The sequence below is a fragment of the Taudactylus pleione genome, unplaced genomic scaffold (genome assembly GCF_031769625.1).
Source record: "Taudactylus pleione unplaced genomic scaffold, aTauple2 ptg000845l, whole genome shotgun sequence".
Taxonomy (NCBI): Eukaryota; Metazoa; Chordata; class Amphibia; order Anura; family Myobatrachidae; genus Taudactylus; species Taudactylus pleione.
Genome location: NW_028285247.1, coordinates 2,234,382 through 2,378,560, shown reverse-complemented (window position 1 = coordinate 2,378,560; position 144,179 = coordinate 2,234,382). Strand labels below are relative to the sequence as shown.

Genomic DNA, 144,179 nt, shown 5'->3' with positions numbered 1-144,179 from the left:
GCAGGGATTAAAAAATTATCTGGGTGACCTGTGCATATAGACATGTAAGTACTTCTGTCACCAATTCTGGTGCTGATGGACAGGGCCATAGAGAGTGGTGCCAGGCCTTGGGAACTGTAGGGAGCATGGCCTAAATGCGCATGTCCCCCTTAGCAGTTACCAGGCACCTGCCAGGCATCTCCAACAAGCCCAGGTAATTAGTATTCGCTCCTCCCCCTCTCAGCGCCCCTGCTCGCCGCAGCCCAGCATGTAGCAGCGTGTGCTGGGCTGGAGAGAGAGGCTGCTGTCGCTGTCAGGTAAGATGGGGTAATAAATGGATATAATAGAAGCGCTTATGTGTGAAACTAATGATACAAGTTAAAAGGAGTCAACAATTATGCTGATAAAGATAAATGATGTACAGCTGAATGTGATAATGCATGGAAAACTATGATGTGAGCAGGACCAGCAATGTGGAGACAATACAGAACAAACAAACATAACAATGATGATGTTTAACAGCACTTTCCGTGAATAAGTGGGAAGGTGTTAAATAATGAAGTTCCCCTGTGATCGCCATGGAGGGCTGATGCGGGTAAATAGAGGACAGGTCTGACCCTACCTTGCCCTATGAACGATACTGTGTAATGCGCGGTGATCTCCTGAATCTCTGCCGCTGCTGGATTGTGCACGCTGTGGCCGTCAGCCGCCTTGGTGAATGGCAACCCCGCCTGTTCAGGCTGCCGCTAACTTACAGCTCCCGCTCCTAGTCCTCGTTAGGTGATAGCGTGAATGGGGTAATTAGTAACACCAACGCTTTTCATCTATGCAGACTTTATCAAGGTGTGTCCATGGATGCTCCCTTGTTCCTTTTAAACCTGTGGGTTTGTTGCAATTGGCTGCATTTCTCTGTCACTCAAACTGGCCAGTCATCCCACTCAATTAATAAAAGGTGTTCAGGGGAGTTAATAGATGGGATGATGCAATATAATGTAAAATAATAAATTTAAAACTTTAATTCAAAAAATGATGTTTAAAAAATAATGATATTTATAAAATTAAAAAATGTGTATACAAATGAATGGATGCAAAAACACAACGGATTGTAACAAAATAACATATACACGATGTTATCAGCAGATTGCTCTCCTAAAACTAAAACTAAAAAATGTTTAAGTTCAAAGTAAATGAAAAAGTGTGACTAATATTTGCCGTAATAGCATGGGATAAAGGAGATTAAAAGATATTAGAGTTTTAAAAAGGCTCTCATATCAAAATCTATATTGAGTCCTTGTGGGGAGAGAGGCTGCTGTCGCTGTCAGGTAAGATGGGGTAGCAGACCTTGGCCCACACTGGGCCTCTCCAACAAGTCTGGGCCAGAGTTATTAGTACCCGCTCTTCGCCCTCTTGACACCCCTGCTGATGGCTAGTAGTTAGCAGGAGAACATTCGTGTCTATTGAAAAGATTGTGGTTTCTGGCCAGTAATAGTTAGACCGAGTATTTATATTCAGTGCTGTATAAGAAGGAATCAGCGCTGCTCAGAACACCAGAAAAATGGCAGCCACGGCCATTTTCCGGTGTTCTGCGCATGCGCAGTAGACTCCGGGCACTAGAGTGTGCCCAGAGTCTACTGTGCATGCAGAAAACGCCGGAAAATGGCCACCGAGGCTACTAATGCTCCGGGGGCTGGCGAGCCGCATCAGTCAGCTGCCAGCCACCGGGGAGAGAGGAGGGGGCCCCGCACAGGGAGTGCACACGGGCCCCCTCCTCTCTTAAGACGCCCCTGGCCTATATCATAAACACGTTTTAACTGCAATAATTACAAGGACTGCTGATGTGGCTAAAGCCAGTATTGACTGCATTGAAGTATAACAATTTAATTAATATTTAGTATATTGCAAAGTATTCTGGAGCTTGGCCCCCATGCCTGCGCTGGAGTCCAGGCACAAGAGTGAAGAGACCGATGGAGCGGTCACTTCACTCTGAGCACATCTCAGGGACAGGCTCCTTTCGGAGCCCCTGTCTCTGCGGGTGCTCTTTTGTACATCCGGGCAGTATGATTGCATACTGCAATGTGACCATGGGCATCATTATCACGCCCAGATTGCATTGAGCATTGAGGGGGCCTAGAAAGACACAGGGGGAGCCTAAAGAGACACAGGGTGGGCCTGGAGTGACACAGGGGGAACCTGCAAAGACATATAGGTGGCCTGGAGTTACACCGGGGGAGCATGGAGAGACATAGGGTGGGCTTGGAGTGACACAGAGTGGGCCTAGAGTGACACATGGTGGGCCTAAAGAGACACAGGGGGGGCGCCAGTCACTTTCTTTACCAGGGGTGCTCGGACCACTAGATAAACCCCTGGTTTAGTGACTCCTGTGCTCCATCTATATTTGAATACTTGTATGGGAAAGTTTGACAAATCACTAATGTAGACCATCTAAAACCTCTCTCATTATACAGTGTACACGGTTTCTCCTAATGCAAAAAGAAAACTGGATGTTATTGAGGAATTGAATCTGTATTGGCTTGACCCCAAAAATCCTATGGGAATATATTGCCTGGGAAATCAATGTGCCATACAGTTTTCATTTTACCAATTGTACAAACACTGTAACAGGACTGCAAAGGTTTAAAGAACAGCACCTGTCTCATCAAAGTAAGATTAGATACCCCACAACAGCATGGTTGTTGGAACTATGACCATTGGAACCTTGACATCTATCAGTGCAGCCGGGGCCAGCCTCTCTGCTACTGTTATTTACTAGGAAATACTAAAGTACAACCAATGACAGGGATGGAACTACAAGTAGTATGTGCGGCATCCATTTAATACTGGGAGTGGCTGAGCTTACCCCCAGCATGATGATAAACAGGTTTGCGTGATACTCGGTCATGTGTGTGGCTTAGCGATCACGTGGCCATGCCCCCTTTCCTGCATGCAAAGTGTCTCGCAGTGGGATATGAGAATGTTGGGAGGTATGCTATATGTGTCACATATATAGTGACACATATAGTGGGGACTCAAAGCATATTTGTGCCCCTGGGCATACCACTCGCTAGTTCCACCACTGACCAGTGACATAAAATAAATACATAAATGCCGTCAGACATCTGTTGTTGCACTCATACCCTCTCTGTACTGCATGCCTGTGTGACTCACACTGTCATCCAGATATATGGAATGCAAATGTGATGTGTTTGATGACGTGTGAGCACCACACACATGGTTAGCTTAATTGCTGCCTACATGCCATACTGTAAAGATGATGCTTTAAAGCATGATTTCATTATTTTCATACTGTAGAAAAACTGCAGAACAGCATCAAGAGTCCTGCAGTTCTGTGATTCTACCAAAGCTTTTGTGTTTTAGAATAGTAATGGAAGCAGACTTCACACCGATGTCCCCAAAGTGGACAGAGAACTGATGTGGCTATTGGTTATGTCATAGAGAATATCAGTATTGGTATCAGCATCAGTGGCCTGATCGCCACAAGCGGGCTGCTGTTCCCGGATCCTGCACACTTGATTTACATTTTATGTAATGAGGGGCCACTTTGTATTGCAAAATTGGTTGGACATAACCACAATAGAATCTTAAATAAAAGTGTGGTTGACCCAGGTTGATTTTAATGTATGTGCCATAACTTATTCCATCTCATCCTATACCTGCTTAACTGGATTGGGATTTGATTATTATATTTTTGGAACAATTGCAGGACTTTCCTAGCCTTGAACCATATGGCATTAACCTGTTGGAAAAATGATTTGGAAATAAGCAGACTACTGCTAAGAGAGCACTGACCCATACCATTCAACTATTACCTGTACTTATAGCAAGAGACCAATAGCTACCATAAAAACAATCTCCATCACTGAAATAAACAATGATGATGATCACAGGCCTTCATTGTTGACAAATGGCCGAATGGATCAACTCATTTTTCCCTGTGTGCATATTCCAGGAAAATGTTATGATTGATGGGATTCAACAGATTAGGCCATTTTTCCAAAGCTCCAGTGTTTGTTACTTAACCTACTGCAACCACACCTTTTGAAACGTGAGTATTATTTGGGTCATCAGTTGCCACACTGCAACGACAAGATTATATGTGTCTTTTAACATGAGCTCTGCAAAAGGCAACCAACAGGAATGTTGGCTAATGCTGTGGCAGCTTCTTGGGATTGCTCCAAGATTGCACATTCAGTTTAGGGCTATGTAAATATGCAGCTCACTAGGAAGCTATTGGTTTATGCAGATTCTATCCCCACATTCTAATCAAAGGCATACTCCTCTACACCTTCATTACTTTAGACAATGTTGATCATTCTCTTCTCCTTGATACTCTGCTCCCCCAGCTGCTGGGTCACTTACCTGGTTCCCACTCCACAATCCAACTCTGTGACAATCTCCCTCCAGCTGCAGCTTCTTCTCAACTCCTGCAGTCTCCCCAGATTCCATGTGCAGCATTCCCTCCAGCACTGGCTGCTGGGCGAACCCATTACAGTCTGTGAATGTCCATCCACCAACAGGAGACTAGTTTACTGTCACCTGATTCCTGCAGCCAATCCCTGCTCTCCCAGGGGTATATAAGGATTCTTCCTGCATACAGCACTTGCCAGTGCAATGCAGTCCTCAGCATAGCTGAGATACAGCGGATTATTCCTATTAATCCCCTTGCTGCATCACTGACTCCTGTTATCAGGTGATCCTGCACTCCGGTTCCAATCTGGTGATACTGTACTCTGGTTCCATCCCAGTGATACTGTACTCTGGTTCCAGTCCAATATCCTGTATCATTGGTTCCAATCCGATAACCAGCATCATCGGTTCCAGTCTGATACCTGATACCATCGGTTCCAGTCCGATATCCTGTATCTAATCTGCTAACCAGCACCATCTGTTCTAGTCTGATATCCTGTATAATTGGTTCCATTCCAATAATCAGCACCATCAGTTCCAGTCCGACACCTGATTCCATCGGTTCCAGTCCGATATTCTCTATCACTGGTTCCAATCCGATAACCAGCACCATCGGTTCCAGTCTGATACCATCGGTAACAGTCCATTATCTGACTCCGTCGGTTCCAATCCTGTCACATTCCAGTGTATTCCGGTCCCAGTCCGGTCCAGAGCTACTCCAGGGCAGCGGCGGATTGGGCCGCCGGGAACTCGGGAGAGGCTGGCACTGGCAGTAACAAAAACTGACTGGGTCACACAGGCACAGTGTCTGACAGTCAGTAAAAGTTACATGTATGTATATAGTGAGATGAGATATATATATATATATATATATATATATATATTAGGGGTGTGCACCGGCCACTTTTCGTGTTTTGCTTTTGGATCTGGATCTTTCTTCGTGTTTTGGATCTGGATTGGTTTTGCCAAAACCACCCTTTCGTGTTTTGGGTTCTGGGTTTTGTGTTTTGGATCTGTATTTTTTTTTAAAAAAGCATAAAAACAGCTAAAATCACAGAATGTGTTGGTTTTTCTGCTCCTATGCTATTATTAACCTCAATAACCTTAATTTCCACTAATTTCAAGTCTATTCTGAACACCTCACACCTCACAATAGTGTTTTTATGTCCAAAAGGTTGCACCGAGGTAGCTGGATGACTATGCTAAGCGACACGAGTGGGCGGCACAAACACGTGACCCATCTAGGAGTGATACTTCAGTGGCAGACAGGATGGCAGTTTGAAAAACTAGGCCCCAAACTGTACATAATGCAAAGAAAAAAAAGAGGTGCAAGATGGAATTGTCCTTGGGCCCTCCCACCCACCCTTATGTTGTATAAACAGGACATGCACACTTTAACAAAGCAATCATTTCAGCGCCAGGGTCTGCCACACAACTGTGGCTGAAATGATTGGTTCGTTTGGGCCCCCACAAAACAAGCTGGCAATTAATCTGTCCCTGCACAAACTGGCTCTACGGAGGCAAGATGTCGTCCTCATCCTCCTCATCCACCGATTCCTCACCCTCTTCAGTGTTGTGTACATCCTCATCCTCACAGAGTATTAACTCGTCCCCACTGGAATCCACCAACACAGGTCCCTCTGTACGTTCTGGAGGCTGGACTCCCTGGAAGAGTTGATAATTCATTTTTATGAACATCATCTTCTCCACATTTTGTGGAAGCAACCTCCTACGCCTTTCGCTGACAAGGTTCCCGGCTGCACTAAACACTCTTTCGGAGTACACACTGGAGGGGGGGCAACTCAGGTAAAATAGAGCCAGTTTGTACAGGGGCCTCCAAATTGCCTCTTTTTCCTGCCAGTACAGGTATGGACTGTCTGACATGCCTACTTGGATGCTGTCACCGATGTAATCCTCCACCATTCTGTCAATGGTGACCGTATCATATGTAGTGACAGTAGACATGTCAGAAATTGTTGCCAGGTCCTTCAGTCCGGACCAGATGTCCAAACTTGGTCCTGCCTGCCCTGCATCACCGCCAGCGGGTTGCTTAGGATACCTAAGTTTTTTCCTGGCAGCCCCAGTTGCGGGAGAAAATGAAGAAGGAGCTGTTGACGTGTCACGTTCCGCTTCAGCTGACAGTGTGCTCACCAGCAGGTCTTTGCACCTCTGCAGGCTTGTGTCGGCTGGAAAGAGAGACACCACATAGGCTTTAAACCTAGGATTGAGCACGGTGGCCAAAATGTAGTGGTCTGATTTCAACAGATTGACCACCCTGGAATCCTGGCAAAGCGAATGAAGGGCTTCATCCACAAGTCCCACATGCCGAGCGGAATCGCTCCGTCTTAGCTCCTCCTTCACTTTCTCCAGCTGCTTCTGCAAAAGCCTGATGAGGGGAATGACCTGACTCAAGCTGGCAGTGTCTGAACTGACTTCACGTCTGGCAAGTTCGAAGGGCTAGAGAACCTTGCACAACACGGAAATCATTCTCCACTGCGCTTGAGTCAGGTGCATACCCCCTCCTTTGCCTATGTCATAGGTGGATGTATAGGCTTGAATGGCCTTTTGCTGCTCCTCCATCCTCTGAAGCATATAGAGGGTTGAGTTCCACCGCGTCACAACCTCTTGCTTCAGGTGATGGCGGGGCAGGTTCAAGAGTGTTTGCTGGCGCTCCAGTCTTCGGCACGCAGTCGCTGAATGGCGAAAGTGGCCAGAAATTTTTCGGGCCACCCAAAGCATCTCCTGCACGCCCCTCTTGCTTTTCAGAAAATTCTGCACCACCAAGTTTATTGTGTGAGCAAAACATGGGACGTGCTGGAATTTGCCCAGATGTAATGCCCGCACAATATTGGTGGCGTTGTCAGATATCACAAATCCCCAGGAGAGTCTAAGTGGGGTAAGCCACTGGGCGATGATTTCCCTCAGTTTCTCTAAGAGGTTGTCGGCGGTGTGCCTCTTACTGAAACCGGTGATACACAGCGTAGCCTGCCTTGGAACGAGCTGGCGTTTCTGAGATGCTGTTACTGGTGACGCTGCTGCTGCTGCTGCGTAAGGTGATACATCTACCCAGTGGGCTGTCACAGTCATATAGTCCTTAGTCTGCCCTGTTCCACTTGTCCACATGTCCGTGGTTAAGTGGACATTGGGTACAACGACATTTTTCCGGACACTAAGGACACTTTTTCTAACGTTTCTGTACAGTCTCGGTATCGCCTGCCTAGTGAAGTGGAATCTAGATGGGATTTGGAACCGGGGACACACTACCTCCATCAATTGTCTAAATCCCACTGCACTAATGGCGGATACCGGACGCACATCTAACACCAACATAGCAGTCAAGGCCTCAGTTATACGTTTTGCTTCAGGATGACTGCTGTCGTACTTCATCCTCCTCGCTAAGGACTGTTGGAGGGTCAATTGTTTAGTAAAAGTAGTGGTGTTCCTACTTCCTCTCTGGGATGATGAACGACTCCCAGCAGCAGCGGCAGCAGGAGACGTAGCAATGCAAGATCCTCCGGAGGAATCCCGGATAGGAGAGTCAGTCATGCCAGTGACATGGCCTGCAGGACTACTTCCGATCCTGACTAAGGAGGAAATTGACGAGGAGGGAGTTGACGGTGTGGTTTGCAGGCGCTTGGATACAACAGGACAACGGGATTTAGGTGTCCCTGGACTGCTTATGGTCTTAGCCAAAGTTTCTGAACTTGACAGTAACTTATTATGAACGCTCTGCAGGTGCCGTATAAGGGAGGATGTTCCTAGATGGTTAACGTCCCTACCCCTACTTATTCCACCTTTACATAAGGTACATATGGCAATACAGTTGTTGTCCGGATTTGGATAGAAATATTGCCAGACCAAAGAGGTGGAATGTTTGGTCTTCTGCCCAGGCATGACCGTGATGGGCTTTTTCATCCCACGGACAACAACTGTCTCCCCCGGAGCCTGATTTAAACAAACCACATCACCATCAGAATCCTCCTCGCCAACTTCCTCCTCAGCGCCAGCTACACCAGTATCCTCATCCTGTTGTACTTCAACAATGACATCTTCAATTTGCATATCAGCAAGTGGACTGTGGGTGCTCCTTTCAGCACTTGCAGGGGGTGTGCAAATGGTGGAAAGAGCCACCTCTTTCTGTCCAGTGCTGGGAAGGTCAGGCATCGCAACTGCCACCACACTTGGACTCTCCTTGGGGATTTGTGATATCTTCTGAGAACGCACAGTTCTTCGCTGTGCTTTTGCCAGCTTAACTCGTTTGATTTTTTTAGTGGGAGGAGGGCTTCCATCGTCATGTGAAGCTGAACCACTAGTCATGAACATAGGGAAAGACTTTAGCCGTTCCTTGCCACTCCGTGTCATAAATGGCATATTGGCAAGTTTACGTTTCTCTTCAGATGATTTAAATGTTTTTTTTAAGGTCATTTTCCTGAACTTTGTCATTTGGGATTGTATGTGGCCTCTACTATGACATTGGGCATCGGCCTTGGCAGACGACGTTGATGGCATGTTATCGTCTATGTCATGACTAGTGGCAGCAGCTTCAGCACTAGGAGGAAGTGGTTCTTGATCTTTCTCTATTTTATTTTTATCGGAGAAAGTTTGGTCCTCCATTTATGTTATATCGATTTGATATATACGTGCGGCTACGGTGCACACAAACACAGAAAATATTTTTTTATTTTTGCTGGAGAGTAGTGCACTTTGTGGGTTACACCACCCTTTAAGAAATGAGCCAGCCGGCTCTTTACTTATGGGACACAGGCGCACGCTTGGCGCTGCTCCTTTGTTGATGCACGTGCGGCTACTGCGCACACAATTCCCAAACACAGAAAATATTTTTTCATTTGGTTTGGAGTGTACTTTGGGGGTTACAGCACCCTTTAACGGTCAAGCCAGCTGGCCCATTACTTATGACACAGGCGCATGCTTGGCACTACTTTGTTGATGCACGTGCGGCTACTGCGCACACAATTCACAAACACAGAAAATATTTTGTTATTTGGTTTGGAGTGTACTTTGGGGGTTACAGCACCCTTTAACGGTCAAGCCAGCCGGCCCTTTACTTATGACACAGGCACACGCTTGGCACTACTTTGTTGATGCACGTGCGGCTACTGCGCGCACAATTCACAAACACAGAAAAAATATTTTGTTATTTGGTTTGGAGTGTACTTTGGGGGTTACAGCACCCTTTAACGGTCAAGCCAGCCGGCCCTTTACTTATGACATAGGCGCACGCTTGGCACTACTTTGTTGATGCACGTGCGGCTACTGCGCACACAATTCACAAACACAGAAAATATTTTGTTATTTGGTTTGGAGTGTACTTTGGGGGTTACAGCACCTTTTAACGGTCAAGCCAGCCGGCCCTTTACTTATGACACAGGCGCACGCTTGGCACTACTTTGTTGATGCACGTGCGGCTACTGCGCACACAATTCACAAACACAGAAAAAATATTTTGTTATTTGGTTTGGAGTCTACTTTGGGGGTTACAGCACCCTTTAATGGTCAAGCCAGCCGGCCCTTTACTTGTGACACAGGCGCACGCTTGGCACTACTTTGGTGATGCACGTGCGGCTACTGCGCACACAATTCACAAACACAGAAAAAATATTTTGTTATTTGGTTTGGAGTCTACTTTGGGGGTTACAGCACCCTTTAATGGTCAAGCCAGCCGGCCCTTTACTTGTGACACAGGCGCACGCTTGGCACTACTTTGTTGATGCACGTGCGGCTACTGCGCACACAATTCACAAACACAGAAAAAATATTTTGTTATTTGGTTTGGAGTGTACTTTGGGGGTTACAGCACCCTTTAACGGTCAAGCCAGCTGGCCCTTTACTTATGACACAGGCGTATGCTTGGCACTACTTTGTTGATGCACGTGCGGCTACTGCGCACACAATTCACAAACACACAAAAAATATTATTTTTTTAGCACTTGGGGGGAGCACCCCTGATGGACAGAGCACCTCCTGGACAACACTACAGCACCCCTTTAGGACTGGGACACTGCACAGGACTTTGGAGTGGACACAGCCCCTATGGAGAACTGACTGCACAACACAGTCCAGCCAGCCCCTATGGACTTTGAAGTAGTGGACACAGCCCCTATTAACAACAGCAGCACAGCACAACACAGCCAGCCCCTATGGACTTTGAAGTAGTGGACACAGCCCCTATGGACAACAGCAGCACAGCGCAGCACAGCACAACACTACTCTGCACTACACAGCCCAGCCAGCCCTAACTCCCACCCTCCCTCTTCACTGTCCACAGCCGAGTGAGAAAATGGCGCCGACGCGGGTACCTTATATAGGATCCAAAACCCGCGAGACCCGGAAGGCGGGATGATGACGTTTTGCCTCGATTTCAGATCTGAGTCAGGCGGGAAAAGTCGAGCCTGACTCGGATCTGCCTCGGATCGGGGGGGCTCGAGGGGGTTCGGATTTCAGAAATCCGGACCCGCTCACCCCTAATATATATATATATATATATATATATATATATATAATAGATCCAAGTTTCAGATCGCACACACTTTCAAGTAGATGTTTGTGGGTGCCAGGTAATCATAAGTCCAGCAACAGAACCAAAAGCTTACCCACCAGGGTAAACCAAAGGAACCAGCACACCACCATATATGTATCAATCAAGCATATTGAATTTTTAATAGAAAAAACATATTAAAATAAGCCATCATCAAAAAAGTCATTAGTAGTCATCCACAACTGGAAACTTCAGGCAGTGTAACAAGAGATGAGAACCGGCCATCCCGACGGGCCGTTTCGGCACATATAGCCTTTTTCAAGGGTCAGCCTTAACAATGTACTGTATAATGAGGCTTAATATAGCACAAGTAATCAATGGACATGATACTCACCTGTCCGTGCGCGCGCGATCGTCAAATGCCATCACCTGGAAACATCACCCACACGGAACCAGTGTACACACCATTGTTTCCGGAGGACTCACTGAAAGTTCTGCTGAACCGGAAGTGACGCGACGGGAACGCCGCTTGTCAACATCCGGTCAGACGGAACCCAGTATAGCCTACAACGGAAGCAAGGGGAGTGTCTCGGCTCACTCAAGGGGGAGTTAACCGGTTGGCAAGACGACAGCACGTACACAAACAGATAACATACTAAACAATTAACATATAATATATACAATCCCAAAAATATATATATATAAATCTGTCTATTATACAGTGTGAAAGTGAAAATTACGTGTACATTGATGAGATGATCTCACTCAGATCATCCTCTCATAAATGTACTTGTAATGTACATGTAACTTTCACTTTTACACTGTATATTATATATATTATAAATATATTTACTCAAAGCTATGTATAAATATTCTCACAATGTACATCTAACTTTTACTGACTGTCACTGTATACAGATCAGAGGTACATGTGAGATGATTTTATATATATATATATATATATATACATAACAGTATATATGTAGCTCTGTGAATATATATATATATATATATTAGGGGTGAGCGGGTTCGGATTTCTGAAATCCGAACCCCCCCGAGCCCCCCCGATCCGAGTCCGATCCGAGTCAGGCTCGACTTTTCCCGCCTGACTCGGATCTGAAATCGAGGCAAAACGTCATCATCCCGCCTTCCGAGTCTCGCGGGTTTTGGATCCTATATAAGGTACCCGCGTCGGCGCCATTTTCTCACTCGGCTGTGGACAGTGAAGAGGGAGGGTGGGAGTTAGGGCTGTGTAGTGTAGTGTAGTGTAGTGCTGCTGTTGTCCACTACTTCAAAGTCCATAGGGGCTGGCTGTGTTGTGCTGTGCTGCTGTTGTTAATAGGGGCTGTGTCCACTACTTCAAAGTCCATAGGGGCTGGCTGGACTGTGTTGTGCAGTCAGTTCTCCATAGGGGCTGTGTCCACTCCAAAGTCCTGTGCAGTGTCCCAGTCCTAAAGGAGTGCTGTAGTGTTGTCCAGGGGGTGCTCTGTCCATCAGGGGTGCTCCCCCCAAGTGCTAAAAAAATAATATATTTTCTGTGTTTGTGAATTGTGTGCGCAGTAGCCGAACGTGCATCAACAAAGTAGTGCCAAGCGTGCGCCTGTGTCATAAGTAAAGGGCCGGCTGGCTTGACCGTTAAAGGGTGCTGTAACCCCCGAAAGTACACTCCAGTCCAAACCAAAAAATAATGTATTTTCTGTGTTTGTGAATTGTGTGCGCAGTAGCCGCACGTGCATCAACAAAGTAGTGCCAAGCGTGCACCAGTGTCATAAGTAAAGGGCCGGCTGGCTTGACCGTTAAAGGGTGCTGTAACCCCCAAAGTACACTCCAGTCCAAACCAAAAAGAAAATATTTTTTCTGTGTTTGTGAATTGTGTGCGCAGTAGCCGCACGTGCATCAACAAAGTAGTGCCAAGCGTGCGCCTGTGTCATAAGTAAAGGGCCGGCTGGCTTGACCGTTAAGGGTGCTGTAACCCCCGAAAGAACACTCCAGTCCAAACCAAAAAAAAAATTATTTTCTGTGTTTGTGAATTGTGTGCGCAGTAGCCGCACGTGCATCAACAAAGTAGTGCCAAGCGTGCGCCTGTGTCATAAGTAAAGGGCCGGCTGGCTTGACCGTTAAAGGGTGCTGTAACCCCCAAAGTACACTCCAGTCCAAACCAAAAAAAAAATTATTTTCTGTGTTTGTGAATTGTGTGCGCAGTAGCCGCACGTGCATCAACAAAGTAGTGCCAAGCGTGCGCCTGTGTCATAAGTAAAGGGCCGGCTGGCTTGACCGTTAAAGGGTGCTGTAACCCCCAAAGTACACTCCAGTCCAAACCAAAAAAAAAATTATTTTCTGTGTTTGTGAATTGTGTGCGCAGTAGCCGCACGTGCATCAACAAAGTAGTGCCAAGCGTGCGCCTGTGTCATAAGTAAAGGGCCGGCTGGCTTGACAGTTAAAGGGTGCTGTAACCCCCAAAGTACACTCCAGTCCAAACCAAAAAAAATATTATTTTCTGTGTTTGTGAATTGTGTGCGCAGTAGCCGCACGTGCATCAACAAAGTAGTGCCAAGCGTGCGCCTGTGTCATAAGTAAAGGGCCGGCTGGCTTGACCGTTAAAGGGTGCTGTAACCCCCAAAGTACACTCCAGTCCAAACCAAAAAAAAAATTATTTTCTGTGTTTGTGAATTGTGTGCGCAGTAGCCGCACGTGCATCAACAAAGTAGTGCCAAGCGTGCACCTGTGTCATAAGTAAAGGGCCAGCTGGCTTGACCGTTAAGGGTGCTGTAACCCCCGAAAGTACACTCCAGTCCAAACCAAAAAAAAAAATATTTTCTGTGTTTGTGAATTGTGTGCGCAGTAGCCGCACGTGCATCAACAAAGTAGTGCCAAGCGTGCACCTGTGTCATAAGTAAAGGGCCGGCTGGCTTGACCGTTAAGGGTGCTGTAACCCCCGAAAGTACACTCCAGTCCAAACCAAAAAAAAAATTATTTTCTGTGTTTGTGAATTGTGTGCGCAGTAGCCGCACGTGCATCAACAAAGTAGTGCCAAGCGTGCGCCTGTGTCATAAGTAAAGGGCCGGCTGGCTTGACCGTTAAAGGGTGCTGTAACCCCCAAAGTACACTCCAGTCCAAACCAAAAAAAAAATTATTTTCTGTGTTTAGCCGCACGTATATATCAAATCGATATAACATAAATGGAGGACCAAACTTTCTCCGATAAAAATAAAATAGAGAAAGATCAAGAACCACTTCCTCCTAGTGCTGAAGCTGCTGCCACTAGTCATGACATAGACGATAACATGCCATCAACGTCGTCTGCCAAGGCCGATGCCCAATGTCATAGTAGAGGGCACATACAATCCCAAATGGCAAAGTTCAGGAAAATGACCTTGAAAAAGACATTTAAATCAGCTGAAGAGAAACGTAAACTTGCCAATATGCCATTTACGACACGGAGTGGCAAGGAACGGCTAAGGTCGATCCCTAGTATGTTCATGACTAGTGGTTCAGCTTCACATGACGATGGAAGCCCTCCTCCCACTAAAAAAATCAAAAGAGTTAAGCTGGCAAAAGCACAGCGAAGAACTGTGCTTTCTAAGAAGATATCACAAATCCCCAAGGAGAGTCCAAGTGTGGTGGTGGTTGCGATGCCTGACCTTCCCAGCACTGGACGGGAAGAGGTGGCTCTTTCCACCATTTGCACGCCCCCTGCAAGTGCTGAAAGGAGCACCCACAGTCCACTTGCTGATATGCAAATTGAGGATGTCACTGTTGAAGTACAACAGGATGAGGATACTGGTGTAGCTGGCGCTGAGGAGGAAGTTGGCGAGGAGGATTCTGATGGTGATGTGGTTTGTTTAAATCAGGCTCCGGGGGAGACAGTTGTTGTCCGTGGGATGAAAAAGCCCATCACGGTCATGCCTGGGCAGAAGACCAAACATTCCACCTCTTTGGTCTGGCAATATTTCTATCCAAATCCGGACAACAACTGTCTTGCCATATGTACCATATGTAAAGGTGAAATAAGTAGGGGTAGGGACGTCAACCACCTAGGAACATCCTCCCTTATACGGCACCTGCAGCGCGTTCATAAAAAGTTACTGTCAAGTTCAGAAACTTTGGCTAAGACCGTAAGCAGTCCAGGGACACCTAAATCCCGTTGTCCTGTTGTATCCAAGCGCCTGCAAACCACACCGTCAACTCCCTCCTCGTCAATTTCCTCCTTAGTCAGGATCGGAAGTAGTCCTGCAGGCCATGTCACTGGCATGACTGACTCTCCTATCCGGGATTCCTCTGGAGGATCCTGCATTGCTACGCCTACTGCTGCCGCTGCTGCTGTTGCTGCTGCTGGGAGTCGTTCATCATCCCAGAGAGGAAGTAGGAACACCACTACTTTTACTAAACAATTGACCCTCCAACAGTCCTTAGCGAGGAGGATGAAGTACGACAGCAGTCATCCTGAAGCAAAACGTATAACTGAGGCCTTGACTGCTATGTTGGTGTTAGACGTGCGTCCGGTATCCGCCATTAGTGCAGTGGGATTTAGACAATTGATGGAGGTAGTGTGTCCCCGGTTCCAAATCCCGTCTAGATTCCACTTCACTAGGCAGGCGATACCGAGACTGTACAGAAACGTCAGAAAAAGTGTCCTCAGTGTCCTGAAAAATGCCGTTGTACACAATGTCCACTTAACCACGGACATGTGGACAAGTGGAACAGGGCAGACTAAGGACTATATGACTGTGACAGCCCACTGGGTAGATGTATCACCTTACGCAGCAACAGCAGCAGCGTCACCAGTAGCAGCATCTCAGAAACGCCAGCTCGTTACAAGGCAGGCTACGCTGTGTATCACCGGTTTCAGTAAGAGGCACACCGCCGACAACCTCTTAGAGAAACTGAGGGAAATCATCGCCCAGTGGCTTACCCCACTTAGACTCTCCTGGGGATTTGTGATATCTGACAACGCCACCAATATTGTGCGGGCATTACATCTGGGCAAATTCCAGCACGTCCCATGTTTTGCTCACACAATAAACTTGGTGGTGCAGAATTTTCTGAAAAGCGACAGGGGCGTGCAGGAGACGCTTTGGGTGGCCCGAAAAATTTCTGGCCACTTTCGCCATTCAGCGACTGCGTGCCGAAGACTGGAGCGCCAGCAAACACTCTTGAACCTGCCCCGCCATCACCTGAAGCAAGAGGTTGTGACGCGGTGGAACTCAACCCTCTATATGCTTCAGAGGATGGAGGAGCAGCAAAAGGCCATACAAGCCTATACATCCACCTATGACATAGGCAAAGGAGGGGGTATGCACCTGACTCAAGCGCAGTGGAGAATGATTTCCGTGTTGTGCAAGGTTCTCCAGCCCTTCGAACTTGCCACACGTGAAGTCAGTTCAGACACAGCCAGCTTGAGTCAGGTCATTCCCCTTATCAGGCTTTTGCAGAAGCAGCTGGAGAAAGTGAAGGAGGAGCTAAGACGGAGCGATTCCGCTCGGCATGTGGGACTTGTGGATGAAGCCCTTCATTCGCTTTGCCAGGATTCCAGGGTGGTCAATCTGTTGAAATCAGACCACTACATTTTGGCCACCGTGCTTGATCCTAGGTTTAAAGCCTATGTGGTGTCTCTCTTTCCGGCCGACACAAGCCTGCAGAGGTGCAAAGACCTGCTGGTGAACACACTGTCAGCTGAAGCGGAACGTGACACGTCAGCGGCTCCTTCTTCATTTTCTCCCGCAACTGGGGCTGCCAGGAAAAAACTTAGGTATCCTAAGCAACCCGCTGGCGGTGATGCAGGGCAGGCAGGACCAAGTTTGGACATCTGGTCCGGACTGAAGGACCTGGCAACAATTTCTGACATGTCTACTGTCACTGCATATGATACTGTCACCATTGACAGAATGGTGGAGGATTACATCGGTGACAGCATCCAAGTAGGCATGTCAGACAGTCCATACCTGTACTGGCAGGAAAAAGAGGCAATTTGGAGGCCCCTGTACAAACTGGCTCTATTTTACCTGAGTTGCCCCCCCTCCAGTGTGTACTCCGAAAGAGTGTTTAGTGCAGCCGGGAACCTTGTCAGCGAAAGGCGTAGGAGGTTGCTTCCACAGAATGTGGAGAAGATGATGTTCATCAAAATGAATTATCAGCTCTTCCAGGGAGACCAGCCTCCAGAAGGTACAGAGGGACCTGTGGTGGTGGATTCAAGTGGGGACGAGTTAATACTTTGTGAGGATGAGGATGTACACACTGAAGAGGGTGAGGAATCGGTGGATGAGGATGACATCTTGCCTCCGTAGAGCCAGTTTGTGCAGGGACACATTAATTGCCAGCTTGTTTTGTGGGGGCCCAAACGAACCAATCATTTCAGCCACAGTTGTGAGGCAGACCCTGGCGCTGAAATGATTGATTTGTTAAAGTGTGCATGTCCTGTTTATACAACATAAGGGTGGGTGGGAGGGCCCAAGGACAATTCCATCTTGCACTTCTTTTTTTTCTTTGCATTATGTACAGTTTGGGGCCTAGTTTTTCTAACTGCCATCCTGTCTGCCACTGCAGTGTCACTCCTAGATGGGTCACGTGTTTGTGCCGCCCACTCGTGTCGCTTAGCATAGTCATCCAGCTACCTCGGTGCAACCTTTTGGACATGAAAACACTATTGTGAGGTGTGAGGTGTTCAGAATAGACTGGAAATGAGTGGAAATTAAGGTTATTGAGGTTAATAATAGCATAGGAGCAGAGAAACCAACAAATTCTGTGATTTTAGCTGTTTTTATGCTTTTTAAAAAAAAAATACAGATCCAAAACACAAAACCCAGAACCCAAAACACGGAAGGGTGGTTTTGGCAAAACCAATCCAGATCCAAAACACGAAGAAAGATCCAGATCCAAAACCAAAACACGAAAAGTGGCCGGTGCACACCCCTAATATATATATATACACAATGGCAGAGGTAGCTTAAGCTGCTATGCACCGCAACCAAGCACCACACGTCACTCCAGGATTTTGCAAGAAGAAGTTTACTAAAGCAGTCTATGTTTCAAGGCTCAACAAGCCCCGTCGTCGAGCCTTGAAACGTAGCCTGCTTTAGTAAACTTCTTCCTGCAGAATCCCGGAATGACGTGTGGTGCCTGGTTGCGGTGCACAGCCGCTTAAGGTACCTCTGCCATTGTGTATGATTACTAGCACGAGCACCCGGGTCCTGTTTATTCTGAGGAGCTTTATGTGTGCCGAGCCGTTGCTATATGTATGTGTGTATATATATATATATATATATATATTATATAGTGAACACGAATATGTTACATGTACATTGATGAGATGGAGTGATATATATATATATATATATATACACACACACACACACACTGTATACAGTGTGGCACTAAAATGTACATGTACAGTAATGATATATATATAATAAATATATATATATATATATAGCTTTGTAAATTATATATATGTATTTATATATACATTTATGTGTAATATATATATATATATATTATATTATATATGTTATGAATATATATCTGTATATTTAATAGAAGAGAGACATAGGGGATGGTGCTGGAGAGATGCAGGTAGGATAGCACTGGAGAGATGCAGGTTGGATAGCTCTGGAGAGATGCAGGTTGGATAGCTCTGGAGAGACGCAGGTAGGATAGCTCTGGAAAGATGCAGGTAGGATAGCTCTGGAGGAACGCAGGTAGGATAGCTCTGGAAAGATGCAGGTAGGATAGCGCTGGAGAGACGCAGGTAGGATAGCTCTGTAGAGTTGCAGAGAGGATAGCATGGTAGAGATGGAGGTAATGTGTCTGGAGAGATGCAGGGGGAGTGGAACTGGAGAGATGCACGGAGGATAGAGCTGGAGAGACAGATAAGATGAGGGTGGAGAGACGCAGAGGGGATGAAGTTGGTGAGATGCAGAAGGGGATGAGGCTGTGGAGATGCAGAAGGGGATGAGGCTGGCGAGACATAGAAGAGGATGAGGCTTGTGAGCCATAGAAGGGGATGAGGCTGAGGAGACGCAGAAGGGGATGAGGCTGAGGAGATGCAGAAGGGGATGAGGCTGGAGATGCAAAGAGGTTGTGAGGCTGGAGAGAAGCAGAGAGGATGAGGCTGGAGAGACGCAGAGAGGATGAGGCTGGAGAGGCATAGAGGGTATGAGGCTGGAGATTATTCATAACAGGTAGATTTAGAAGGATAAGACTGGGGCAGAGTAATCTTTTTGAAGACACCTAGTCTAAAGAAACCATATAACTGATACAAATGATACCAGGTGGGGCTAATTGTGTTTTTTTTCTTGTGAGGGATATTGTGTGCTTTTTTCCTGTGGTTGCAAATGTGTGTTTATTTTGCTGTGAGGGACAAGGGGGGTTATTCAGACCCGGTCGTTAGTGCCGATGCGCTCGGACCGGGTCGATGGCCCCCCACAGAGAATGCGCACGATGGCGCCGGCGCCGTCGTGTGCATGTGTGAGACCCGCTACAACCGACAGCGCGGTCGTAGTGGGTCTCGATCCAAAGGGGGTGAGCTGTCGATGTTGATTGACAGCTCGCCCCGTTTGGAAGGCGGGCCGGGGGGTGGCAGCCCAAACGGAGGCGTTCCCATGGGAATGCCTACCGTTTGGGGGAGGCCCCACTGACATCACTAGTGATGTCAGTGGAGAGCTTCCGGCTCAGACAGAGCCAGAAGCTCTCTGGGGCTTACGACAAGGGAGACCCTACCCTAGGGTCTCGTCGTAAGCCCCGATGGTCGCGATGGTCTCTGACCATCGCGACCATCACCGGAGCGGTCATTAGAGCTGTGGGTGTTAACCCACAGCCTAACGACCGCAACAGAGGCGGGCGGTCAGGATGCAAGTGGCCGCCCAGTTTCTGAGCGACCGCTTGCATCCTCCGACCGCCTCTGAATGAGGCCCAATGTGTGTTTTTTTCCTGTGATGGCCAATGTTTTTTTTCTGTGCAAGTCTTTTGTCTGCGCATGCGTTTGAGTTACACCGCTTCTGCTTCCCAATGGTGTTCATACAGAGTTTCAGAAAAGATTCAGGCGTACAGTACGCACAAGTGTATTAGAAATGTTCTGGGCATTGCTGGGTGGTTACAGGGGGTTGGCTAATCAGATGCAGAAGTAATGTAGTATGGGCGAGTTATTGGAGTGACATGGGTGTGTTGCTGTAAGTGATTGCGTAGAAAGACACTGACTTGGTCACATTGGACTGATGGTCTGCACCTAGCATAGGGCTGGTGCAAGTTTCAATGATGCAGCCAATGGTGGCATCTTAAGACGCACAAAGCATGGTTGCAGCACCTGTAGACACTGAAAGTCGGCATCTCAGTCCTTGCATATTCTGATGCATGGATGTACACCAATGAAGGGCTTGTAGCGGCATTAGCATAAAGTTGCAGACGCAACTGCAGCTAATGAAGGTCATGACTGCATCCAACTCAGAATCAGGCTCTTTGAGGAAGGAGTATCCCGCACCCATCAACAGACCCCGCCTCCTTTAGGGCTGCTTCCAGAAATTTCCCAGGCTGGTTTTCTATCCCAATCCGCCCCTGCTCCAGGGTTCCACTTGATCCAGTTCTCATCTGGTTCTAGCCAGGGTAAAGTTACCGAAGCTCTCCTTCATTTAGTGTACCTGCACCTGAGTGCATCAAGTATCTCCATTCTAGTTCCAACCAAGACTCCGGCTGTTCCACCACTGCCTCCAGATCTTTGCTACCAGTAACGCACAGTGCGCTCTCAATACATTCCACCATTCCTTACCCCAATCCATAAGCAGAAACTACTTAAGACCATCTAGCTTAAGTCTAAACCTCAGACTCCATTCCAGTCCAAGACTCAAATCCGGTTCCATAAACAACATTACGTAATGCGTAAGACGCGATTAGTCACCGCCACCCACCACAAGGTATAACAGCCAGTCCAGGCTTTCCCACTGTTCTTCCCCCTCTCTGCATTCCTTGTACATTATGGGCCTAATTCTGAGTCGCATGCAAAAGAGCACACATCAGCGCCTATTGGCTGTTGCCCATCTGAGTTTATGCAAATGGCCTACATACTCCTTCCTCTGTGTAAACCCATGCGTAGGTGCAAGGACTGAGATCCACATTTTGTGCCCGTGCACGCTGTAATACCAAATGTACGCCACCATCGTTCGCACCATCTAAAATTACACCAGCCATATGGCTGATGTAGTGTCTCTGTCTGAGCACGGCTACCTATGCTTATCTGATAAGGGGTTCCTGGGCAGTGAAAAATGGACCATTCAGTGGGCGTATTATGGGACATGCTTGCCGACTTCTAAATTCTCCTCCCCAGGAGAAGCCTGGGGAGGAGAAGCAGGTGGGCGGTGCCAGAGGGGTCACGTTTTTAAGCCCCGTCTGCTAACGGAATAGTCCCAAATGCCGGATATTTAAAATAGGGGGTGGGGCTAAATGGCATAATTCTCATAGAGTTGCGTCATTAGGCCCCGTCCTCAATGCACGGACTCACCGATCCCCGGTAATATTCTCCCCATTCTGCACATTTCACTAGGAAGTGGGCAGAATGTGGGAAAACTGCCTACACTTCCGGGGATGTGGGGGTTTACCCGAAAAATCAGGAGCCTCCAGCAACTTCCAGGAGGGTAGGCAAGTATGATTATGGGAGTGTCTCAGGCATATCAATGCAAGCTTATACGTTCACAGACACACACCCACAAGCATAGGTGGTTCCTGAGCAGTAAAAAACGGACCATTCAGTGAGCGTATTATGAGAGTGTCGCGGGTGTGTCAATGCAAGCTTATACGTTCACAGACACAAAGCCGCAAGCATAGGTAGCTGGTGATAAGGCTTATCACATTTCTGATACCGTCTGAATTGATCACAAAGCATGAACACCAGTGTTTCCCAACCTCGGTCCTCAAGGCAGTCTAACAGTCCAGGTTTTAGTGATATCTATGCGTGAGCACAGATGGTTAAAGCAAAATAACTGAGATACTAATTAAGACACCTGTGCTCAAGTATGGCTATCCTTAAAACCTGGACTGTTAGTGGGCCTTGAGGACCGTGGTTGGGAACCCTTGGTGCACACTCTAACCAGGGCCGAATTGGCCATCTGGCTCTTCTGGCATATGCCAGAAAGGCTGATGGACTCAGGGCCGTCTCGAGGAGGGCGGAAGTGTCCCTGAACTCCATCCCCCACCGCTGGATTCATGATATGAGCTCTGGGAGATGGAAGGGGTGGCGACAGTGATGGGTCGGTGCACTCTGCTCAGCCAGGAAAGATTGGGGTGGGCCGCGAGGCCAGACCCCCGTGACTCACAGCATGCCCCCTTGAAACTTAACCAGGCCCGTCACAAACCGTGTTAGAGACCTCCACCTCAGACCCCTTCATCTTCCTATGTGTCTGTGCCATCGCAGTCCGCGGTGCCGCCGACTTACTGCCCGCGTGATTTCCGATGCTGGGCCTCCACTTGAGAATCGTCTGCAGCATCCCCACTGCTGCCTGTGTCCCTTTGCCGAAGATCCATGCGCGCACAGCGTGCCAGCATACAAGATTTCTGGAACATGGGCACAGCCATCTTGGGCCAGGTCAGGTGATACTCGCGCATCCAGTCTGCAGCAGTCTCCACTTGCTTAAGCCAATCCGCTTCAGCCTGATGGTATAAAAGACCTTCCTGTAACACATGCTGGTTGCCAGTGTAACAATGTCCACTGCTGCAGCGTGACCCATGTTCCTGAACTCCCTGTGTGAAACCTATGCTTCCCAGCATTAACAAGCTAATCCAAGTTCTCCAGTTCAGTCCACAGTACTCCAGTCCGGAGTCAAATCCAAGTTCTCCAGTTCAGTCCACAGTACTCCAGTCCGGAGTCAAATCCAAGTTCTCCAGTTCAGTCCACAGTACTCCAGTCCGGAGTCAAATACAAGTTCTCCAGTTCAGTCCACAATACTCCAGTCCAGAGATCAAGTTCAAGTTTATGTCAAGTTCCAAGTCCACAGTTCCTTTTCCAGATTCAACGATTATCAGAGACTTTTCCCTACAGCCTTATTCAGCATCTTCTAGTTGCATTATCTTTGCCCAGAGGACTCTAGTATTTCACCTTATATTACAATCTTCTTTTACTTCAACTATATGAGCAGAAATTATATTAAACCGTCCAGTTTCAAACCATCTACTGATGCAGGTGTCTCTGTCCAACACCCCAGTTCGGGTACACAACTCCAAGTTCCTCAGTCCATGACAGCCCCATTCATGAGGGCACGCTTAAGGCGGGTGGACTGCCAAAGCTGATCTACAGCCCCAGGGCTTGATTCAGCTTTGGGAATAGAGTAAGATATAGCAAGTAACTGTGAACCTGGACAAACCTTGTTGCAATGCCATGTGGGGAAAATACTGGCTGCTTTGCATGTAGGCCACAAATAATGCAGTTTTATTTTTACACTGCAATTTAGATATCAGATTAGACTCACCCCATCCAAATATAAATCTCTCTGCACATTTTACATCTGCCCCACCTGCAGTGCAACATGGTTTTACCAAGATGCACAGTTACTTGCTATATCTTACTCTATTCCCAAAGCTGAATCAGGCCCCCAGTCCTTTCCTGACTCTAACACATATGTTGTAGGAATTTTCAAAACTGTTTACACATGTGCAGTTGCAAAGAATCTCTCAAGTACAATAACATTGGCATTGCATGCGGATTTTGTGCTGCTTTGAATCTGTCCTTAAGTAACACGAGATGGAATTTTTTAGAATGTAAGCTCTTACGAGCAGGGCTCTCTAACCTCTTGTGCTTCTCCCTACTTTACTTTCATCTACTTTTTACTCACCACTAGGGCACCTAACACTTGGTTGCTTATGCTCGGCTGCTTATGTGGGTATTATGGTTGCTAATGTAGCGATGTATATTATCCATGTCCTTTTCCTGTATTTTATTGTATTGTATTGTTCTATAAGTCACTGGTCACCTATTTGTTCAAGTACTTTGTAAGGCGCTGCAGAACACTTGTGATGCCATATAAATACATGATAATAATAATAACAATATTCTCTCTAACTACCGACCCATCTCTCTCCTCCCTTTTGCCTCCAAACTCCTTGAGCGTATTGTTTACAACCACCTCACCACATTTCTTTCCTCGCACTCCCTCCTTGACCCTTTTCAGTCTGGCTTCCATTCTTTCCACTTCACTGAAACTGCCCTCACAAAAGTCAGCAACGACCTCCTTGCTGCCAAATCCCAGGGCCGTTACTCTCTGCTCATTCTCCTTGACCTCTCTGCTGCTTTCGACACTGTGGACCACCCTCTCCTGCTGCAAATCCTTCACTCCCTTCGTCTATGTGACACTACCCTCTCCTGGCTGTCCTCCTATCTCTCTGACCAAACCTTCTCTGTTTCCTCTCAACTCCTCTCCCCCCCCCACAGCTTTTTCAGTAGGTGTTTCCCAAGGTTCTGTTCTTGGACCTCTCCTATTCTCCCTCTATACGTCCTCTTTAGGTGAACTCATCAGCTCTTTCGACTTCCATTATCATCTCTATGCTGATGGTACTCAGATCAACCTTTGCTCCCCTTATCTCTCCCCTTCGCTACTGACTCATATGTCCAACTGTCTCTCTGCTATCTGTTCCTGAATGTCCCAGCGATCTCTTAAACTTAACATGTCTAAGATAGAGCTGATCATCTTCCCACCCTCCACCATAATCTCACTTCCCACTATTTCTTTATCAATTGATGGCACAACTATCTCATCTAGCCCCAAAGTGCCCTGTCTTGGAGTTATCCTGGACTCATCCCTCTCCTTCAAACAACATTTTCAGAACCTCTCACAGTCCTGTTGCTTTCATCTCAAAAATATTCCAAGATCAGACCCTATCTTACCCAGGATGCTATTAAAACCCTCATACACTCACTGGTCATCTCAAGATTGGACTACTGTAACCTCCTCCTATCTGACCTCCCCAAATCCCATCTCTCTCCTCTCCAGTCTGTCCTCAATACTGCTGCTTGGCTCATCTTCCTCTCCAAACGCTCTACATCTGCCTCCCCTCTCCTACAAGCCCTCCACTGGCTCCCCTTCCCTTGCAGAACCCAAATCAAGGCTCTCACCCTCGCTTACAAAGCCCTCTCCCAATCTCTTCCATTTATATCTCTGATCTAATCTCCCTTCACTCTCCTGTCTGCCCTCTTCGTTCAACTAATGCATGCCACCTTTCATGCCAACTGATTACTTCCTCTCACTCTCGCCTACAAGATTTTGCCCGTGCTGCTCCGCACTTTTGGAACAATCTCCCTCTCCCCATCAGACTCTCCACCTCTCTACAATCATTCAAATGGGCTCTCAAGACCCACTACTTCATTAAAGCCCTCCAGCTCTCATCCTAGCTTGCTGCTATATGCTCCTTCTACCCCGTCTACTGCCTTCTGTGTCACACCTGTTTGTCTGCCCTTCCCTTTTAGAATTAAAGGTAAAAGGTTTGTTTAGCAAATCCAAAAATACAGGGGATTTGTATACAAGGATATATTTAAGTCAACATCCTCTAAAACTGACTTGTTAACAAATCAAAATATTAAACAATATTCCCATTCTGAAAATTATATATAACACCAGCGCTCCAATGAATCAGGAGTGCAGCTCAAGAATTTGTATCCTACACACATCACCAAATTAGCATGAAAAGAAGAATATACACACCTGAGTGCTCCTCCTCTGAAGTAAATTAACTCAATTAGTTAAAAAGCAGTCCAAAAAAAATAGTCCAACTGATCTTTTAAATAACGTTTGTAGATTCTTTTATGGTGTATTCTTGTTTGTACACTTTCCTCCAAAAGAAAAAATAAAAAAGGCCTTTTTCAACACACTAGTATACAACCCCTTCAGTGTCAAACAGCACCTTCAAACAAATCAAAACAAGGGATCTCCCATAGTGAAGTATTGTAAAATGTATTTCACGTTAAAAATAGATGCATATAATCAAGGCTGTGGGAGCCTGCCACTACTTGGAAACTTTGAAGGGACCTGTCACCAAACAGGGAAAGGTGAACTGCTTTTAGGGTAGCATATAACCCCTATTGCTTTTACACTGTGCCTTTCTGAAAAGGTTTATTGTGGTATGCTACCCTAAAAGCAGTTCACCTTTCCCTGTTTGGTGACAGGTCCCTTCAAAGGTTCCAGGTAGTGGCAGACTCCCACAGCCTTGATTATATGCATCTATTTTTAACGTGAAATACATTTTACAATACTTAACTATGAGAGATCCCTTGTTTTGATTTGTTTGAAGGTGCTGTTTGACACTGAAGGGGTTGTATACTAGTGTGTTGAAAAATGACTTTTTCGTGTTTTCTTTTGGAGGAAAGTGTACAAACAAGAATACTCCATCAAAAGAATCTACAAACGTTATTTAAGAGATCAGTTGGACTATTTTTTTTTTGGACTGCTTTTTAGGTAATTGAGTTCATTTACTTCAGAGGAGGAGCGCTCAAGTGTGTATATTCTTCTTTTCAGTATTCCCATTCTACTTTCATACAAAGAGTGCTCCGCACCTTTGGAACAATCTCCCTCTCCCCTTCAGACTCTCCACCTCTCTACAATCATTCAAATGGGCTCTCAAGACCCACTCTAGAGTCATCTGGTCGGTCAGTGGTGCTCCCCAGAGTCGTATATTATCAATCATATACAAAACAGAAAGAAAAAAAGACTCTGTATGGGGGCATACTTGAAAGGGGATTGACTATCTATCCTTGTGTATCAATGCCTATTTCTCTATATATTGTAAGTTTGCGAGCAGGGCCTTCCTTCTTATATATCTGTCTGTTATTACCCAGTTTTGTTCTATTAATGTTCTGATTGTAAAGCGCAAAGAAATATGCTGTGCTGTATAAGAAACTGTTAATAAATATTTAACACTTAACTTTTTATTATAAATACAATTATATACACACTATATTTTACATGTATATATAATATATAATAGAAGTTAACTATAATATAATAGTAAATCCCCTTTCAAGTGTGCCCCCATTCAGTCTTTTTTTCTTTTCTTTCTGTTTTGTATATGATCTTCCCTTTTAGAATGTAAGTTCTTACAAGCAGGGCCCTCTACCCTCTTGTGCTTCTCCCTACTTTACTTTCATCTACTTCTTACTCCCCTCTAGGTTGCATACCTCCCAACTGTCCTGCATTCAGCGGGACAGTCCCGTTTTTCTGGGACTGTACTGCTGTCCCACCCACGGTCAGCAGTGTCCTGCAGTGGGGGGGAAGTTGGGGGAAGCATACACCGCTGCAGCAGAGCAGCGGGTATGCAAAGCGAGAATAGATGCTGTGCGCTTGCGTACAGCATCTATTCACAGTACGGTGAGAAGCCTGGGTGCAGCCCACCATCTCAGAGATGCTGGACATGCCCCTTAGTGATGTAAACGGGGGCGAGCCATCAGGCCACGCCCCTTTTTGGGCACGCATCTCCGGCACACGGAAGTCCCGAATCCTCGACAAATGTTGGGAGGTATGTGGTTGTTTAAGCTCTGCTACTTATGTGGGTGTTATGGTCGCTAATGTAGCAATGTATATTATCCATGTCCTTGTCATGCAGCGTATTATATTGTACTTTTGTAAGTCTTTGGTCACCTATTTGTTTATATACTTTGTAAGGCGCTGCAAAACACTTGTGGTGCCATATAAATAAATGATGATTGATAGATTGGAACCAATCTATTGTAATTAATCACCAGCCCAAGATCATTAGTGTATGTCAGACCCTTGCATTACTGAGATCTCAGGAGACAGAATCATCACCACCAGACTTGGCTTCAAGATTCTCTCAGGCTATATTTGCGTGATGTACATTAATATAAAGCAGTGTTCTCACATTAGCAACATATCAGAATTTTCACACATTATATCTCACTATAGCAGTCATTGTTATTTGTACATGTGGGAGTGTTAGGGGGGTAAGGATACACAGTCTTATTCATAACACCATCTGCATGTTTATACATTCAAAGTTCTTCAGCTCATAGCTCGGCAGAAATCAGTCTCTGTGCAATATTACATTTAAAGCTATGAATATTTAAAGGCACACACCATTTTGTGACAAGATAGAGTCTTATGTGGATAGCTTAATAACAGATTTATAATTTTCCCATCTTTTATTCATAACTTTATACTATCTACCTAAGAGGAACACAATCTTGCTATACTAAGTATAGGTACATTTATATATATGTTCCATCTACAGGAACCCATACATAGGATTATGCATTGATCCATTCCCTATAAAGCAAGTCCACGGTCCTCATTCTCTAATTGTCTTTTATCTTGTCCATCTTGTCATGAATATTCAGGGAAATGATGATAGTCTTGCATTGTACACATGTTTGCTTGTCTTCCTCAATGAGGCTGGTTCCACAAATGGTACAACTTGGAATGTTGCCTTAGGCATAGATGTTATCATAGACTTGAGTTATCATCAAGGCCTTTAGTGTATTTTCCTTGGAGAAACAACAGTCAAGTGTAAGTAACTACTTAATCATAAAAATAGCAAGTTTTATAGCAATCTAAATGATTACAAACAAAGCTAAACCTTTATCATAATTGAAAGAATTCCCGATATCCATCTGCTAAGTTCATTAGACCATTTAGCTGGGTTTAATTAGGAAAACCATTCATTATCATCAAGATCATACTCTGGATTACTATGTTTTCCTAAACTGGTCTTTCAGTTCATTGATTTTCTTCACGTGTCCATGTATCAGGTCAGAAAAGTTATCAGCTATATACATTACAGCAGGCTAGTCTCACTGTAGGACACATACCTTATCAAGCAGCTTTAAGGCACTCAAGGATCAGTCTAAACTGTCCTATAACCTTTACTTTAAATTGCAGTTCATTAGAGATCATTTTAAGCACATCAAATATTTCATTTGTAACATTATCAAACAATTTGGCTAAAGCTTCTATATGGTGAACATACTATATACTGAGTCTAGATATTGTTACTGCTTCATCTCTTCATATAAAACTATATATGCAGTTACTCAGCTTAATACTTGTGATAACAACTCAAAGTTTTAAAGCTAAAATTAAACTTATAGCAAAGCAAAATATACATTTCCACAAGCCTTTGTCAGGCTTGGGGCCTAGGAACATGTATCTATTCACAATATTAAATTACTCCAACTCCCCATGGAAGAAGACTTTGCAATAGAAGGCATATATTCATGTGTCCTTCCCATGAAGTTTCATTGAAATAAGTGTACTCATCAGGATTTGGAATAAATTTTAAAATCTGGGCTCAATAGCCTTCCTGGTATATTTCCAAATTATCATCCAATCTCCTGGTTGTAAACAGTGGATACCTGTATCAAGATAAAGGACTGGAATAGAAGAAAGCACCCATGTATTTTAGTTAATTGTTTCTGTAAGATTGATACATAGTACACCATATCTGCAGTTGACCTTCATCATGATTTTCTTAACACACTGAAGAAAATTATTTTCTTAATTACTTTAATTACCTTGGCCATTGTCTTTGCATTTGCCCTCCAACACAGCTACCTTCCGGGTTAGTGACTGATGAGGCTCATATAAGAGGATATCACATTCAAAACATTTGGGCAGTGGTATAAAATCAATTTGTATCCTTTATAAGGAACAGAGTCTGGGGAGTACTTTTTCAAAGGAGTTGGGACAGTCTTACCTGGATTGTCCAATGCACTTATTAGGCATCCTGTTATAAAGGTCTGTACTGTCTGTGCAAAACCCGGAGCTATCCAATTACGGTTGGTGATTGCCACCATTGTATCCTTCCCCAAGTGCACTTCATCATGTGTTATCTGGGCCACAACTGGGTAAAGTGTTTTTGGTAGACCTAAACATTGACCTTTCCCCCACTCACCATTTATCTTTAGCTCCTAGCATTGCTTTTCTCAGCCTCTGGAGCTTGTACCTGGAACTGTGTGAGGGTACTTAAGTCAATCCTGGGGGCGGGATCTACCACATAAGAGGGTTGCCCTTGGGAACAGTGACTTATGACAGCAGCACGTACGGCCTGGTCTACCAGTCTATTGTCTTCAGCTTCAAGTATAGTCTCTCAAGTGTACTCTCATTTTAATAACTACAAGCCTTTGGGATAACTGGAATGCAGTAGACAGTGCTCTGATGTAGCCAACATTAAATAAGGACAATGATTCCTGCTTTATTAGTTCAATACAATTATGATCAGGAAAATTAAAAGTTTGTATATTTTCAGTGTCCTCCTTGGCACTGTCACTATTGTATATTATCACTATACTCTTCCATCTTTTGAAACCTGCAAATGCAGGAGTCAACCATTATTATAAGGTTTAAGGGGTATTCCAATATTATGTCAGCACTTTACAGGGTCTAGGTGACAAGAGTTTCCATGTGACCAAGTGATTGTTCAAGGACTCCCTGAACATGTGAGTTAGACTCATCACCAAACAGTATAAATGGCATACTATAATCAGGTAATACCAATGCTGATGCACCAACAATATCTTGTTTTATAACATGATAAACTTCAATTTATTCATATGTTAATGTAAGGGGATTCTTTTGTATCAATCCCTTATTTGCATTATACAAAAGTTACAATTCATTTACATAAAGTATTCATTCCCTACAACATGTAAATAAGCTCAAAATGGCTTTAGGCTGTTTGGACATCTACTTTCTGAATTATCATACTAAGCTAAAACTTACAAAGAAAGACAGTGTGATTGATGATGACCTAAAAAATATTTTTTTTCTGTATGGATTGCAATTTATTTTTAAATACTTTATAATTCTGTTTTACTTGTGCAGAATATTTGATACTATTGTTTCATGCAAATAATTTTGCTCTGAATCAACACTAAATCATCCGCATATCGTATAACGATTATGATTGCACTGGCAAACAGCCAATCTTAACATTAGAACTTGCAGAACACCCTTGTGGCAGTTTAGACTAAACATACTGCTTCTTTTGTTAGGGACTAGAAGGCAGTAAAACACTATGAGGTGGGTGGTATGCCGTTCAACAAGGTGTCCAGATTAGGTACCGTTAGTGTATTAAACCTGTAACCTTCTACCTATTTGGTTACTTGATCTGATCTGAAAGGGTATTGTTTAACTGGCCACACATGATAGCTTTAAATTTAATTTAAATGGGCAGTAGCCTCAGTGTTCTCCCCAGAAATTTTTTCCAGCCGGGTGGCATCCAAAAGTTGCCAGTTGGGGGCCTTCGCAATTATGCACGCACCGGGAAAAGGGGTATCTCCCTTACCAATCCAGCCCGACAGGTCTCAGGCTGCTTCCCCACTGGCTCTCAGTCAAAAGTGCCAATTATACAGTGCCCCCTATAGTTTTCCCCTTTATGCATTGCCCCCTGTAGTTTAACTTTGCCCTTATGCATTGCCCCCTGGCTGAAGTAGTGCCCCCAGACTGGTCCCTTATGTAGTGCCCCAGGCTTAAATAGTGCCCCCAGATTGGCCCCTTATGCAGTGCCCCCAGGCTGGTCCCTTATGCAGTACCCCCAGGTTTAATGGTGTCCCTTATGCAGTGCCCCCAGGATGGCACCTTATGCCGTGCCCCCAGGCTGGCCCCTTTTGCAGTGCTCCCAGGTTTAATAGTGTCCCTTATGCAGTGCCCCCAGACTTAAATAGTGCCCCCAGACTGGTCCTGGCCCCAGTCCAGCTCTTACCTTTACTTGCTGGCCGCCCGATTGCTTTCTTGTCAGGACTGCGACTGTAAGTTCCTTTGTGGTCATTGGAGGAGCTATCGTTGGCGTTCTTCACATACAGGGGATAGAGAGTTAAAGTGATCATCTGTTTCCAAGGTGTTGTCAGGTTGTGGGATTCCTAGATTGCTCATTATTTCAAACCTGATTCCATTTGGGTCACATATTCTGAACTTCCTATGGATCACAGACCTCTAGTATAAAGCCTGTTACTAACTGTGTCTCAGTGTCTGTGCAACGTTACTTTCAGGTCTTTCTTGGACTCCTGCCAGATCCCTGCTGTGCCTGTGGGTTGCTGTGGACTTTGCTATATCTCCACTCATGTTCCAGCTAAACTTCTGATGCCAGTTACCAGCCGCACTAAAGAGCTCAACATAGCCATTGTCTAAGTATTGCTTTCTGCTCCACTGCTGTGGTTTCACCTTTTGCTGCACTATTTACTTTGCCTGTTGTCTCTTACTCCTGGTGACATCGAACCCATCTTCGTTACAGTTGTCAACTGCACCATTACAGTTATCATCACCGCATCGCGGGGCTCAACCCCGTTCCAGATTTTAGTCACACCGCAGGGCTCAACCCTGTCCCGGAACCACACTGCTTCACAGGGCTCAACCCTGCTTCAACCTTCATTGTATCGCGGGGCTCAACCCCGCTCCAGATTCTAGTTACACCACAGGGCTCAACCCTGTTCCATAATCTCACCGCATCACAGGGCTCAACCCTGCTTCAACCTCATCGCATTACAGGGCTCAACCCTGCTCAGACATCACCACATCACAGGGCTCAACCCTGCTCTGACCTCACCGCATCACAGGGCTCAACCCTGCTCCGACCTCACCGCATCACAGGGCTCAACCCTGCTCCGACCTCACAGCATCACAGGGCTCAACCCTGCTCCGACCTCACAGCATCACAGGACTCAACCCTGCTCCAATCTCACCGCATCACAGGGCTCAACCCTGCTTCAACCTCACAGCATCTCAGGGTTCAATTCTGCTCCGTCTTTCACCGCATCACAGGGTTCACTCTGCTCCGGATCTCCATCACTACAGGGTTCCACCCTGGTGAAGCTCCTCTATACCATCCTGAGGTGTTAGCCTCATACTGGACTCGGGGTTCCCTACCATATTAGCTCTTCTGTGTTAAAGACTATATATGGGTGTTTTTCTCCTATACTCATTATTGCTTATGTAAACCTCTGTGTTGTTGAGACTTTATGTGAGACGTTGCTATTATATTTCTCCTGTGAATAAATTCTATTTACTTTTATTCCGTGCTACCGAGATTGCATGAAAAGTAATTCCTAAAGCCACCCCAGTTTATTGTGCCTAGTAGCCCTGTCTCCTCCCAGGAGTCTCAAGTGTCGGCAGCCATGACAGTTTGCACAGAACTAAAAATTAATCTGGATCTGGAACAGGCTACTGGGGTACAGGTGCTTCAGGGTTTGACCGCTCGTTTGGAAGTACAGGAAAACACTCAAGTTCAAGTTTTGCAATGTCTACGGGATCTTTCCACACGTCTTGGTAAACTTAAGATTCCTGTTGCAAGTACATCAGGGGTTTCTGCTTCTCATTTATGTTTACCGACTCCTACCTCTTATGATGATAATCCAAAAACATGTAGAGGATTTCTCAACCAATGTGAGATTCATTTTGAGTTATTACCTCAAAGGTTTACCACCTCTTGTGTTAAAGTGGCTTATATTATGTCATTATTGTCTTGTGCTGCTCTTGAGTAGGCCTCTCTTTTATGGGAGAGAAATGATGCCTTAATGTCTAATTACCAAGCTTTTGTTTCAACTTTCAAAAGGATATTTGACGAACCTGGAAGATGAGTGTCTGTGGATATTTTGCGAGTAAAGCAAGGAACAGCTCCAGTTGGTCAGTATGTGGTTCGTTTTCAAACTATAGCCGCAGAACTTAAATGGAATAATGAGGCATTAAGAGCAGCATATTGGAATGGTCTCTCTGAGAGACTTAAAGATGAGTTGGTGACTAGGGATCTTCCTGAGAATTTGGATGAGTTAATTTCATTGACTATTATGCGTATGCGAGAACGAGGGGTTCAGAGGAGTCGCTCTGAGTGTTCTAAAAGTTCTCTTCCCCAGTCTTGCTCTTTTCATAGTACATCTGATGAGCCTATGCAAATTAATAAAGCTAAATTGTCTGCAGTTGAAAAGCAATGTAGGAGGCGTTCTAATTTGTGTTTGTATTGTGCATCCTCAGAACATTTCTTGGCTAAATGTCCAATAAGGCCGAGAAACGATCGTCCCTAGTTGATGGAGGGGAAGTCAAACTAGGGGTACTTTCTAAAGTTTCCTCCAAAAACGATTTAATTTCTGTGAGCATTCCTGATTTTGGTTCTTCGTGTCAAGAGTTTTCTGCATTGCTAGATTCTGGAGCAGCTGGCAATTTTATTTCATTGTCTTTGGTTCAGAAATTAAAAATTCCTGTTGTCAAATTAACCTGTTCTTTTTCCCTTTCTGCAGTTAATGGGACTAGAATTTCTAATGGATATGTTACGCATCAAAGTCTATGAAGTTGAGGGTAGGAGCTTTGCATGAAGAAAGTTTAGAGTTTTTGTTATTACCCATTTCTATGTATGATATAGTTCTTGGTTTACCATGGTTAACTCTTCATAACCCTCATATTGATTGGACTTGTTATCAAATTCTTTCTTGGAGTCCTAAATGCAAATTAAATTGCTTGATTCCTGTTGTACGATTGGCTGAAGTGAAAGTAGATGTTGCACCTTCTCTCCCACAGCATTATCATGAATTTGCTGATGTCTTTTCTGAGCAGGCGGCAGACGAACTTCCACCGCATCATCCCTGGGATTGTCCTATTGAACTTATTTCTGGTAAAATGCCATCCAAAGGTCGAGTATACCCTCTCTCTGTTCCTGAGACTCAAGCCATGTCGGAATATGTGCAAGATAACCTACGAAAGGGGTTTATCAGGCCTTCTTCACCTGCCACTGGAGCGGGCTTCTTTTTTGTAAAGAAAAAAGATAGTGGTCTTCGTCCATGTATTGACTTTAGAGGTCTAAATGAGATCACAGTAAAAAATAAATATCCTTTGCCTCTCATTACAGAATTGTTTGACAGAGTTAAGGGTTCTCGACTGTTTACCAAACTTGATCTAAAGGGAGCTTACAACTTGATCAGAGTTAAAGAGGGTGATGAGTGGAAAACTGCGTTTAACAAGCGAGATGGCCATTATGAGAACCTCGTCATGCCTTTTGGTTTATGTAATGCTCCTGCGGTGTTCCAGGAGTTTGTGAATGAAATTTTCCGAGATATACTTTATCAGTTTGTTATTGTTTACCTTGATGATATTTTGAGTTTTCCAGGAATCTTTCTGATCATCGTACCCATGTTAAAGAGGTATTAAGTCGTCTTCAAGCTAATAAGTTTTATGGTAAGATCTCCAAGTGTGTTTTTGAAGTCCCAGTGATACCCTTTTTGGGGTATATCATTTCTGGTTCCAAACTTCAGATGGACCCTGAGAAGTTAAAGGCTATTCAAGATTGGGTTTTGCCCACTTCATTAAGGTGTATTCAGAGATTTTTAGGCTTTGCCATTTATTACAGAAAGTTTATCAAAGCGTTTTCATCGATTGTAGCTCCAATTACTGCTATGATAAAAAAGGGGCTAATCCCAATGTGTGGTCCCCAGAGGCATTGGATGCCTTTCAGACTCTTAAAGATGCAATTTCCGTGGCCCCCATTCTAGTTCAACCTGATGTTGAGAAGCCATTTATGCTAGAAGTTGATGCCTCCACTTATAGAGTTGGGGTTATTTTGACTCAAGTGACGGCAGATGGGAGAACAGTGTCTTGTGGATTCTTTTCACGAAAGTTTTCTAGTGCTGAGAGTAATTACTCCATCGAGGACCAAGAGTTGTTCGATATTAAGTTAGCTTTGGAGGAATGGAGATATTTATTAAAAGGTGCAAAGCATCCTGTTACTATTTTTACAGACCATAAAAATTTGTTGTATTTGAAAACTATTCATTGTCTGAACCCACGACAAGCTCGTTGGGCACTCTTTTTCTCTCATTTTAATTTTGTCCTCAGGTACCGTCCAGGTTCATTGAATAAAAAGGCAGATGCACTTTCATGCTCAATGTTGGAAGAGAAAGAACAAAATGAGGATCAAAGGTACCCTATAATAAACCCTCTGGCTTTTTCTCCAATTTCCATCTCTCCTGATCCTCCTCCTGGGAAGATATTTGTGGCACCAGAGTTACGAGGTAAACTTCTTTCCTGGGCTCATAATTCTCGTTTCTCTGGACATCCAGGGGTTCGTTAAATGTACTCATTTTGCAACGTTCCTATTGGTGGTGTTCCATGAAAAAAGATGTCCAAGAGTTTATACGTTCTTGTTCTAAGTGTGTACAACATAAGTCCTCCTGGCAGTCTCCAGTTGGTCCTCTCCATCCACTGCCCATTCCCACCTAACCATGGACCCATTTTACCATGGATTTTATTACAGATCTTCCTGAGTCTAGGGGGTGTACAGTTATTTGGGTAGTGGTGGATCGTTTTACCAAGATGACTCATTTTTGTCCTTTGGCTCGAATTCCATCAGCCCCCAAATTAGCACAAATATTTATCAAAGAGATATTTCGTCTTCATGGACTTCCTTCTGAGATAGTGTCTGATCGGGGGGTGTCCAGTTTGTTGCTCGGTTTTGGAGGGCATTATGTTCATCATTGCAAATTAAATTACAGTTTTCTTCTGCATATCACCCTCAGTCAAATGGACAAACCGAAAGAGTGAACCAGGAGTTGGAGACCTTCTTGAGAATGTATATTTCTTCTCCTCAAGATGATTAGATGGATTTATTTCCTTGGGCTGAGTTTGCTCATAACTTTCATTATTCGTCTGCTACAGGTGCAAGTCCTTTTTTCGCCAATTCTGGTCGGCATCCTCGAGTTCCTCAGCTTCAATCAATTCCTACAGTGGACTTTCCAGCAGCCAAAGCTACCCTCCAACATTTTTCTGGAATTTGGAGACAGGTACATAAGTGTCTTAGGAAAGCCTCTCATAATTATAAGGTCTTTGCTGATAGAAAATGTTCGGCTGTTCCTAAATATTCTGTTGGGGATCGTGTCTGGTTGTCTACTAGAAATCTTTGACTTAAAGTACCTACTATGAAGTTTGCTCCCCGGTATATTGGTCCCTTCCGTACCTAACCATAAGTCCCCTCCCGGGAACCCTAAACCTAACCCTCCCCCCCGCAGCTATCCGCACTTGGCGTCTCTTTGATCTGGATGGTGGGCGTCGGGCTCCCGGCGTATGTCTAATGACAGGCGTCGGCATATCGACGCCTGTCTTTAGACCCTTGCCGGGATATGACAGTCGGGAACCCGGCTGTCGGGATTAGATCCGCCGGCTTCTCGACTGCATATCGTAATTTATGTATCTGTTGTAAATTTAATCGGATCAAGTGTGCCATTTCCATTCCTTCTGTCACCCCAGGACCTAACACTATACGTATAATATCCATGGGGGTTTGACAGCTGGACAGTAAACCTCTTACAGTCCGCATTACCCATATCTGTGGGTTTCCTAAACTCTAATCTGTGGGTTTCACCAAACCCTTATTTTGTGGGTTTCACCAAACCGTTTTGCGGGTTTCACCAAACTCCGCTCTGTATGGGTTTACTAAACCCTGCTCTGTGGGTTTTACAAAAATGCTGGTCGGTAGGTTTTTACAAAAACCCTGTCTGTGGGTTTTACAAAAAACCCTGTCTGTGGGTTTTACAAAAACCCTGGTCCTTCTGTTACTAAAGTGGGTCTCCTTAGTAGTTTCGGGCACACCATGACCTTACCTTTGGGAAATAGATTGATTGGCAAAGTTATTATAAACAAAGCCCAATACTATAGTCTGAAGATCTCCATCAATATGGCAACCTACCAACAAACAAAATGTACTTCTATGTCTATTCACTTTGAAAGTATAAAGATCACAAGATGTATCAAAGGACAATACTTATGCTAATCATGGAAACAAATTATCAGACTGTTAAGCACAATAACACATTTGTTCATATTCAAATTGTCAAAGTCAGATGATTGGATGGAATAATTTATACAATTATTATCTGTCGTCACTATCGTCCCTTGTCTGACAGCATGTGAACAGCACGCTACTGCATGCCGGTGCGAATTCAACACAATTACATGCGAACACACACACCCACACACACACCCACACCCACACTCACTTATAAATAGGTTCCCACACATTATATATAATAACCAGAGTTATTAGAGGTATTGTTAGCTAATAAATACGTTGTAAAATGTATTTATAAGAGATCTAAGGTTCAGAATACAGTGGACATGTCATGTTTGGTATCATACTAAATCTTTGTTTATTTGCAGACATCCGTTTCTATCGGCAAAGAGATCGCCGATAGAAACACTAGTTATGGGTAATAGGGACTGATTAGAATGCCATTTTCTGTATGTAGTGTTGTAGCCAGTTTAAACTCGTTCTTCGGCGGGAAAACGCACAATAGAGACTGTTGGAGAACTGACCCATACCCCTGTTGACACCGTATGAACTGACCAATGACCAGACTGGCTTGAAGCCGGGTCCTATGAAAACCTGCCAACTGTCTCCTTTGTTTCCAATATAAACTTAATTGTATATATATCTGTGTCCTGAGTCCAGCACTCAGTCATCTCCATTTTGTGACCGCAGGCTTCAGGACTGAATGACTGCATGCTGGATGTATGAGCTGTACTATGTATTTTTCTATGTTATTTTATCTGAATTGTTAATCTACTTTATTTGTTACCCCTTTTCATATAAAATAACTTTTTGTGCTTTGGAACTACAAATGCGATTGGAAAGCAATTTCTTTTATAGCGACTAGACGGCATTAATAAAATCTATAAGGATTATAATCTGTATACATTTTTAAAGATTCATTGGACATGTCATTTCATAAAATAAAACCCAAAGCAAAAACAAAAAAACAAAAACAAGAATCTGAGATACACAGATTTCTGTACCTGAATCTTTAAGCAGACATAGAAGGTCAAAAAACAGAGGAGTCCGGCGGAATACCACTCATCCCGGAATTAAACTCAGAATCCACTGTCCTGGTCACTCCCGACGTGTCCGCCCTAAGATCAGAGATAGGAATCTCGGTACGGTAAGCTCCAAGTGATAGAAAGGGCCTCTACCCTCTTGTGCTCCTCCTTACTTTACTTTCACCTACTTCTTACCCCCAACCAGGGCACCTAACACTTGGTTGCTTACGCTCTGTTGCATATCTAGGTGTTATGGTCACTAATGTAGCAATGTATATTATCCATGTCCTTGTCCTATTATGGACTGTAAAGGTGCCCACACATATAGCGACATTTTACACGATCTGGCCGATTTCGACGAATCGTGACGACGAATCGGGTAAAAAAGTACAAATCGTGAGTTTATACTCACGAGCACGATGCCAATGCGCGTCCCCGCTCGTCGTACATCGCATCTTCTGATCTGCCGTGCTGCAGGGCAGATTAGCCAATCTGGAATACAATGCATTGGCTGCAAGATAGATCTTTAGTCAGATTGGACATTTTTAACTCCAAATCGTGATCACGATGGCAAGGGAGCTCCCGTGAAAGTTCATGAGGAAATTGGCCATAAAATCGTATCGTGAGGACATCGTTATGTGTGTGGGCACCTTAAGTCTGTTGTCAAATTATTTGTTTATGCACTTTGTAAGGCGCTGCAGAACACTTGTGGATAAAGGATAATAATAATAATACAAGATCACAACCAATCTATTGTAATTAATCACCAGCCCAAGTTCATTAGTATGTCAGACCCTTGCATTACTGAGATCTCAGGAGACAGAATCACCACCACCAGACTTGGCTTCAAGATTCTCTCTGGCTATATTTGCATGATGTACAATAATATACAGCAGTATTCTCACATTAGCAACATCAGAATTTTCACACATTATATCTCACTATAGCAGTCATTGTTATTTGTACATGTGGGAGTGTTAGGGGGGGTAAAGATACACAGTCTTATTCATAACACCATCTGCATGATTATACATTCAAGGTTCTTCAGCTCATAGCTCGGCAGAAATCAGTCTCTGTGCAATATTACATTTAAAGATATGAATATTTAAAGACACACCATCTTGTGATAAGATGGAGTCTTCTGTGGATAGTTTAATAACAGATTTATCATAATAATAATAATAATAATAATAATAATAATAATAATAATGTCACCTCTGTCTATCCCTGTGTTTCATGACCATGCCAGTCCAGGTTTTCCTGCTGTCCTTCACCCAGACACCCACTCTGCAATCCCTGCACATTGCGTAACACGTAAAACGTGATGAGTCACCGCCGCCCATCTCTGAGGGTTACATGAAAGCCAGTCCTGGCTTTCCCGCTGTCTCTCCGCATTCCTCGCACATTACGCAACGCGTAAGACATTGTGAGTCACCGCCCTCCACACCATTGTCGGGCAAACGTCACCTCTTCTCTCTGCGTCACTTCCCAACCAGCCTCTCCCAGGCGCCATTTTAGTTCCTGTTGTCGCCGAGAGAAGGCGGAAGCGCCGCCATCAGCTAGTGGAGGTTTGTGGTGAAAGACCTCCCCTCGACGCCTTGGGCTGTGTGGCTGAGCTCGGAGGAGCAGTAGCGTCCCCCCTACACCTGTAGACATGCCTTCCTCCCCGCTCCGAGTCGCTGTGGTATGTTCCAGCAACCAGAACCGCAGCATGGAAGCGCACAATATCCTCAGGTAACTGCGGCCAGCCTGTCACCGGGCACCCCCAGACCCCCTGCTCACTAAATGTCTGTGGTGCCTCACCCGTCCGTGTAACGTAGGTAGCTTGCGTCTCTCTAGCTGCAGTGGGACTACAAGTCCCAGCAGGCTGAGCGTCAGCGCTCCACAGCTGCCACGGAAGCACCGACCACTTAATTCTGGGTTATGGGCTCTGCATCCAGCCCAGGCCTCCATGAGAGATGCCTGCGTGCTGCTATTGCATCATTCCGAGAGATGGCATCAGCAGCTACAGTGCTGTCCCGGCCCCCTCTGTGTTAGTTACATCTCCTTACAGATTGCTTTAGGGAGAAATTAGAGAAATCAAACTTGCGCTAATAATGTCCCTATGGGTTAACAGTGGAGAAATAAGCGCATCCACAACTGGCTGAATGTATAATAAACACTTCATGCAAACTGGACCCATAAAATACAAATATATCACTGTAAAATCAGCGCCTGATGGAGAAAAAAAAAAAACTAGGTCACTGTGTAATAGATGTGAAGTCTACGCATGTGCTGCAGTGATGGCAAAAGAATAGGATTGGGGAGGGGTGTAATGGGAGGAGGTGGAGCAGCTGGGCTGACCCAGCAGATGTTGGGTTAATTTAGTCATTTATAAATATTTTCTTTTATAATATATATTTGATGCAACAAAACTTAAATAAGGCTGGGTGGTTGTGTCCAAAAGATGGACTAAATTGTGTGCACCTATGTTATATTCAGGTTTTATAGGCTGGAGCTTGTTCAGTAGACATATGGTGCATACACACGGTCAGATTTGTTGTCAGATATGAATAACTTTTTTATTTAAAAAATCGTTCATGTCTGAAAGAAAATCTGCCGTGGGCCTGCAACGGTGAACAATGCGTGTTTCCGCATGTCAGATAACGATATCTGATGTGTTTGCAGTCAGATTTTGATGATTTCATTCATTTTAATACTGTCAGAAATCGTTCAAATCATTGGTAAAATCGTTCATCTGACTGTGTGTATGCACCCTTAGGATAGTGTTCAAATGGCTTATAGTCAAGGAGTTCTAATGCTAAATATTGATGGGCAGTTCATATGTTTAAAAGCTATCTGGAACAGACTAGTACCACAGTTTGTATATACGTTTATTTCCTGTGCAGTAGACCTGTGTTCCCAGCCTCGGTTTTCAAGGCACACTAACAGTCAAGGTTTTAGAGAGATCCATGCTTGAGCACAGATGGTCAAATCAAATAACTGCAGTACTAATAAAGACACTTGTGCTCAAGTATGGCTATCCTTAAAACCTGGACTGTTAGTGTGCCTTGAGGCCCGTGGTTGGGAACCCATGCAGTGGACGTTACTTATAAGGGAATCTGTATTAAATACTGCCGGATGTGAGCCCGGCGGACCTAATACCGACGCCGGAAGCTAGAAAATGAAGATCCCAACAAGGTAAGTGTTTTTTTTTTTTCCTATCGCTAATCCCCCTCCGTTAAGAGTGCCTCCTGTCCCCACAGCCTAAACCTAAGTTTCTCGGGGGGGGGGGGGGGCTGCCTAACCCTATCCTCCCCCCGGGGGTGACTAACCCTACTGCTGCGTATCCACTAGTAGACATGGAAACGACAGCACGATTATGACATTGTAATCGTGCTGTCATTATCATGTCTACTGATGTGCCTAGACTGAACGTTCAGTCTAGGCACATCCATCATCCCCGCACATGCTGAACCTGACGGGATTGTCAGGTTGACCAGCATGTACAGGCGATAATGGATGTTGGAAACGACCAGCGGGCACGCGGATCGCTGGTAGTTTCCGAACAAAACATGCCCGATCACGATGAATGCGCGATTTGCAAGTGATTGCCCAATGTCGACATCATTATCGTTCAATCGTTTGGTAAAATCTCTATGTGGATACCCGCCTTAAGTCCCCTCCCCCTTGAGCCCCTTACTACCCACCCTCCCCGCGGCTGTCGGCGCCTGGCTTACCTTCGTTTGGTATGCCGGGCGTCGGGCTCCTGTTGTAGGTATGACAGGCGTTGGGATTTCGACGCCTGTCATTAGTCCCCTTCCGGGATTTGAGAGTCGGGAAGCCGGTGGTCGGCAATTTGACCGCCGTCTTATTGACTGCACACCCTTATAAGGACCTGTAGCTGAAATGCTAACCTATAGGGGCGATTCAAGTGTTTTATTGCATCTGATCTCCTGTGTAAAGTGAAAGGAGATCAGGGGGGCGATATATTTGTTTTTGAGTGCCCATGCCTTTTTACGCATGTCGCACCCAAATAGACCGTGTTTAGCCATGTAGAGTGGCTAAACCAGCCTGAAGTCCTGAATAGTGGCTAAGACAAGGGGCTCGATTCAATTCTGCGCGATGTTGAATATCCTCAGGAGAGAGCTCCCGAAGCTATTCAATTCACCCGCGTTGTTTGGTCCGACGTAAAGGATTTTTTTTTGCAACCCCCTGAGGGTGCGAGGAGAAATCAGACACAAGTACTGACCGCGCGGCTGTTTTCCTGCTTAGTGAGGTGCTAGCAGCAGTGTGGACGGAGTTTTAGTCGGAAAATGCCGGTTCTCGCGTCTTTACAGCTGGGGCTATTCAGCATTGCCTGAATTGAGCCTAAGGACTTTTCACAGATTTCTGCTCACCTCTGTGCGCCTGTGGCATTTACACTCGATCGGAGCAACAATTTCAATACTGCGCCAGGCACCTATTAGTAGCAACCGCGGGTGCAAATAATTGAATTTCCTGGCTACAAGGTATCGCAGAGAAGGTAGGTGGCCACCATTTTATGCACACCATACTTGGCATTTACACTAAAGCTAGGTACACACTTGACAGATAAGAGAAACAATACTTCAGTTTCTTTTTTGTTTTTTATTTCTCAGAAATAAAACCTTTCTATGAACATCTGATTTCCACTGTATGCACTACTCAGTTGTTCTTATTGGAATGATAAATCCCTTAATCTTTGAGGTGATGTTTTTAAATGCATTGTCGGGCCGTTTATGTACACGCTACATTGCGCTATATTGGCTCATATCAGGAGCAGATCTGATGTGTTTTGGAATGACACGTTCAACCTGGGTACTGTAAAAGTACTGTGCAATAATCAGACTGATCAGCTGAGAATTGGCTGTTTGCCCTGATTATTGTATTATTGAGTGTGTAGTCAGATTAGCAAGTTGCACACAATTCATACCATCTTTTGGTCACTATTCCCAGTTATATTTGTCTGCATTCTTATGGAGCATACACACGGTCAGATTTGTCAGATGAACGATTAAACGATTTGAACGATTTTACCAAAGTTTTGAACGATTTTTGACTGCATTAAAATGACTGGATTCGACCAAGTCTGACTGCAAACCCATCAGATGTCAGATATCGTTAACAGACAAACGGGAACGTGCATCGTTGATCGTCCGTCGTTCAGGCATGTCAGATATGAACGATTTTCCTTCAGATATGAACGACTGAACGATTTTTAAATCGTTATCGTTCATATCTGAAGGAAAAATCTGATCGTGTGTATGCACCATTACTCATTGCAGAATTATTATTTTTTTTCATGTCCAGTCTGTTGAGTGTGTGTATACATTCAGTAATGTGTAGATAAGCCAGTTTCTCCCCTCAACTCAGGGGTATTGGTACTGCCCCCCCCCCCTTTTTTTTTTTTTTTTGTCTCTGTGCTATTCTAATAAGGTTTTTCTCACACACCTCCTCTGCTACTGACTTTTTATATGGTGACACCTGCGTGGGATTTGAGTTTTAATACATTATATAGTATTCCCTCTAGACTAATTACTAGCTCCCAATCATATTTTGTGTTCTAAAGATTGAACTCTTTGGAGGGGATTCAATTGTTTTAAAGCGGTCGCAGCTCCTGTCTAATGTGATGGAAGCTATTTGTTTGTTTTGGGCGCCCATTGCTTATTGTGGATGTCACAACCTAAATCCAGCGGAGTAGCAGCATAAAGCTGCTTCTCCCGTGCAAAGTGAAGGTGCCCAAATGCCCTACTTTTCACAGATTTCTGCTTGCACCTCAGGAGGGTGCGAGCAGAAATCTTCAAAGTGAAAACATTTAGATGGGAACTACAGGTGTTGCAAACAATTGAATTTCCCCTTTTGTATATATTGGTTACAGGAACAATAATGGGAATTGATAGTATTTCAGACTCTTTATTTTTAGCCCAATTAAATAAGTATAACAGTCTCCACCCTATGTAGTGTTATGCTTCTTGGTGACTTACACAATGCCTACCTGTGTGCTGTAGATCAGATTGTTCTGAGACAAGGGTCATTTGAGTGTAAAGTTCAAAATCTGAATAATTTAAAGGTGCAAACTGTATACTATACTATATTATAGAGTAGATTTAATAGAGCATGTTGCAAATGTTTGGGGCATTGTGGTGATTTTCGGAACACATTTTGTTCCATTGATTACGTTTGCCACCAGACATGCATTGGGGACGGCGCTGGTGACCTCAATGTTCCAGTAACATGTTCGCATTTGACATGCGTTTTCACAAGAAATGCTAGTGGTGGCTGCAAGGCCTAACTTGTCAGCAGGACACAACACCTATTGCTCCCAGACATCAACACTCTGAAACTGAATTTGCTCCATTGTTGGGACTCCCATGGCTATTCACCTAATACACTGACTAAACTCCCAACCATGACCGGAAAATATGGGGTTAATATCTAAGTTCTTAATTTTCCAGAAAATGTACATGGAGAATGAGGACCATGCAGTGACCCGTACAGATGAGGCTTTAGAGGTTACTGCTTAAAGAGGTTCTTCAGCTATATCCCCCTCAGAATTTTATGTACTAACTAGTGCTCAGTGTGCAGATGCTGTTTAATGCAACTGTCCTCACTCGCCATAAGCTTTAATGTTCTATTTTATAGCTTATGGTAGTGTTAGGTTATCACTATGATATGATATAACTATGCTATATTAGTCTATGGGGATCCAGTAGAACTGTATAGAATTGCAGGTGTACAGAGCTATCTTATTAATTAGTGCAGGTTGGGAGCTGGAAACAAGGTGGTGTATAGGGCAAGATTTGAAGAGCACCGGGAAGGAGTTCCCGGAGCTGTTCAATAGTCGCGAGATGCCAGTTACTGCACCTTAGGCTGGATACGCGGCAATCTGTCTTCTCCAATTTAAGTGCCGGCCGCGATGCTGTTAGTGTATGTGCTAGGCCGGAAAACAGCATCGTGGCCCTAGTTAGGGCTGTATTCAGTTAGGTGCGAAAAGTCATTTTCTGAGGAAAAGTATCGCGAGTGACGTCATTTCGCTATGCGAAAAGTTTCCTCCGTATTCAATTTCTAAGGTTTGCCGGTGCGGAAACTCAATGCAATGGGACCTGCGAAAAAGTTTTGACTAAGAATAGGTGTCGAAAAAAAAGTTCAGAATTGGGGTTTTGGGGTGCAAAGCTGCAGGAACCACCCTGCACCCTTGGGACAGTCCCCCAAAGGTAAACTGTTTAAAAACAAATTCTTCAGAACACCCCAAAAAAGTACTTTGGGGGTGAAGTCCAAAGTTGGGGGACAAACTTAAAAACTAGCGAAATAGACTGCAGGGGGCCCCCCCACGTAAGCCACAGGTGGTTTTAAGTGTGCAGGTGGCTGCGGTAGGTGGATTTTAAGTTTTTTAAAAGTTCACTTTAGCAACTTTAAAATATGCTAGCACCCATTTTCATGTACCCCAATTTTGCTGGGACTTATTTTCTGCAAAAAAACTTCTAAATGCTATTCATCACTTATGCAAATATGCTATATAGCAGCTATTGAGATAATTAAAGTACCCCAAATACCTTCAACGCGCCTATTCAGGGGTAACTAGTGATCCCCAATGTCTGTGCGTCTTTTGGGGGGTGGCAGGCTGATTTCCCCAAATTTGACAGGACTTTTCACATGTTAGTTTTCACCAGGTCCCATTTTCGCTGATTTCGAACTGAATACGGAGATGAGCGGGGACGCGCGTGCTACTTTTTCGCATGGAAAACCAGCAATGTCGGTGAAAAGTAGGGGACTTTTCGTGTCTAATGAATATGCCCCTTAGTCGCATTTCTGCTCGTACCTCAGGAGGGTGCGAGCAGAAATCCTCTAGTTGGGAGTTTACAGCCCGGTCAATTGAATAGCTCCCTTAGTGTCTACACGCTAAGGGAGCTTCACACTGCATTGAATTGCCCCCTTAGTGTCTACAAAACTCCTTTGGTTATATTTTTATTAGAGAAAAAAAAAAAAAACTTTATTATATACCCCACTTTAGTGCTAAATTCGTTTTTAAAGAACACTCCAAACTTTAAATCTAGTATTGGGTGACTTTCAAAATATATTTAATGTGTTTTATACAATCTGCAAGATCTCTGTTTTAGAGCAGACAAAGCTTTAATTCATGCCCTTCATCTGTGTGCTTCATATTGCTTGTGAATGAGTCATGCGGTAAGGGAAGGATCTTGATAACAGGTTGGACTGGGAAAATTACTGCATGACAGACCAGTAGGAAAAAAATCAACATTTAAGCTCCACCCAATGATAGAATTTAGGTTTTGGTGGTCATTCTATTCCGAGCAAAGTGTGCAAATTGCTTTGCAACGGCACCTCACCTCGCACTTTTCACTGCATGCTCCAAGCCCGAATTTGCTTTATAGTGATCGGAGCCCTATGGAGCTGCAAGCACTTTTAAGCGAATCCTGGCTGCTGTCAAGCGCGGCCGTTGTCGCGATGTACACTCTGGTGTTGAATATGATTGACCCCCATGATTAGAACTGCTCTGTAATGGTATATAATTGATTTGTGTTTCACAAACTCTGTCCATGGGATCCTTAATAGTTCGTTTTCCAGACCACCTTGCTAATGCGTACAGGTGCACTCATTGCTAACTCACATTTGTAAAGGTCCACAGGTGATCTGCAAAACAAACAGGAGTCCTGAGAACAGAGTCTGAGGAAAAACTGCTCTAAAAGAATAATTTAAACTGTTTATGCACCAGTGACCTGGATGTAAATGTATGCTATGGTAATCTGCATCTAAATGCTCCAATTTATATTCTGCTCCATTGGGAGAATTCGTTTTTAGCACCGCAGTAATTATTGGGCACATGTCTCAGCAATTCAACTGTTTTGGGCGCTGTGACCGGAAAACTTCGCCTCTCCAGGTGATCAGATTATTTTTGATCCCACTGGGTCTTAGAATATTACGTCCAGTAACCTCCTTTTTACTGCATATATTTGTGCTCCTGAGTCTGTATATGAACTTATGAAGCACACTGGAACTTGGAATAAAAAAAGCTGCATTCACTACATTGTACCACTTCGTATACTGATTTCAGAGACCGTCGCACAGATATAAAAGTGTTGCATATCAAATTAATCGGCACTGTCTGCTGGTGCGTCGTAGTCGCATTGCAACTTGGATGCATTTTCGGTGAAAAGAGATGCAAAAAAGAAGCCTGGTGCCAGCAGATTCTTGCAAGACTTGGCACGCCAAGAGGGGCTTTTTAGGGCGACGGCAGCCAAGATGTGTAAGGACACATCTGTAATACCTTCTAAAAATAAAGCATTTAAACTTTTTTCCATTTAACATTCTTTGCGCCTAGTTTCCTGCTCCAGGCTCTCGTACAAATGATATGCAGTTCTTCACAGCAATATGCATTTTAATAGACGTTTATTACATATTTGTCACATGTTTTATATAGGCTGCCTAATTGCTGGTCCCAGTGCTGGGATTTTAACTATTTCAGTGCTGGCTGCATCGGGAGCTACCGTCTCCAGCATACTCTAAAACCAAGTGTCCGGCACTGCTTCCCCTCCAGCAGCCTGGAACTTTGTAAGCGCTGGGTGTTAATCTGCCAGATTGCCACAGCAGCTGGACTTGGTCCAGTCTGTTTGGCCACACACTGGGGAATAGAGCAAACGACCACGTGGTGCTGGGAGCTAAGCTCCTGGTTCTCAGCGGTCAGTGCACAGTCCACTGCATTAGGGGTTAACCTACCTTGCTGCACTGGGTGCCGGTTTTCCCTGTCTCCCAGCGTGTGGCTGCTCAACCCTGTAGTGTTTGGGAGCTCCGCTCCCAATCCCCAGCGGTCGACACAGCCCTGCAGCCCAGATCTTGGTTTACAGTACACACTTGCAGTTCATCGGGGATTAACCCGCTGCATCACCACAGCTGCCAGAGGTGACCGGGGCTGTGGCGCCTAACATAATGATGATACGTTTATTAAACACATGGCTCCGGTAAAACATTTGGAATTGGTACTCTGCGCCTGGTTTCTCAATTTAAAGATGGCGCCGCGGCACAATGGTTAGGCCCCTACAGTGCTTCTTAAACGTGTCGGGCACAAGCGCCCATTAATTATCGTGCTTGTCGTGCCCAAATAGACCTGGTTTAGCCATGTAAAACAGCTAAACCCATCTAAAGTCCTAGTTAGGGCCCCTAAACCATGGACTTTTTGCACATTTCTGCCATCTCTGGAAGCTGCGAGCAGAAATGTGTGCAGCTGCAGCGTTCGAGCCCGAACGGAGCAACAATTGAATTGCTCCATCGGGCACCCACTAATTAGTGTGCTGCATAAATCAGTTGAAATCCTCTCCCATCTGAATGTTGCCTGCACAGGAACTAGGCTATCAGTGACGATCCCTGGAAAAGCACCAACAGCAGGGAACGTGCGTCACAGCCGTTTGGTTGCTGCATTTTATATGTGAAGATTATGCTTTCTCCCAGAAATCTCATCCGGTACAATACATGTATTTAACACTTCCATTGCTTCCAAAACTATAGATGGTTACAGTCTTGTCAATATATCGTCTGTTCAATGGACAAATTATATATCGCAAGTGCATTGGTGGGTGTGTACACCCGATATGTCTGAACAATATTTTTCACAGATATATCAGGTCGCCCCTATAGCACAGCCAATATATCAGCAGACCTATCGAGCGGCCGTTTGGGAAGTGTGTATTGCTTACCAATCGTCCACTCTGACGGTGGATCGCTCTTCCGGCTGACTTGTCGTTTTATGGTGTACCAAGCCTTCTAGAAATGCTGTTGTCTTTGTTTCATAACTCCTTCTTTTTCTACATCAGGGTCCATAGGGTATCCACAGGATACCTTGGGTTATTGGTGATGACGTCAGGCATCAGACACCAGAGTTAAATTTTCATCCTCCCAGGATGCACTGGGGTCCCTTTCCTATACCCCGCCCCCGAGCCAAGGCATCTCAGTTTCGTTGGTGTCCGGCCAGGAGTCGGATCACTTGCAAGCAGAGTGGGGCTATAATGGCCCCTGAAGTTTTCTACAAGCAGCTGTGGCTGCACAAATGAGCTGAACAGCATGGACAGTCAGTACTGATGTCCATGCTGTCGCTCCTACACCCCGCCGGACCAGAATGCCGGTACTGATCCGGGGATGCTGGTAGGTATCTGGGGTCACAGCTAGCGGTGACCCCGGATTACCTGGACTGTGGCCGGATTCAAGGTGGTAGGTAAGCGGCGGGGTCCCGCGGAGGGTACCCGCTGGTAACAGTCCTGTAGGTCTCCAGGCAGGGGGCTCCCTGGGGACATGCTGCGCATGGAGCCAGGTATTAACCGGCGCTTCCACTAGACCACCAGGGACAGCTGGCTGCAGCATGTGCGGTACAGCACGGCGTCTCGGGTTAATAGCATGCCAAAGGAAGCGCGCCTTCGCTGTCTGTTGGTGCCTCCCCCGCTGCACAGTGCCTCTCCACAGCGATTTGGCGGGCTGTCACCGCTCCTCCCCCGGACCCCCGTCCTCTCTGCCATTTTCCAATGAAGTGTGCAAACGCTGTTAAAAGCTGATACAGGTGGCATCGCGGTCCAGGTCCACCCGCATACCTCTCCTCCAGAGTAAGGTCAGAGTATGCTGCACTGTTTCCTACCAGGCTCTGTCTCTGCGTAGTTGATCTCAGTGCTGATAGTACAGGGATTTATTTCTGAATTGTGTGTGACTTAATGCTAGCGCTGTCTGCCTGTACTTTCACTTCTGGCTGTCAGCCATTTTACTATCCCTGTTCTTCTGCAAAAGCCCCTGCGGTGCGATGTTGCAGGGTATTCATTGCCTCACAGTAAAAATATTGTCTGTGAGGGGAGTCACAAACACTCCGTTACACTCATGTCTGAGAGTGAACATGAATTTCCTCTTCAGCTAAAGTGTACCGCATTTACTGTACCAATAGCGGAGGGTGAGGGGCACACTCAAGGTTTATGTCGGGCATGTTATATAATTTCACGCCCGATTTCTGCAACTGCGCCTTTGCAGGAACCGCCCTGCGCTTGCTTTTCTAAGGCACTTGCAACACTTGTTGGGCAGCTGGCTATGCCCCCTGCGTTTCCCCAAATGGGGTTATCGCAGCAGTTGGTAGGGTCATCACCCATGCAGGTGTTCCCTAGACAGCTGATAGTACCCCAGTGTCTCCCACTTTCGCCCCCAAAGATCTCCCAGGAACCTGCATGGGTAAACTCATTGTCCAATACGGTACAGCACCTGACGGACGTTTTACAAGGGGAGTCATCATTGTGGCCTGCTAAGCGGCCTTTAATGTCTCAGACAGCTCATTATGATGAGTATGACATAACGTCTGATGACGGGGAGATTTTTGACCTCTCAGACCAGGAGCTCCCTCGTACTAAGGAGGTGTAGTCCAAGTCTAAAATATATATATCTCTCTATCTATATCTATCTGGCCTTATACGGGCAGTCCGTGCGGCCTTGGTTATTACAGATGACAAATCTAAATATACCTTCTTTAATGATACTAAGGGTGATGCCACTGTATTCCCTCTATCTGGTTAGTGGATCATTTAGAGGAGGTGTGGAAAAATCTAGGTAGCCGGTACCAGCCTCAAACGTTTGGCTTTTGCATACCCCATTGTGGATAATTACCTTTCCAAATGGGGAAAGCCCCTACACAGGTGGATTCTCATGTCACACGCATAGTGAGGAGTGCTACATTGCCCATGTCCTCCTTAAAGGATGCTATGGATCGCAAGGTGGAAATATGCCTGAAATCCATTTATTTCCTTGCGAGGGGCGTCCAGACCGGCAATGGCCGTGTGCTGGGTTGCCAGAGCCATGGAGCGTTGGGCTGATAGCTTGGGGATGTCTCTAGACGCTGACTCGTCACCTGAGCAGGTGGAGTTAGTGGGTAACTTCAGAGACTCAGCTACGTACATTAATGAGGCAGCCTTAGATATAGGGCTCCTCACTTCCAGAATCTCCTCAGCAGCAATGGATGCGCGACGCACCCTCTGGTTGCGTTCTTGAAAAGCAGACGCAGATTCCAAAAAAGGGATTGGAATGCTTGCCCTTTAATGGACAGGTCCTGTTTGGCCCTGATCTGGACAAAATTGTGGCCGGCTAAGTCTGCGTGTCTGCCATTGGCTACAGTCCCATCAGGGTCTGGTACTTCATCCTTTCGGGCCTATAGGGCCCAGGGTAAGTTCAAAGTGCAGTACTTCCAAAAGAAGCAGGCTTGGAGTACAAGACGTCCACCTCCCAAGTCGGATGATAAGCCCTCAGCCTGACTGAACGGGCCTACCCTTGGGGGACCCCAAAGTGGGAGGCCGGCTTCTTCAGTTCGCCCAGTGGTGGTGTCTCACAACCGTAGACACTTGGGTAAGAGAAGTGGTCTCTCAGGGGTATGCCCTCTCCTTCCGACGGAGGCTTCCCAGCTGGTTTTTCACCACGGGCCTTCAGTCAGACCAAGACAGGGCCCGGGAATTCCTGAAGGTGATCCACTCTATGCTCCAGGCTGGAGTTATAGTGCTGGTCCTGTTGTCCCAGAGAGGAGGGTATTACTCCAATCTTTTTCTGGTTTAGAAATCCAATGGGTTTTACAAGCTCAAACTCAAATCACCAAACAAATTTTTGAGGGTTCCTTTGTTCAGGATGGAGATCCTGTGTTCCATCATTTTGGCGATGGAGCCGGGGGATTTTAAGGTGTCGCTAGATATTCAGGATGCTTACCTGCATATTCCCATTGTCTCAGCAAACCAGCGTTTCCTCAGGTTTGCAGTAGGACACATACACTTCCAATTTCAGGCACTGCCCTTTCGAGGTGCTGTGGCCAGACCAGTGTTTACCAAGGTCATGGCAGTTATGGTAGCCCACCTGCGGATGCAGGGGCTCCACTTGTTGCCCTATCTGGATGACCTTCTGCTGTTGGCACAGTCTCCAGAGATCCTTCAGCAGCATCTGCAATTAACAGTCTCTGTGTTGCAGGCTCACGGCTGGCTGATAAACTGAAAGAAGTCATCCCTGGTACCATCACAGAGGATGCTCCATCTCTGAGCCTTGCTGGACTCCCAACATCAGAGGATCTTTGTACGCAGTTGCCTGCAGTGTCGCCGTGTGTCTACTCACTCGGCGATGAGGTTACTGGGTTCCATTGTGTCTATGTTCGACATGGTGGAATTTAACCAGTTTCACTCCAGACCTCTGCAGAAGCTGCTCCTCTCCAGATGGAATGGGTTGCCCCACCGGATTAAGACAGACAATAGTGCTGTCACCGGAGGTACGTCTGTCGACTACTCACCTGAACAGGGGGCGCCCCTTTTGGATTGCGGACTGGGTACTTCTGACGACGGATGCCAGTCTTCGAGGTTGGGGAGCAGTGTCGGGTCCACTCTTCTTCCAGGGAAGGTGGACGCCTGCAGAATCTGGGCTTCCAATCATTATCTTGGAACTAAGGGCAGTATTCAAAGCTCTCCAACAAGCAAGACATGTCCTCCATGGAAAGCCCGTGCAGGTGCAGTTGGACAATGCCACCACGGTGGCTTACATAAACCGCCAAGGAGGAACCTGCAGTCAGGCGGTGGGCGGAATGCAATCTCCCTGCCATGTCGGCAGTGTTCATACCAGGAGTCCTCAACTGGGAAGCAGACTTTCTCAGCCGTCAAGATGTGCATCCAGGAGAGTGGTCTCTTCACCAGGAGGTGTTTTCAGCTACTGGCAGAACAAGTGAGGCCTTCCACAGATAGACCTCATGGCCTCCCGACACAACAACAAGCTTCCTGTGTACGGGTCAAGAACGAGACACAGAGGCACTTCTGGTAGATGCTCTGTCGGTCCGGTGGACCTTTCAGTTTGCGTACCTCTTCCCTCCGTTCTCCCTTCTTCCTCGAGTGATTCGCAAATTCAAGCAAGAAGGCGGCACGCTCCTGTGGATAGCTCCAGCGTGGCCCAGACGGCACTGGTACTCAGATCTCCGGAGCCTATCCATAGGCGCTCCGATGGCGGTTGCCTCTACGTCAGGACCTGTTGTCTCAGGTCCTTGCCATCACCCGGACCTGGGCTGTCTGTCTGTCTTTGAACAGACAGGTATTATGCATTTGATACCATCGCCCCTCAGGATGCTTCCTTCGGGCGGCGGATTCTCCTTCCAGCACAGGAGCGTCCCCACCCTTAAAGCAGGGCTTGACAAATACCAGGGGCCAGGTCGCCATGGCTACCAGATTTTGCAGTAAGGGAGTAAGCAGATCCTCATCAGCCCCCGTGGAGATTCGTGCATATAGTATTGCAGCGTTCATTTCATGCACAGGAGTGCATGTGCTGAGTGTCGTCTGCGGTGACTGCTGTACCTGTGTCCGCCTTGGCCTGCACTTGCTCATCCTGTCAGTCCCATCCTGCACTGACTCCTCTCCATCCTGTCCTGCTCTGACCCATGCTGGCTGTCTATGTTGATCCTCCTGTATGTCCCAGTTGTCTACTGTCGCCTATCTCTGGCTGCATAGAGCTCCCCGGTAATAGGGATTGCGGAGCGGCTTCAGAGAGATAGTGGTGTGACCACGAGAGGGGGGTTTTGTTGTACTTTCTGGCACCATTATTTTATGTGAAATGTGGTCCGTTATTACTGGAGAGTGGGGGGTGGAGCAGGGGAGCTGTGCAGAGCAGTGAAGGGGACTCCATTTTACTGTATCCATTCAACACTGACCATTTTGTGGACTAGTATAGTGTGTATAACGGTTGCATAACACACAGAGCTTTCCTCCTGTCTCCTGTAATTGTTTTTTTGGGGGGGACAGTGATCTGGCTCCAACACTTTTTCATCCTGGCTCCTAGATTTTAGAAAAATTTGTCAAGCCCTGCCTTAAAGGATACTGCTTTGGGACATCCCCAAGGTATCCTGTGGATACCCTATGGACCCTGATGTAGAAAATAAGAGATATGGTAAGAACTTACCCTTGTTATCTCTATTTCTACGAAGTCCATAGGGTTCCACAGGACTCCCGCCCTGTCGCACCTGTACTGCAGATGGGCTTTGATCTGGTCACCGGTTTTTCCGTCTCCTTATGGTGAGAATGTGATTCTTCTGTGTTCCAGACTTTCTTCTTTGTTCTCCTCCTATGGCTTGTTTTACGAAACTGAGATGTCTTGGCTCGGGGTATAGGAGAGGAACCCCAGTGTATCCTGGGAGGATGAAAATGTAACTCTGTGGTGTCCAATGCCTGACGTCATCACCAATACCCCAAGGTATCCTGTGGAACCCTATGGACTTCGTAGAAATAGAGATAACAAGGGTAAGTTCTTACCATATCTCTTTCCTTCCTAAGAAGCCTGTGACACTACAACAGCTTGGGATATATCCTAGCAACAGGGATGCTTGGAATTATGGTGTTAGGTTTGTGGCCAGGTCTGGATGAACCCAAGAAATGACAAAGCTGCTCAGATTAGAACACCACTGAGGGTGTGAGGAGCAATCCGACAAAAGTGCCGATCGAGGGGCTGCTTTTCCTGCTTAGCGCAGTGCTTACAGCCTCGTGGCCGGCGATTCTCGCAACTAAACGCCCATGTTAAGTTGTGAGAACCGGCATTCCTCCGACTTAACTGCCAACTGTAGGTCCAAACAGCACAGTGAATTAGCCTGGGAGCTCCCTTCTAGAGCTATTTAGCATCATGCTGAATTGAATCGACCCCATAGTGATACTTATACTATAGTAGTCCGATAACTACAGTGGGGTGCATGCTGTGCAGTGTGGAGGGCTCTGCAGATGTTGGGTTCAGTATGGAAGGATTCAGCAAAAAAGGAAATTGATACTGCACAGGATAATTGAACATATTTACACTTAATATAATCAACAAAATTATGTGAATGAAGATTATGAATTAGGATTGTTTGTGGTACACCTGGAGTCCAATAATAAAAAAAAGTATTTAATTGGAGGGTATTTGTGGTACACTCTTATGTTAATTATTTAAACTGGACATTTACTATAGAATTAATTAAAATGTATAAACAATGACAAATGCAATATAAAACAAATGTTTTAAGCTTAAAATAAGCCTGTAATAACGCGAAAATATGTATTGAGAACAAATATGGTGACATCAAGAGTAAAGAGAAATTCTCAACACAAGTGTGTCTTGTCAGACAATAATATCCAATTGGATCACAAATTACAGGGTATTAATGTTACAACATGATGTCATAATGTTTCATGAATTAAACATATTCAGAATTGTAAACCCCTGCCACAGCATTAATAGTAGATTAATTCCCAGATAAAGTTTACGGAAATGACCACACCATCCAAGTTGTCATGGAAACAAACCATTGGAAGCACTGCCAGTCTGGCCTGCAACAGCAGAAAATGCTACCCATGGGAAGCAGCGCAGCTCCCCTCCTATTACTGCAGCACTTACCAATGTCTAGGGAAGTTTACAATCTATATTCCCTACCAATGGATACACATACACGCTAGGGTTCATTGTTGTCAGAAGTTGGTTAACCTTACAGTATATTTTTGTGGGAGGAAACCTTCAAACAGGAGAACATACAAACTACACACAGATATGGCCTAGGCCAGAAGTTTAATGAATGCTCTTAGTGCTGTGAGGCAGGAATATAAACCACTATGCCACCTTAATGCCCGATTTTGCTATTTGTTTAGTAATAGAATACAAAGATGTTGGTTGGAAACATTAAACTATTGGTAAAACAACAAACTTATGGTATCAGCTTTAAAGTATCAAGCATACCAGTGCTGACAGTGGACTTCATCCTCCCTTGTCTGTTTAAACTTGTAAATTGTGGTAGTTGCTCTTTACTGCAATCCTACAGCTGTGTGGCGCATTAATTATTGAGGGTATCCAGTCTAAAGATCTACAGTAAAAAGAGGCAGTCTTTATAGACACCAGATGTTAGACAGGCAAAAGGACGACACTCTAATGGTCAACATGTACAAATGGTCGACACAATTTTTTTTTTTTTTTTTTTTTTTTAGGAGGGTTAGGGTGAAGGTGAGGGTTAGTAAACAAACAAAAAAAACGTGCTGACCTTCTTACATGCTAACCTTTTATCCCTGTCGGCCTATTGTCTGTCTAACATCTGGTGTCTATCTAGATAGTCTACCTTTTTACTGTAGATCTTTCAATCCATAACCAAACTGAGGACTACAAAGTGAAACATAGTATATGTAATATTGAATCTTTTTTACCATTTGACAATGAGAACAGGAGAGAAGGCACCCAGCTTAGCTTGATCAGAGAAATGCAGTGTCTTTGGTGCAACCAGATAACTACATGCATTGGCTCTAATACACTGCAACTCTAGAGATGACATGGCTCAGCAAAATTCTGAGCCCGAACTGCATAGAGCTCTTCTCTGGTAAGTATGTGTTGAATGTACTGCTTTGAGGCTGGACTTAAGAGGAAGAAAGCATTGTGGTGGCCCTTCTCTTCATTCACTTAGTGGCACTCCAGAATAGGGCAGATTTGCTTTTCTTTTTAAAAATTTGCAGGACGCCAAGCCCTGCTAAAAAAGCACGGGGACCATTAAGGGACATATTTATCTCGATTTGCAATTTTAATGTGGATGTGATTTTAATATTTTGTTTAAATTCACAATATGAAAATTAAATTTTTCACGCAAATTTACTACAATGCTCTTGCCAGGAGACATGTAACTATAAGAGCCTGCCCTGTCCAAGAGTGGAAGCAGTGTGATAGCATTACGTTATCTCACTGCTTCATGGTTCCGGTACCCAGCAACCAACCACGGGCGGGAGGCGATGGAGAAGGAGCCGGAGGCTGATATCTGAGATCCCTCAATAGTACATCTGGGGGGTACTTAATATTTGCAGGTACAGCTGTTTTCGAGGTATATCCCGCAATTATTTAATGATATAGGCCCCTAATGGTCTATGGTGTTCTGATCGTGTTTATGACTGATATTTAAAAGGGCAATGCTTTTGCTTGTAAAAGCATTACCCTTTCAAATATCTGGCATAAACACAATCTGAGGCCCTGGGTTTTACAACCCAATGCTTTGTACATAAATCCCTGTGTGTTATTGCATAATATACACACACTAACTGAAGTGTTTATTTACTGATTCTGTCCATTGTTTTTACTTCTCTGCAGCATGCCATGTTAGGAGGGCTATGTAGGTATGTTGCAGCCACTAGTCACAATCCAGACGGCAGAATGCCGGCTAGGGATTTTTGGTCGGCTTCGAGATTGCATCTGCGGCTGAAACAGGCCCATAGACTTGCTAGTCAGGAATGTACTGTGTTGGTAGGTAAATTGCACACATTCACAGTGATATCACAGTAGTTTACTAAATTGGACTCAGTGGTTTGACCTGTCTTGATTTTTAAATTGGTTTTCCATTATGGTAGTATGATCCAGGAGTTTGCACTTACACCCCACTGGCTTCATGCTCTTTATGGTATAATTCCTCGTAATGCCATGCTGACATGACTTAAACACAATAGCAAGTTTATACCAGATGCACCCCAACAATCGTCTTTAAGTCACTCGGCCCTGCAGCTGTGCTATCTATCCTAGACAATTGGGGCAGACCAGCATGACCGTGACCTGTGTAATTACTTTCAATTTGCCTGGTGTCTATAGATTTGTAGTTTAGTTTTTTTTTTTCTTTTTCCCCACTGTCAACTATAAACGATATGTAGTTATGAGACCGGCGGACGCATGACCGCCGGCCTCAATACCGACCGTGTAATCCCTGCAATGGATCTAACATAGGCGTCGAAATACCGACACCTATGTTAATCCCGACACCGAACCGATCGTCCAACGTTGGGGGTAAGTATCCACGTAGCTGAGAATGGGGGGGGGGGGGCCTTAGGTTTAGGGTGCGAAGAGAGAGTGGGGGGGCGGGTTAAGGTTAGGCACTAAGGGGAGGTTAGGGTTAGGCACCCCTACAGGTGGGTTTCTGAGGGGGGGGGGGGTTAAGAATAGTAAACTTACCTCCGCTGTCGGGATCTCCTCCATCGGGCTGCTGGCGTCGGGATTTGAACCGCCGGGCTCACGTCCGGGAGTCAAACAAACATGCACGCTAATTGCATAGGAAGCAAATTAATCTTCCAGAATGTTTTTTGGAATATGGAGGAAGCACACAAGTGAATGGAGAACATACAAACTCCCCTGCAGTAATTGCCCTGGACAGTATTGAAACCAACATTCCGATTTGTCCCCCAACGCAATGCAACCACCCTAACCATCATACCATCCATTAACACTGAATAGTGTGTTTTGTCTTTGGGTAAAAACTAATCCTTGACATTTCTGGTATTTAACGGTACTTTTAACCCCCTTCAAGCAAAATGCTTTTAGATGTTTCGTAGTGGCACCAAACTTGGGTTTGAGTTTTTGGGATACCTTAATGAATATAGGATGTGCTTTATATTCAGACTAGTGAGTTTGGCGGAAATTGACTTTCAGTTCCTTGTCCCAAATGAATTGAACAATTTAAAAGTGCTTCTCCCGTGACAGGAAATCCCAATGGGGTCTCTTAGGGCATTACTAGGCAACCTTGTATTGTCCCATGCAAACATTGCATCTGTGCTAACATGGATTTCTTCATCAGAGTCATAGGGATCCACATGGATACCATGGGGATAATGTGGTTGGAGAGAACCAGGCACCAAACAGTTAAAACTTTCAGCTCCCAGTATGCCTCGGGACCTCCTCCATATATACCCTGCCACAAGCATTCAGTTTGTTTGGTGCGGCAGGGTTCAGACGCACCTTTGTAACTGGACTGCTCAGGCAGCCCTAAGCTTTTATTTTGTTTTACTTTCTGTGTTTTTGGGTTGGCAGTACTGAGCGTCTAAATTAAGACTCCTGTACTGCGACCCCTGTCTACCTCCGCCAGGCCGCAACACCCATAGCGTCCTCGTCCTCACTAGATTGCCGGGGACTTATCGCCTGACGCCGGGGATCGGCAGCAGAAGTTTCTGCTGCCACGAGACCAGCGCACCCGGCCGGTTGATTCAGCTTAGGGGGAGGTTGGTGCTCCCACGGCAGCTCTCCCCTGACCTAGACGAGAGAGATAGATATATATATATATATCGCTTCAGTGCATCGATACTGGACTTTGAGAGTCAGAGATAGATATATATATATATCTCTGACTCTCAAAGTCCAGTATCGATGCACTGAAGCGATTTTGGTCTCGAGGTTTTGGGTCAGTCTCCCTGTAATACCTCTCCCCCTGGTCAGGTATATGGTGCTCTATATCCTACCAAGCCTTGAGTTTGAGTAGTTGATTCAGAGTTTAATACAATTAATTTACATAAGCATGTTATGTGACTGTTTGCTTGCTGCTGTATTGATACTGTCTTATTCTGACTGTCAGTTATAACTATCACTGTTTCTCCCCATCCCTCTGGCAGGTGGATGGGGGTTTTTCTGGGTGCTTCACATTTACTAGTACTTGTGAAGTTTGTAACATTACATTGTTACCATTTTGTTGTTGAATATGTCACAAAGTAAAGGGAAACAGGAGGTAGGTCGAGTCCCTGTGCTGGTTTCATATAAAGTTGGCGAGCTTGTCCCCTCAAGACTTTACACAGGATGGTTGATGTGCTGTCTGTTATAAAGAACCATATCACCAGTCCAGTCTACAAGCCCCTGTACAGGAGCCATTTAAGTGCCTTCTTGTTTCCGGTGACAAAGCAGTGGATTATTTGACTACTCCCACACTGCCTCCTTTAATGGGATACTCATACCCTGCTATGTTTGTCCCCCCTATACATCCGTACTAGATGGAGGTTTATGCTCACTCAAGTCAGAGTATGGCTCAGTTGGCTGTTGTGAACAGACCGGTAGTCGCTAAAGCGCCTAAGCTGATGTTAATTGTATCAGTTTGCTGAGCATGTAGATTCAGACGCATCATTGGAGGAATCAGATGATGCGCCAGGTTCTTCTCCAGGGTCTCTCCTGGGAGAGGAGGACCATCCTTCTACAATGGATGTCTTTCTTTGGGGAGGGACGGTCAAATCAACCCTAAATATACAGGCTGAGTTGGCTTCGAGAGAGGATTCCTAAATCTGAGGGGATCAGCTTACTGAGCTGATGGAAAAGGCATGGAGTAACCCAAATAAATAGAAAGGTTAGCATCTCTATATATATATATATATATATATATATATATATATATATATATATATATATATATTTTTTTTTTTGTTATCCTTTTCCAGTTACTGATGAAGTCCCTCCTATTGTGGATTCTCAGGTGACACATTGGTTATTCTATCAGCATCTTCTCTTAAACATTCTACAGAGAGAATTTCAATTTTTCTGTTTTTAAAGCAGTATTTTCATAATCTAGAGCTGTTACTCGACCAGCTTATGGCTTGGGGTATCCAGGGCTGTTGAAGGTGAGGGAATTGGAGGATACTCTACCAATTGCTACCAGGGAACGACTGACCTACAGTAGATCTCTTGCATACGGGGATCAGCACCTATTTAGGAGAAGCTTCAATAGATGCTGGGCTCCTAGCTTCTAAACCATCAGCAGCCTCTGTTGTGGCTCATAGAGCCTTGTTGCTTAAGGCTCTACGAGCCGCAACAGCCTTACTTTGGAAATATACTTGTTGGGGCAATCGGGGTACTGGTTACTCTGGCAGTTTCAGAATTTTGTAGGTCTGCCATCAACAGCTACATTTTAGTCGAGGTAGTCTTTGCAGGACCAACAAGCAAGTTAAGAGGTCCTGGTTGGCCAGACGTCCAGCTTTTAAGCCGGAATACGAACCCTCTGCATGATGGGACTCTCATCCTGGGGGAACACTTCCTGCTGCAGGCAGGGGTGATATTCCAATTTGTTTTTGGTTCAGAAACCGAATGCGTCTCTATTCTAAATCTGAAAACCCTCAACAGGGTTATCTGTGTACCCAAGTTCCATTTAGAAACTTTTTTTTTTTTTTTTGCTTTTCTGGACATTCAGGGTGCGTACTTCCCATGTGCCAAGTAAGCCATCTCCCCAACAATTTCTGCGGTTTGCTGTCCTGAAACATTACCAATTTTAGGCACTGCCCTTGAAGTTCTCCACGGCCCCGCAGGTCTTCACCAAAATAATGACCATGATGACTGCCTATTTTAGGCTTCAGGGAATCCAGAATACAGCTATACCTGGGCGGGTCTTCTTATAATGACAGTCTCCAGAGGTTCTACAACACAATCTCCAACTGACATTGCCTGCCTACAGAAGCACGGCTGGATAATCGATTGGAAAAAATCTTCCCTGTCTCCAATACAGCGAATGGTACATCTGGGGGCACTTCTGGATTCTTTGGCACAAAGGGTGTTTCTGCCAGAGGAAGAGATTGTGGCTTTGTCATTGCGAGTATGCAAATTGCTCCGCAATCAAGGGGTATCCGTTCTATCAGTAATGCAGGTCTTGGGGTTATATGGTATCCACCTTCGACATGCTGGAATATGATCAATTCCACTCCATGCCTTTGCAGCAATTCTCTCCAGTTGGAACGGACAGTATCCTCTAATACGGTCCCAGAGGATCCTTCTCGCTCCAGAATTTTGGCGCTCTCTCGTGGTGGCTGCAAAAGGATCATCTGGACAATGGTCGCCCATTCTGGATTCCAAATTGAGCGCTTCCCATCACGGATGTCCGTCTTCGCGGATGAGGGGCAGTGACAGGTCGTCGCACCTTTCAGGGAAGATGGACAAATCGAAAGTCATCTGCCCATTTTGGAGCTTCAAGCAGTATACACAGCACTTATCGTGGCACAGAACCTGCTCCAGGGCAGGCTGGTCCAGATCTAGTCCGAGAAACGACCACAGTAGCCTATGTCAATCATCAGGAAGGCATGCAAAGTCATGCAGCCTTGAGCAAGTGACAAACATTCTGATTTAGCCAGAAGATTGCATTCTGTTCATCTCGGCAATATTCTTCCCGGGAGTCTTCAATTGGGAAGCGGACTTCCTAAGTCGTCAGGACATACACGTCGGAGAGTCGACTCTCCTGTTTCTTCAACTCCTGGTGGCCAAATGGGACCTACCAGACATAGACCTCATGACATCACGTCACAACAGTGTTTCCAGGTACGGGTTCTGAGACCCCTTAGCCGCCTTCATGGACGCACTAAAATAGGACTCCAGGCTGGTGTCTCTTTTCTCCAATTTTCCTCCTTCCAAGGATCCTCAGGAAAATCGAGCAGGGAGACGGAACAGTAATACTAGTTTTCTCCATTTGTGGCCGGATCCGATGGTGCAGGGCTCCTGCCTGCATCCAAACTTGCCAAGCCTGTCCTTGATGGGGTAGCTTTTAAGGCTTCTATCTTACGAGCCAAAAGGTTTTTTCCAGCTCTGTAATTTAAACGAAGCTTTGCGCATGAAAACCTTCCTCTGCCTGCATTTGTTAGTTTGGCATTCTGTTGGGTGTTACCACAAAGTATGACCATAAGGTTTTAGGGTTTCCAGGGTACTTATGTTTTTCGAGGCTGGTTTGGACTTTGGCTTCCGCTTAGCCACCCTGGGAGTGCAGGTTTCTGCGCTGTAAGTCTGATTCAAGAAGAGAATTGCTACTTTACCGAATGTTAGAATTGTTTTTTCCAGGGGGTTCTCAGAGTTCAACCACCCTTTGTCCCACTAGTAGCACCGTGAGAGCTACAAGCTCCCCCATTTGAATCTTTTAACTCTGTAGATTTGAAGAGGTTGACAGCGAAGACACTTTTGTCTCCACGCTATCTCTCCTGCATACAGAGATTCTGATTGGCAGCACTTGTTTCCCATTTATTTATTCCAGATTAGAGCTGTCCTCCGTACAAGGGGGGGGGTTCTTTTCTAAGGTAGTGTCCCATCTTCATGTGAATAAATTGTGGTTCCAGTTTTTCAGTCTTCAGATCTTTCTGTAGATGAAATCTTCCTGGATGTGGTTCGTGCTTTCTGTATCTGTGGAGTGTACAAACTGTTAGAGTATCAGATGCTCTTTTTGTGTTAAAATTAGAGTTATGGTAGACTTCCCTAGATAACTTATTTTCTTCGAGGTCCACAGGGCACCCACCCTGACTCACTCGGCTGCATGGGTAATTTTTTTTCTTTCGGTCACGAATTCCCTCATCTTGTGTAAGTGTTTGTGGTGTACAATTGCTCTTCTCCTGCCATGGGCTTATTTACAGAACTGAATGCCTGTGGCCAGGGGCAGGGTATAAATGGAGGAGGGCCTGAGGCATCCTGGGAGCTGAAAGCTTTAACTTTTTTTTTTGTGTCTGGTTCTCTCCAACCACATTATCCCCATGGTATCCCTGTGGTCCCTATTGACCTCGAAGAAAAGGAGTTATCAAGGTAAGTCTACCATGACTCTAATTTTACATTTTCAAGGGCAATAGGGAAGACCTATTAAAGGGCTCTCCTGCAAGTATTACATCTGGAAACTTTCTTGAAAATGCATGCTACATAAATGCTGTGCTCATAGAAGACCTACGTTGTGCACAAATGTGAACTATGGTGTCCTTTTGATATGAAGATGTGAATAAGTGTTTTTTTTCACTTCATGCATTTATCCTATTTTAAGGTGGCCAGAAAAATGGTCATGAATGAACTTTTAGCATTTCAGCATGTGAAGTTTTGTCTCCTAAATCTTGTCTTTTGATCGACAATGTTTTTCAGTTTTCTATCTTCTTAGTCTCTACTACCACTTAACAAAACTGACTTAACAAATGCAAAGTAAATAAAAACAAGTGTGTATTTTACCCATTAGGAAAGTAGTTGGTCAATCGTAATGCTGTTGACAGCATTATATTGACTGGACAATATAGACAGTGTTGTAGTGTTACTAAAGGCATTGTAACAGCGTTACCTGTATCACCAGTCACTAAGGTGGATCCACATGACTAGGATATCTGCAAACCTGTTGAATGTAACTGTACATTTACTAATCATCACTGTTACTTTCACAGGCACATAGAATCAAAAGGGTTTATTATATTTACATGTGTTAAATGCAAGTAATGCATATCTATTAAATATGTACCAAAAAAAGAAGAAATGATTGGCTGCGCTTATCAATAACCACTAGAAAACTTTGTAAAAATATTTTTATTGTTCATATGTTTACATATACTGTAATTTATATAAAGGTATAATGACATAAATAAACACACAAATGATGTACACTTCCATGTAATACATGCGAATATCAACAGAACAAGATTGGAATAGGTGTTGTATATTCAAAAAGGATAGTTTAGAGCAACTATGCTTATTAGCATTGTAAAAGGAACCAAACAGCTGACGGAGGATACTTACTTAATGCCGGCTTGAATTTAAAAATTGTGTATATAAAATGTGAAAAACAATTGTATAAAGCGCTTTATGTAGGTTGTAGTGAGCTCACCCGTTTAGAGTTGTAAGGCTGCGGCGTCTGTAGGTATCCTGGCGTGTAATCCCGTACCAAGCTGCAAAGAAATGGAAGTGGGCACATCCGTGTGCTCGTGCAGTGCAACAGAAAGACCTTGGTTTGGTGTGCACACTGCACTGCAGATTGGTGTTAAGTAAGCACATTGGTGGTAGTGGAATCTCGTGTCGAGAATTCCCGTGTGTGGGCACACAAGAGCCAGCAGTGACCCAAGTCTGGTCAGTGAAAGCGCTGTGCGGCACCTGCCTTAATTTGTATGGCGTTCCATGTGCAGAGCAGTCTGGGCTGGTGCTGTGCAAGTCGCTTGAATCTCAGCTATGGAAATTCGCGTGTCAGGTGCACAAGCCAAGTGGCAGCAGGGTTGAAGATACCTCCGAATCAGTTGGGGTCGGCTGTGTAGTCTCCTTGTGCTGTGGCTGTAAAGTCTCTGATGTAGTCCTCGAAATGCGCAGCCGATCATTTCTTTTTTTTTTTGTACACATTTGTTGAAGTTTTGGCACATTCTTCAATCTCGGCAGCAGCTTGCCTTTAACATAAAGTTCTTAGGGGAGCGCTAACAAATCAGTTTCTCCTTTTTTTTACTTCTATTAAATACTGTATGTATTTGTTTAACTAGGCCTTGGAGCAATTCTCTGAAAGCCATGGACTATGGCCAAATGGCTAGAGCCAGAATTTTTTATAGGAAATTCCCTACATTTGCATACAGTTACCAATGTTCTCCCCATGCTGTTTTTGTGGGCGGTCCACCCAACAAGAAGCCCTCGTCTGGCACTATCATCAATGCGATGTGTCCCCTGCCACCCAGCACTCTCACCAACGCTTCTTTGTTTCCGGAGTTCACCTTATTGCCTGCGCCCATTGTACAGATGCAAGAAGGGGCCTACGTGGGAATAGAAAATGGCAGTGTGATATCGACGCAGCTTGACTTTTGTTTGCACCACAGTACAGGGTGGCGTTATGCTGGAGGGCAGATATTCCTCCTCTTGACTAAAAGCAAGGGCGTGCTGTCCAGACAGGAAGAGTACATTAAAGAGCGTGGTCCTCCTACACTTGTGTATCTGGAAGCTGTGTTAAAAAAAAAAAAAAACTGTGTAGCCCTCAATTGGGGACAGAATCTGAGTGCTGTTAAACAAAAAGAAACACAAAACCCCCAGTTTACTTCTTGATGCCACCCGCCTGGAAACATTTTCTGGGGAGAACACTGAATACCTAACAGTGCCCTTTGTATAATTGTTTGAAATCCATGTTGTTTGGTGTAAAAGATGTGTATTCTACCAGAAGCTTAGGATTCAGTCTTCTTTTTTTTTTTTTTTTTTTTTTTTTTTAACATATCTATTGTATGTATGTCATGGGGCACAAAAGACTCCTGTTGTGAATTGTCTAACTTTAGGCTAGTGTGGGAATGTGTGATTTTGAATGTAGCCACTAGGTGTCACAGTTTTAAAAGTCAGGGAAGAACATGTAATGGTGGGTACACACTACACGATATGCTCCCTGAGCGATATCGTGTACTGTGTCCTCGGCAGGCTGTGCTCAATGTCGTTCATGACATTGAGCACAGCCGCTGAACTACATCGCAAAACGATGTAGTTCAGCGGCGGGCTCTCTCCACCATTCCCTGACATGCAGCAACCTGACGAGATAGTCAGGTTGTCCTGCATGTCAGCCTGATGAACGATAATGACGAACGACCCGCGTGAACTTGCATCATCGTTATCGGTCATCTTTTTGGGGTAAAAAATGGACGATAAAGTGGACGACTGAACGATAACTATATCGTTCAGTCGTCCACTTTATCGCCCAGTGTGTACGCACCATAACTCTTCAGGTCTTTCAGTTTCTGTTCCATAAAGTAATGGGTGTTTTACAACCAAGCCCCAAAATCGGCTACCTAACAAAACAGGGAGGTAAGCACTGATGCATAAAAAATTATGCCTGGATGATGCCACAGCTTTTTCTTAACACACAAGATTTTTGGCTGCTCTCTGTGGATTGGGGCAATTCCCTGTTCTGCCGACGCAAACCATGATCGCTATCGCTGTACTTTATTCTAGATCCACAACAATACTTAACTCTGTCTCCTGGTAACGATGACTCTTGCCTATGTTATTAGCTTGCCAGTGTCACTGCTTTTAGTGTACTGATTTGCTTTCACATTCTTTGGTCTTTTCTTAAACTGCAATACCATTCTACCACTTTGCTATCATAACACCCTTGCTCTCTCATCAATCTTAAACTGGGTACACACTAGATTATGGCCCTCATTCAGAGCCGGACGCTCTGAGCAGAGCGCTCGCTCTGAATGAGGGCCGTCCTCCATAAAAATGGAGCGTCCTCCTGGACGCTCGTATAGCTGTGGGTCACCACCCACAGCACATACGAGCGTGCAGGATGATGGTCGCGATGGTCTTGACCATCGCCAGTACGACCAGAAGCCTGTGGTCGGGTTTTTCGACTACAAGCCCTGGAGTGATTTTGGCTCTATCAGAGCCAAAATCACTCCCACTGACATCACTAGTGATGTCAGTGGGGCCGGCTTCTGACCGTAGGCGTTCCCTTGGGAACGCCTCCGTCTGGCAGGCACGCCCACCAAAGGGGGCGTGCTGTCAATCAACATCGACAGCACGCCCCCTTTGATCAGACACAACGAGCGAAGGAAAGTCCTTCGCTCGTCGCGTCTGGCGCATGCGCACGACGGAGCTCCCTCCGTTGTGCGCATGCGCAGTGCACACCATCGACCCACTTGCGAGCGGACAGCCGCTTGCGAGTGGGTCTGAATGAGGCCCTATGTCTGATCCTGCGGATTGAGCTGACATATCTGGCACTTCGTCTATGTACCCACTATGCGCGCTCCGGCGGGTTGTTTTTTTGGTGCCGTTCCGTCGGCCTGCATGCATGCCCGATAGAGAAACACAGCTGCTGACGCCAGCAAGATCAATGGTGTGCCAGTGAACGATATATATCGGGCGGTTCGTACAGGGTTTACCGACCGCCCGATATATATTGTTTATCGGACGTCGCATTGGTGGGTTGCTGAGTGTGTACCCAGCCTGGCCGCCCTTAACGCTCCCCATCATATATCCAACGATCTTCATTCTGTGGTTGGCTGGTTTAAACCACCTTGCTTTAACCACTTAACTGACAAATTTATTTTTCAAAAAACCGCTCAAATTGTTTTTTGTATTTTTTTAATTGTACTGAATTAGGTCAAGAACATCTTTTTAAAACTTGACCAACTTGATTTTAATAAATAAAAAAAAAATGTTAAACACCGTATACCATAAAAATATCAATTTTTATGGTATACTGTAGTGATGGCCGTTGACAGCTGTACCATCGATGGCCGATGGGTCCAACCAGCAATAGAAATCATCGATTGATGCCACAGCCGCCGATGTTTCCTTCACATCGGTTTACAAACCATCGGCTGTTGTCCCTAGTATAGTATACCATCCCCAAGCGGAGGCCCTGAATGAGTCTTAATCGTACAGGACCGCCATAATAGAAATAAAATGACCCCATAAACTCAATGTTAAAAATAAATAATATTTTGGGTGTGCCGTGAAGTCATAACATGACCTGGTATCATGACGTCACTGTCCAATGAGGCCGGCGTGGGGGTGGCTTTGCCAGCTACTTCTCCTTTACTGTGCCGGAGCCCCCTGGGGATACCACTGGACCCATCCGCACCGCGATGCTGGACCCCCGCACCCTGCCATGGCAGCCGTTGAACCCCCGCAACGCAAGCAGGACCACCACGTTTCGCTGCCAGACCCCCATCTATGCTGCTGGACCTCAGGTATTCTAAATACTGAAAAAAAACATCTGAAATGCTCCTCGTCCTGAGCATTTTGGATATGGGAGACTCGACGTGTGTGTATATATATATCTACATACAAAAAATATATATCTGCGTGTTTATGTACAGTGCAATGCCCGATCACTGTGTCCAGCAGTGATCAGGTCACGGGGGGGGGGGGGTACAGTGGTGGAGCTGTGGCCGGGGCGAGAGCAGGGAGGGTAGCCACTCCGGGGGATAAGAGTGGGACAGAGCAGCAGTAGCCGGTCACAGCTGCTGCATAGTACAAGGCAGCCGCTCCGCTGGATACACAGGGACGGTAGAGCAGCAGCGGCGGCTACTGCCTATAGTAGAGGCACTGCCGCTGGGGGAGGAGTGATTGGCGCTGGGAGAGAAGGGGGTGAGTATGTCGCAGGCTGGGTACAATGCAGCGCCGGGAAGGGGGACAACTAGGCTGCCCGATCACTGCTGGCCACAGTGGTCGGGACACCGCAGCAGCTAGAGGTAGCTGCTGCTTTTATTGAAAACACGGCTGCTTGCATCGTGCCGGGAGGTGGTCCCGCTGTGTGCCCGATCACTGTGGCCAACAGTGATACGGACACAAAGGAGGGGGAGCCACGAGTGTAGAGGGACCCAGAGGTCCCTCTGATATAGGTGGCTGCGGGAAGATTTGCTTCACAGCTGCCCAGTGGGCATTTCTGAGTGGTCGTATCAGATACGACAATGTCAGGTAAAGCCCAGTTTGGTATGGTCGTATCTGATAAGACAATGCCAGGAAAGTCGTTAAACCAAATGTTTTTTTTATTATGCTGTGACTACAGGCCTGGTGTTGTGACTTATTAAAGAAAAAAAAAAAAGCCTATTATAAGGGACTCCCCCTCGTAGTATTCCACATTCTTGTGGCCTTCATTTGAGTGAGCTGAACCAATACGGTAAATTCTCACACCAGAGAAATAGGGAGGGAGAACCAGCTCAGACGTACTCAATCTGCTAGTATCCGCCAAGACTCCACAAATTCCTCCCCTAACAATCCTATAGGACAGGAGATAACCACAACTAAAGCCGCGTATCTACTAGACGATATTTTGAACGATAACTATATCGTTCTTATTCAGTCGTTCACTATATCGCCAAGTGGAAATGCCATCAACTACTAGCGATGCACACTACTGCAGGTCTTTGACTACGTCTCTCATCGGCCGAACCTGCTGGCCAACCTGACTATATTGTCAGGTTGTGCAGGTTCAGGGATGAGGGAGGGTGTCTGCTCCTGAATGATCTCGTTCACTGTGTGTGTGTGTGTGTGTGTGTGTGTGTGTGTGTTCATTCAATGTCGTTAAGGACATTGAGCACACCACTGCCGGGGACACACTACACAATATCGCTCATGGAGCCTTATCGTGTAGTGGATATGCGGCATCACATTCTTAAATGGTAAATCACTTTAATACATTAGAGGCAATACACAAACACATTATGGTTTCATCTCCTTTGTTTTAATTCAAAACCTTCAGTCCTACTGAGAGATGACAGGAAAAAAGAAAGACTTTTAATTAGTCTGGCTCTTTTGATGGAAAAAAATAAAAATAAATCCTGATGGATTGTTAATGTTAGAACGCATTAAAACATGACTGACAAAGGTTTCTAATATAGCAATGCTTCACAGTATTAGAATCCTGCTTATTATATTATTTTTTTGTTTACAACCCTGCTTCCTTCACTATGCATATACCCACTCCTCCTGTTATTACTCCTTATGCCTTTCTTAACACCTCATGCCTTTCCCTTCACCTCATAGCATGCATTCCCCAACCCGCAGTACCTATAGCCTCCACATCAGTCCTCTTCCCTCCCTCTGCAATGTCATGTTACTGTATTATAAACTGGCCCCCAACCATGACCTTTGCATTCAAACTACTCGCCATCACTGAAACTTGGATATCACCAACTGACTTCTCGTAAATGTCTGAGCCTGGCTTTCTCTATTGAAATTTTTTTTTTCTTCCTCCTGCCTTACCACACCCTTCTGCTTTGACAAGACTGTCTTCCTCTATGACTATACCCTCACCACTGTCCTTGGCTGTCACAATCCTGTTATGATGGTCTCCTGACCTAGCACTCCCTTCTGAGCCACTTGCTCAAAAAATCATCATGCTCTCGCTGACTTTCTTCCTTTTCTAATTCATTCTATTCTATAGCTCTTCTCTTTCACTTGCTAAAAAGTCCTATATCAAATCTACTCCAACCCTCATTATTTTATCGCCACTCACTGCATTTGCAGGCCATTTAAGTCTGTAATGACATTTTCTCCTTTCAGGCTCCATTCCCCATGCCTGGGCTACTACTTTGTCTTCCTTCCCCCTCCATCAGGCAAGATATTACACATTCCTTTAGTAAACTATTGATATATTAGTGTGAATCGGCCAGTGAATTAACATATTCAGGTGTAATACAGTAATCTTAAATTTAATGCATACAATCTTAGATTACATCTATTTGCTGTTTTATTGATTTGATTTACTGGTCTTGTCTGTTCATTTGCTAGCATTGTGCGTTCATTCACTGGTCATTTCTACACCTTTGTACAATTCTAACTATTCCTTCAGTCTTTAAACCAAAACTGTATTTTAAAGGTATACATAGTAATAATGGTGGCACATGTCTCAAAATAGTTTGTCTACATACACCATCCCCTTTAAATATGAGAGTTCTCTTAATTGTTCATTCACTGGACGATTCACCCTAATAGGAGTTCAACAGAATTGTGAGATAGCAGGAGATTGCTGTAGGTTAGTGGTTCTCAACTCCAATCCTCAAGTAGCCCCAACAGCATCATATTTTGTGGGTTTCTCTGTCTGGTAATATAGCATTCCCGCTAGGCTGTTTTAGCGGGGCGCGGCGCCCTGCCCTCCTTCTGGAAAGCAAAAAGCGCCCTGCCCTCCAGAAGGAGGGCAAAAAGCGCCCTGCCCTAACAGCCTGCGGGAGCAGTCTTCACCCGCGGGTCGCAAGGTCCCGCGGGTGAACAAATATGCGGTGACCTGGACGCCGCCGGAGAATAGACACCGGGCGCATGCGCCCGGCATCTATTCTCCCTGTCTGCAGGGCTTGGGGGCTGCCCGGCGTGTCCGTAAGTGCCGGGCACTCCCCCAAGAGTGACGAAAGGGGGACGTGTCTTATAGACACGCCCCCTTTTCAATTACCACGCCCCCTTCTCGGTCGCACGCCTTCGGGGTGCACACGAACGTGCCCTCTCTAGCTTCTGCCCCGTCTCAGGATATGTGCACCACATTGCCAGGAGAAGGGCATAAGTTGACCAGGTGAATGCCTTCCCATCATCCTTTAAACACCCCCTGATCTCCCACTATTCTTTAGAAACCCTCCCTTGACAACTCTAATCACTGTCCCAAAGCTCTCCACTATGCCTGCCAATCTCCTTTTATACAATTGCCTCACCATCTTCCTCTTATCCCGCTTCACTCTCTGTATCAAGTCCACCCAAACTGCACTCACCAAGGTCATCCTCTTGGACACCTCCAAGTAGCACATCTCTATTCTTGACCTCCAAGACAGCATTTAACACTGTTAACTACCCTCCCTTCCCTTTCTTTTTTTGTACATCCTCCACTCTACCAGCCTCCATGACTCTGCACTCTCATGGTTCACCTTTTTTGTCCGATTGCGCCTTCTGTCTCTGCTCCCACATCACCCTACATTTCTTCCCTCAGTGAGCTCACCAGGTCCTTTTTTATACTCCAATACCACCTTTATGCTGACTATACTTAATTTCATAGCCTGATCTTTCATTTGGTCATCTTCCAGCGTCACCTGTCTGCCATCTTTTCCTTGATGTTAAAAGGATTCCTCAAACTCAGTATTTCTAAAACCAAGCTGTCTTTTGCCAAGGTCCCCTCATTCTTGAAGGCATCTACCTACTTTCTGTTCCCTAAGTCTCCCTCCTCATGTTCAATCCCTTTTGCATTCCTTCCGCTTTCACTTTGGATCAGGATGAAACCCTTTTTCACCCTGAAAATCTCTAAAGCTAATGCATACTTTCATCTCACCTTGATTATTGTAATCTACTCCAGTTTATTCTTGACACTGCTACCTACCTACAGATGTGTGCTTAAGTTGACCAAATAGTCCCCATTTGCGAGCTAGGTCTTGGGCAACTTGTCCACACAGAGCGTTTTTTCTTGCTCAAAATGTGCGTCTTGTTCATATAAATGAAACAGCTGGAAGTGACAAAACCACTTCGCTAGAATATATTTTGTGTGCTAAATTTGTACATCCATTGTGCTTCTTCTGCAACTTTGTACATATTGAAACTAATTACTGTGCTGTTAAAGTTGCAGCCCAAAATATCTAGTACACTGAGCAATTTGGCTGCTTGTCTGATGTGAATCGAATGCAAAACTTAAAGAAAAAGATGGTACACTACATCTCTCAGAGCAGCTCAGTGGTGCCCGGCATCTTGCACAGTATGGCGTATTGATGTCAAGTGACAACACATCTGTAGTTTCCATCTTGTTCTACTTCTGCAGCCCCCTCCCCCTGCCAATCTCGCCTCTCTTCCATCATTCAGAGGCTAGTTTAAATCTCTCAAACCCCTCAACCACACTTCTCCGCCCTACATCTCCATCCCCCTTTCATCACTCTCTCCTGCCCATTCTAGTATTGACTGCTGCCTCACTACTCTTGTTTGTAGGACTTGCAATGCACTTTCTTGCTCGACTAGACAACTCTCCCTAGTGTGCCTACCCACATCCCCACTAAAATTAAAGCTTTCTGGAGCACCACCCAATCACCTTCGTTATCTCTACATTATTATTCAATCTGTGCATTGTAATTGGACACATTCACAACTTTACATACATATCTGTGTACAGCGCTACAGAATACTTGTGGCACTTTTGTATAAATACATATGCCTTAACTGGGGAAAAATGAATGCAAAATATGAATTGGAACTTTGAAACTGGAAATGGAGGTTACAATGCATAGCAATGCCTCATGCCAGCTGACAAGTTTTACAATCCACCTAGACAAATAGGAGCTCCAGCACATGGCGCATTACGTCAAAAGGTGAAACTTGTGTATTTGTCACACAGAGGATTGTCTGGTTACCAGGATTTGTTTTTGCACTGGTATTTGTCCTGCCCTGACCACAGGCCTTTGGTTTAGGGTACCCATATTCAGGGCAGTAACTAGGGCTGTGCCAGCGCTGTCCCATGGCCCCTGCATTTGGCTTGATAAGTGCCTGGAATGGCACCCTGCAGCCAGCTTCACTGTTGCAGAGCTGCCTAAAGCATCCTTTGGAATTTTCAAGATTAAATAAACCAGTTTTAATAGAATATAAACCAATACATTTGCCTGTGCAGATGTCTACCCACAGTCGATTAAAGAATTTGTGTCGTCATGTTCATTTTACATAGTAACACAAGGGGAAAGAATGGGGAGAGAATGGAAAGGGGAGAGAATGGAGTGGGGATAATATGTATAAGGTATACATATACCAATACAATTAATCACACAGCAGTAAAAACAATAATAAAGCAATATGCCTGTTTTCAATGGATATAAAAGCATTATAAATACATTTAATGTATCATTGGCTACAGACCAATTATGTAAATACCAAGCTGAGTATGGGTAAATTTCGGGGTGGGATATTGTTCTTTGCAGGTTAGATTAACTATGTGAAATATTTCCAGTCGGTATTTCATAAATCCAAATTGGAATAGATCTGTATATACTGGCCGGTATAGGAGATGCAGTTCTCTGGTAAGAGTATGTTGGCTGGAGCAATGATGGATAACAGTCCTCTGTGGAGGAAGCAGCAAAGTACCTTTTTATATTCGCTGGACCGGTCGCAGTTGGCAGCATAACAAGATAAAGGCTTACAATATTGTATAAAGTGAAATCTAGATTCAAAACTTCAAATTGGGTTAACATCTAGGTGTTCAGTGTTTGCCTAAAATGGTATCTGAGGTCTGCCAACAGCATAACAGCACAGGCTATAGTTAAAATAGGGAGGGGTAGCATGTGCAGAGAATGTATTTGTTAATCTTTAAAGCCTATAATATACATAAACAACCAGACCTTTGCATTTTTGGAAACTGATGAACTGTTTCAGAATCCACTTGCTAGAGATCTCTCCCAAATGGTGATCATGTGAAAAGAGAAGGCACTATGGGTACAAAAGTACATGGTTAGGATGTTTATGAGGGGAATTCAATTCTCCTTGTGGGGTTGTAGCGCCCGGCTTAAGTGTGCAGAGCTATTCAATTGACTGCATGGCAGCCGACACTTAACCCGGGAGATGCACCTAACTGCGACTAATGCATGGAGCTTGGTTGCACTAAAGCGACTCCTGGCTTAAGTGGTGGATGTAAGGCTGTAACCGCATGCAGTGTTTGCCCTGAGGCACTAGTTAGTGTGAATTTCTGCTCGCATCTTTCGAATTTTAGTTCTGCGTGGTTAAACCCATCTAAAGAAGTGGTTAGGGGACCCTAAATACCTTCGGGGCACCTAAAACAATGGACTTTGCACACATTTCTCTGTCTGGTGCCCAATCCTATAGACTCCCAGCAGGGGGTGTAGAAAACAGCTTCTTATGACTGCAGCAGGAAAGCTGTTACCTGCATTTCTCTTGCTTACCTGGAATTTTCACACTGACTAGATATATTCATTCCTATACTCAGTTGTTTCTGTGCTGCATAGTAAATGGTCATACTCCACCTAAGTACAGATGTGTCCATATACACCTATACTCAAATAGACCCTTTTGGGGCACCATGAAAAATGTGACTAACACCATGCATGTTTTGCTCAATTCTTGATATTTCTACATGTGTCTCTTTTGCACTGCTAATGTGATGTTATGCTGGTGAACTTGCTGCTAATGGCGGCATGAAAAAGATTGTGGAAAAAGACATGAACAGGACCGATATGACAGCCGCTACACTGTATTGTGCACATTTATACTACCATGATTGAGACACAAGTGCAGATTCTAAGTCCCCAGTAAACAAAGGTGTGAAAAATACACTGATGTAAAAGACACAAATGTGAAAATTACCCATGGCGCAGTGTCTTAAATTGCACCGAGTCTTGCACCACGTAAAAAAGCTAAGGAATGAGGATACATCTATAGCGTGCTGTTGTAAACCAGCTGATAGGATTGTGACCAGTGATGACTATACATTTCTGCCCATATGGCTGTAGATTCTGCAGGGCCCAGTCTGTGGTTAAACACTTACCAACTACACCTCTGAGGACCAGCTTCCCCTTCCACTCCTGGCTGAGCACTAAATTTTTTTTTCAATACCAAAGGACATGACCAGATACTTGCATAACCCAAATGGTGTGATTTATAAGCAGACTGCTTTTAGGTGTCAAAGGTATTTGCAAGTAGACCCTACTGAGATCCTTAATGTTTGAAAAACCGTATCTATTCTGGATATTGGATATGTCGCAGCACTTCTATATTTTATACAAAACGCATACCTATGTTCACCTGATTTGCAACTAGGGGCCGTATTCAATTAGTGGTGATGTCGGCCAATTTTGCACAATTTCGGCATGCGTGCTCCTGTTTTTTGCCAAAAAACGGGCGGAAATGGGTAGGTGCAATAAATTATCACTCAAATGTCAGGACATGCAGGAAAATGAGTCTGTACCCCAAAAACAGGCTAACACACAGGAAATCAATTTTAGAAGTGCTTTATTTTTTTGTATTTTTTTTTTTTTCCCCCAGAAAATTGCTGAAGCACGTAAATTGGGGGTATGTAAAAATGGGTGCAAGTATATTTTGGTGTTGTAAAAGCACACTTTTAAAAACGGTAAAAAATACACCTGCTGCAACCACGTGTAATGTTTAAAACACCTGTTGCATCCATTCAGCCCTCTGAAATACCAGACCCAATTTCAACTTTTTTTTTTTTTGGTCCAAAACTTGACAGGTCATTTTTCGCCAAGTTACAACCAATGTTTGGAGTAATTTTATCATTGAGGGGGGTGTCCAAAGGCTTCTGAAAGGAATCCCATATTTTTAGGCAAAAATGGGTTTTGCATTTTTTTGTTTTTCTCATCTGGTCTGAGATGGTGAAATTTTTTTTGCCTATTTCACACTATCCGATTTATCATGGGTGCGATAATCTTGCACGAAAATCAGCGATAATTGGCCGATATTGCCGCTAATTGAATGTGGTCCTAGGTGTGTTTGCACTGACTTCCCTGTGTAAACTGGGTTGACAGGGCCTTAATTTCAAACGTCTTACCCAGCTGCACTTCTGACTGCTTCTTACGACACTGGGTGTTATCTACAAGCAGTGTGGTTCCTGTTCGGGATGTAGTTTTGGAGCCGACGGTCTAAATGCCGACCGCTGGCTTCCAGACTTACTAATCCCGATTTCGCGATTGCGTCCAGCACTTTGGTTGGGTTTAGCATTTTTACGTGGCAAAACTCTGCCTCTTTAGGCGCAATATTCTGAATAATCTCCCATCACTTTATACGGGAGATCGGGCGCGACAAAACAATTGAATACCACCCTGTGTGCGGTGCATCCGCCCCGTATTTGCTTGGTTCGATTTTTGTTTTACTCAACAGGGCACTTGGCCAAGTCCATATCTTGTGCAAATGATAATGACCCTTTATTCACAAGTGGAAAGGACTGAAATGCTCAGTGCAAAAACTTCCAACATAAGCTCTGCAAACAGGCATATTTTAAAGTCTGGACTAGGCCCACATTGAGCAAGCATTCTGCCAAAACCAGTCCTAAGCCACACATCTATGGCAATATTGTCGGGTACCCCTACTTCTCGTAGTACGTCCCTTGTACCACAGTCAAGGTAAACCCTGGCCAGATGCTCTACACAGCAAGCCTGACCAACCTGTGGCTCTCCAGATGTTGTGAAACTGCAAGTCCCTGCATACTTTACCAGCTGATCAATGGTAAAGTATGCAGGGACTTGTAGTTTCACAGCAGCTTGAGAGCCAGAGTTTGGCCAGGACTGCTCTACTGGCCTACTTTCCTCTCACATCCTTGATTGAAATAGTTACCTGATATGATTTACCAATGTAGTATTGTGCCGTCTTTTAACCCCAAAGTCACCTTCTCATCAACTGTAACAATTTGCAGCTTAACCCTCTGTTTTTCTGGGGGTCCAGAAACACAAATGATAGTTGAGAAAGATTGGGGAATAAGTAACACCCCTTCCCCCCCTCCCCCTCCAAATGAAGCTGCTCGTTTTTCTACTTCAGGGTCCATAGGATATCCACAGAGATACCTTGGGTAGAGGTGATGTCAGGCATCAGGCACCATAGAGGTAAGTTTTCAGCCTCCCAGGATTCACTAGGGTCCCCCTCCTATACCCCGCCCCTGAGCCAAGGCATCTGTTTTGTTGGTACCCGGCCAGAGTCGGATGCACCTGTTTAGAGGGGGGCTAAGGATAGCCCCTGAAGTTTTCTACAAGGCAGCTGTGGCTGCACATCTGGAGGTACAGCATGGACAGTCATTCTTGACGTCCATGCTGTCTTCCCTACACCCCCGCCGGTACCAGAACGCCGGTACTGATCCGGGGATGCTGGTAGGCATCTGGGGTCACAGCTAGCGGTGACCCCAGATGTTTGGGACCATGGCCGGATTCAAGGGGGACAGCAGGTAAGCAGCGGGGTCCCGCGGCGGGTCCCCGCTGGAACATGGTCCAGAGTCCCCAGGCAGGGGGCTCCCTGGGGACTGGCTGCAACGTGGAGCCAGGTTTCGGACCTGCGCTTCCACTACCCCCCTGGGACAGTGGACCGCTGCTGAGCGGTAGCGTTGCGGTGTTCCAGGGGTTAATTGCATGCCAGGGGAGCGCGCCTTCCCTGTACACAGCCGGCGCCTCCCCCGCTGCACACAGCCCTCTCTGCACCTGCCGATTGGCCCTGTGGCAGCGCTCCTCCCCCAGGCCGGCCGCCTCTCTGCTCCTCGGTGGCTATCTTTATGGAAGCATGGTGAACGCTGCTGATCGGTGGCATCGTGGTCTGGGTCCCCCAGCATACCTCTCCTCTATTGGAACAGGTCTGTGTATGCAGCGCTGAGTCCTACCAGGCCCTGTGTCTGCGTAGTTGAAGATCAGCGCTGATAGTGCAAGGATTGATTTCTTTGCATCGTATGTGACTGCTGCTAGCGTCTGCTGCCTGTACTTTCACTTTCTACTGTCAGCCTTTTCACTGTCCCTGCTCTTCTGCTAAAGCCCTTGCGGTGCGGTGATTGCAGGGCAGTTCTCTCACTATACTAACGCGTATCAGTGAGCGGGGTCACATACTTGCCATATTGTCTGAAAGTGATTTTCCTCTCCAGCTTCTGCGTACTACATGTAAGGTAACTATAGCGGAGTGGCTATGTTGGCCGTGTTTTTTATTGACGCGGCCAATTACTGTCACAGCTCTGGTACAGGAACCACCCTGGGCTTGTTTCGCTAAAGCGCTTACAACCCTAGTGGGCCAGTTAGCTCCGCAGCCTGCGTACCCTCAAATGGGATTGTCCCAGCAGTCAGTGGTGTCGTCGCCCATGCAGGGGTTCCCGAGACAACTGATGGTACTCCCTATTTCCCCTCAGGTCTCTCAGGAGCCCGCGTAGGTTAATTTTCTGGCAAGTTCTGTGCAGCATTTGTCAGACGTGTTACAAGGGGAGGCCGTGTTTTCATGGGAACAGGGCGGTGCTGCGCACTCGTCCTGATTTTCTTCCCAAAGTTGTTTCCCGTTTCCATATCAACGAGGAAATAGTTGTGCCGGCTTTTAACTCACCTGACCTGTCGGTGGCTGAGGCCACTTTGAACGTTGTTCGGGCCTTAAGGATTTATGTTGACCGCACTTCTTCGTTTAGGAAGTCGGACGCCATGTTTGTCCTCTCTGGCTTCCGTAAAAAGGGTTTGCCTGCTTCAAAGCAAACTTGGGCAGCTTGATCCGTATGGCCATTTCAGAAGCTTATCTTCATGAAGGCCTGCCGGTTCCAACCTCTGTGAGGGCTCATTCCACTAGGTATGTGGTGTCTCTGCAGTCCAGATCTGCAAGGCTGCCACGTGGTCCTCGGTCCATAGATTTGTGCGGTATTATGCGTTTGACACCTTTGCCTCCTCAGGATGCTTCCTTCGGGCGGCGGATTCTCCTTTCAGCACAGGAGCGTCCCCACCCTTGAAGGATACTGCTTTGGGACATCCCCAAGGTATCCTGTGGATACCCTATGGACCCTGAAGTAGAAAATGAGAGATGGTAAGAACTTACCCTTGTTATCTCTATTTCTACAAAGTCCATACGGTTCCACAGGACTACCGCCCTGTCACACCTGTGCTGCAGATGGGCTTTACTCTAGTCACCGATTTTTCAGTCTCCCTCTGGTGAGAATGTGATTCTTGTGTGTCCAGATCTTTTTTTCTCTCTTCCTTCTCCTCCGGCCTATGTCTTGGTACGTAACTGAGATGCCTTGGCTCGGGGGCGGGGTATAGGAGGGGGACCCTAGTGCATCCTGGGAGGCTGAAAACCTAACTCTATGGTGCCCGATGCCTGACGTCATCACCTATACCCAAGGTATCCTGTGGAACCCTATGGACTTCGTAGAAATAGAGATAACAAGGGTAAGTTCTTACCATATCTCATATTTTCTCTCTGGACAGGTGACTGGTGCCCAGTCTTGTTGCATACAAATCACTGGCAGGTGTTCTTGAAAACTGCATTTGTGCATGTCCTCCTAAAAGGTAGAGACCTCCTGGGGTAATTTAGGTAATGTTCCCTGGCCTATTCTTTCACATCAGATGCGCAACAAAGTGAAATACTGCTCCTGTATTAAATTGTTCAGTCCTTAAATTGTAACCCAACAAAAAATAGCAACTGCACAATCTAAAAGTTTAGATCGAGTTCACTCAAAGCGGTTTCCATATAAATAAATCATTTAATAAAAAACATTGAATGACAAAAAAAAACATAACAATGGGTAGAATAGTCCCATTGTATACTGGAGATACACTCCAGGTGGGCTGCCATGTGCTTTCTACTAAGGTCTGGCCACTCTTAATATACAGGCCTGATTGGTGGATTGCTGCAGAGATGGTTGCCCTTCTGGAAGGGTCTCCTCTCTTCACAGAGGAATGCTGTAGCTCTGACAGAGTGACCATCGGGTTCTTGGTCACCTCCCTGACTAGGCCCCCCCTCCCCCGATTGCTTAGTTTAGATGGCCGGCCAACTCTAGGAAGAGTCCTGGTGGTTCCGAACTTCCATTTACGGATGATGGAGACCACTGTGCTCATTGGGACCTTCAAAGCAGAAGATATTTTTCTGTACCCGTCCCCAGATTTGTGCCTCGAGACAATCCTGTCTCGGAGGTCTGCAGACAATTCCTTGGACTTCATCCTTGGTTTGTGCTCTGACATGCACTGTGAAGTGTGGGACCTTATATAGACACTTGTATGCCTTTCAAAATCATGTCCAATCAACTGAATTTACCACAGGTGGACTCCAATTAAGCTGTAGGAACATCTCAAGGATGATCAGTGGAGACAGGATGCACCTGAACTCAATTTTGAGCTTCATGGCAAAGGCCGTGAATACTTATGTACTTATTTTGGAATAAGGCTGTAACATAAAATGTGGGGAAAGTGAAGCGTTGTGAATACTTTCCGGATGCACTGTAGATGCCTAAGTTTTATTTTAGAGTGAGCAGGTACAGTTAGAGAGAGAGGAATGTGGGTGGGGAGGTTGTGTTCTTCAGTGTTGAACCGATATAGGTGAATAGTAGTCCACAGTGAGTCTTGAAATAGATGAGACAGTGCAATTAGTTTAAAGGAGAACTTTAAGGACCCTAAGTTTTATGGAATTAAACTTGGTACACAGACAATATATTGTCAAATTGATATCTGACACATCGCCTAATGTGTACCTGCGATTGTGGGCTCCTGCAGGTTGTCATTGACATTGTGTGATTGCCATGCACGGCCAGTCGCACTATATCACATGCGGGGCTGTGTAGTTTAAAAGAGGACAGAACAAGTGATTGTTTCATTTTCATGTTCTTTAATTTTAGTGTATCTGCAATCTTGAATGGTGTGGGGCGACGACCATTGGCAAGATTGCAGACTTACTGGTAAAATGGGGATAAGTGCTATTGATTTGAAATTTGTGTGAGTTGTTTAATGTTTACCCAGCCTTAGATTGAGAAATTTCTAATGCTGGGCACACACTGGCAGATACATTGGCTGAACATATCTTGTGTGCTCGGCCAGTGTGTACCAGCAACATGTCTGTGAACGACGTCGTTCAGACATATCGCATCGGCTGTGCTGCACAGCCGATGCTCAATATATCTGCAGGTATATTGGGGTATCGTGCAGTGTGTACGGACGGTCAGACGATCGTGACTGCAGTGGAAGGTGTTCTGAAATCCTTGCTTGGCCATTTAAGATTTTTATTTTTTATTTTTTTTTCTATTTTCACTTTTTATTTTATAACCTAAACCACCTTATGCACTGTGTCTTTAGAAAATAATGGGTAATTCTTGCAGTGGAGCAAACTTGCACCCTGGTCAACTTACCTTTACCCTAGTAAATCAGTTTGGCTTGTTTTTTTTTTTTAGATGTTTCACAGAGCTTTGTGTTCCATCTTATATAAAAAATGGTAGTCTAAAACTTGATCCCCTAATACTATCAATTGTATTTAGCTAAATTAAAGTGTTTTTACCCATCGCAAAATGTAATGGTACAGTGGGCCTGATTCAGAGCCGGACGCTATTTGCGGTCGTTCGTCGAGAAAATAGGGGTGGCTATTCAAATGAACCGTTCGCTCTTTGCGGTCTGTTCACGCCTCTGTCTGAACGAGCGAACAAAACTTGCGGTTGTTTTTTGAAAAATTACGCCCCCTGGCCGCTCGCATCCTACGTCATGTCCGCTATTTATTAGATTCATCGAGTACATCGACCAGCGTATGAACTGCTCGCTATTCTTGTGGTTGTTTTTTTGCTACCTCAATCTTGCGAGCAGTTCTGGCTATAAAATAACCCAGTGACGTGGTCAATGACGCTGCTGTTTTAATTATGCACACCCTTAAAATGCCCGTTTTGACCTTTAGGCACGCCTGCGTTCTGATCACCACTCCCCGTTTTCAAGCACCTTCCCCTGTTACCACCCACATACGCCTCATTCTGTCACTCAAAATAGCAGGCATTTGCTATTTTGCGAACAAACTATTTTCGGCCGCACTGACTGGTTCGCGCATGCGTATTACGATCCGTACGCATGCGCAGTTGGGCAAACATCGCTCGGAGCGAACGAGCGGCCGCTTACGAGCGGCTCTGAATCAGGCCCAGTGTCTTTTAGTCTGGACTAACCATGTTACTCTAACCAAGCAGATTTTTACATTTCTTTCCTGCAGAGACTAAGCTTTGTTTTGCTGTCATAATTTAATATCATGAGCATTGTACTGGTGTGGGATTTATCTTGTGGTGATATCATAATGAATAGCATTTGTTGCTAGAGGGAAACTTTCATATGCAGATGTGATCTCTGTTGCCTTGTACAGTCAACCTAAAAATATTACTAGTTTTAGGATAATTTTAAAGCTGTGAAAACACATTGTTCCAATGCGAATCTGAACGATATATCATACTTTTAGTGTATACCCCCGATCCATCGTTCTACCAATCGTCCCCTTTGCTGTTCTGCACAGCAGATGGGACAATGCAATGAACGACAGTGTATTTACATGCAGCATGTAACACATTGCGCTATAGTACACCAGATCATGCAGTGTGTATGGCAATGTATTGTTACATCGCATTGCAGTGTCACTTGGTCACACATCGTATACCAGCTTTACTGAATGCAATTTTTTTTTGTGTGTAATAGACAACAAGAACAAATTGAGCATAGTCACTATAAAGAGACAATGCACGTCATATAGAAGTACAGCAGTGCAGTGTCCACTCCAGTTTTGTGTACATGTGCAGATAGTAGAAAAGGATTATCTCAATAGCCACAATAGTCTCTACTCACATGGCACAGGAGCCTCCGATATAGCGTGTACAAGGCATGCCATCCCGAGGAGGCCCACAAAATAAGTGTTACGGGCAGTATTATATTTTTGGACTGCATTTCTGCTGGCATACAAGTACACCTTCCATTTAGATTCTGGTACAAACCATGTACTTGCAATTATAGCTTTTGCCAGAGTAGTCAGACAGACATTTGTAGTAATTTTACACATGCATAAATTCTCCCAAGTGAAATTCTAAAGGGACAAATTATAGGTTCCAAGGGCTGAACTATAGGTTGTCTTGAAACAATCCCAAACTTCTACCTAAAATCCACTTCTGACCTGTCTTTACATAGGTTAAAAATAAAATTATTTAATTTTTATATAAAGTTGCTGCAACATGAAATATTCTGATGTCTGTTCTAAACACTTTTTTTTTTTGTCTTTCTTTTTCTTTCAGTAAACGATCCTTCAATGTCCGATCCTTTGGAACAGGAACACATGTTAAACTCCCCGGTCCTGCACCAGACAAGCCAAATGTTTACGATTTCAAAACCACATATGAACAGATGTACAATGATCTCCTTAAGAAAGACAAAGAACTGTATCCCCGGGAATGCATTTTATTTAAACCAAAGAGGTTTCAACTCTTAAAGGTGTAAATCATGTTGCATCTCCAGCTCATCCATATGTGATAGTAGGCAGGTATATAACATCGGTAATGTGGTACCAGAGGCCAATTAACAAGCTTAATGCATGTGTTTATCTGATATTTAACAGTTGTAGAAATGTGCCTTCATGTTCTAGGTTCAGAGCTAGGCTTGAAGCTGGTCATACTATAGTGATAACTGTGCCGAAATAAATTGTAAGCCTCTAAGCTTACTCTTTAGTAATAGTTGGTAAGGAGCTGCGAGCTTGTGGACTGTAAATGAGGACATCAGTCATTTGTGTGTGTGCCTTGCTGATGGGTAAGTATGACTTAACAGTAAAACTTGTCAGCTTTTTTTCTTAACCAAGTGAAAAGTTCACTGCATTACAAACTACTGATAAATATGCACAACAAAGGTGACTGGCTAGTTTGTTCAGTTCATTTCACATAAGGTCAAGCAGGTGTTCCATTAATTCCTAAATCTGTTAGCAGCTTTAGGGTTCATAATAACTACCTTTTCACAATTATATACATGTCACATCAGTTTTCTTCAAATATCTATAAGTTTTTTGCAAGGATACAACTTGTGCTCCTTTGTCATTGTTGGTCGTTAAATACAGGAAGTGTAAAGCTGGAACACAGATTAAAATAAAAATATATATACAGTTTGAGGCTTCTATTTCATTAGGATGTATCATTTGTAAAACACAATTATAGGTGTTTTATGACCCACCCCCTCCCCATACATTTGGTATGACTTGCCTTTGTACAGTCTAGGTATTATGTACTGTAAACAAGTACACTTTGCTGACTACTCTAGCAAGTGTAGGAGTGTTAGTTCGAGAGCTTCTCTAAATTTCTACGATCAGTTGTCTGAAGGTCTCATCCATTTGTGTACAAGTCCGTTGGTGGGTGGTCTGCGCAATGCGCGGGGGCAGCAGTGTGCATGTGCTCCAATGCCACTGCGACTCTGGCTGCAGTATTCTGGATGTTGCAGCCTGACTGACAGGCTGCTGCTGTTTGCGGGAATTGGTGGAGACAGACAGTTTCAGCACATGGAGGCGAGTCGGTCCACCTTCTTCGGATCTGAGATGCTGGCTGGAGGTATCCTTCTTTTTTTTTTTTTTCTTCAGACACCACCTGCAGCCTTAGCATATATGTACACAGCAATCAACTTTGAATCAGTCCCAGAGTTCACACTCAGAAATTCAGTACATAGTCAAAAAAAATAAAGTGGGACAAAATGAGCGCTGTGAGATAAATGCAAAGTAGTGTAATATGCTCATCAGTTAATGATGTGTGATCCTGCATCTTTCTTCAGGGTCCATAGGGGGACCCACAGGGGATACCATGGGTGTGTGGTTGCAGTGATCCAGGCACCAAACAGTTAAGCTTTAGCCTTCAAGATGCCTCGGTCCTTATCCACATATACCCCGCCCCCAGCCACAGGCAGAACATTTTTGATTTGGTGCTGGACAGAATCAGTCGCATCTTTGATAACAGGAGGACTGCTTCAGCTTTTCATATTTTGAGTTTTGATTTTACTACAGAGCAAACAGCGCTAGGCATCCTAATGGACGCCTGTGCTGCTGCTCCATCTACCTCTGCCGGCGCCGCAACACCGGTAACTAGTCCATTGTTTTTGGCGGGTGCCAGTGGGGCTTGGCTAGCGGCGCTCCTGGGGACCCAGGACTGCAGCCGGGCAGCAGAGACTTAGGTAGGTCCTTGCCTCCAGCGGTGGAGACCTGCCGGAGGGCGCTGTAGTTGGGTCGCTCTCCCATTAGCCCACCGGGGCAAGTTACTGGCGCAGGGGACTGTGGCGGCGGCCATTTTTTGCGAGGCCAGCACACCCGGGGATTAATGCAGCACAGGGGAGGTAGGCTCTCCCCTGGCAGCCCCTTCCCCAGCCCAGATGGCGATGCCTCATTAAGAGCTTTCCTGCTTCTAGGCTGCTCCTCCCCACCCTCCTCCCTATATGAGTGGTTTGGGTCCAGTCTCCCTCAGCCAGGTTATAAAGCGCTTGAATCCTACCAACCTATGTGTTTGTATAGTTGATTCAAAGCCCTTTGTAATTAATTATATGCATTGTATGTGACTAGCTCTGCTGTGGTGATACTTACTTTGTGTCTGTCAGTTATTCCTATTACTGCTGTTTTTTCTCCTTAATCCTCAACTACCAGGTGTGTAGGAAATCAATAGTACTTATATTTACTTGTACTTGTGGAGGCTGTCGCATTGCATTGTTAGTGTTACACTTATTGTGTGCTATTTACTGCCTATGACTTCTGAAGATGGGGATAAACAGGAGGCTGAGGCCCCTGTGCTGATTACATGCATATCCTGTCTTGTGGGCTTGTCCCTTCAGGAATCTATACAGGATGGTTTGTAAACTAACTTGTAGATTTACTCACCATACCACATTACCAGCCACGATATATGAGCCACCCTGGGTGTCCTTATCCCAGGTTATGATGCAGCTAGTGGATCGTTTATCAACTCCCATGCTGCCTCCTACCATGGGGTACCCACAGCAATTACAACCTACAATGTCTGTACCCCCTATGCAGTCTCCTTGGATGGATGTTTATGCCCATCAGAATATTGCTCAAACATCTGCCGCCTCTCAGCAAAGGGTACAGACAGGCAGACCAATTAGCCACCAAAGCACATAGGCGGACTGTATTATCCTTAGTCCATCCAGCTTTTGGATTCGGACACTTCATTTGAGGAGGCAGATGACGCACATGGTTCTCTGAGTCACTCTGGTGAAGAGCACTGTCAGTCAACAGTGGATGTTCCTTAGTGAGGGCGGTTAAATTAATCCTGAATATAGAGGATGATGAACCGGTCCCTAAGCTTAAAACCCTGTTTTATAAACGGCAGAAGGTGGTTAAGGCTGAATTCCCTCAATCAGAACAGCTCACTGAGCTCATGGGAGAAGCTTGGGGTACTCCTGGCAAGCGATTCCATGTCCCAAAGAGACTAGCGTTTTTTTACCCTCTCCCTACTAAGAGGTGTACTAAGAGGGAAGGCATGTGGCACGTTTTGTTAGAAACTCTACGCTGCCATTACAGTTTACATCCTCACTTAAGGAAACCACGGATAGAAAGCTAGAAACTTGTCTAAAGTCAGTCTACTCAGTTTCTGGCGCTATCACTAGCCCAGCTATGGCTGCGGCCTGGGTGGGTAAGGCTATCGAAGGATGGGCAGGGGCACTTGAAGAGAGCCTGCCATCGGATGCTACCAGGGAACAACTGGCCTATATCTCCCATATTCATGAAGCTGGAGAAGCTGCGTTGGATACTGGACGACTTGCCTCTCTGGCATCGGTAGTCGCACGCCGAGACCTTTGGCTACAGTCCTGGAAGGCAGACCTGGGATCCAAGAAGGCACTCAAATCCTTACCCTTCTCGGGAGACAGGCTGTTCGGCGAAAGATTGGACACGATTGTGACAGCTTCTAAATTTGCCTTTCTGCCATCAGCAACTGCCTCTAAGTGGCTGTCCTTTTCGGTCCTTTCGCCACCAGGGTAAGCAAAAGGACAGTCTTTTCACAGGTAGTCTAAGACCACCAAGCCGCAAGTCAAGCTGTCTTGGTCGGCCAGATGTCCAGCTTCTAAGCCTGATGGGGGATCCCAGGGTGGAAGGCCAACGTCTTCAATATGCCGACTCTTGGCGTCAAGACTTCTGGGTCCGAGAAATGGTCTTTGGTACGCCCTCACTTTCTTGAGGCGTCCTCTCCAGCAATTTATATTTTTTTTTTTTTTTGTACAGGTACCCCATCAGACCCTATCATCAAGGCCCTGGCCCTCCATTCACTCCCTGTTACATTCTGGGGTTATAATACAGGTTCCTTCGACTCAGAGAGGAATAGGTTTTAATTCTACGCCTTTTTTTATTTTATTCAGAAGGCGAATGGGTCATATCTGCCTATTCTGAATATCGGTTCCTTCAACAGGTTTATCAGAATGCCCTAGTTCCGTATGGAAACTTTACGATCAATTATCCTGGCAATGGAGCCTGGGGATTTTGTGGTTTCTCTGGACATTTAGAATGCATACCTGCATGTACCTATTAACTCCAACCCACCAGCGGTTTCTAAGATTTGCTGTTCTGCAGCAACATTACCAGTTTCGGGTACTACCTTTTAGTCTGGCAACAGCCCCCTCGGGTCTTTACGAAAATAATGGCGGTTAAGGCGGCACACCTCTGACGCCAGGGAGTCAGAATTCTGCCATACATAGACGACCTCTTAATCTTGGCAGACTCACTGGTTGTGTTACGCTATCTACAGTTGACCGTGGACGGTCTGCAAACACACGGCTGGATCATCGATTGGAAAAAGTCCTCCCTATCTCCGACACAGCGGATGATACATCTGGGGGCACTCCTGGATTCTCGAATACAGAGGATCTTTCTGCCAGCAGACAGGATTTTTACACACTTGCACAGCTTGCTCCACAATCTGAGGGTATCCATTCACTCCGCAATGCAGGTCCTGGGGTCCATAGTGTCCACCCTCAATATGGAGGAATACGCCCATTTCCACTTCAGGCTCTGCAGCAACTGATTCTCTCCCAGTGGAACGGACAGTATCATCTGATCCAGTCCCAGGCGATCCTCCTCTCTCCAGATGTTCGCCTTCCCTCTCATGGTGGCTACAAACATCTGGACAGCAGTTGCCTCTTCTGGATTCCAGATTGGTAACTTCTCAAGCCAGATGCCAGCCTTCGACGGCAGGCCGATCCAGTCTGACAATGCAACTGGGGTAGCGTACCTCAACCATCAGGGAGGCACGCAAATTCGGACAGCCATGGTCTGGGCCGAAGGTCATCTCCCAGCAATCTCTGCAGTGTTCATTCCAGGAGTCCTCAACTGGGAAGCGGACTTCCTAAGCCATCAGGACATACACGCCGGAGACTGGGCTCTCCACTCAGATGTCCTTTCAATTCCTGGTGGGCAAATGGGGCCTGCCAGATGTAAACCTCATGTCACGACCACAACGTCCTCAGGACCAGAGACCCCTCGGCTGCCTTCGTGGACGCTCTGGCAGTGAGGTGGGACTTCAATCTCGCATACCTCTTTCCTCCGATCTCCCTCCTCCTGAGGATGCTTTGAAAGTTCAAGCAAGAAAGCAGCACGGTGTTGCTAATAGCCCCACCCTGGCCCAAGCGACATTGGTTCACCGACCTACGGTAGAACCTGTTGACGTAGGGCCCTTGTGTGCACCTGGACTTACCTAGTCTGTCTTTGACGACGTGGCTCTTGAATCTTACCTCTTAAGAGCCAAGGGTTTCTCTCACGCTGTGGTCCAGACGATGCTCAGGGCGCGTAAGCCTGCCTCAGCATGCATCTATTAGTTTGGCACTCTTGCTTTCAGTGGTGCTTGCCAAGAGGCTATGACCCTACAGTTTTTAGGGTCTTCCAGGTGCTTGATTTTCTACAGACTGGGTTAGACCTTGGTCTCCTCCTGGCCTCTCTTTAGAGTAAAGGTTTCTGCTCTGTCAATCTGTTTCCAGCGAAGGATTGCTCCCCTGCCTGATGTTAGAACATTCTTTCAGGGTGTCCTTGCAGTCAACCACCTTTTGTCCCTTCGGTGGCTTTGTGGGATTTGTCCTTAGTTCTTGGGGCTCTACAGGCTCCTCAGTTTGAACCTCTGGACTCGATAGACCTCAAGTGGCTGACTGCAATGATGCTCTTTCTCCTTGCTATTTCCTTTGCCTGCAGGGTATCTGATTTAGCTGCGCTCTCCTGTCTCTCCCTATTTTTGATCTTTCATCTGGACAGAGCTGTCCTCCGTGCCAGGGCTGGGTACCTCCCCTACTGTGGTATCCCGGTTCCATTTGAATGAAGAGGTTGTAGTTCCGGCCTTCCAGTCCTCGGATCTTTCTGCAGGTGAAGCTTCCTTGGATGAGGTTCGTGCTCTTCGGATCTACGTGGATCATACTAATTCTTTGAGGAAATCAGATTTTTATTTTATTTTTTTTGTGTTGTATGGCTTTCACAAGCGAGGCTGGCCATCTAACAAATGGACTCTGGCTTGATGGCTTTGCATTACAATCTCTCAGGTCTACACGCAAGCTGATCTTCCTGTTCCAAACAGGGTTACAGCTCGTTCTCCTCGTGGGTGGTTCGACGTGGCACTTCTGCTTAACAATTGTGCAAGGCGGCCACGTGGTCTTTTGACACCTTGGTGCCTAAGGATGCTTCCGTTGGGTTTCTGATTCTCCTTTCTGCTCAGGAGCGTCCCCACCCTTAGGGAAACTGCTATGGGACATCCGAATGGTATCAGTGTGGATCCCCCTATGGACACTGAAGAAGAAATTTAAGAGTTATGGTAGACTTACCTTTAACTATTTCTTCGAAGTCCATAGGATTCACAGGGCACCCACCCTGACGCACTTGGCCTCAATTGTTTTTTTCTCTCGATCACTGATTCCATTTTCTGGGAGAGGGTTTCTTGAGACTAATGTTCTTCCTTCTCTTTGTTTCCTGCTCCTTCCTTGGGCTTGTTTACAAAACTGTCTGCCTGTGGCTGGGGGCGGGGTATATGTGGAGGAGGACCGTGGCATCCTGGAAGCTAAAGCTTTAACAGTTTGGTGCCTGGATCACTCCAACCACACATCCCATGGTATCCCTGTGGGTCCTATGGACTTCGAAGAATTAGTTAATGAAGGGAAGTCTACCATAACTCTTAATTTTGTGCAAAATAATCCTTCACACTGTTAAGGAAAGTCCTAAAAAGAACAGTGTTTGTTAGTTTGGCATCTATTATATATTTTTTTTCTACTTCAGGGTCCATAGGGTATCCACAGGATACCTTGGGGTATAGGCGATGGTGGCAGACATCCAGGCACCACAGAGTTAAATTTTCAGCCTCCCAGGATGCACTGGGGTCCCTCTCCTATACCCCGCCCCCGAGCCTCAAGCCACTCAGTTTTCGTAGGTGCCTGGCCGGACCAGTCGCACCGTACAGAGGGGGGTCTTTTTAAGGCCCCTGAATATTTCTTCGCAGCTGTGGCTGCACAACTAGAGTGCTCCAGCATAGGACAGTCAGTATTGACGTCCATGCTGTCACTCCTACACCCCGCCGGTACCAGAACGCCGGTACCGATCCGGGGATGCTGGTAGGTAGCTGGGGTCACAGCTAGCGGTGATCCCCGGCTACCTGGACTGTGGCCGGATGCACGGGGAACAAGGTAAGCGGCGGGGTCCCGCGGTGGGCACCCGCCGGTAACACAGTCCTGTTTGGTCCCCAGGCAGGGGGCTCCCTGGGGACCGGCTGCGCGTGGGGCCAGGTACTGATCCTGCGCCTTCCACTAGACCACCAGGGACAGCGGGCCGCAGCATGTGCGGTACAGCGCGGCGTCCCAGGGGTTAATAGCAGGCCAGGGGAGAAAGCCTTCCCTGTCTCACAGCCGGCGTCTCCCCTGCTGCACAGTGCCATTCCACAGCGGTCTGAGCGGGCTGTGTCAGCGCTCCTCCCCCGGGCCCTGCCTTCTCTCTGCTCCTCGGTGGCCATTTTCTCACTACATGTGCTGGGGATGGCGAACGCTGCTGGAAGCTGATACAGATGCCATTGTGGTCCGGGTCCCCCGCATACCTCTCCTTCAATTAAGGTCAGTGTATGCAGCACTGTTTCCTACCAGGCTCTGGTCTGTGTAGTTGATCGCAGTGCTTGTAATGCAGGATGTTATCTGTGCATTGTATGTGACTTAAATGCTAGCGCTGTTTGCCTGTACTTTCATTTCTGACTGTCAGCCTTTTCCTATCCCTGTTCTTCTGCTACAGCCCTTGCGGTGCGGTGTCGCAGGGTGTTTATTACCTCACAGTAAACGTGGTTTTTCTGTGTGGGAGGTCACATACGCTCCGTTCACACTCCTCATGTCGGAAAGTGAACGAGGATATCCTCTTCCAGCTATAATGTACTGATATCATGTGCAGTTAGCGGAGGGATATGTAGACGCTGAGGGTTTATGGAGGGCATATTGTATTATATATCACGCCCCATTTCTGTCACTGTGCCTGCACAAAAAAAGGGGACCGCCCTCTGCTGGCTAAGATGCTTACAGCCTTTGTGGGCAACGCCCCCTGCGTTTCCCCATAGGGGTTATCGCAGCCTGTGGTGGTCTCATCACATGCAGGGGTCCCTGGACAGTTGATGGTACCCCAGTGTATCCTGTTTTTCGCCCCCCCAGGTCTCGCAGGAGCCTTTGTGGGTGAATTTATTGTCCAAATGGTATAGCACCCGATGGACGTTTTACGGGGGGAGTCACCATTTCGGCCTTATAAACGGCCTTTCGGGTCTCAGACGGGTAAAGACATGACGTCTGATGACGGTGACATTATTGACTTTTTTCAGACACGAGCCCCTTAGTGCAAAGGAGGCGTAGTCTGGGTCTAAAGTCTATATACCTGGCCTTCTACGGGCAGTCCGTGCGGCTTTGGTTATTACATATCCCCCGTGGCTAAATCCAAATATGCCTTCTTTAAGGATAAGGGTGTTGCCACTGTAATTCCTCTATCTGGTCAGGTGGATCATTTAGAGGAGGCGTGGAAATTTCGGGTAAGCGGTTCCAGCCTCAAAAACGGTTGACCTTTTGCATACCCCTTTTGCGGATAATTATTTCCGAATGGGAGTTACCTTTACGGGTAGATTCTCATGTTACACGCCTAGTGAGGAGTGCTACGTTGCCCATGCCCTCCAGGTCCTCTTTGAAGGAGGTTCCAGATTGCAAGGTGCAAATATATCTAAAATCCAATATTCCCTTGCTGGAGGGGCTTCCAGGCCAGCTATGGCCGTGTGCTGGGGGGCCAGAGCCATGGAACACTGAGTAGGTAACTGGATCTCTGCACACTGACTCTCCAGCAGAGCAGGTGGATAGTGGCAAATTCTCAGAGACTTTGCCACGTTCATAATGAGACTGTCTTACATATAGCCTACTCCTTTCCAGAATCTCCTCGGCAGCAGTAGCGGCTTGCCGCACCCTATGGTTGCGCTCTTGGAAAGCGGACGCAGATTCCATTTGGAATGCTTTGCCTTTTACGGGACAAGTCCTGTTTGGCCCTCGTCTGGACGCAATTGTGGCCCTGCAGGCAGCAGCTACGTCTGCGTGTCTGCCATCGGCTAGAGTCCCATCAGGGTCTGGGACTTTGTCTTTTCGGCCCTGTGAGGCCAGGGTAAGTCTAAAATACAGCTTTCCAAGACAATCAGTAGCCAGGAAATCTGCTCAGCCATAAGAACAGGCTTGGAGTACAAGACGTCCTACTCCCAAGTTGGACTATAAGCCTTCAGCCTCACGGGACGGGCCTCCTCTCGGGAGCCCCCAGAGTTGGAGGCCGGCTTCTCCAGTTCGCCCAGTGCTGGTGTCTGACCACCACGGACACTGGGGTTAGAGAAGTATTTTCTTGAAGGTATGTCCTCTCTTCCCGGTAAAAGCCTCCCAGACGGTTTTTCGTTACAGGTCTTCTGTCAATTCAGGACAAGGCCCTGTAATTTTTGAGGGTGTTACTCTATGCTCCAGGCAGGAGTTATAGTACCTATTCCGTTGCCCCAAAGGGGAACGAGGTATTACTCCATCCTCTTTCTGGTACAGACACCCAATGGGGCTTACCAGGACATTCTCAACCTCGAATCCTTCAACAAATTCTTAAGGGTTCCTCGGTTCGGGAGGGGGACCCTGCATTCCATCATTCAATGGAGCCTGGGAATTTTGTGGTGTCGTTGGATATATTCAGGGTGACTACCTGAATATCCCTCTTTTCTTAGTACACCAGTGTTTTCCTCAGGTTTGCAGTGGTCGATGAGCGTTTCCTGTTTCTGGCATTGCCCCTTGGTCTGGCCTCCGCGCCTCACGGTTTACCAGGGTCATGGTAGTTATGGCAGCCCACCTGCGGATGCAGGGGGTCCGCTTGTTACCCTATCCGAGTGACCTCCTGTTGTTACCACGGTCTCCAGAGATACTTCAGTGCCATATGCAACGGACAATATCTGTGTTGCTACGTTAGGGCTGACTGATAAACTGGAAATGGTCCTCTCTGATTCTTCACAGAGGATGCTCCATATCCCAACATCTGAGGATCTTTGTGATTGAGGAAAAGATCTCTGCATTACAGGCAAAGGTACGCAGTTGCCTGCAGAGTCGCCGAGTGTCTATACACTTGGCAATGTGGTTCCTGGGTTCCAGGATGTCGCTGTTCGACATGGTGGAGAGTACCCAGCTGCACTCTAAAGAACTTGATCCTCTCCGGATGGGATGGGTTACCCCATAGGATAAAGTCAATAGGCTTTCCCCGGAGGTTTGTCTCTCTCTGGCCTGGTGGCTGCAGAAAGCTCACCTAAACAAGGGGCACCCCCTTTGGGATTGCGGACAGGGTCCTTCTGACGATGGACACCAGTATCCGTGGCTGGGAAGCAGTGACGGGTCCACACTTGTTCCAGGGCAGGTGGACACCAGTAGTTTTTGCGCTTCCCATAAACATCTGAGAACTCTGAGCAGTATTCAAGGTTCTCCAGCATGCAGGACAGGTCCTCCACGGAAATACCGTGCAGGTACAGTCTGACAACGCCATCATGATGGCTTATGTAAGCCACCTAGGAGGTTCCCGAAGTCAGGCGACACTAACAGTGGTGTCCCGAATTCTGGCTTGGGTGGAAGGCTATATCCCTGCCGTCATCGGCAGTGTTCATTCAGGAATCCTCAGATGGAAAGCAGGCTTTCTCAGCCGTCAAGACGTGCATTCAGGGAAATGTCCTCTCTATCAGGAGGTGTTCAATCTTCTGGTGAACAAGTGGAGCCTTTCAGAAATGAGACTCTTCTGATAGACGTAGGTAGGCCCAGTGGACCTTCCAAGTTGTGTACCTCGTCCCTCCGTTATCCCTTCTTCCTCCAGTAATAGCAAGAAGGAGGCACGCTCCTGCTGATAGCTCCAGCGTAGGCCAGATGGCACTATTACTCAGATCTTCCGAGCCTCTCAGTTAACACTCCGAAGCTGTTGCCTCTACGCCCGGACCTGTTGTCTCAGGATCCTGGCTGATACCCAGACCTGGGTTGTCTGTCCTTGACGATGTGGTGGTGGAGACTGCCCTCTTAAGGTCTAGGAGTTTTTCCAGCTCTATAGTTAACAGGGGCTCTGTCCATACTAAGAGCTCGGAAGTTTTTATCTGCAAGAATTTACCATTAGGTATGGTATACTTTCTTTCAGGTGTCGCCCTAGAGGCTAGGCTCCTCGGGTATTCCGGATATCCAGAGGTTGGCTTTCCTACAGGTGGGCTTAGATAACGGTCTTCGCCTTGCTTACCTGAAGGTGCAGGTTTCTGCCCTGTTAGTATGGTTTCAGTGTAGGATTGCTACTCTTCCTGATGTCCGCACCTTTGTGCAGGGTGTACGTTATATTCAGTATCCCTTTGTTCCACCTGTGGCTCCTTGGGATTTGGCTGTGGTCCTTAGGGCTCTCTGAGGACCGCCATTTGTTCCACTGGGCTCAGTGGATTTCAAATGGCTTACGGCTAGGACTGTATTCCTTCTGGCTCTTAATTTGGCCAGTAGGATCTCAGAATGGGAGGCTCTGTCATGTAGACCTCCCTTTTTCTCATCTTTCCTAGGAACAGGGCAGTGCTTGCCTTTACTTCCCCAGTCCTGTCTGCTGGTGAGGCCTATTTGGCTGTGGTACGGGCGCTAAGAATTTAAGTTGACCGTACCAGTCCATTTAGGAAATCAGACTCTCGGTTTTGTCCTTTCTGATTTCCATAAAAAGGGTTGGCCTGCCACTACGCTAACTTTGGCAGGATGGATTCACAGGTCTTCCTGTTCCATCCTCTATTAAAGCTCTTCCACTAGGTCTGTGGGTCCTTCGTGGGCAGCTCGACGTGGCGCCTCAGCGGTGATTGGCAGCCACGTGGTCATCTGTCCATATTTTTGTAAGGTATTATGCTTTTGATACCTTCACCTCTCAGGATGCTTCCTTTCGGCGGCAGATTCTCCTTACAGCACAGGAGCGTCCCCACCCTTAAAGGATACTGCTTTGGGACATCCCCAAGGTATCCTGTGGATACCCTATGGACCCTGAAGTAGAAAATATGAGATATGGTAAGAACTTACCCTTGTTATCTCTATTTCTACGAGGCTTGGAAGCGGGGTATAGGAGAGGGACCCCAGTGCATCCTGGGAGGCTGAAAATTTAATTCTGTGGTGCCTGGATGTCTGCCGCCATCGCCTATACCCCAAGGTATCCTGTGGAACCCTATGGACTTCGTAGAAATAGAGATAACAAGGGTAAGTTATTACCATATCTCATATTTTTTGTTGACCGTACTTGTAGGTTGTACGCATTGGACTTTAATTTTTAGTCCCAATGTCCGTTGGATTCTTTAAATTGAGATGATTAACAGTTATGAAATTTGCCAAATCTTTACTGTGATTGGAGAGCGATCCTTATAGCTAAAATGTCTGCGATACTGAATGGGTTAACCCACAAGGACAGACCTAGATGGACCAAGTGGTTCTTATCTGCCATCAAATTCTGTGTAACCCTTGTGCTGCGGAACCATTTTCAATGGGATCAATCGGCGCCAAGCACCGTACAGAAAGGGTAAAAGACCTGTGAGCCCTGAATATGTATCCCCTTTCTACAAAGAGGACTGTACTCCTGAAGAATATTTTATGTCCAAAGCGCTTCCACAAGAGACCTTGCCTTTAAGAGACCTGAATCTGTTTGTATCCTGTGACAGCCAAAATAGCGTAAAACTTTTTCATATTCTGGTTTTTCTGGATTGAACCCAGTGTCTCCTAGCTGAAACCCACTGCCAGGTACACAGTGCAGACTGGTCCCATAGTTAGCCAACACTACCCAGAAGGGGTTGAAGCAGCATTTCTACAAATACCCAGAAGTAGGCGGTTACTGGGGCAGGAGCCTGTGTGGAAAGAGTATTTCCAGGAGCCTGGTGGCGGCAGCGAATTACCCACCCACTACGCAGAGGGAGAAGTCAGTAACAGGTGGTTACTGACGGCGAGAGGGTATCCCTAGGAGTAGTGTAGGCCCACTTGGTTTACTCAGACAAGTAACCACCCTCTATTGTATGTATGTTAAAAATGTGATTGTCTGGCGGAATTGGGTAATCCAGTCACATTTACCAGAAATTTTGTGCTTGGTGTTCTGCTGGACATGGGCATACACCTTGAGATTAAAATGTCTGTCAGACTGAAAGACCAATTATCTGACATGCTGACGACATCCAATATCGTTGCCATACACTGTCAGATTATGGCAATGATATTGGATGCTTTCAGCATGTCTAATTTTTTTTTTTAAATTCAATCTCCTCCACTTATCTGCTCTTTCGGAAATGCTGGACGATTTTGTATGTCCAACAGACCGATAATTACTGCTGTCACACCAATACTGTTCAGTGATCAGCCCGATTAACTAATTTTTGGCTAATTGTACAGTGTACACCCAGCACAAGCAATCCTTCAAGAGATATTAGACACTCAAAACATAGAAACAGTAATTATAAAATGTATTGCCATTGTCAACAATTTACAAAAATAGTAACAATTGATAGATTAAGTTTAGAGCTATAATTAGCCTAATTTAAACAAGTGAAAAGCTAACATACTAAATGTTGGCAGGTAAAAATAGGGAAACAAAAAAATTATGAAATAGTGAATGGGGAGGTAGGATGTTATAACTGTTCATTGGCCACTACTTCCTCAGTCAAGTAGAACCATAGGATTGGGTACTGGAAGCAGACGGTCAGAATCCCAACGCCGGCATTCCAACAGGGTTAGGATACCAACGGCGGATGGTCAGTATCCTAACCTCTCCCCCCTTAGTGCCTAAACCTAACCCGCCCTGCTAAGTGCTTAACCCATAACCCTCCCCCTAACCCCAGTACTTGCCATCGGGATGCCGGTGTCGGGATTCCAGCATCGGCAACCCGACTGTTTGGATTTTGACTGGATCCCGAACCATAATGAGGTGTAAGGGATTTATGTAGGAGAAGGCTATATAGTTGACAGACGGGTAAGGTTAATGAAGGAGGATTGAAATAAAATGTTTAAAACAATGGTCAAGGGTAGAAGCAGTTTGTATACATGCATGTTGCACGTGTCTGTGGGATAGATAGATATATATATAAATATTATATCTATATTATAATATATAATTTTTTTATTTTTTTCTCTATGGACCTCTCACATAAACCCCCACACCCCCACACCTTATTATGGCTCTTCCTGCCTTTCCATTCACTATTTTATCACTTTTGTTACTTCAATTTGCCTACCTATACAGGTGTCCTCCTAAACCGTCCCTTTTAGCCATATGGTGCAAGTTAGAAAGTCAGTCATGGGAAACTGTCCTTTTTTTCTTGAAACTCATAGGACCATATTCAATTCCGCAGAGTTTCGCCGGTGCGAAAAGTCTGTGCCTTGAAATCAGCAGAAAAGATTTGCCTCTGAATGTAGGCAAAAAAAGTGCAGAATTGGGGATTTGGGGTGCAAAGTTGCGGGAACACCCCTGCAGCCTCGGGACAGTCCCCAAAAGGTAAACCGCGTAAAAAAAAAATTAAAAATACTTTAGATTCTCCAATTTAATGTACCCCAAATTTGCTGGGACTATGTATTTTTGACAATAAAACCTGCCAAATGCTATTCTTCACCACTTGTGCAAAGATGCTGTTGAGAGCATTTAAGTACCCCAAATAGCTTTAGCAGGGCTATTCGGGGGTATCCATAGTGATTCCCCATTTCTGTGCATCTTTTGGGGGGTGTTCAGGCTGATTTCACCAAATCTGACAGCACCTTTCTCCTGTTTGTTTTGCCAAGACGCGTTTTTGGGTCCTTTGCAATTGAATAGGGCGAAAAACGGGAACGAGTGCGATACTTTTTCGGAGGCAAAACCAGCAATGACGGCGGAAAGTGCACCATGCGAAAAGTCCGTGATTTTTGGCCAGCAATTGAATACGGCCCATAGTTGCTTTTGTAGTGATAATACTTCCGGCTGTTCAAATCCCAACGCTGGAAGACCGGCACCAGTAAAGATCCCAACGGCTGTAAAGGTAAGTATTAACTAACCTAACCCCCCCCCCTTAACCCTAACCCTCCAGGAACCCTAAAACCTAACCCCCCCCCCCTTTGCAGCTGTCCGTGCCAGGCTTGCCATTGTTCGGTATGCCGGGCGTTGGGCTCCCGGCGTAGGTCTAATGACAGGCGTCGAAATCCCGATGCCTGTCATTAGTACCTTGCCGGGGTTTGACAGTCGGGAAGCCGTCTGCTTCCCGACTGCATCCCTTTGCAACTTGGTCTCAGACAGAAGTACAAGTAATGCCAGTCCCAATAGTCCGTGCACCATTGTAATGTAGTTTCGTCATTCTAGTGATGCAAATAACTCAGATTTAAAGAGACTCTTGTGGCTAATTCACAAAGTCCATAGAGTGCTAATTAGACCCGCTTGGTGAGATTTGATCAAAGGTGTGAGAGGACACCTCTAGTTCTAACTTAATCTGTCAATTTATCAATGGTTCCTATTTTTGTAAATTGACCATTTTAAAAATAAAAAAAGATCCTTTTTTTTATGTTATCAAGTTTCTGGGTAATATAACACAACTACATTTTTTTTAAAAAATTTTTAATGAAGATTTGATCATCTCTATTTAAAGAAACTAACACATCGGCCAAAAAACTGTTTAATGCGTATAACCTACTTTTAAAGAGTACAATAAACAAATGAATCTATAATGGATGCCAAACTGTTACACAATAAACACTATTCTTTTTCTGACACTTCTTGAACACTGGACAGAAGTATCCTATTGCATAAAAGACCCATCACCACACATCATTGCAGCGCAACCACCGTTGGGTAACAGTATGAGATTATCCGACTATGATTTCATTTAACTGGTGAGCATATGACACTATTTTTTTTACTATCCAGTTATTACACACCATATACACGAAGTCCCACTTTTTCTTTTAGTATCACATTCTGAATTTGTGAGTATGAACTAAAAATAGCTGATTGGAGGAACTAAATTTTGCACTTCAGTTGGAACTACTTTGGTCAGTTCCAGATTTCCTAGCTGCACATGCCAAACTTGTGGCAGACCCTCCTCTGGTGCAACTCATTTCCAGTATAATGTACAGTAGTAAGTGGCCTTTTTTATTTTATTGCCACAATACTACAGTATAATAAAGCATAGTACTTGTACAGTAGTGATCTAACAGGCAAAACACAGGACATTCTGGAAGCATAAATGCAGTAATACCAAGGGACATTGTTAACGAGAGTGGAGCCAATCAAACATGAGTAAAGAGGACCCTGCTCCTAAAAGCATTCTTTGAGTGGCTAAGCTGAGATGGATGGGGTGGATAAGAATATATAAAGGGATATCCTATTAACTGCTTTTTTTTTTTTTTGCGTAGAACTGTTTATTGCGTGACTAAATGCTTATCGTGCAATCCTACTAGCCACAGAATTCGAGGGTGCGAATTCTCCATATAATTTTTCACAAATTGGTTTTTACCACCGTCCGACCAGGTGAAAAGTTAGGGAAAATACCTATTTTAAGGTTAAAATATCAGGACTTTGTTCAGAACCACTGGACCCCCCTTCTTAGTGACTGATTAGGCAAAAATAATTTTTTGAGTTTTGCCAGTAATAACATGACGTTTTTGGGGCACTAGAGTGCAAAGTGTAGGAAAATGGGTTAATTGATGTAGGACAGGTATATGGGTGTTAGAGGCATATTTTGAAGGTTTTTTTTTTTTTTTACTTTTATTATGGCCACTAATACACTCCTTATACTTATTGCTGGTAAAACCAGCAAGAATTATCGTGTGAATGTTGCATCGTGACTTTTGCAATTAGATTGAGTGATAAATGGGAGTGCCCATAGACGCGATAAAGCGAAATTATTAGTCGATGCGTGCAGTAACTTAATGCACAACAAATTATCGCGGCTAATAGGATATCTCCCATAGTCTACCCTGCTGAAAGTACATGTGTAAAACACAGCTGTTTTGTAGGCTGGGCCAATTTTCATGAGCATGTCCTTGTCTAGCAATTTGCATTTTATGCTACGTATTCAAATATATTGGCTCACCACAGAAAATGGCTGCAACTTGTATTTATTTTCCCTATGACTAGGTCTGATGTGCATATATAGGGCTTGATGAATAAAACTATTTCAAATATCTTACCCAGTTTCCATAATCGTTTTAGGAAGCATACTTTCAGAGCTCACAATTCAGTGCTAAGACATCTGTCATACCAAAGCCTTGCTTCCACTAAAATGAATCCCAATACAATAGAATAGCTTGAGGCCTATGCCAATGACCAGGAATGTTGAGAGTGGACACCACAGGTTTTTTTCTGTTTAATTTGACTTTCAGTCATTGTAGCTTCAATAAGTATTAACACTGTTTATTTCTACTTCAGGGTCCATAGAAGGTCCACAGGGTGACTTTGGGGTATAGGTGATGCAGAGTCATCCGGGTACCTTACGCAGTAAATTTCCCTCCCAGGATGCAACTGGTCTCCCTCTATACCCCGCCCCCGGGCCAGAGGCTCCTGAGTTTCGTTGGGTTCCCGCCTGGAGTCGGGTCACTGATCACGCAGTAGGGCTGTTACAAACAGCCCCTGATGTATGAAGATTAGAAGAATACTTTCTTCTAGTTTGGACAAGCCAGTGGAAGTTCGCACTGCCACGTCAGCATCCTGCTGGTGCCGAGATGCCGGTACTGATCCAGGGATCTCGGCGGGCCTCTGGGGTCTTGGCTAGCAAGGACCCCGGAGAATCCCTAGACTGCGGATGGATGCTACGGGGCAGCAGGTAAGCGACGCACCGCGGTAGTGTGTGCCAAAATCGCAGTCTCTTTCCTCCAGGGCTGGGGGATTGACAGAATGTGGAGCCAGGCACTGAGTCCTGCGCTTCAACAAAGCCGCCTGGGACAGTGGGCTGAAGCTTTGCGGGAACGCTCCAGCATCCTAGGGGTTAATCGCTGGCCAGGGGTAGCAGCCTTCCCTGTTTTACAGTCTGCTCCTCCCTGCTGCAAAGCATGACTTTACACAGCGGTCTGGCTGGGCTGTGACCGCTTCCTTCTTCCGGCACCCGTCAGCAGACCAGCTAAAAGGGTCTTGCTGTAGTCACATTCTACTGTGTGGGATGAAGATGATGTCATCTGATGATGGACTGCTCCCGCATGAGTCTGACTCTGAGCCCCCTCCTCAGAAGGCAGAGGTCAAGTCAAAAATATATTATCCAAGTCTGATGCAGGCTGTGAGGGCAGCCCTGATCATTAAGGAGGATGAGCCTCCTGCGCCTAAGTCTAGGCATGCATATTTCATGGAAGAAAAGGTGACTGAAGATATATTCCCACTTGACCAACTGGTGAATCACTTGGAGGTAGCATGGAAAATGCCAGGGAAGCGTTATCAGCCTCAGAAGCGTCTAGCCTCTGCTTATCCTTTGGCTGAGAATTATTTTACCAAGTGGGAGAGACTCCACTGGCAGCGGATTGTCATGTCACGCGCTTGGTAAAAAGTGCAACGATACCTGTGTCTACCATGTCGTCCCTGAAGGATTCTACAGATAGGAAGGTAGAGGTCTGCCTTAAATCTGTTTATTCCCGTTCGGGGGGCTGCGTGCAGACCAGTTATGGTCATCTGCTGGGAAACATCCTTAGCCCCAAATGCTACCAGAGAACAGCTGAATCTTGTGGGAAATCTCTGAGATTCTGCTACCTATATAAATGAGGCAGTGTTGGATGTTAGCTTACTAAATGCCAGGATTTCCTCGGCGGCCATTGCGGCTCGCTGCTCTCTTTGGCTCCGTTCTTGGAGGGCTGATTCGGAATCCAAGAAGGGGTTGGAGTGTTTGCCTTATGACAGTAAAGTCTTGTTTGGCCCTGATTTGGACAAGATTGTGAATACCTTAGCAGCAGCTAAGTCAGCTTGTCTGCCTTCTGCTCCATCCTCTTCGGGGGCTCGGACTCTGTCCTTTCGAACCTATCGGGCCCCAGGTAAGGCTAGAGTTCAATCCTTTCCCAGGCCATCCACCGCCAAGAAATCTACTAGGCCTAAGCAGCAGCCTTGGAGTACCAGATGTCCGGCTGCCAAGCCTATTGACAAGCCCTCCGCCTGACGGGAAGGGGCCTCCACCGGGGGGACCCCGGGTGGGAGGCCAACTTCTTCAGTTCGCCCAGTGCTGGTGTCAGACTACCACAGATTCCTGGGTGAGGGAAGTGGTCTCTCTGGGGTACGCCCTCTTCTTCCACAGAAGGCATCCCCATGAGTTCTTTTGCACAGGACTTCCGAAAAGCACGGACAATGCCTTGGCTATTCAAGAGATGGTACAATCCATGCTGCAGGCAGGAGTCATTGTACCGGTCCACGATGTCCCAAAGGGGCACGGGTTATTATTCCAGCCTTTTTCTTGTCCAGAAACCAAACTGTTCTTACTGTCCTATACTCAATCTCCAGTCCCTGAACAAATTCCTCAGGGTACCCAGGTTCAGGATGGAAACCCTATGATCAATTATACTGGCTATGGAACCTGGGGATTTTATGGTGTCTCTGGATATTCAGGATGGCATACCCGCATATTCCAATTGCTTCAACTCTGCAACGTTTTCTCAGGTTTGCTGTGTTACAACAACATTTCCAGTTTCGGGCTCTGCCGTTTGGCCTTTCAACTGCACCTTGGGTGTTTACAAAGGTCATGGCGGTAATGGCAGCCCATCTGCGGCTGCAGGGGATCCACCTGTTACCATACCTGGACAACCTCTTACTACTAGCAGGGTCCCCAGAGGTGCATCACCACCACCACCAGCTAAAGATATGTGCTTCAGGTACACGGGTGGTTGATTAGTTGGAAGAAGTCCTCACTGATTCCGTCTCGAAGGATGCTCCATCTGGGTGCTCTGGTGGATTCACGACAGCAAAAGATTTTTCTGACAGCAGAAAAGATCTCCACTTTGCAGACGCGTGTACGCAGATGCCTTCGCAGTCGCCGAGTGTCAGTCCACTCATCAGTGCAGTTACTGTGATCTATGATGTCGACGTTCGACATGGTGGAGTATGCCCAGTTTCATTCACTGCCTCTGCAGAAATTGATCCTCTCCAAGTGGGACAGATTACCCTATCCATATACAGACTCAAACGATGGTGCTCTCTGGAGGTGCGCCTGTCTCTGACTTTGTGGGTGCAGACGGCCCACCTCACCAGGGGGCATCCCTTTTGGATTTCAGACTGGGTCCTTCTGACGACGGATGCCAGACTTCGGGGTTGGGGTGCAGTGATGGGTCCACACTCCTTTTCAGGGAAGGTGGACCGCAGAGGAATCTGCGCTACCAATCAACATATTGGAACTTTGGGCAGTTTTCAGGGCTCTGCAACAAGCCAGGCTTCTGCTTCACGGAAAGCCTGTGCAAGTGCAGTCAGAAAATGCACGACGGTGGCTTACCTAAACTGTCAAGGAGGAACTAGTCAGGCGGCAATGACAGATGTGTCACGCATTCTGACATTGGAGGGAAGGCCATCTACCAGCCATATCTGCGGTGTTTATTCCAGGTGTGCTGAATTGTGAAGCGAATGGTCTCTTCAAAAAGAAGTGTTTCAGCTCCTAGTGGACAAGTTGGGCCTTAGAGATGTGGACCTCATGGCCTCTCGTCTAAATCACAAGCTGCCGCAGTACAGCTCCTGGACAAGAAAAGCCAGGGCTCTCCTGGTGGACGCTCTGTCAGTCAAGTGGACCTTCCAATTTGTATACCTGTTTCCTCAGTTTTCCCTCGCGTTCCCGGTCTTCCTTGCGTTCTTCGAAAGTTCAAGCAGGAGGGAGGCATGGTCCTGCTGGTGGCTCAGTCGCCCCGGTGCTCAGATCTTCAGAGTCTCTCCATCGGCACTCCGTTGCTGTTGCTTCAACATCTGGACCTGTTGTCTCAAGGTCTTTGCCTCTACCCGGATCTAGGTCGTCTGTCTTTGACGGCGTGGCTCTTGAGACATCCCTCTTAAGGTCCAAGGGTTTTTCTGGCTCTGTGGTTAACACCATGCTCAGAGCATGTAAATCTGCTTCTGCTAGAATTTACCACAGGGTGTGGCATACCTATTTTGAATGGTGTCACCGAAGGGGTTACAACCCCCATGTGTTTAGAATATCCAGAGTTTTGGCTTTCCTGCAGGCGGGTTTGGACCTGGTTCTCCACCTTGCTTCACTGAAGGTCCATGTCTGTTACTGCTCATTCTACTTGGTCTGTGGGTCCTTTGTGGGCAGCTTGTCGTGGTGCCTCGGCTGTACAGCTTTTGTAAGGCGGCCACATGGTCTTCTGTCCAGACCTTTTTTGAGGTATTACGCTTTTGATACCTTTGCCACTCAGGATGCTTCCTTTGGGCGGCGGATTCTCCTTTCTGCACAGGTCGTCCCCGCCCTTGAAGGTACTGCTTTGGGACATCCCCAAGGTCACCCTGAGGACCTATGGATGAAGTAGAAGAGATATGGTAAGAACTTTCCCTTGTATCTCTTATTCTACGAATTACACACGGCACCCACCCTGACGCACCTGTGCATCAGTGGGGTTTCGCTCTGGTCACCGATTTTCCGTCTCCTGTGTGAGGAACGTGATTCTTGTGTTCCAGACTTTCTTCTTATCCTTCTCCAGCCTTTGGCTTGCTACGTAACTGAGGAGCCTCTGGCCCGGGGGCGTGGTATAGAGGAAGACCCGTTGCGTCCTGGGAGAGAAATTTACTGTGTAAGGTGCCCAGATGACTCTGCCTCACATATACCCCAAGGTCACCCTGGGGACCTTATGGACTTCGTGGAAATCATACCATATCTCTACTTTTCTCGCAGCCCCAGATCAGGTGCAAAGTCAGGGAAAATCCCTAATTTAAGTTAAAAATGTCAGAACTTTCATCAGAACCCTCCCCATGACTAATTAGGCAATTGAAAGCTTTGAATTGGTTTAATTAGTCCATTAATTACATGTCATTATTGGGTGAAAAAGAAATGGCTTCATAGTCTCCAAAATAAATAAAACCTTTTTTTTTTTTTTTTTTTTTCTTTTGTATATAAACTTCAAATATAAATTCAATATTTATTTAAACGAAAAATTGCTTTATCATTTTTTTTTTTCTTGGTTTTAAAGTGGCGTCACCCGTGTTTTTTAAAAAATAATTGCGATGGCTGCAGTAATTTTTGCTGCAGAAATTGCACGGCTAATTGTATATGCCCCTATTTACTTATTTTTTAAGTAAAATTCATCTACCAAGTGTGAGAACTAAGGGTGCATACACACCAGGACGATATCGGCACGATTAAGGTAATTGAAACAATGAATCGTGTAAATCGCATAGTGTGTACGCACAATTGTGCGCTCCCGCTGGTCGTATGCAACGTCTTATGATTGTCTGTGCAGCACAGACAATAATAAGATAACGCATACGATAAGGTGCCAATCGCACAGTGTGTACGGACAACCGGATGATCAGCCCACTGTACAGCGCATTCGATTTGACGATTCAACAAATCGTCAAATCTTATGCAAAATTGGACAGTGTGTATGCTCAATTTAGGAAGTTCTGCCTTCAAGGGAAATTGGAACGATTACAAATCGTTCAGGTGTGTACCCTGCCTTAGTCCCCTCCAGATATGGTTCTGGTGAAAATCTATAAAATTGAAACCATATAATTTAACAGGATGTTGCTCAATAGAACTATGGATAGGATTAGTGACACTATAATGACACGTAGACATTGAGTTGATTCAGTCTGCATGATATGGCTTCATCCCAAGACCTTGCCTGAAAGAATGTTTCTGCAAGCTCTGATACATCATGCACTGTAATATCAACAAAACTAAGCAAGTGGCAGCAGTTCCCATATGGTCACCACAACTGTAATGACTTTTATATGGAAATTATGCAGTCCTCTTTTATTTTGTCTGAAACAGTGTGACATGCATGATTGTCTTTAGTTCATTTTATGTAAAAAGTAAAAACCATTGCAGACCTGTCACTAGACAATTAAAATCTCATGTAATGTGTAGCACAAAGGCTGCTCAGCTATGTATGTTTTAAAGAACATTTTGTACTCTCTCAGTATAAATAATAGTTTCTTCACCTCATGAGTCCAGCAGCCAAATCATTTTTGCTTTTGGCATTATGAAATGGCTCTGCTCAGCAGCCCGGATGCCACAGCCAGCCTCACAAGACCCAGCTCCTCTTCTGTGTTTAGTTTGAGTCAGTGCAGCTGGTTGGGTATCCTGGACACAAATAGATACCCATTCAGCTTCAGTAACAGAACATTGTGCTTCCAATTACTTCAGCTGGATCTGAGGGACATCTGTTGCAGCCCTACTAGGTATGTAAAAGGGGGTAAGTATAACAGGCCCTTTTTAATGGCTTTATATTGGTATAGTGAGTGGGTGTGGATTAAAAGATCTACACTATTTAGATCTAGTCAAAAGATCAACACCAAATGGTCAACAGGTACAAATGGTGGACATGGATGAAGATCAACATGGTCAAAAGGTCGGTTTTTGTTTTCTAACCCTGCTTTTCACCCCAACCGTCCCTCCTAGTACATAACCCTAAGGGCTATTTCACATTTGCTGGTTTTGGCCGGCCAGGGAAGAACCTGGCGGTAGCCGGCCGGGTCTTTTCAGGCACTCAGTGCTTTGCATAAGCAGCGGCTTAGAGCCGCTTTTAATGTGTGGTTTTTTTATTTTTCTATTGGGCATGCGCAGCAACTGCTGCACAAGCCCGGCCGGCAGAAGCCAGTGTGTGTGTGTGAAAGGAAACATTGTTTCCTTTACACCACTGGCGTGCAGCGACGGCACGGCAGCCGTCCTGCACGGTGGATATTCCCGGCTCATACACGGCGACCGTGCTGTGCCCGTGCCATGTTATCTATTTTTCACACCTGGCTAAAACGCCGCCCAGGCAAAACCAGCAAATGTGAAATAGCCCTAACCGTCTCTTCTAGAGCCTAACCTTCCGGTAAGTGCCTAACCCTAAAAAATAATAATGTTGATCATTCCAATGTCAACCTTTGTGTACCTATCAATCTGCATCCATGTCGACCTTTTCTATCTGTTGACCTATTTATTACCTGTCGACCATTTGGTGTCTGCCTCGACGCTGTCGACCTTTTCATTGTCGATCTATTGACTGACCTCTATAGTGACTAATAGTAACAAATCAGCTTTAAAGTCACACTAGAAATTTCTATATAATTCCAGGTTTTTATCAGAACTAGGGATATTGGATGATGAAGTTTTAGCTGGGGAATCCTATTTTTACAATATACTGCATGTATTCTTATCAGTAAGTTTTTAATTTGCAGTGCCCAGGAGCATGAAAAATGTATGCAGATTTACAGGTTTTAAAATAATGCATGCACGTGTTGAAGTGCTTTTCTGTTTTTATCACACACGTCTATCAAGAAGCATGCTAGATGTGTTCAAGGGCATACAAAGCCTCGGTGTATATAAACCCTTATGCTGCTGACACATACAGATGTGATCAGATTGGATAAGTGCAATCGAATCAGGTTTTAGCTCTTGGATATCTGGAAGACCAAACTGCTCAGAACCAGATTATAACAATAAGATCTAAATGAAATGTAAACCTTGCACATGCCTATAGTAGTCTGCTTTTGACCATATTTTCAATATGCCCAATAATGATCCCATCAATTGTGATCAAATTAACTGGGTTTGTGGTCTTTTTAGGCATGGCCGTATTTGGGCAATTCCCTGATATGACAGCATGTGTGGGTAGCGTTCCCAATTGAAATACTGCTGATAGATTTCACCCAATGGCACAGGAATGTTACTAGAAAGTCAAACATCTGGCTTTCTGTTGAAGCTGAGAACTTTTGCCATTGTTACAAGATTTCTGGTCACTTTGTAATATGGGTGACTGGGTGGCCCATTCATTTTCTGCAGCCTAAAATGTAAGTGTTTTGCTTGGTAACGAATATCAGCTTAACCACCACTCTTAATTATAAGATAATATTCATGAGCTGCACTTTTTAAGGAATATTATTTGCAAAAGTGCCAATTTTTCGGGACGATTTTAATCCAAAATTTAAATGAGCACCTTTTTTTTTCTTCTTATGGATAAAGCTCTCCTAAACGTAAAAAAATGACCTTTTGCTTTAAACACTGCGTAAAAATATGCACACTTGGATACTATTACATCCCCCTTTGCGCAGACCATTGCTTTCATATGGTCTATTATCCCAATTTGTTGACTGTCTACATCAACCTCTATCACTTTCCACCTTTTTGTTCCCTCTCCTTGCCAGACTTAACATCCCAAACCAGTTCCTAGCTTTCACTCACTGCATACTGCTACCAAGTCTGTGTTCATGTGGTGGATTTTTTTTTTTTTTTTTAACCATTCTGAAAGTATTTGAAAAGGTCTCCCTCTTCTAATAGTTCATAGTTTACACCAAGATAGGTGCAGGTCTGATAAACGCAACCTTTTTGGTTTTGTATTTATACATAGAGAACCATAGCTTATTTAATAAGCTGCTGAAATTTCAGTAATTTGTTTCCTTTTTCATTTATTGGGCTGCTTATTGCAAAACCGCTCTTTCGTCAGCCTTCACAAACCGCTATAAAACACTGGGGATTTTTCCCATGTCACTAGCCAACTATAAAATTCCCTTCCTTGCACCGTCAGACCACATTTACATCAGGATCTAACCACTTCTATCCTCAAAGATAAATGTTATGTTCTCCATGCTGTGATTCACACTTCCTCACAGGTTCATAAACTCGGTCCTCGGGACCCCAAACAGTGCATGTTTTCCAGATCTCCTCACAGAATCAAAAGTTAATTAATTAGCTCCACCTGTGGATCTTTAAAATGTCAGTGTAATGAATACACCTGTGCACCTGCTGGGTGACCTGGAAAACATGAACGGTGTGGGGTCCTGAGGACTGAGTTTGAGAACCGCTCCTCTAGTTTATATGCAAATGTATGTCAGAGCAGATATTGGTGGACGCTCATAAACGTGAAGGTGGAGTTAAGAGTAATTAATCTGTACAGATGTTGTTTGAATGATAGGTCATAGTTCCTGTGGTTACCAATTAAAATAGGTTAACAAAGACCAGAGTATGTGTGATATTTAAGTTTTTGTTTTCAGGGAAGCTTAACATTTTAAAAAGAGAGGAGTAAGTCTAATTGGATGATGTAGTTTAATTTTATAGGGGCATATGCAGTTGAGCATGAAAGCTGACAGGACCTGTTCCATCATATTCTGTGTGTTAAATCCAGAAGGCGGATTCTATTCACAGCCTATGGAGGTGCAGAAGAATCTGCCCCATGGTGAGTTTGCAGCATGTGGAAATTTTGGAGCGGTAATTCTGATTATTGGAAGATTAGATACTCTCTACTCTGGCTAAAATATATACACCTACCCAGTGTCATGTAGGCTTTGTAGGTAACAATATTTTGTATCCTTGGGGAAGGGTAGGCCATTGCAGTGACTTGCTGATAGGAAATTTAAAATTGGCAACAACAATTTAAAATGGGATGAATCAGTGACCATTTGAAGTGGGAGAGGCTAATTAGAAGATGAGTACAATCAAAGTGACCAAGTGCATGCATGGGATTATTAATGATTGTGTTTGGGAGATGGTAATTAAGATGCGGAATGAGTGACAAAACAATCTAATAAGATTTCAGATAGACTTGTGATGTGGTAATCAATGATCTGTTTATTAAATGTGAAAACTCTACTGGAATCATTTATAGATCTAAACCACAGGGAAATATACTGTGACCTTTGGCGATCTAAAGCTAGGTACATAAAATTCTGTCCAATCTGGCTGGAACAAAAATCTAGTAATGTATGGGAGTAAATGACAATCGACCATTTGTTCCAAAACACTGGAAAAACAGACAAAAATGGTCTTTCAGATACATTGGTTAAATCCATTCGAGAGCAAATGGTCGATTGTCATTTGCTCCCTTGCATTACTAGTTTTCATTCTAGCCAGCCAGATTGGACAGATAATCTTATAGTGTGTACAGTAACTATCTTCAGATTCTGTCATATGGACTGTATTTAAATGATGACAAATGTTCGGTTGGTTGCTGTTTTATTCCAGTACGGTTTTCTGTCCACTGGCTTTTATTAATATTTCACCCAATAAGTTTGGTATCTGTTAAAATGTTAGCTGTACAAATATCTGTACAGCACTGTGTAAATTAACACACGGTATAGAGCTATACAATCTTCTGAATGACTGCACAATATATCGTGTCTGAGCATTGTTTACAATTCATTTTCTCGTATACACACTATGCAATCATTGTGTAGATCACTGGCAGCTCAAGTGATGTCTTCAGATAAGATTGGTCCAGTATATCTTGTGGTCTTCCGGTTGAGAGTACACACTGCACAATGTGCACCACATAGTTCATGACATCTTCCCATCTAACGTGCAGAACATCGATGAATGACGCACGTGAATGCGAGATTGAGTGTACACACTATATGATGTGAAAAATATGATGATCCAATTTGTTTCAAATTAATATATTGTCCAATATATTGCCTAATTTGTACCCAGCCTATGGCCTGGTACACATCGGAATGATCTATATCCCAGCCATCCTGACGCCCACAAACTGCACAATCCGGTGTATGACCGTGCGATATACCCTTCCATCCTGCATTCATCTGCATGCAGTAGTCGGCGACGCCTTTCTATCTGACGTGCAGCACATTTATTTAGCCACTGAGGCAATTTCCTGTTCCTCTACATTTGTTTTTATAGATTTTGATTTCTGTATTGAAATTCCTTGAAGATCATTATTATATTTATATTCTAGCAATGGATATTGCATGTACAGTACATGTTACCATAATAGTAAAGGAATTGGCTTAATGGTCTTGCATATGTGTCAAGGGGGTGTGTGGGAGGACAATGGCTGCTATGCTAAGTCTTTTACAGTGTTTAACTGGTTGCAATAAATAGCAGATAATGCTGTTTTTATTGGGTTTGGTTTTTTTATTTATCTTGTGCTTCTAACCCAATTAATATTCAAGTGAAATTAGCCTTTTTCTTTACATCACAATGAATTTCAAAATACCATTTATTGAGGGGTCTTCAGCAACACTTTTATCCCTGGGCCAACCTGATTTTTACATCCTACCAAATTAAATTAAGTGATTTGTGCTTTAAATTAGGTAATTTTGTCTAATTAACCAATTTGTTAATTGACATTCTTATGCTGCACATTTGCCTACGAAATGCCTAAAATCCGAATAATAGTAAAAATGTACAGTCAGGTGCATAAATATTGGGACTGACACTTTTTATATTTTGGCCTCTATTCACCACCTCAATGGCTTTGAAATTAAACAAACAAGAGGTGCTTTAACTGCAGACTTTCAGATTTAATTTGAGGGTAATTACATCCAAATCAGGTGAACGGTGTAGGAATTACAACGGTTTCTATATGTGCCTCCCACTTTTTAAGGGGCCAAAAGTAATGGGACAAACTAAACAATCCTAAATCTAACTTTCACTTTTTAATATTTTGTTGCAAATCCTTTGTAGGCAATTACAGCATGAAGTCTGGAACGCATAGACATCACCAGACGCTGGGTTTCATCCCTGGTGATGCTCTGCCAGGCCTCTACTGCAAATGTCTTCAGTTCCTGCTTGTTCTTGGGGCATTTTCCCTTCAGTTTTGTCTTCATCAAGTGAAATGCATGCTCAATTGGATTCAGGTCAGGGGATTGACTTGGCCATTGCATAACATTCCACTTTTTAGCCTTAAACTCTTTGGTTGCTTTTGCAGTATGCTTCGGGTCATTGTCCGTCTACACTGTGAAGCGCCATCCAATGAGTTCTGAAGCATTTGACTGAATATGAGCATATAATATTGCCCAAAACACTTCAGAATTCATTCTGCTGCTTTTGTCAGCAGTCACATCATCAATAAATATAAGGGAACCAGTTACATTGGCAGCCATACATGCCCACGCCATGACACTACCACCACCATGCTTCACTGATGAGGTGGTATGTTTTGGATCATGAGCAGTTCCTTTCCTTCTCCATACTCTTCTCTTCCCATCACTCTGGTACAAGTTGATCTTTGTCTCATCTGTCCATAGGATGTTGTTCCAGAACTGTAATGGCTTTTTTAGATGTTGTTTGGCAAACTCTAATCTGGTCTTTCTGTTTTTGTGGCTCACCAATGGTTTACATCTTGTGGTGAAGCCTCTATATTCACTCTTGTGAAGTCTTCTCTTGATTGTTGACTTTGATACATATACACCTAACTCCTGGAGTGTGTTCTTGATTTGCCCAATTGTTGTGAAGGGGTTTTTCTTCACCAGGGAAATAATTCTTCTGTCATCCACCACAGTTGTTTTCCCTGGTCTTCCGGGTCTTTTGGTGTTGCTGAGCTCTCCGGTGTGTTCTTTCTTTTTAAGAATGTTCCAAACAGTTGATTTGGCCACACCTAATGTTTTTGCTATCTCTCTGATGGGTTTGTTTTGATATTTCAGCCTAATGATGTCTTGCTTCCCTGATAGTGACAGCTCTTTGGATCTCATATTGAGAGTCGACAGCAACTGATTCCAAATGCAAATGTCACATCTAGAATCCACTCCAGACCTTTTACCTGCTTAATTGATAATGAAATAACGAGGAAATAGCCCACACCTGTCCATGAAATAGCTTCTGAGTTGATAGTCCCATTACTTTTGGCCCCTTAAAAAGTGGGAGGCACATATAGAAACCATTGTAATTCCTACACCGTTCACCTGATTTGGATGTAATTACCCTCAAATTAAATCTGAAAGTCTGCAGTTAAAGCACATCTTGTTTGTTTCATTTCAAAGCCATTGTGGTGGTGAATAGAGGCCAAAATATGAAAATTCTGTCAATGTCCCAATATTTATGCACCTGACTGTATCTTTATATATTCTATGAGTAAATGTGACTTAATAATAAGTTTGAAGTGTGGACGGTAAATGCCATCAGTGTAGAAGGCATTTTATTTTTGAAATCCCAGTTGTATTAAAATACTCTGATCTAATTCTAAAGAACTAAAGGGTCCATCGAGGAACTCCACACAGTATACCCCATCCGATAAGGCGGCTTGAGTACTAAGTTTCCGGCATTCCTCTGGTAGATAAAATAAACGTTTCTAAACCTGAGTGTGTGCGCTGGAGACTTCAGCTGATCTGTTTGAAGAGAGCTTTAAAAGATACTAACTAGTCAAAGCTTTCACACCTCCGTCCCTATTGTCTACAATACAATTTGGCAATCATCCCAGGCTGCTCTCTGTTATTACTTTTGTGGTAGCTTTGGAAAGTTAAGATCTAAAATGAATAGCTCCTCTGCAACACTAAGGGTGAAATGTTTCACAATAGTATGCTTAAAATTAATCTGTCTCTTTATATTAACATATACTTATATAGCACAAAATTTTTCTTCAGGGTCCATAGGGATCCACAGGGATACCATGGGAATATTGTGGTTGGAGAGATCCATGCACCAAACAGTTAAAGCTTTAATCTCCCAGGATGCCTCTGGTCCTCCTCCACATATACCCCACCCCTGGCCACAGGCATTCAATTGTTCATTTGGAGCGGCAGGATTCAGACACATCTTTGTAACGGGACTGCTTAGGCAGTCTTAAGCTTATTTAATGTTTTCGAGTTAGCAGTGCTGAGCGTCTGAATTAAGACGCACGCACTGCAACTCCGTCTACCTCAGCCAGGCCACAACACCAGTAACAACTCTGGTGATTTCGGCGGGTCACGACAGAGCTTGCTAGCAGTGATGTTGGGGCCCGGACTGCAACCGGGCACACGGAGATGTTGGTTAAGGCGATTCATCACTTATGGAGGAATCACGCGTGGCAGTCCTTGCTTCCGGCGCCAGAGACGCACTGGTAGCCGGAGCATCCGCGTCCTCACTAGACCGCCAGGGCCTTATCTTCTGACGCCGGGGATCGGCAGCAGATACTTCTGCTGCTGAGGCCAGCGTACCCGTCTGATGCAGCTTAGGGGAGGTAGGTGCTCCCCTGGCAGCTCCTCCCCAGATGCAGATCCATCAAAGGTTTTCGGGCGTCTGGGTCGCTCCTCCTACCCTCCGTGTATATGAGATGCTCACAGTCCACTATCTGTGCGCTACTGTAAATGTTTGGTCTCAGGAAGTTTTGGGTCAGTCTCTCTGTATAGCTCTCCCCTGGGTCAAGAATATAGTGCTCTATATTCTACCAAGCCTCGTGTTTGGGTAGTTTGATTCAGAGTCTAGTGCAAGTTATGTTATATATGCATTATATTTGACAATTTGCTGGCTGCTGTCTTGATACTGTCTTTTTTTTTTTCTGACTGTCAATTAGAACGATCACTGTTTTTTTTTTTTCTCCCCATCCCTCTGGTAGGTGGGTGGGATTTTTGTTCTCTGGGTACTTCATTTACCAGTATTTGTGAAGGCTTGTCACATTGCATTGCATTTGTTACCTTTTAATTTTGAATATGTCAAAAGGTAAAGGGAAACAGGAGGTGGAGGCCCCTGTGTTGGTTTCTTGTAAATCCTGTATGGCAAGTTTCTCCCCTCAGGACGATATAAAGGATGGTTTGGGTGCTGTCCGTTATAAAGAGCCACCTCACAAGTCCAGTTTACCATCTCCTGTACAAGAGCCATCTTGGGTGTCCTCCTTGTCTCAGGTAAAGAAAGTTTGTGGATCGTATGGCTACTCCCACACTGCCGCCTTGTATGGGGTACCCACAGCATGCTATGTTTGCACCTCCTATACATCCATCCTGAATGGATGTTTATGCCCACTCAAGTCAGAGTATGGCTGTCAGCTGTTGCGAGCAGACCGGTAGGCACTAAGGCAAGTGCCTAAAAGCAAGTTTTCTTTTTATCAGTGTGCTCAGCATGTGGATTCAGAAGCATAATCACAGGAATCGGAGGATGCCTGGGGTTCTACTCCGGGTTTAGTTCAGGAGAGGAGGACTATCCTTCCACAGTGGATGTTCCTTCTTTGGTAAGGGCAGTTAAATCAATCCTAAATATACAGTATGATGAACTAGCTCCTAGTAAGAAGGCTCCAGTTAAACACCGGAAGGTGGTTATAACAGAGTTTCCTAAATCTGAGCAGCTCACTGAACTCATGGAAGAGGCATGGGGTAACCCAAGTAAACTGTTTTATGGAAATAAAAGAATAGCAGCGTGGTATCCTTTTCAAGCTTCTGAATGTACGAAGTGTGAAATTCCTCCTACTGTGGATGCTCATGTGACACACTTAGTCATAAATGCTATGTTTCCTATTCCGTCAGCATCTTCTCATAGATTCTACAGATCGGAAAATTTTTACTTTTCTTAAGGCAATATTTTCATCTTTGGGAGCTGTTACTCGTCCGGCTATGACTGGCGCATGGATAAGCCAAAGCTGTTGAAGAATGGATAGGGGCATTGGAAGACTTGCCACCAAATGCTACCAGAGACCAGCTGACATATATCTCCCACATACAGGAAGCAGCCTCTTATTTGGGAGGAGCGGCAATAGTTGCTGGACTCTTAGCTTCTAAAGCATCGGCAGCCTCAGTGGTAGCTTGTAGGGTCCTTTGGTTGAGGTCCTGGAAAGCTGATACAGGATCAAAGAAGGTTCTGGAATACTTCCCTCTCTATGGAAATATACTTTTTGGAGCAGAGTTAGATAAGATAATAGCTACTCTGGCAGCTTCAAATTCTGCAGGTCTGCCATCTACGGATACATTAAAGTCTAGGCAGTTTTCTTTTTGTCCTCGGGGACGAGCAAAAGAACAGTCTACCTCCCGGCCATCTAGTTTTCGCAAGATAACCAGGCGACAAACCTAAGAGGTCTGGGCCTGCCAGATGTCCAGCTTCTAAGCCGAACGACAAACCCTCGACCTGATGGGGTGGGCTTTCTCCTAGGGGATCCCAGGGTGTTAGCCCGGCTTCTTCAGTTTGCGGATTACTGGCATCAAACAGATGCCTGGGTCCAAGAAGTGGTCTCTCAGGGGTATGCCCTTAATTTCCAGAGGCATCCTCCCCAGATATTGTTTTGCACAAATCCTCCATCAGATGCGGTCAAGGACTTGGCCCTTCAGGAGGCCATTTATTTTCTGCTGCAGGCAGGGGTGATGATCCCGGTTCCTGTGTCGCAACAAGGAAGGGGTTATTATTCCAATCTTTTTGGTTCAGAAACCGAATGGGTCTCACCGCCCTATTCTAAATCTTAAAACCTCAACAAGTTTATCCGTGTACCCAAGCTCTGTATGGAAATTTTGGTCAATTATTTTGGCAATGGAGCCTGGGGATTTTATGGTTCCCCTGGACATTCAGGATGCGTATCTGCATGTACCTATCACACCATCCCACCAACAATTACCAATTTCAGGCACTGCCCTTTGGTCTATCAACAGCCCCTTGGGTCTTTACCAAAAAAATGGCAGCTATTACGGCCTACCTCAGGCGTCAGGGAATCAGAATGGACAACCTTTTGATATCGGCACAGTCTCCAAGTCCTCTCTTTCAAATAGTCTCTCTCTCTTTTTGTCTCTCTCTCTTTTTGTCTCTCTCTCTTTTTGTCTCTCTCTCTTTTTGTCTCTCTCTCTTTTTGTCTCTCTCTCTTTTTGTCTCTCTCTCTTTTTGTCTCTCTCTTTTTGCCTCTCTTTTTGTCTTTCTCTCTCTCTCTCTCTCTCTCTCTCTCTGTCTCTTTCTCTCTCTCTCTCTTTCTGTCTCTTTCTCTCTCTCTCTCTTTCTCTCTCTTTCTCTCTCTTTCTCTCTCTTTCTCTCTCTGTCTTTCTCTCTCTCTCTCTCTCTCTCTCTCTCTCTATTTCTCTGTCTGTGTCTCTCTCTCTCTCTCTTTCTCTCTCTCTCTTTCTCTCTCTCTCTCTCTCTTTCTCTCTCTGTCTCTGTCTCTTTCTCTCTCTCTCTCTTTCTCTCTCTCTTTCTCTCTGTCTTTCTGTCTCTCTCTCTCTCTCTCTCTATTTCTCTGTCTGTGTCTCTCTCTGTCTTTCTCTCTCTCTCTGTCTCTTTCTCTCTCTCTCTGTCTCTCTCTTTCTCTCTCTCTCTGTCTCTCTCTTTCTCTCTCTCTGTCTCTCTCTCTTTCTCTCTCTCTCTCTTTCTCTCTCTGTCTTTCTGTCTCTGTCTTTCTCTCTCTCTCTCTGTCTCTGTCTGTGTCTCTGTCTCTGTCTGTGTCTCTCTCTGTCTCTCTCTGTCTCTTTCTCTGTCTCTGTCTCTTTCTCTCTCTCTCTCTCTCTCTCTCTCTGTTTGTCTGTCTGTCTCTGTCTTTCTCTCTCTGTCTGTCTTTCTCTCTATTTCTCTGTCTCTTTCTCTCTGTCTCTTTCTCTCTCTCTCTGTCTCTCTCTGTCTCTTTCTCTCTGTCTCTTTTTCTCTCTCTCTTTCTGTCTCTGTCTCTGTCTCTCTCTGTCTCTTTCTCTCTCTCTCTCTGTCTCTTTCTCTCTGTCTCTTTCTCTCTCTCTCTCTGTCTCTTTCTCTGTCTCTCTCTGTCTCTTTCTCTGTCTCTTTCTCTCTCTCTGTCTCTGTCTCTCTTTCTTCTCTTCCCCCCCCCCCCCCCTCCCCTCCACCCCATAAAAAGGATCCTCTGGACAAAGGTCGCCCATCCTGGATTCCAGACTGGGCGCTCCTCATCATGGATGCCAGTGACAGGTCATCACACCATTCAGGAAAGTAATCTGCTCATAAACATTCTGGAGTTGTGAACAGTATACAAAGCACTTATGGCACAGGACCTGCTCCTGTGGGCAGACAGATCCAGTCTGACTATGTGACAACAGTGGTCTGCCTCAATCATCAGGGATGCATGCAAAGTCATGCATCCATGAGGGAAGTGACAAAGGTTCTGATTTGGGCAGAACGTTATCTTCCGGCTATCTTGGCATTATTCATCCCGGGAGTACTCAATTGGGAAGCAGACTTCCTAAGTCGTCAGGACATACACGCCAGAGAGTGGTCTCTCCACCCGGGAGTGTTTCAACTCTTCGTGAACAAATGGGACCTACCAGACATAGGGGTCTATTTACTAAGCAGTGTTAGGAGAAGTGAAGAGTGATAAGGTGCCAGCCAATCAGCTCCTAACTGCCATCTCACAAGCTGACAGTTGGGAGCTGATTGGCTGGCACCTTATCACTCTTCACTTCTCCTAACACTGCTTAGTAAATAGACCTCATGGCATGTCACAACCACAAGATCCCCAGGTACGTGTCCAGGTCCAGAGACCCAGCAGCAGCTTTCGTGGACACACCGGCAGTAAGATGGGACTTCAGACTGGTGTATCTCTTTCCTCCGGTTTCTCTCCTCCCAAGAGTCCTCAGGAAATTCAAGCAGTAACACTAGTGGCTCCTTCTTGGCCCAGACGTCATTGGTTCACCGACATACGAAATCTATCCATAGACAATCGTATCCTCTTCCTCTATGGCAGTATCTGTTAACACAGTCCCTGCATCTTGATTTACCTCTTCTGGCTTTGATGGTGTGGCTCTTGAATCTTCCATCTTAAGAGCAAAAGATTTTTCCAGTTCTGAAATTCAAATGATGCTTAGGGCACGAAAGCCTGCCTTTGCCTGCATCTATTTGGCATTCTTTTAGTCAATGGTGTTCCCACAGAAAGTATGATCCGAAGGTGTTCAGGATTTCCAGGGTATTGGCTTTTCTCCAGGCTAGTTTAGACTGTGGTCTCTGCCTGGCCACTTTGAGAGTGCACTAGCAGTCTGGTTCCAGAAGAATATTGCCTCATTACCAGATGTCCCAATTTTTAACAATGAGTTCTGCAAGTTGTCTCCTTTTGTTCCACCGGTAGCAACGTGGGATTTGTCTTTGGTTCTTAAGGGGCTACATTCTCCCCCATTTGAACCACTGGACTCATTGGATTTAAAATGGTTGACAGCGAAGACTTTTTCTCCTTGATATCTCTTCTGCACGCAGAGTCTCTGATTTTTCAGTGCTCTCTTGTCGCTTCTCATTTTTTATTTTTTCATCAGGATATAGCTGTTCTCCGTACAAAGGAGGGTTACCTTTCTAAGGTAGTGTCCCGTTTTCTTGTGAATGATCATTCTGTAGGTGAAGCCTCCCTGGATGTAGTTAGTGCTCTCTGGGGTCTATTTACTAAGCAGTGTTCGGAGACAGAGTGATATGGTTTTCACAAACGAGGATGGCCAGCTAACAGGCAGAATCTGGCGAGATGGCATGACTATATCTCAGTGTACACACCAGCTGATCTTTGTCCCAAACACTGTGATAGCACATTCTACTCGGTCTGTAGGGTGATTGTGGGCATTTAGTCGTGGTGCCTCTGCTGAACAGTTGTATAAGGCAGCCACGTGGTCTTCTGTCCACACTTTTCTTAGGTTCTATGCCTTTGATACTTTTACCTCAGGTTGCTTCCTTTGGGCAACGAGTTCTCCTTTCTGCTCAGGAGCATCTCCCACCCTAGGGGAACTGCTTTAGGAAATCCCCATGGTATCCCTGTGTATCCCTATGGACCCTGAAGAAGAAAATTAGAGTTATAGTAGACTTACCTAGATAACTCCTTTTCTTTGAGGTCCACAGGGCACCCACCCTGACTCACCTGGCTGCATGGGTAATTCTTTTTTCTTTCGGTGACTGATTCCCTCATCTTGTGTAAGAGAGTGCTTCTGGTGTACAATTGCTCTTCCTTCTCCTCTTTCCTTCTCCTGCCTTGAGGCTTGTTATCAAAACTGAATGCCTGTGGCTAGGGGCGGGGTGTGTATATGTGTGTGTGTGTGTGTGTGTGTGTGTGTGTGTGTGTGTGTGTGTGTGTGTGTATATATATATATATATATATATATATATATATATGTGTAATATAATATTAGAGGACCCAAGGCATACTGGGAGCTGAAAGCTTTAACTGATGCCTGGATCTCTGCAACCACATTATCCCCATGGTAACCCTGTGGACCCTATGAACCTTGAAGAAAAGGAGTTACCAAGGCAAGTCTACCATAACTCTTATTTTTTTTTATTTATTTTTTTTTACCAAATGACCCTAAAAAAATGTCAATATATTTTTATTTAATTTTAAGTAAACATATCTTTAAAAATAGTTTATTGAAAAAATATTCCAGGTTAGAGTTTCTCCACTCAAGTAACCCCGACAGGTCATATTTTCAGGATTTCGAACTGTGAAAATAGTTGGGATAATTACTGACCCATCAAAATGGTTTAACCCACCTGTGCATGATTAAATAAATCCAGAAAACATGACCTGTTGGGGGGGGGGGTACTTGAGGACTGGAGTTGCAACCACTGGACTCCTCTAGTCTCCCTAGTTTCCTCTTTAAAAGCTGGGAGATGTAGCGAACCAGGACAGCCATATGGGCTGCAAACGTGTAAGCTAAAGCCCAGCTGGCTGTGGTAACATCCCATTTGACTGCACCAGTTAAGTGGTTAATAGTTTAACAGTTTTTACATTATGTAATCGTTACAGATATATTATTTTTATTGAGTTTGGTCAATATTTAAGATCACAAATTAAAGGTTTACTAAATTAGACCTTATATAGACTATAAAAAGTGTAACAAAAGGAATTCGTCCTGACCATTGTCCCGTTTGCCCGTCGTTGTTGTGTGTACTTGGCCTAAGATTTCGACTAAATAGTGATTTCACCATACAATGTCTAAGGTTTGTGGTTGCTTTACATGGGTGCTTTGTCTGGATCTGGATTAGAAGTGAATTCCAAATTTTCTGAGTGGACTTTATAAATTAGTCCTACTAGTGCTCATATGCTTGAATTCAATTCAACGAGATGTTAAATAGCCGCCGGAGGGAGCTCCTGAAGCTATTCAGTACACCGCGCTGTTTGGGCGGGCTAAGGATTTCTTCTCGCACCCCCCTGGGGATGCGAGGAGTAATCCGACAAAACTGACGGGCGCACTGCTGTTTCCTTCTTTGGGGTCCATAAATATTCCACGGGGATATTATGGTTAGAATACCAGGCATCAGATAAATCTTCTACCCCCAGAATGCTCCGGGTCCATCCCCATATATACCCTAGCCATAGGACTTCAGTTGTTCGTTTGGTGCGGCAGGATCAGGACGCACCTTTGTAACAGGAGGACTGCTTTGAGCAGTCCTAAGCTTTTATTTTATTTTGTTTTTCTGAGTTGACTGTACCAAGCTTCTGAATTAAGACGCACATACTGCGGCTCCATATACCTCTGCCAGGCCACAACATCAGTAATTGTGCTGGTGATTTTGGCGGGTCGCAGCTGAGCTTAGCTAGCAGCAATGCTACGACTTGGACTGCACCGGATGTTCGGAGATGTTCGGTAAGTTGATTCCACGCTTACGAGGAATCGCGCGCATAGTCTTTGCTTTTGGTGTCAGATACTATCTGTTGACAAGAGGCCAGCGTACCCGGCTGGTTATTGCAGCTTAGGGGAGGTAGGCGCTGCCCCAGCAGCTCAGACGCAGTCCCTACGAAGGGTTTTGTAAGTCTGGCTTGCTCCGCCTACCCTCCACATGTATATGAGACGCTCACGGTCCACGCTCAGTGCGCCCTGTAGCTGTTGGTCTCAGGAGGGTCTGGGTCCATCTCCCTGTATACCTCTCCCGTGATTAAGGTATATGGTGCTTTATGTCCTACCATTCCTTTGCGTTACTGTAGTAGATTTAGAGCCAATTGTAATAATATTACATGTGCATTGTATGTGACTGTTTGCTAGCTGCTGATTCACACTCTTTTATTTCTAAGTCGGTCAATTGAAACTATCACTCTTGGGGATGGACGTTTCTTTCGGAGTACTTCACAAAATCTTAATGAATGTGAAGGCTGTCACATAACCTTGCAATTATTGCCTTTACTTTGAACATGTCAAAAGATAAAGGGAAACAGGAGGGGGAGCAGTCTGTGCTGGTTCCATGCAAATCATGTATGACTTATGTGTCCTCTCAGGAGGTAAAGGATGGTTTGTGTGTTGTCTTGTTATAAAGAGCCATCTCACCAGGCCAGTTTACCTTTCACTGGGCAAAAGCCATCTTGGGTTTCCTCTCTTTCCCAGGTTATGATGAAGGTTGTGGAATGTATGGCTGCTCCCACTAGCCTCCTTGGATGGGGTGTCCACAGTATTCTATGTTTGCACCTCCTATGCAACCTTCATGGAACGATATTTATGACCATTCTAGTCAGAGTATTGCACCATCTAATGTTAACAGACCGGTAGTGACCAAAGCGCATGTTATCTTTCTATCAGTCTACCCAACATATGGATTCAGTCTGCCCAACATCAGGGAAATGAGATGATGCACAGGGTTCCTCTCCAGGATCTAGTTCTGGGGAGGAGGATCATCCATACACAGTGGATGTTCCTTCTCTGGTGAGGGCGGTTAGATCAGTCCTAGATATTCAGGATGATGAACAAGCTCATAGTAAGAAGGCTCCAATGTTTAATCACCACCGGAACGTGGTCAAAACTGAGTTCCCTGTATCTGAACATCTTACAGAGTTTTATCGAGGAGGCATGGGGTAACCCCGATAAACTATTTTATGTGACTAAATGAACATCATTGTATCCGTTCCCACCTTCTGTATGTACTAAGTGGGAGGTACTGTACCTCCTACTGTGGATGCTCATGTAACACATTTAATCAGGAATGTTACATTGCTTATTCAATCAGCATCTTCGCTGAAGGATTCCAGAGATAAAAGATTGCAGCCTGTCTTAAAGCAATATTTTCATCATCTGGAGCAGTTCCTTGTCCAGCTATGGCTGGAACCTGGGTAGCCAAAGCTGTTGGAAGAATGGATAGGGGCATTGGAAGATTCGCTACCAAATGCTACCAGAGAACAGATTATGAATATCCCTCACATACAAGAAGCCGCTTCCTATCTGGGAGGGGCTGCAGTGGATGCTGGAATTTTATCTTCTAGGGCATCAGCAGCATCAATAATGGCACGCAGAGCCCTTTTGGTTAAGACTGATTCTCTCCAGGTGGAACGGACCACATCATCTGATAAGGTCTGAGGTTCCTTCTCACTCCAGAGGTTCGTCACTCCCTCCTGTGGTGGCTGAGAAAGGATCATCTAAACAAATGGTGCCCGTTCCAGATTGGGTGCTTGTCACCACGGATGCCAGCCTTCGCAGATGGGGGGCAGTGACAGGTCGTCACACCTTTCATGGAAGATATACAAATCAAGAATGTAATCTGCCTATAAACATTCTGAAACTGCGAGCAGTATATAGAGCTCTGGTCATGGCACAGGACCTGCTCCAGGGCAGGCCGGTTCAGATCCAGTCCGACAATGCAACTACAGTGGCCTACCTCAATCATCAGGGAGGCACAAGAAGTTATGCAGCCATGAAGGAAGCTCCTAGTAAACAAATTGGGTCTACCAGAGAGAGATCTCATGGCATCACGCCACAACCACAAGGTCCCCAGGTACGGGTCCAGGTCCAAAGACCCATTAGCAGCCATCGCAGATTCACTGGCCGTAAGATGGGACTTAAAGCTGACCCTATGGACCTCAAAGAAAAGGAGTTGTCTAAGTAAGTCTACCACAACTCTAATTTTCCTGCTTAGCGCGGCTCTAACAGACGCGTGCCTGTCACTTTAGGCGCGAGAACCAGCAATTCTCTGACATAACAGTGCGCTGAATTGAATAGCTTCTAGAGCTCCCTCCCGGCGCTATTCAATTATGCGTTGAATTGAAATCCCCTCATTGTATGCAGCATTTGTGGTAAGCTGTTAATAGTTTGGGTGCTTATTGAGCAATTAAACCTCTTGGTCAAAACGTAGCATTGATACCCAAAATTACATGATTCAGTTTATTAAAATAGGGATTTGTAATGCATTATACTATTGATGCTTTTGTTCTTTAAATTGGAGAATGGGTATATAATGTACAGACAGGTGAATTATGTTTTGTAGATTAACACAAAATAGATATTGCACACATTGGGATACCTTTTTGTGGCAGATGCCATGATTTACCATTTCAAACAATAGAAATGTAAAATATGTGGGTTCTTTATCCGAGAGGGGGGTTCAGGAGGACCAATCTAGAAACTGAAATATCTTCTCATTGGTCCCACCGCTCGCAACCCCACATCTGCACAGGTATACAGCGCTGATTTAGAGTAGTCCCTAGGCTTTTCTGAGAGGAAGGGCAAGATCATAGGTGGTAATACTATGATAAGGCTAGAGGTATAAGCTCAGATTTTATTTTGCTTTCCATAAAAATATAAATCTATATACATACATTACACACACACACACACACACATGATCTATGGTATCTGGTCATTTTCAAAATTCTTCATATTTTTTTTTTTTTTTCTTAAAGAAGTTTTCTTACCATCCCTTTTGGAAGCTCCAATACCTGCTTTGTATATGGTTCCAGTTCAGAACAAGAGGTGTGCTTTTCAGTACCATAGACCAGTGGTTCTCTACCTTAACCCTCAAGTATTCTCAACAGGTCATGTTTTCAGTATTTCTGTGAAAGCAGATGGTATAATTGCTGATGCAGCAAAATAGATTAATTATGCACAGGTAAATTAAAGAAATCCATAAAACATGACCTGTTTGGTGGTACGTGAGGACTGGAGTTGAGACCCCTGCCATAGAACATAGAATATGATTGGTAGCGCGATGCTTATATTTGGTGGTTGTTACCCTCTTAAGACTGCTCCAACAGCAAGTATTAGATTTTATAAAGGAGACCCTCCTATATCCTGATCTGGGAGGCTGCTCCGTGACTCAGCCCCTGCCAAAAATGGTAATGGGATGGTAGGGAAGCAAGATGACAGTTATTTCAATTTGTGATTGGACCTCCTATTCCCTCCAGTCACTGCTGTTTATGGTTGATTTGCTAAGGAGAAATGAATGCATAAGAGAGTTACCTTTAGTAAAGTGTTAGTTTTACGCCTCGGTTAGGGTTATTCTGCAGGAAAGGTGAGTTAGGATACTTGCCTAATCCTGTCGGGATGACGCTGTCTGTATTCTGACTGCCTGCATCCCGTATTCAACCCATTTTGCATACCTACTAAAATATCAGTTTTCTCCATCCCAGACCAGGCGAAAAAAAATGCAAAATCCCAATTTTTGGCAAAAATGTGGGGATTTCTTTCAGAACCCTTTGGACACCCCCCAACACACCCTATCCCCCCCTTATGATGATAAATGAACCCCCAAAAAAATTGTAAGTTGCGCATCTTGGCAAAAATCGACCATGCAAGTTTTGGGTAAAAAACAGCAACTTTTTGGGTCTGATTTTTTTTAGGGGGACGGTATGGATGTGTGAATTATTTTAAACATTGCACACGGTCGCAGCAGGTGGTTTTTTTACGTTTTTTAAAATTGCGTTTGTACAACATGAAAATATATTTGCACCTATTTTAAAGTACCCCCAATTTACATAGGAAGCTATTTTTTTTTTCCAGGAAATTTCTGTTCTATCATTTTCAACAGGTTTTATATTTTTTTCACCTAAAATTGCGCAATCGTTTTTCACCAAAGTGCGCAACTTCCAAATTTTTTTTTTGGGGGGGGGGGGGTCCAAAGGGTTCTGAAAGAAATCCCCACATTTTTAGCCAAAAATAGGGATTTTGCATTTTTTGATTTTTTTTTTTTTTTCTCCTGGTCTGGGATGGAGAAAAATTATCTGCAGTTGTTTTCGGCAATTGCTTTTTCGCCTGTTTTTTGGCCAAAAAACTGCTGTTTTCGTCACTAATTGAGTACGGCCCTTAGTCGGAACATAAGGAAGAAGAATGGAAATTGACCCACTGTTTACTGGGTGGAAAAGATCATGTAGGAAACATAGAGTGTAGATCCATGAATCGGATGCAATGTTGGGTGATAATAGAAGGTATGATAGGGATTTAATTTTACATACCCAAAATATACAAGGGCTTCTCAGAATACAATACTGGGGAATACAACACCATATGTAGCCCACTCAGCCAGCAGTGAGATATTGTGATTTGGAGGTTACCCAAATGAATGATGCAGTGTCTTGTATATCATTACTGTATGTGGTGGCAGCATTTCTAGCATGACGCCAATAAAACGATCTCTATCCTGGTGTATGTTCCCAGCTTTCTTTATAACAACAACAAAAAAATTATTTTTTTGTTATAGACTGTTCCCTTTTCAATGCATTGAGCAAATAATTTTATCTGGACAGGTTCTTATAAATATTGCTCTGAATATGTATATTCAAGTAAACCTATTGCCCAAATACCCTTTTTTTATCATGCAGATATCCCATTCATTATGCTACCCACATTTGTGTACATTTATGTATATACTCCCTTTACTTACACCATAAAATATTAGCATCATATCAATGGCACATATGTTCTGCAACTATTCATCTCTGATCATCCTCATGTAAGGTGGATACACTTTATTATAGCAGTGCCCGCATTACCACCAGGTGTATTCTTTTAACAAAGTGAATTATCACATTAGTTCCATTAGAACTCTAGCTATGCTAGCAATAAAGAGAGGAAATGTAACTTTGTGTGGAATTGAAGTACTTCATGAGACTTCTGAAAGTTGTGAATCTGACGTAAGGAATGCTTGTCATTTTGGAGCACCAAGCTAACATGTATTCATTACTTTAAAAAATGACAACCCTAAGGCGAGCTCAGGGAGGACAGAAACCTCCCGTATTGCCTTTATATACGGAGCGCTGCGGATGTAATGGTCTTTATGTATGCGAGGGGGGGGGGGGGGACTTATAAGGAGTGAGGGGGAGCTGGCTATGTGCTGGGGTAAGGGGGAGACGTGAGATGAAGAAGAGCTATGAATACGAAGGGGGGACTGAGGAGGTGGGGAGTAACAGGAGAGGGGGGACTGCGAGTAGGGGGGCTGTGGAAGGTCGGGATGGTACAGGAGAGGGGGGGACTCTGCAGAAGGGCAGCGGTGGTAACAAGAGGTGGGCAGTGGATGGGAGGGACTGGATGGGAAAGGCATCTAACCTTGGCATTTTCCTGTTATTTTAGCAGCACTCCTCACAGTAACGGGAGGAGAAATACTCTTAGATCTGTGAATTACATGATTTTGGAATTTTCTGGATACGTGTAACTTTTATTGGTTGTTATAACTTTATATTGTATGTAGTGCATTATAAACAGATGTTAAAATAGTGCATAAATGTCTAATGTACATAAGACTTGATGTATTTATGATTTAAAGGTCTCTTCTGCAGTTCCTAAAATTAGCACATAGCAATGAATGCAAATGCATACTATTCTTGCAGATTGACATGCTTTAAGCTCTGTTCCTATTGATTAAGAACAGCAATTTGCTAGATTGGCTGTTCCCAGCTGATAATAGTTAATGCACTCTAATGAAAAAAGCTTTTTCATACATTGATTTTTGTACTTTAGCTTTGCTCAAGCCTTGGAAATGCAATCAGTCCCTTTTACAAATATACATTCTTCATCCCTTTAACCCCAGTTCCTATATGGTAATTTGTTCAGATTTTCTTTTCCGATTTACAATGGACTTGTATCTACTGTACACAAACGTGTTTCTGTTCACCCACTGTACTGGTCTATGCCACCTGTGTTGAGAGGCCATTCTACTGTCAGGAAAGTACATTACTCCAATTACCATATAATATATGTCCTTTCTTCCTTAGAAGACTGCTTCCCTCCTCTACCTTAATAAAGCCCCTGATATATTGGAAAACTTCTATCCTCTCCCCTCTCTGCTCCAACTTGATTTGTGTAGATCCCAGTTCCTGGACCTTTCTAGATGCCCTTCAGTGCATATGTGTAACTACCATAGGTGCAAGGGGTGCAGCTGCTATGGGGCCCAAAGCTGAGGAGGGCCCATCTTCCTTGTCAAAGTTACATGTGTTATGTACATTTTTCTCCATTGGGTGGTACATAGGGGCACTTACAAACTTCTGCTGTGGGGCCCTCAAATACCTAGTTACGCCCCTGCTTCAGTGCACAGTCTCTAACTTATGAACACTGTGTTCTTGGTGTGGTTGCACTGATATGTCATGTACATGAGTACATAAGTCATGTAGTAGTATTACTACAGCTCTCACTTTTTGCATCCTTGTATCTAACTTGCCTATCTCATTGAATTGTTACATGGTTACTTGCATTTTACATCAACTGAAAGGGTAGCCACTAGATCCTAATTCTTCACCAGCTTTTATTCTGTTACCATTAGTACACTGCTCAGCCTTACACTGTTTCTGAGATCCAAGTCCATGATTTGGCTTTGTTGGCTTAAATATCCATATATCATTGTGCTCTCTGCAAAAAGGTGTGCTTTCCTTGCAGTACTATTAATGTCACCAATACCCGTATTAAAGAGCACTGGTCTGAGTATAGATGCTTGCAGTTCTCCACTTTAACCATTCCTTTCTGTCAATGCAGTCCATTTACTACAACTATCCGTTGTCTGTTTCAACCTGTATGCTATCAACTTAACCACCATTGCATTCAATCCTAAACCATAGTTCCCAACATTTAGGGGCCCATGAATCAAAGCTGGGAGAGAGATAAAATTGTGAGAGATAAAGTACTAACCAATCAGCTTTCAATTTACATTTTGCAGACTGTGGTTAAAAAATGATTGGTTGATAATTTAGTTGTTACAATATTCTCTCCCAGCTTTGATACATAGGTCCCTTAGACTGTTCTGGGTGTAGAAAAGGCAAACAAGCAAAACCTTTCTATGTCTGCTGATTGGGATTCAGGGCAGCTGGGAGAGGTATACCTAGGCATTAGTGTAGTAATATACTCAACGGCCTTACGAATATCTAGATAAGCTACATTAGAATTCATTCTGGATATAGGGCAAATCTATTACGTACAAATTATAGCATGGGTTTTATTAAGTGTGGTCTATAATAAGGTTTGTATTTCTTATTTCTGTAAAAGTTCCTTAATTAGAGCAAACTCAGATATACACAGAACGGTATTTTACACATGTTGGACAGAAACAAGCGGATCAAACCACGGCCGGAGAGGTTTCAGAACTGCAAAGACTATTTTGACTTAGTGATAACCTGTGAGGAGAGAGTCTACGATCAAGTTGTTGAAGGTAAGAATGTTTTGTGCTGTACAAAGAAAACCAACAGTGTGTATTGAACTAAGTTTGACACTTATTACAAAGAATGACAGGTTTATTCGCAAAACATTTTATGCAAATCAATTTATAATAAAACACTGATTTTCGACAACGTTTGTGCAGTAATAGCGGGTTGGGGGGGAGAGACAGGAACTCCCCTATGGATTATTGATCTTTACTTTGAAATACCGGGCAGTGCTTACAGCAGTCTTACCATAACGGATGACTGAACACAGAGCCACAGGGAAGGTAGAACATGCTCTACGTCTACATTGCTTTATAAATAGTGGCGCTCTCTGGGAATTGCTGTGTGCTTTGTCTCCATCAAAAATGGAATGGAGGCGAGGTAAATTTGATAATGTTTATATGTAGGAGCCCTTAGTGATCAGCTATGATGGAGTAGTGTGATAAACGCACCTATTTATTGAAATGGCCACAGTTTCTGCTCAATGAGAAGCAGAAATGACCATGGATATCCTATAAATTGGGGCACTCGCAGTAAATCCCAGAATTCTTCTTATGTTACCTGTCGTTTGGAACATAGGGAGAGATTTATCAAATCTTGGAGAGAGAAAGTACCAACCCATCAGCTTCTCACTGTCCTTTTACAGGCTGTGCTAGAAAAGTGACAGGAGCTGATGGGTTGGTTCTTTATATCTAAGATTTGATCTCCCCCCATAGTGACAGTATTGCACTTTGGCTGAGCCGCATGAAGAATTTGAATACGCAACCAATATTGCTTGATGACCATGAAGTGTGTTCTCGTGCATTAATCTTGTCCTATTTTGTTACAGATTTGAATTCTCGAGAACAAGAAACGTGTCAGCCCGTGCATGTAATAAATGTGGACATTCAGGATAATCATGAAGAGGCTACATTAGGGGCTTTCTTAATTTGTGAACTTTGCCAATGTGTAAGTTTCAAAGTAGCTTTTAGACTGTACCAACAACCAACCTAATAGGGGGACACTTAAATCTATTTTTTCTTATTTAAATGATCCTTAGTCAGTAAAACACAAGGTGCAATTATACAAACTGTTACAGAGGGGCAAATGCTGGACTAAAATCATTTATTCTGCCATGCAACTTCAGTTGTGATCGTGGTTGCTTTGCACATAGTGCTTTTGCTTCTTATACTGTATATAAAAAAAAGTGGAGTGCACTGCTTGTATTTACAAATAGGAAATATATAAAAAAGGAAAGAAGTGGAAATGTTAGAATAGATGTGATCGTATGAAGAAAGCTGCTGTTAATTAACCATCCAAACGGAAACAGAACAATATTTATAAAGCATTGAAACTACAATCATAAACATAAGTAACTACAATAAACCTATAATAGGCGATTAGCAGCACCAGAGTTAAGCTGGCCACACACTAGACCAACTTACATCCAACCAAGCAACTGACCAACCGTCCAACTTGTCTGTCCAACTAAAACGCTTCCATATCTAACCAACTTTTCAGCCAACCTGACAACTTTTTTTTATCAGACCAGCCAACTTCTGTCCAACTTCTGATGTCACAGAAGTAGGCGGAGACTGCCTGCCTACTTCTGCATGTTTTGAATATATTGAACACACACATATACAGTATATATTTGTATATGTATATATACTGTATGTGTGTTATGTATGTATGTGTATATATATATATATATATATATATATGACACTGGACAGTGCCGAATGAGGGGAGGAGAGTTGGGATGGATCGGCGGATATGGAGCCGTGATGGTCGGGAGGACGGTGGCCGGATGCAGTAGAAGTCAGATGGTCATAAAATATGTAGGGGCCCATTTATCATTCAATATTTGCGCTGTATTCCCCGAAAACACCCGTTTTCGGGGGATAGCTGCAAATATTAAGTATTCTCCAATATCTGTTGCTATCCCTCCATTTCCGTCGGTAATGCAACCCTCATTAGTTTCTATAGGGGATGCAATGCTGACAGATTTATTTAAGTTCCGGAATGCGAAACATTCTGGACCTTGATGCGCGCAGCATAAGCCATCTGAAGATGGCGTAAGCCGCTGTAGCCTATGGGCTACACATCACAAATCTGTCCATGAGAGGGTTCCACAGGAACTCTCCCTTGCCAATGGCCGCAGCGCATGCGTGGTCTGCAGACCGCAGATGCGCACGATCCAAGCACAGGAGTGAAGTGACCGCTGTCTCTGCAGGTGGAACTTCATACATCCGGGTGGTATGATCACATCCTGCAATGCGATCATGAGCGCTAATATGGCGCCCAGATCGCATTGCAAATGCGATCATTACTAAATGGGCCACACACATATATATACATATGATTCATAGGGATGTAGTTATGAGACCGGCTGTCTCAATTCCAACTGCGGAATCCCGACAAGGGATTTAATAGAGGCGTCAAAATACCGACGCCTATGTTAATCCCAACACCGAACCGAACGTCCTCCTGCAAAGTAAGTACAACACAGCCCGGGAATGGGGGGGATTAGGATTAAGAACCACCGGGGGAATTTAAGGTGCCTACACACTAGGCAATGTGGTCACGATCTGCTATTGTGTCCGATTTCCCTTGAACTTTCCCCGGCACTCCAGGACATTGGCCCTCATTCAGAGGCGCTCGCAAAATGCGAGCGCCCGCTTCTCTTTTGAAGTGCGGCCTCCTGGTCGCTAGCTAAACTGTGGGTTACCACCCACAGCTTTAGCAACTGACTAGGTTGATGGTCGCGATGGCCAAGACCATCGGGGCTTGCGACTAAACCCTAAGGTTGGGTCTCTGCAACCGCAAGCCCCAGGGAGCTTCCTGCTCTGATCGAGCAGGAAGCTCCCCACTGACATCACTGCTGATGTCAGTGAAGGCGCCCACAAAACGGCAAGCGTTCCTGTAGGAACGCCTCCGTTTGTGAAACCACTCCCCCGCTACGCCTACAAAATGGGGCGAGCTGTCGATCACCATCGACAGCCGCCCCTTTTGTAGTGAGCAAAATACGGGGAACAAACGACGTAGGGGTCCCCCGTACTTAAGCACAACCAGCACCAGGCTAGTCAGAACCAGCCCTGGTTGCCAAAATACGGGGGACAAACGACGAAGGGGTCCCCCCTATTTTGCGCAACCAGCACTGGACTCTGATCCAGTCCTGGTTCTGGAAATACAGGGGGGAAAAATGTGTAGGGTCCCCCTGTATTATCCAGAACCAGCACCAGACTTTTTCTAGCGGGGGCTAATGCCACAGCCAGGGGAGCCCTTTCATTGGGCCCCCCAGCCGAAGCATTATCCCTGATCGCTAGTCAGCCCAGGCCGGGGATCCCTGGGGAGCTGGGGACTTCCCCCCCCCCCCCCCCCCCCAATAAAGGGGTCCCTCTCTCCAGGGCACTCCAGGCTGATAGCCCGGGGCTATCCCCGGCACCCTTGGGCGGTGGGTGCCGGGTTGATTGTATATAGTGTGTGTAAAAAATAGATGAACTAATATTGTCTTTTGCTGCGGAAATGCAGGTCCCAGCAAGCCTCCCCCGCATGCTGGTACTTAGAGAACCACAAGTACCAGCATTCGGGGCATTACGGGCCCGCTGGTACCTGTAGTTCCACTGCAAATTAAAATAAACAAAGGACAAATACACCGTACAAAGTATAAGTTTATTAAACATACATGCACTCACATGTACACATACATGCGCATACACATATACTCATACTCACCTATGTATCCCTGTAGCATCGGTCCACTTGTCCAGTAGATTGTCCATAGTGGACCTGTGATAAGAAACCTTACTCATCGTCTCCTATGCGAAGTAGGGTCCTCTTCGTTCCAAAGTAGGCATCTAGGGACAAAAAAAACAAACAGTATCTCAAGGTTAGGGTTAGGCAAGGGTAAGGGGGGTTATGGTTAGGCACTAGGGGGGAGGCTAGGTTTAGGCACCCCCCGGGAGGGTAAAGGTGCCCACACACATACCGATGTCCTCACGATACGATTTTATGGCCAATTTCCTCATGAACTTTCACGGGAGCTCCCTTGCCGTCGTGATCACGATTTGGAGTTAAAAATGTCCAATCTGCCTAAAGATCTATCTTGCAGCCAATGCATTGTATCCCAGATTGGCTAATCTGCCCTACAGCACGGCAGATCAGAAGATGCGATGTACGACGAGCGGGGACGCGCATCGTGCTCGTGAGTATAAACTCACGATTTGTACTTTTTTTTTTACACGATTCGTCGTCACGATTCGTCGAAATCGGCCAAATTGTTTAAAATGTCGCTGTGTGTGTGGGCACCCTTAGGTTTAGGGTGCGGCGAGGGCGGGTTAGCATGGGGGGAGGTCAGGCACCCCTAAGGGAGGGTGGGTTAGGGGGAGGAGAGGGGAGGATTAGTATACTTACCCCAGTCGGGATCTTCTTCGTTGGGCATCTGCTGTCGGGATTTCAGCCGCCGGCATTTCAGTCCCATTCCTAACCCTAACCTCTATATAGATATGTATGTGTGTGTGTGTGTGTGTGTATGTATGTGTATGTATTGTGATAGGATCACTGGTAAAGTGGTCTGTGGCAGGTACATTTGTCCCAGATTTCTGTCTTGTGTTTTAAACCCCCAGGAGAAAGTCTGCAGTGTAGCAGGCTTGAGTTTCGGCTTTTTGAAAAGCTGGTTTGGGATTGGGTTGGGGGTTGTGGGTGAGAGGAGAGGGAGGGCTCCACCCACGGCCACTCCAGGTTTTGGTTCTCTTAGCCTGGTAACAGGCTTGTTAGGGTTTCCACCTGAGAGTGGCCAATATAAGCCTAGTGTGTTTAGGGCTGAGTGTCTCACCTGGGAGAGCAGACAGGGAGTTTGCTCAGAGACACTTGAAAACCTAACTGTGAGTGTTGTGCTGTGCCTTTGTTGCTGGTGAGGGCATTAGGCCCTGCCAGGTTCTGGTAGTGAGGGAACCACCTGTGAAGTTAGTACCCCGACAGGGCTAGGATTTATGTTTGTTTTCTTTGTTATTTCTGACATTGTACAATAAAGACTGGCGCCGACCAGCTTGTACTCGCATCCAGACTGGTATGCTGCTTCCCTGCTGCTGTGTGTGTGTGTAAGGAAGGAGTCCCCTACCCAGGAGAGGGACCTCCTAATCTGACTGTGTCACAATATGTGTGTATATATATGTGTGTGTGTATATATATATATGTATATACACACACAATCACACACACACACTATGGTACCAACGGGCATCAGGACCGTCCAAAAACAACCTGAAGAGGGAGGCCATCCACAGTACCCCAGGGATCGGAGGTCAGGCAGCATCCCGGCAGGTGTCACAGTGACAGGAGGAAGGTCTGGAGCACTCCGGCTTCATCAATGCACCGGAGATAGACCAGGTGAGTATCGGGATCTGGGAGGGAGGGTGGTCGGCAACCTCAGGGAGGGGGTGCCTTTGTGTTTGCGGGGGGCAACCGCGAGGGGGTGCAGCTGTAATCGCGGCGGGGGGTTGTACCCGCGGGGGGGGGGGGGTGCAGCTATGATCGCGGGGGGGCTTGTACCCGCGGGGGCTGCAGCTGTGATCGCGGGGGGAAAGGGGGGTTTATACCCGCGGGTGCTGCAGCTGTGATCGTGGGGGGAGGGGGAGTTTGTACCCGCGGGGGGTGCTGCGATGATTGCGGGGAGAGGGGGAGTTTGTAACCCCGCGGGTGCTGCAGCTGTGATCGCAGGGGGTGTTACCCTGTGGTTGCGGGGTGCAGCTTGTTATGAGGACCTGGTCTGCGTAGCAGCTGTACAGATCCTCTCCCCCCGCTCAGCCGCCCGCTGACAGGGGCAGTACAGCCGGCAAGTGGTTAAGTAGGCGGACACTACGGCCAGTGTCCACCTACTTATCGTTCAGTTGGGGGGAACTTTCCCCCTACACTAGAACGATAGTTGGTGAAAATCAAACAAGTTTGATTTTCACCAACTAGTTGGAACGACCGTTTTTGCCCGTTTTTCAGCGTGTGGGAGCAAACGGCTGACTATCGTTTGCTCCCACACACATGAAATTATCGTTCCAACCAGCCAGCTAGTTGGCTGGTTGGAACGATATCGCTCTGATGTGTGGGGGGCCTTTAGGCTATATATAGAATATGTATGGGGTTTTAGACTTTCTCCTCCTTTGTCAAGTAGCAGTTATGTAATGGTATCTCAGACATCAGCTTATAAAAGGAAAGTGGGATACTTAATATGGAAGTTGTGAGAAACAATATGAGATAAGAATATCTGCACAAAAAGTAAAATGGTTGGCAATTATCACAAAATCTCAAAATAGTTACTTAAGCACTAAAGAGTGAGGGGTATAATTACTAAAGTGCAGGTTTTTAGAAGTGGAGATGTTGGCCATAGCAACCAATCAGATTTTACTTAACGGTTATCTATAACCGGAATAGGTTAAATTGTCACCTGTGCAAGGCAATTAGCTCTTTCTATGTTTTCTATAAATAACACTTCAATGCTGCCTATAATGGACTGAAATAGTTTCCCTACTTTATAGAAGAATAGTTGAATATAATACAGAATAGTCCTGGCGCAAATAGTGTTATTATTCTATGTGTGGATAATAAAAGGTGGGCAATATATATAAAAAAAATTTGATTTATTTAAAGCAACTGGTAAACATACACATATAACTAAGATGAAATAAACCAATCAATTCATACAATGCTACACATATAGAATTTCAACTGTTACAGTATTGCTTTATTGCACTGTCCCAATGTGCTGTGCTAAATGCACGAGAATGATTATAGCAGCTTTAAAGTTCCTTTAGGGCAATAAAAATCAAACAAATGTTCCGGTCTCTGTACAGAGTGTAGCAAAAATTTAAAAATTAACAGCGCTGTTTAGATTTCTTAGAGCTTACCAGTAAGCCTGGCCAGGTGAAGTTCATCCCTTTTCCCACCTTTTGGCAGTCCGGATGTGCAGGTGTGGCGCCCTCTGTTAAGAGTCCAACGGGTTGCTTACTCGTAGTTTATAGCAGATGGCCGAGTCCTCTTTTCAACTTTGCGGCTCGGCGCTATCTTTCTGCTCCATACACTGTCCCGTCTACAGTATTGGCAGCGGCTTACTTCCGGGATATGGATGTTGCGGCTTCACTCCTGGCAGTTGCTATGTCAATGCGCTTCGTCAGGGTGCCGGCATCCCCACCGCCGAAATCCCGAGTTAGTGGGGTTGGGGGGAGGTTTAGGGTTAAGCGCTAAAGGGGGTGGGTTAGGTTTATGGTGTAGAGAAGGGAAGGTTGTTTTTACCCACTTTGGGGGGTGGTTAAGGGTCAGACACCAGGGAGGGTTAGGGTTGGGGAGTGTTAGAATACTGACTTGACTGTGTCGGTATTCTAACCCTGTCGAGATGCCGGCGTCAGGATTCTGACCGCTGGCATCCCATATGCATTGTGCTCTAGATATATAAATGTGGGGGGGTTTTTTGTTTTGTTTTTTTAACTTTGGTTGCTTTATTCATATTGTTTGTTTTAGTACACTGCTGTTTCACACCTTTAATATACATTGACTTTAACATTGATATATATAGGCTATGCGTTTAAACACCAAACATGTATAGCAGTTGCATAGAGAACATCTGTAACCAGAACTACAGCTCCTAGCATGCCCTGCCACTTGAGAACAGCTGCAAGGTGTAGTTCTTGAATATATGGAGCATTGCAGGTTGCCTCCCTTATGACTAGAGAATCTATTCTAGAAGTCAGGAAACTGTCCAGTAATCAGGTCCTCGAAGAACTTAATGACCACCTTGTGGCTTGAAGTGGTAATGCAAAAGCATATTTTGAATGTTTTTATTTTATTTTATCTTCCTGAACTGCAAAGGAACCCTGTTAGGTGGTCCTATATTACTGATATTGCATAAGAAAGGTTTAATGAATAGAAGACCTATGTGTGTTTAACTATGACGATACTGCATATACAACCTTAACCTATCATAAACAACCTTGTAACCAGTTCCTCAATATAATTATATTATAACTAAGATGTGCCAGGATTATGCGTGCACTGTTCTGATTGGCTGTCTTTGTTTTCTGACCTCAGATACAACACACAGACGACATGGAGAATGAGATAGATGAACTGTTACAGGAGTTTGAGGACAAAAGTGGACGGACTTTTCTCCACACAATCTGCTTCTATTGATGATACAGAACGCGTTCATGCCTTATTCGATATGACTATACTATAAATCTGCATTTCCAAGGCCACGTTCTTTCTTTTTTATTTCCTCCTCTTCACCATGTTTTCTTCTGCCAAGTGTTTTCCTTCAGGTATTTTGTCCAAAAGGACTGGGATGTACAAACCTTTGTGTATATATGGAAAAGAAAATAGACTATGAAAGAGCTATAAAAAAAAATCAGGATTGCCTAAATTTGTGCTGGATTAGTGTTCTTTTTATTCTTTCAATTTTATTTTATTTTTTTTTTGTAAATATTTCCGAAAAGGAATTTCTGTTGTCGTTCTAGTTGCTTTTTAATCCTTTTCTGTTATAGGGGAAATCAGCACATTGATGGATCCACTGTAAGTGCAGGGGTTACATGGCTGTGATGGCAGAGCTACAAATATGAATATTAATATCTGTAAAATAATAGGTAATAAATTGGAAATGTAAGCAAGAAGCGGTGTGGGTTTGTGTATTTATTGAAAGCCCTTTTGTGATAAGGAAATCATTTTGTGATTAATGCTGTCCCCTCAGAAAAGCCGTATTCAGAAATGTTCACTGAATACTGACCTGTGTGAAAGCTTGCCCCATAGCTCAAGTCAATGACCTGTATAAATAAAGTGTCATGTTGGCAGCAATATATTATACAGCAGATCTTTTGTCTTATCTTGTTTATATTTCTAGGCATAGCAGATATATATTTTGTTTTTGTCATGTAACTGTCTGATCTGGACAAATGGCTTTTTGGCCCCTACATGCTGTGTTTTGTGTCCTGTTACCGCTAAAGCAATGCTTATCAAGACAAACTGTCCCTTGAATGCTAATGGCTGCTAACACAAGGCCTGTAGTTTCCATTAAAGTGGTCAAGAACAATAAACCTTTACTATTCACAAAACAGTAACGTGGTACAGCGCTTCCAAATATGAAGCAGTCTCTCCCACTTCACTGAGCATTTCTTCCACAAATATCTCAGAAGGTAGATGTAAAAAAGCCTTGGATACACAGGTGACAAAGGACGCTCCTTCCTGGGAAAAAAAAAAACAGGCGATCCTTAATATTCCAGATCAGTCTCCTTAAGGTTCCAGGATCCCTCCTCTGTAAACTGCTGTTAAAGTTGTATCGTTGACGGAATGTATGACTCCATGCAAGAGATTCCATTCCGGTAAGTATGTTACAAATTCCTAGGCTGTTCAGTGTAAATCCCTAGAACCCAGGCTAGCGAGGTCTTCCGCCACTAACAACCACCCGCTGTTCCTTTAGAATTAGAAGACGTTCACTGGTACTTAAGTGACCGCCTGGACATGAAGTAGTAGAGGTTTACACTGATTACCTTCGGAAACTAGAGAATAGCTGGAGATACTGGAAACTGGGAGGAAAGTCATTAGTACGGCTAAGAAGCCGGTTGTGCGGCTAAAGACGGTAGTACAATATGAAGAGTTTATGTAGTGGCTTGGATGCCGATAGCAGCTTGGAGGCTGACTGAGTGGCTGGAGAGACGGAAGCAGCTTGTAGGCTGACGGAGCGGCTAGAGAGATGGTGGAACGGCTTGGAAGCCGGAATAAGCTTGGAGGCTGACTGAGCGGCTGGAAGCTGGGGAAACCGCATAAACTACAATCAGGAGAGATGAGAACACTGACCATGCAGCAGAGCCGAGAAATCCACAAGGAACGCTATAGACGGCGAGGCGGCAAAAGGCCAGCGTACACAAATAGGGGAAGGAAGCAATCATGCCGTGTTGTGGATATTACGTGACATCCTGCGCCGTTCAGATAGCATAGCAACCGACGGAACTAGAACCATACTGCCAGAAGGAGGTACATTACTAGAAAGAGTCAAGTCGTGACTGGGACTTGTAACAGTACCCCACCGCCCCTTGATGCGGGGTTGAAGAATCTCCAGAACCCGGTTTGTCAGGAAAATCCTGGAAGAAAACGCTCTTCAGCCTAGGAGCATGTAAGGCAATCTCAGGAACCCAGGAGCGTTCCTCTGGGCCATAGCCCTTTCAGTGAACCAAGAACTGCAGATGAGCCCTGAAAATCCTAGTGTCCAAGATCTTAAAGACAAATTTGTGTTGACCGTGGTCCTGGGGGTTCTTCAACCCCTCGCCAGGGGGGGGGGCGTACTGTTACAAGTCGCGGTCGCGACTTGTCTCTTTCTAGTAATGTACCTCCTTCTGGCAGTATGGTTCCAGTGCCGTAGGTTGCTAAGCGATCTGGACGCCACAGGATGTCACGTGCTGTCCACAACACGGCATGATTGGTTCCTTCCCCTATTTGAGCACGCTGGCGTTTTGCCGCCTGGCCAGCTATAGCATTCCTTGTAGATTTCTCTGCTCTGCTGCATGGTCAGCGTTCTCACCTCTCCTGATTGCAGTTTATGTAATTTCCCCGGCTTCCAGCCGCTCCCTCAGCCTCCAAGCTGCTTCCAAGGCGCTCCACTGTCTCTCCAGCCGCACTATCAGCTCTTAAAGCCGCATCACTGGCTTCGAAACCATTACATCAACTCTTCAGATTTGTACTACCGGCTTTAGCTACACCAACGGCGTACAAAGCCGCACCATCGGCTCAGACCCGCATCACTGGCTTCCAAGCCACTTCATCAACTCTTCAAATTGTACTACCGGCTTTAGCCGCACCATCTGCTTACAAAGCCACATCACTGGCTTCCAAGCCGTTGCATCAGCTCTTCAAACTGTACTACCGGCTTTAGCCACACCACCGGCGTACAAAGCCGCACCATCTGCTCTCATATCCACACAACTGACTTTCCTCCCTGTTTCCAGTATCTCCCGCTATTCTCTGGTTTCCGAAGGTAATCCGTGTAAACCTCTACTACTTCAAGTATTAAGTCCAGGTGGCCACTTAAGTACCGGTGAACGACTTCTAGTTCTAAGGGAACAGCGGGTGGGTGTTAGTGGCGAAAGACCTTGCTATCCTGAGTTCTAGGGGTTTACACGGAACAGCCTAGGAATCCGTAACATTATAGATGGGCAGGCGGCAAAAGGCCAGCGTGCACAAATAGAGGGGAGGAACCAATCATGCCGTTTTGTGGACAGCACGTGACATCCTGCAGCGTCCAGATCACCTAGCAACTGACTGAACTGGAACCATACTGCTAGAAGGAGGTACATCTCTAGAAAGAGACAAGTTGTGACTGTGACTTGTAACAGTATACACACTTACTGATTGGTCGTTTGTCATGTCCTGACATCCCAGCTGGATGGGCATTTGAATCTATCTGCCCAGCTGTGACGTCATTCCCTGCAGCCAGTGTATGGGCTGTCGGCAGACCTGCCCATACATAGAGCCAGATGTGCTGATATATCGGCTCTGCTGCACAGCTGACACGATACGTCTTTGAACAACATTCACAGACAGATCTTGGGTACACACACACAAATGCCCTTGCAATATATATCGGTTGTTCGATTCGATTGAACACCCAATATAACGTCTAGTGTGTACCCAGTGTTAGAGCCGACATCGGTACATTAAGAGCACTGAAGTCACTATGAAGACTGTCCAGTAAAAAAAAAAAAAAAAAAAGACAGACTAAAAGAGGCTTTTATGGATTTTAACATACTTTGGATAACCATTACTCCTCAGGTTTCTGGCTTTAGCAGCGGCATAGTCAGTCAAACATGGAAGGTCTTGGTGTAGAAATGGATCTTAAAATAGTAGCCACCAATCTTAGAATGTCGCCATATCAATATCTATTTGTTCAATCTGGAGCATCTAAAATCACTGAAACTACTTCCCCCTTGGTTTTCTTTAACACAAGGAAGTATTTGTATTGATGGCAAGGGATATCCCAACTGATAATGGCACTGTATGGTCATGACATACACCATGGATGCCCATGGGTCCCTGGTTCTCTTATAATATCTTGTAAAGACCACCACAAACAACTATGGGGTATTATATACTTGAAGTAAATATATGTACTGTAGAAGTAATCTAAATGTTCTAGGAGAATAAAATATATTTTATATGTTTACTTTAAAGTACTAACAATGTAAAGTATATTCTTCGCAATGGTACCAGATATAAATCCAACATTGGAAATACTATATAATATTAATATATTGCTTAGTTAAAATTCATTTAAATGAAAATAACACACAAATCTGCAATCTAGTCAAAGTATATGTTCTTACTGTCTTTCAGAAATCTGTGTTCGTATTACACTAACTCACCACTTATTTGATGTCTGCAAGTGTTAGTCTATGACAAATGCAGACTGATGAAGTATATGGATTAAAAGTAAAGGTGTTCAAAAATTCAAGTGTTACTAACTAACTGTTCTTCCTACTGTATGTCCAGAGTTTTTCTCAGCTCTATAGTCCTTCACCTTGCGTACAGGTGGCATGTATCGGTCCATGTCAAATCCTCTTACAGGCTGCTACCATCATCTTGGATCCAATAATGGTCCTGTTCTATAGCACAATGGCATCACTGTGCAAGTGTGAGAACAAATGGCTAATCTCAGTGTAGAGATATTAGTTGGGCCAAGCAAATGTTGCAATTTGGTAGATCAATCGACGTACTGTAGCGTATTATGTCTTTAGGTAAATGTAGATAGGTCTCCTATGCATTTTGTCTGAGCAGTTCAGACTTTGTCAGCGAGAGGATGAGGAATGCTGAGTATGGTCACTGCAGACAGACCCTAAAAGACACTGACCAAAAAGTAGGCAGTTTCCAAGCATCAACCTTTCTTTGAATACTTTATTTACACAACTTCTGACCACTGCTTGTACAATGGCAGTGATCTGCGTTTTGATATGTGTGTTGAAGACTGATACCATTGCACCAATAAGGATGAATAAGTGTAGAAGGACACCAGGAACATACTTAAAGGAAGGCTATCTCCAAGCATCAAAAACATTTTTTTAAAATGTGTTTCCTGAACAAACACCACTCCTGCTTTAGCTGCATAAAAGTCTCGGAGGGCCTTAGCACGCTTCTCTGGAATATTGAGTCCCTTGGTATTGAGAGAAACTATTTTAATAGTCTGCACTCGCGCATTAACCGCCGTCATAAAAAACAAAAGACAATACATGAGCTAGGTGAGGGAAAAACACAAAAGGGAAGTGAACACAGACATCAGACAATATACACAGCATATGTGAACAGACCGTTATGCAGTAAAATAAGCTAAGATCATGATAGAGAAAAGAAAATTCACTTGCAGAGAACCCGAACACACACAGCATGTCCAGGATCCCGGGGAGCACAGCAAAAAAATGAAACAAGTAAAGAAGCAAGTAGTATATACCGCCACTTGACCGCTCTGTCCTGAGAAGCACAACCGAGACCAAGGTAAAATAGGCGGTGAGGGGGTCACTGGGGGTCAGCGACAACAGCATCCTTGGATATAAAGCTAGCAAGGTAAACAAAAAATATAGAATACACTCTAAGCACACAACCTAATAACTTGTAGAATATTAAAAA

At 45.0% G+C, this 144,179-nt stretch overlaps 1 protein-coding gene and 1 long non-coding RNA gene across 3 annotated transcripts; one reads left to right on the top strand and one right to left on the bottom strand.

The window, feature by feature from the left end:
- Positions 1 to 26,886: 26,886 nt before the first annotated feature.
- Positions 26,887 to 39,955, bottom strand: LOC148474399 (uncharacterized). Of its 2 annotated transcripts, none has more exons than XR_015872884.1 (3): positions 39,880 to 39,955; positions 38,644 to 38,757; positions 26,887 to 29,249 (listed from the first exon to the last, which is right to left on the bottom strand). It is a non-coding gene; the product is annotated as an uncharacterized LOC148474399 (long non-coding RNA). The 2 variants fall into 2 exon arrangements; XR_015872885.1 differs by having other exon boundaries at positions 26,887 to 28,364.
- Positions 39,956 to 40,093: 138 nt separating this feature from the next.
- Positions 40,094 to 139,186, top strand: SSU72 (SSU72 homolog, RNA polymerase II CTD phosphatase). Its single transcript, XM_088458649.1, has 5 exons — positions 40,094 to 40,398; positions 84,305 to 84,448; positions 130,422 to 130,561; positions 131,383 to 131,501; positions 138,609 to 139,186. The coding sequence occupies exons 1-5, from the start codon at positions 40,319 to 40,321 to the stop codon at positions 138,708 to 138,710; spliced, it is 585 nt and encodes a 194-aa protein (XP_088314775.1). The 5' UTR covers positions 40,094 to 40,318; the 3' UTR covers positions 138,711 to 139,186.
- Positions 139,187 to 144,179: the final 4,993 nt, after the last annotated feature.

What these genes read in the sequence shown, in the direction of transcription:
- SSU72 (XM_088458649.1), top strand. Translation starts at nt 40,319, where the DNA reads ATGCCTTCCTCCCCGCTCCGAGTCGCTGTGGTATGTTCCAGCAACCAG. An exon ending in GAAGCGCACAATATCCTCAG is followed by an intron (nt 40,399 to 84,304) that starts GTAACTGCGGCC and finishes TTTTTCTTTCAG; the next exon opens with TAAACGATCCTTCAATGTCC. An exon ending in CTACGATCAAGTTGTTGAAG is followed by an intron (nt 130,562 to 131,382) that starts GTAAGAATGTTT and finishes ATTTTGTTACAG; the next exon opens with ATTTGAATTCTCGAGAACAA.